The sequence below is a fragment of the Sander vitreus genome, chromosome 7, assembly GCF_031162955.1.
Source record: "Sander vitreus isolate 19-12246 chromosome 7, sanVit1, whole genome shotgun sequence".
Lineage (NCBI taxonomy): Eukaryota > Metazoa > Chordata > Actinopteri > Perciformes > Percidae > Sander > Sander vitreus.
In genome coordinates this window covers 17,030,436-17,174,614 of record NC_135861.1, presented here as the reverse complement: position 1 = coordinate 17,174,614, position 144,179 = coordinate 17,030,436, and the positions used below count along the sequence as shown (strand labels likewise).

The following is a 144,179-nucleotide window of genomic DNA, read 5'->3' as shown; positions in this document are numbered from 1 at the left end:
TCCTTAATGTATTGATTCATACTTCATACGATTTATACACGTCCTGCTTATAAGTTTGCATTATGTGTTGTTCAATTTCTCCCCTATTCTGTTACTATATTTTTCATTTCTATATCCGTGTAGAATTTGCTACTAAATTGACCCCCAGTATTCAGAAAGAAATGTACTTCTAGTTTATGAACTTTGCATTTAACTAGACAATTTACATCAAACTTTTTAGTCCAGCTGACAACAACTTCCAAGTAGCTACAGCAGGTTTCACATCCATTTTATGGCAAGAAGGCAAATAAATCCTGACTTTTTTTTACTCCCCCCTCCTCACCTTACCTCTTAATCCTCACTTCAATGCTTTTGGTTCTTCTCTCTAGATGCAGATGTTAAAACAAGCAAACCCACTGCTGTTCTGGGCTGTAAGTTTGAGGGGGAAGATTTACAATGAATAGCAGTTTTTTCTAAATAAAATGGAAGGAGTCTCTGTCTCTGTCCTTCGATTTGCTCAACAACAGTTCATCCGATTGACTTTACAGTTGGCGGGTGTATAGCTGAGGACCCAAGGAAGTGCACTGTCACCCATTCCGAACAGGCACATTTTAAACCACACATCCTCATACCTAACGACAGACTAGGTTGTTTGCCAGTGACTCCCAAAACAACATATACGACCTTTCTATTTAACATTGTGTAACAGTCATAGTTTTAAACACCTAGTTAACATTGTGAACAGAACTACTTGGTAAAGTTAAGGCAAAAAAACTACATGTTAGGGTTTTCATGTTTTGTGTTAAAATGAGTATGTTTCTTACAGTGTAAGTTGTTACACAGACGAAGTTACGTCTGTGACATAGTCACGGACTAATGTAGTTACAACAAACGTAACTAGTATTCGTAATAAGCTGCTTGGACAATCGACCTATAGGGCAGTTTTTTGGTGAGGACAGTTTTTGAACAGGCACTACATTTAAAGGGATACTTCACCGTTTTAGCATTGAGCTTTGTATCAGTAGAAACCCGGTAGTATTTTTGAATGACCGTGCTTCCCTCCCTCATGTCCCCCTGAGACGAGAGAGCTCTGTATTGTAGGTCTGGAAAAATGCCTCCGATGACGCAAAAACGACGATTTTTGCATCATCGGAGGCATTTTTGCCCAGAGGCTATGGACTACAGCCATTGACATATTTATATATAATGGACCAACAGATCCCGTTGCTCTGGACGGAGACCAGTGAAGGATATTAGAAGCACTTTTCCGGTGATGGCTGAGCGTTACTGCGCAGCCTCCAACTGAGAGAGACGACGTAAATGTGCCGTGAGCAACGTGTCTGAAAGTTGTAAGTCTTCTGGTAGCTGTGCCAAGAGAAATCTCAATCATTCCAAATCTTGCAGAGACGGAGAGCGTAGGTATATGTAAGGAGATAACTGCCAAAAATCCAACTAACTGCTGGTAGAGTTTGTTAGATGCCGACCATTCTACATTATATATGCTATATTGCAATGCTAGTATGTGTTAGCTGAACTTTACGGAGCATATAATGTGTGTGCACTAAATGTAGCCTGTTTCGTAGGTCGTTTTTATATAATGTCGTTTTTATATATTTTAATTGTGTAACCACTTGAGCCACGGTGAAACGTTGTTTCGTGTATATGGTTGAAATGACAATAAAACACAGTTGAGTAGTTGACCGTCTCACTGTCTGTCTGTAAACGGTAGGCATGGCTTGGGAGCCGACTCAGAGCAGCGAAGCAAGTGCATTCTGGGATTTGGTGTCTTTCATCCACATGAGCCAAAAACACATTTCCTTTCTTTTTATTGAAAATTATTTAAATTTAACAATATATTAACGTTTTAAAGTACTTAAGTTTAAGTCACCTAACGCATAACTACAATAATTTAACAAATAACAGTTACACTAACAAGTAACAACAAAATAAATGTTGAGTTAATATGCCATCTAGCTTCAAACTTTAGCAGTTCTTTTGCAAAAACAATGACCATATTTGCCTTCTCTGGCAAGACACCTCTCCAGACATATGGCATGTCCTGCACAGGAGAAAACTCTCTCAGATGGTGTCCAAGAGGCCTGTACACACAGGTATGAGTTTGAAAGGGCAGACAATTTGGGGAGGCTGTCCCACCTCCCCCACCACCAGGCTACAGGGTCAATTGTCCTGAACGATAGACTAGCAGAGCAAGTGTCCGTTTTGGTGAACCCAGAGGGAAAATATGGCATTTTAAAAAGTAGCCTACATTTATGATAGCTAGCCAACGGTACAGAGAAAATACAGAGAAAATGTGATATTTTTATGTCCGTTTCGGAGAGTGTACAAAAAGCCGTCTATCAGCACAGCAGTGATTGTAGAGTGCATGTCGGAGAATAGCGCGGACACGCGTTTCACACCGCGAGCGGGCACGTGCGCCACTTGGCAGAAAAGGGAGAAAGAAAAAAAAGAGTCTGCCGCTGTCCGGAGCGACAGAGGGAAAATATTTCAGTCAGAACCGAAATGACGAACTGAAATTGGTGTTTTAATCCGGTCCGAATACTACTGTTTGCATAGGTTTCGCCCTTTTTAAAATGTCAACCCTATTCATGACTGATTTCTAAGATGGCGCTCGAATGTAAACACGAACGCTACTGCCGTTATAATGTATCTTTTTAATAAACTGTCTGTACACTTACAAAGTTCTCAATGCTTCGGTTTGCATGTAGGGACCCTCATTATGCTATCGTTTAAGTGTGGTGCTATGTTGAGCCTTGTTAGTGGTATAAAATAGTGATTTACCAAGTGCTCGAAAGCTAGCGTTAGCAGCTAACCACCGGTTTTGTAGTAGGTTGGTTAAAGCTAGAGACACATTCAATTAGCATGAAAACATGTCCCAGAGAACGTTCGACTCTGTACACATTATTAACCCCTAGGTTCATTTTGCGCCGGAATTGTCCTTTAATCTGAAAGTACGGACACTGTTTTGGAAAATAAAATTACCAAATATGCAAATTAGAGGTTAACAAAAGTCCTGAAAATGTGATTAAGGACAGTTCAGATGCTGTTTCCTGCTGGCAGTTAATCGGAAATATATGTAGAAGATCTATGGGCTGTTCAAACACATGACGTCCCAGCTGCCTGTTACTGGCCTAGGCCTACAGCAATCAAGGCAGCAGCTAGGAATCAAAATTAAGAAAACATTTAGGGAGAATGTACCATTTACTAGATTAGTTTCTAAAAGTCACTGCTGTGACTGAAGTAAAAACATGGGGCACAATGTAAAATTCAGGATGTCAGGTTGGCAATGATGCAAAGAAGAGGGGCAACCTACACAACTTGAGCACAATACCTAACAAACTAAATAGATAAAATTTAGGAATTTCGATACCAACAAACCATGTAACATAATATACAGTAAGTGCAGTATAGTACTTAAAGGTAATGGTTACAAACCCGCAAATTGCAAAAAGTATCAATTAAAAGAACAGCAAATTTGCAGCGTCACACTATAGCACCGTAGTGTGGCATGCTTATGGGCATTTCCACTTTGCTACTTTACTAGACAACAGAACTTAGCCCCGAAGGTGCCTGCCTGCAACTGAGCCGTCACAGCAAAATGACTGACTCAACATATGTGTCATTTTTAAAAGGCTCTCTACATTTGGCTTTCAGTAGTTTTGTGTTTCTATGATTTGGATTTTTGTTTCACTCACTGTTGCTGTGCTGGCATTTATCGTACAAACAGGAAGCATGCTGTTTTCTGATCCCTCCTTTTTGCTGTGCTGTCAGAGCTGCAGTAACGCCCCTTGCTGTGTCAAGCTATTGATGACACAAACTGGAACACTTTCACTGTGAGGCAGCTAAAGAAAGTGTAGTCTTAGCAACAGACCACTACTTAGTTTTTTTAGTCACACTGCCGGCATGGCTCTAGTGATAGCAGTGATGGTCTGTTGTTCGGTCCAGACTGAAATATTTCAACAACTATTATATGGAGTGCTATGACATTGAATACCGATGACCATGGTATCTAGAGGATGAATCCTAATGGCTTTGGTGATCCTCTGACTTTTCATCTAGCAACACCAGCCAGTCAAAGCTTTATTTATCCAGTGAAACATCTCAACATCTACTGGATGGATTGACACAACATTTTGTACAAACATTTATGGTTCCCAGACAATGAATCCTGATAAATGTCACGCTCAAGATTACTTAAAACAATTCGGCACATACAAGTTCAAAGATAAATCCAGTAATAAATTAATTTATGTGGCAGTAGTCTATATATGTAATTATTGTTGTGGAAAATATTGTAGGGGTCAATAGATCTCCACTAAGCTTCCCACAAACCAAGAGGAGCTCTCCAGCTTCTTATAGGTGTTTTCCCCCATTATTCCCCATTTTCCTTTCATATATGTGTGCAGCAGTTGCACTCTGTGACAATTTTATTAATTTGCTTCAGAAGTGTTCAAAAACCTTTGCTCCACTTTGGTTACAACATCTGTCCCAAAACAATAATCAAGCATTAAATCCAGAGAAGATCATTCTTAATGTCAACCTTTTCTTCCACACTCTAGGATTTTACTAAGGACTTGTAAAGACCAACTTTGCAACAAGAGCTGAAACTATAAATTGATGAAGCTATTATTTTTGGACAGAAAATTAATCAGCAACTATTTAAATAATTCATTAATTATTGGAGACATTTTTCAAATGCTAAACATTTGCTGGTTCCAATTTCTCAAATGTGAGGATTTGTTGCCTCTCTCATTTAAATATAGTAACCTGAATACTTCGGTTTTGATATTGTTGGTCAGACAAAACAAAGAATTGGTATATGCCACTTTGAAAGTTCTAACATTTTATAGAAAAAATAATAGAAAACAGTAATATTAATCAACAGATGTATCAATAATAAATTAGTTTCAGCCCAATTTGTGATACATCATTGACGCTTGATTACACTACCCTGCTGTTAATATCAACCTGAACTTTACTTGACTCAATGATATTGTAAATGAGGGTCACCCTCAATGATCTTTTGAGGATAAATAAAGGTTGAATAGAGCAAATCTTCAAAGCTGTGTTGAGCTTTTGACCATTTTCAATTTACAATTATTTGCACTAAAACAATTACAAGATCAGCATTTGTATGACCCATATACAGTGAGGGCAGTACAGGTTTTAAGATGACATTGTACATAATTTTACATTGCAACTTTAAAATATTTCATGAATGTAATGGCGTTTTTCCACTGCTAGTACCAGCTCTACTCGGCTCGACCGTGGTGCCCCATCCTCCTTTTTCCATTGCAGATTTAGTACTGCCTCATGCGTGAGGCGAGATTGGCTGGTCGTCATACCGGCGCCACAGTAAACTGCTGTGACCTAACGCGACACACACACAGAACGTCGAAGGTGTGTTGTTGTTGTTGCCACAGCCAGAAGACACATTTTGTTTCAAATGAAGCTGGAGGCAGCAAAAACACAGCTGGCTAAACTATTTAAAAATGGTTTGTTCAGGACACCCCCGTCTGTCGCTTTCACGTCACCTTTTGGTATCGGCTCAGCTCGCTTGGAACCTCAACGAAGGTGGTACTAAAAAAAAGTACCTGTTAGCAGGTACCAGGGACTTTTTTTCATAATGGAAAACCAAAAAAGGTAGGTAGAGTCAAGGCGAGTCGAGCAGGTACCATGTAATGGAAAAACGCCATTAGTGTGTTTTTGGTAGTTAAATGAAATCTGCCAGACCACCACTAACAATGTTGAAGTTAAAATGTCGATAAGTCCTCATGCTTCAACAAAAACTCATTTTCACACCTGCGCTGTCTCAAGTGATCACAGCAAACAGCCTTTTGTATCTAATTCTACAGGAAAGGCGAGAGCCCCGCTGTTGAAGTAATACTTTGTAATGGTATTAGGAGGACTATAAAAGTGTCAGAGCCCTGTAAACAGGCAATCAGAGAGTGAGCCATGGTCTGTTGCTTTTGCAGGCATCAATCACTAAGTAATGTATATGAAGTCTGAAAGAACTGCTGGGCAATTGACATAATATGATAGGTCTACTTTGTTTGGTATTAGTGAACAGCAATACTTAGAAGTGCTTTTCCCTTAATCTGTGTATACAACTAGTAGACCGGAAAAAAGGATAAACCTACAAAATATTGGTACTAAATTCAGAGGGAAACCGAGTGTGTCATCTAAAATTTTCTTGCATTTCCTTTGCCTCCTGGCCTGCATTTATGAAATATCAAAATTATGAAAAACAAATTGTTTCATGTTGCACATGTAAAAAAAAAAAAAAAAACACAGATTCTTTTACTTCCAGCTGTTTGAGTATGAAATGATGACAAAGCAATCACAATAATTAAAGTATATCTAGTTCTAGTGCTTCTAGTGAACTTTCACTTAAAAATGAACTACAGTACAACAATATTCAAACTGTATTAGACGGTTGAGAAGTGACAGGAAACAAGGGGACAGAGATTGAAATGATATTCAACAATGAGCATTGAGATCACAGTTTATTAAGCCACCAGGGCACCTTGCAGTAAATAGTAGCTTATTTGGATATCACAATATTGAGATAAAATAATTACGCTACTACTTAAATAATTCTATGCAGTCAGTGATATTTCATTTTTACTCTCATTGTTGGGACTTTTGCTCTTGTTCAAACACTTAGGTGTATGTCCAAATACATGCAACACTAAAAACATTCCCATCAGCCTTAGCTGTACTTTGTGTTTAGTGCCAATTAGCAAATGTTAGCATGCTGACATGCTAAACTAAGATGGTGAACATGGTAAACATTATACCCGCTTAACATCAGCATGTTACCATTGTTATAGTGAGCAGGTCAGCATGCTGTTGTGATAATTTAGCTTGAAGCACTGCTGCGCCTTAGTACAGCCTCACATATCTGCTAGCATGGCTGTAGATTTTTCATCTTGTTAGTAAATTAGGCAACATATGACCAGTTTATGGGGCAAAGGAGATACTAGAATTCTGAGTAGAAGCGCTTTACTATTCTGTGGTGGTAGTGCTACCTTCAGTTGTGTAAATGATGTGTGCTCCCTGCTACTCTGACTCAGGGCTGGCTGGCTCAGTTTCAGAGAAGGTATGGCAGACACCACATTTCTTGAAAGTTTTCACAGACCACCCAAAATGTTAAATATCTAAAAACGGGTGACTGGGCTAATGAAGATAGAGCAGTACAGATTGAAAAATTGTCAAACCAGCCGTGCAATGTAACATTTATGAATCTAGCTACACTATGTCACTCACCTACAGTATATTTCCTTTGTGTCACCAGTGCCCACTGAATTAAAAACTAATTAAATAATATAAAGGGATGTGGATTGGTGGGCCATCCACTCTTTTCTAAAGATGTTAATTGTTGGATTTTTGACTCTAGGAGTAAAGTGAAATACAATAATGTCCCCTTGTTGATTTTGAAATGTGACTTACTCATGCGTTATTGTGTCTAGGGGTCAACTGATTATCAGCCTGCCCGTTTTTACCGGTTTAACAGTGTGGTTTCCTGGAAGTAAAAATCCTATTTATTTTCTCCATAAGGATTTTTGATTATTAGCCATGAAGTCCAAACCATTCAAGGTGGACTTACCACGAGCTATGAGGTTTTGAAACAAAGTGTTATGCCCCTGTAGAAGCATATCAACCTTGTTTTAAGAAAAACATGTTTTATTTGCGCTATCATGGAGAAGTACTACACTACCCACAATCCTAGGCGTAACAGCGACGTCTGATTGGTGGAGCTTGCCCTTACTATGGAAATGTTTACCGCATCCGTGAACCCGCAAACATTGAGATCTATGATCGTTTCTGTATACACTTGTACGTTTTCCTTTTTTGCCGTTTTCAAAAATCTTCTTTTGCGCCGAATCAAATGTTTTATGGTCACTGTTCACCTCATAGCTGGTTGGCTTGGTTCCAGGCTTAAAACTCTTTATATAAGCATTTAATAAAATGTCAATGGAGCTATTGAATGGTGAAAATCACTTCCAGAACCAAAGCCGTTGAAAAAGTGGGCGGTCACTGTTGAGCTCTATACACTTCTGTTACACACATTACCCGAGACAATGTCAGAGTCGTATTTAAACAAGACTATGGGTTTATGGCCATGCTAGTGGCTCTGTGAGGTTGCACTTAGGAAAGTGGTGCTTTGAGCTACTACTGTGAGCATTTTAAGATGCTCAGAATCATAATGCTAGAATGCTGATGTTTAGCACGTATAATGTTAAGCATGTTCACCATCTTAGTTAAGCATATTACCGTGCTAACATTTATTAACCAGCACTAAACAAGATGTTTTTACAGAATGTGCAGACGAGCTATGATGACAGAATATGGATAAAGTACAGCTGATGCTGATGGAAATGTTTTGCAGATTTGCACATTTAGTCATAAACCAAAGTACAGTATTGACCAAATGATAGTGATAGAAGATAAGTTAAGGGATCATCAAAGTGATAACAATTTACCCTGAGGGAGCCATAACTGTCTATAAAAAATGTCATGGCAACCTATCTAATAACTTTTTAGTGACATTTCAATCAAAACCACAAATGAACCCAAGTGAACGTCATTCTGGCGTTGGATTAAATGTCAGGGAATCGCCAAACACATTAGGATTAATTTTCTGCACATCATGGATATCTGTACTACATTTCATGGCAATCCAACAGTTGTCAAGACATCTCACTAAAAAGCCTATAACGTCAACGTGATGGTGATGCTAAACATAAAACCAGGGGATCAACAAATTCAGTAGGCTTCATCCTCTGGGGACCTTAAATTTCACAGCAATCCATTGGGTAGTTGTTGACATACTTCAGTCTGGACCAATCGACAGACAGAGTCACAGTCTAACAGAGTTCTAATGCAGGAAACTTATTATTAGGCTGACTGTTTTTAATGAGAGTGAGTCTAGAGGACAACATTTGTTTTCAGTCTAGCGACAATACCAGCTGTTGTACATTTGGTGTTTATTATAAAATATATCTTGCATATTCCTTGCACTTTACAGTGGAAGCTTGATAGTGAGGGTCAGAGGTTGTATCACCATTTAAGAGGCAATCGATAGAGAAAAATTATCTGAATACTCCACTCTGACTTTTATAAATTAATCAATGAACCCAAGTCCAGTATGGTGATGTTCTGTCACCCAACCTTTTGTTGTTCAAACTGATGCTCAGTTCAAGTGTCAATTTGAGTGCTGATCCGGTTGTTGTATACGGTTACTAACCATTTAATGTACTGAGCAAGTCTGACAGAGTGGATATAGAGGAATAGTTCAATCAACATTTTGGGAAGGTTGCTTATTTGCCAGTAGTTAGTTGAGAAGACAATGCCATTCTCACTTATGATTAATATGTAGCCCGACCCAGTAGCCAGTTAGCCAGCTATTGTATTTATGACAATTGAATTGAATATCATATGGAGGTGTCCGCTACATCACAGCTACAACTATTGAATCTGAAGCCTTTAATTCTTATTGTGAAGAAAGTGCAGATCCAATCTTTCTGAGGTGTAGACTATTGCAGGGTGGAGAGCAACAGACAGTTGTAAGCTGTGCTTTAGAGCCAGTCTTTCTATGAGTTCCTCACAAACACACCAACAGACCATCACATCACCATATGGGCAAGATAACAGTAGTGTCATTCTATCAAATGCATCTATACATCCAAGCAAAACTTAATTATATAGAAACAAAATATGACAGGTTTGCTCAACAAAGACAGGCTGTAGGAACCACACAATAGCCTGCACACACACACACACACACACACACAAAGCAAGGTGGCTATAAATGCAAGAGGACACAACCTAGCTGCAGTGAAAAGCATAAATCAAGAAGAATGATGTAAATGCTTTGATTGGTTTACAATACAAATAAACAGACATACAGAGGTAAATATTAAACTTCCCATTTTAAGGCTAGTGTGCTAAATGTACTGGCTAGGTTGCAATTTCAATACTGAATTTATTTAAAAGAAATCCCAACTACCTCCCAATTCTGAAAACCAACAATGCTAAATATCTTACACTTTTGAGCTTACAGTATATTGCCTACTGGGTGCTTTTCCCTTAAGTTCTGTGACTATCTACTGAGAAGCAGGATATCTTCTTTTTTACTGCAGTAATTGTGCAAATGTGAAGAGATGGACTTGTACCTGGAAAAATCTCTTAGCATAATGTTTGACTGACACATACATGGAGTATAACATGGAATATGTGTTTTAGTATGTGTTCCCATTTCAAATTAGGTGTAACAAAAACTATTATACAAAGCTTAGGCTCCAGTTTTTGGCTATATTATGAGTATTTATAGATATTTCATGAGCCATAGCTTTTCACAGTTTTTTCATCACATCGTAACTCAAAAGTAAAGGTCTTCTTTACTAGACCTTTTACAATCAATAAACTGTTTTTTTAATCTTGTTTAACAGTCACTTACTGTCAGTTTTTGTATAAAGAACTCAGGCTATAAATTTAGGAATGAAATTTACTCCAATCCCTTGTTTTAACTTTCGGTGTGAGGTTGTCTTGTTTATTTATGATTGGATTTGGCACGGGTCCTTAAAATTGTCTACAACTGCAAAAGCTGTGACTCTGACTCACTTTCTGTGGTGCATCACTCTTGACTGCCACTGCTGTACCTCTAGAGAGTTAACCACTAACGGTCATTTGACAAGGTCTTTAATTCCCTCCATCTAAGCAGTTTTCCCTCTACTTCACTGTTTTCCATGTCTGCATGAGCACACACCCATGTCTGGAGCCTTAATATGTCCCTGTGAATAATTACACGAGTATATGCATATGCCATTGTCATAAAATCCTAGCAAAAGGAAAAAAGTAGTATTTTTAATCAGACCACAAAACCCTTTGCTTTGCATCAAAGAAAGGTGAAGTATAGTGTGGCTTTGGAGACTTATTTGGTCAAGTGGGTTGAGTTCAAACTGCACAACAGAAAAGGATTTATCTTTTCTCATCCACTTCTGACCAAATAAGAGGAAATATGCCTCAGCACAACATGGCTCCACCAAGGCCTTTCCTGCCTTCAACAATTTTTCCATATTAATTATTCAGAAATGTTGCTTCTTTTTTTTGACACCTGTGAAGGAGTTAAACCTCACGTTCCATTACGGCAATGATGCATACTACGTAATAAGACTTCATATGTTTCCAGTTACATACGCTGATGTCACTCTTTTCCCTAGCGCCTTTCAACTCTACAGTATGTCTCCACCACTACTACCAACCATTTCAGAGCAACATGGAAGCCATTAGGTAGCCTCTAATCAAATAGCCGGAAAGCCTTTGTCACTATTTATTTCTGGCTAGAGATTGAATGGGTTACATCGCAAGGTATATTGCAAACTGTCACAATGCATACAAGTTTCCACCACAACTCTTAAGTACATTTTACATGAGTCATTAACCTGTATGGGAATAGTAGAGCATTGTGGGTCACATTAACATATACATAATTTAAAGCTACTGTGAAAATGTATTAGTTGTTCTGTCAGTTCAGATGGATTTCATTGAAACGATAACCTTGAGGAAATATTTATCACTCTGCAGCTGTTGGTGTTTTGTGTGTATCAGAGATTCTGCTTGTCTTAATCATTTTTCCTCATGTCAAGCTTTGCTTAGGTACTGACATCTGGGCATTTATAGCACTGGCAAGTAATGGCTGCTGGCTGAGGTTTAGCATACTTCAAGCTATACCTTAGAGGGCTAAGCAGGGGTTTGTTCAAACGGACAGATAGACTAGCTTTAATTTGAGCTAAATCCTGAGACAAGCCAGAGGTTCCTCAGTTTGGACTGAGCTGGCTGAGGCAACAACAATATATTGTGCACAGGTAATTAGTTTTAGCAGATTTCTTTTACTGTCAAAATTGTCAAAAAGTGTGCAATGTCCTTGTGGTCAAAAAAAGACTGTGGATTCAGACATATACACATCAGATTTGTATGTGTATCTTTGTCAACTGACATGGCAAAAAAATATGGTTTGTCACGTTTGACTGACAAATTATAACTTTGTGGATACAATAAAACAAATCTTGTAGACTATAGTGCAATTAAAAACAATATACATCCAATGAATTCTGATGATCTATGCTGATACTAAGACTATATCAGATATTTGTTGATTTAACCAATTTATTAAATGTGTTGCACTGGCTTGCATTATATTGTAAGGTGTACCTAATGTTTCTGGAAAATAATATACAACTTGTTTTTAGGGTGGGGGCACAAAATTGTAAATTTACAGTTGAATCAACACCTCTGACAGTCAAAACAAAAACTACAAGTTACATAGGTAGATTTTTTTTACACTCCATTTGCGTTACATTGTACGAGTGTTGCTTTTATTGTGTCCAGCTTCTGTATTCCACCCCATTTTTTTTGATAAGACCATAATTGTAACAAAGATGTAGTTACTTTATGTTCGCCGTTTGTCGGGTATAAAATCACTCTTAATGGAATGAAAAGTCATACACATCCTCCCTACTCTTTTTCTCATTGTGGTGTCAATCACTGTGCCATCCCCACAAGTGTTTAATATAACAATAAATGTGTTTATGGCAAGACATAATATTTAACTGTAAATATGTCTTGGCCAACACACAAATACATGGTTATGCCAGTTGAGCACCATATGCAACTAATTATGAACTCTTTTTTGTGTTTTAACAAGAAAGTGAGGGAGGAGAGGAGAGATAAAAAGGGAGAACGTTTTACTAAGCAGTAACTTGCAATGTCTCACTTGTGCATTCATACACACAAATATATAAAGTAAAGAAACTGAATAAAGAACAGTGTAGTCCTACACATGTGTAACTGTAACCAAGCAGCTTGGCATGCAAGAAAGATGTTGCAACAAACAAAAGCTAACCAACACTTATTTTATATGCAAATACTGTTTCAGATTTACCCTGTCGATGTTCCAAATCTCACTCCACCTCAATGAGAACACTTTGTTCTTGTGTTTAATCACTGGTACTGGCAGGGAGAGATGGCTGTGGTTATGAAATGCAGCCAAACATTTCAGGGAATGCATCAGTTAAGGATAAAGCACACTAGCTCTATACTACTACTTCTTATGTTTCCTTGCAACAACTAACCAGTCAAACATTATTAATATTACAAACTCAATTTTGAGACTTATTTGGTGGCTGATTGAGTTGTCCTTGGTCTTAAGAAACAAAAGACTTAAGGGTGAGCAATAAATCAATGCAGACCTTGTTTCCCCTGGGCTATTCAGCCACTTGGGGTGTAAAACGCTCAAAGGCAGTGAGCACTTGAAAGTCTGGAGCTACGGACAGTTTCTGCCCAGCAATTATCCTGTCTGCGTGCCTCCTAAACACTGCATACCAGATATGTTTGGGCCTCTTCAGCAACAGTCCCAGTTATGGAGACACAGATGCTAATGACACCATATTTTCAGAGCTGCAGAGACAGAGGGCCTCTGGCCATCACTTCTAAAACACATGCCACACAGCCTGCACCACCCACACCACACAGACCTGTTATTGATGACCATTGACAGCTCTCCTCTTCACTTGACTCAGGGTGGCCGCCATAGGCCACAAAGCAGTAAATACAACTTGTCAAGGTAACGCAACTTACTCATAACTGCTTATCAGTTACCTAAACTTGTCTTGTTAGTGAGGACAGATATCCTATAAAGTGTGTTCATATATTGACATATTTTCTGTCTAAGTGCCGTCTAAGACTTTGTGTTTCCTTTTTGGGCTGTTGCTCAGTAAGGAGCAGACTGACAAGCACCTGTCACATGGATTGATGAGTCCAGCTGGTGAGCAAGAGGTGGGCTAAGAGACACAGGAGCAGGACACATTAAATCTGATGGCCAAGACGAGAGGGGTGTGGTTGAGGCCCGAGCAGAAGGTTTGAAGGTGATAGAAAGATGAGGTAAGATAGAGGGGTAGAAGAGAGGGAGGGGTGGATCATTGAGGGAGAAGGTGACAGGAAGTGACTCTACCTTGGATACCTTCAAGGTGACTCAGTATGACAGAACATTCCCAAGGGTTTACTGCAAAGAGGGAGGGTCAGAGAGAGAGAGAGAGAGAGAGAGAGAGAGAGAGAGAGAGAGAGAGAGAGAGAGAATTTCAAGGTGCAAAAGCTCTTTGCAGATGTCCAAATATGCAGTAAATCATTCTGAGGACCTAAGGGTGCTCAAATGCTTTTTGACTGAATCTGTCTCCCAGCCCAGCGGCTCAGGAATGACTAAAACATTAACAGGAGTCTTCGGGGTAGCAGCAGCAGCCCACCCATCCCCCACTAGTGCCTGCACAATCCCAGGGCTGTGTAAACATAAGGCCAATCCAAAATGGCCTCCATTCAGATGTTGTCCAAATGCACGTTTTGTTTGAAACCAAGGGAATGCTCGACTAGAAGATAGGCTTGTACACAAACTATCTATTTAGCCGTGTCCCCTCATTCTCATGAGTCATAAAGTTGCCCCTGGCATTTGACTAGAAGTCTGTGTGTCAAGTTACAGTTGTTCTTTTTAACACGGTTGCTTGAAAAAAAAAAAAGGTTTATGACTTCTTCTATGGAGGGCTGAAGAAACAGAAGTGACATAGGGTTTAAAAACAAGTTTAAACCTAGGATATAATTGCCTTAACAGCACAATAACAGATAGACCTACACAGCGTGCTATGCAACCATACTTCTGCAATCCCCATACTTTTCTGCAAACACCCGCCGAGCAAAAGCTGCAAACCTTTAATCACACCGACAATCAAAGTGCTGAGAGGCAGGAAACAAATTACTTGTGAATGAAAACAAACAGTAATATTTAATTTTAACATGTTCTATTATAAAACATATAAATAAGCATTACAACGAATATAAATAATAATAAAAATTGGAGGCTGCTTCCAAAACTTCATCATTAGTGGTCGGGAATCATTACTTGGTTTTACTTTCTTTGGTTTAGAATAAAAAGGTAAAAAACTAACCCATTTGGTGAATGTTCAGTAAGAAGTTTAATGCAGCACCATTATTCAAATGTGCAATAACATTTATGTATCTATTTCTTATTGCTCATAAATGGGCCGAGCAGTGAAAAGAGTAGTAGTGAAATGAATGAAATTCTTTTAACAGTTTTATGGGTACAAAATTACAACTCCACATTTTGAATTCATTGAACTGTAACTGGCAAGCTTACTTTGGAGAGTGAATAAATATTCTTTTTCTGTACGCTGTTTAAACTTTTTGAATGCTTCAACATTAATGTGATAGTCTTAACATTGCTTTTTCCCCAGACATTGTCCTATAGATGATACCATTTTCACTCAATCCCTCATTTTGAATTCCTCAATTTCAATCCTTTGACCTCTAAATGGAAAATGACTGACATGATTTAATGCTAATGAAGAGAACATTAATAGGGGATATAAACCAGAGTGCTTATAATTACAGCAGAGCTTCACAAAACTATATCACAACTCAAATAATTAAAATAGTAGTAATAATCTCAACAATGATTCATACATTACACAGATAATGCAAGCAACTTGCTTTAAAGATCTTCTGATAGAAGGACAGAAACAATATTGACACAAAGGAAGAAATGGAGATCTGCAGAGGCAGGACTGTCTGTGGCTCTCTGTTGCCTTCATGTGTGTGCTTGACTGCCCCCTGGCAGATGCAGCTGTCAATGCACTAACATTTTACCAGAAAGGAAAACCACTCCCTACAACAGAAAACCCCAGAAAAATGGTCCTGCGTCTAACAAATTTGTCATATACCCTCTAATTTATGCCATCTGCATTGTTGGAGGCTTAATGTCAATAAAAGGCACTGCAAATGTCTGAGGATCCAGGAATGATGCAAGGAAGCACATCATCTGAAACCCCCAGAGGTTTATCACTTCTTTTAAATCTTTAAACACACAGGTGAAAAGAAAGAGCTTCTGAATACAAATATGGGCTATAGAATGGTATTCAGAGCTTTGCAAAAGTATACACCCTGAAGTAAAGGCCAGGTTTTGGTAGCCTCTCTCTCAAAAATTGCACATTACAACTAACTGCAACCTAGAAAAATGAAATTGAAACAAGTAATGGCAACTTTCCTGGTCTTTGGTCTTTTGCATTAACACATTATGGTAATCCACCGCTGAGTCAGAGCCTTTCCCTTTCATTAAGATATTCTGGCAATGTTTAAAAGCCAAAAATGATAATTGCTGGTGAGCAGTCGCACAATATGAATGGAGAAATGTTTCAATCTGAGCAAGGGACTACTGTGTATCAAATGTACATGGAGGGAAAACATGCCAGCTTTAGCCTTAAAGCAGCACCAAATAAAATCAATAAGTAACATTTAATGTGTAAAAAAAAATAAAAAATGCTAATCAAATGATCAACAAACAAAGCAAAGTATAAGAAATGATAAGGGACACATGATGGACTAAAGGTATAACAAAACCTAAAATGCACGGGAATCCAGCACTGCTCACAAAGTTAATGCCTAGTTTTTAAACAATGGCACTGAGAGGGTAGAAAACCTTAAACACAGTTGGACAGTATATCTTTGTGACAGTCCATTTTACATTAAGCCTGCAGGTTCATTGGTACACTAGCTATAATGCAGCAAGGTTAGGCTAGATGTGTTGTTAAACTACCCTATGTCACAAACACATAACTGTGTGACTGAACTGCAGAGTAGCCCACCAAAACTGATGTGGGAATGGATACTGCATCACAGTACCTCAGTCTAACTAAGGGTGGCAGCACAGCCCCTGTCACAAGACTTGGCTAACTGGGATCACTGCCAGAGAGCATTTTTAATGTCTCCACCTAAACCACCTGGACCACAGAGAACCACACTGACCAGTAACTTTGGTGAATGAAGCCAGCATTGTGGCAGTTCTAGATGAACATTACTATTTCATAAATGAATCAGAACTAGAACTATTAGCTCTATACACTCAATAGTCCACTCTATCTTTGCCAATTATAAGTGAGAAACACGGCGTTGACACTTTTCACTCCTTAAGGACTGCTTTGTGCTCAGTAACACCTTCCCCTGATAAATGGACACAGGGCAGAATATACTAGGGGCCACTGCAGATGAACGTGCATCACCGCATCCATTTCGCAGTGCTTAAAGTCTGCTCCGTGCAGGATGACATCACTCAACCAAGACCACTGGAGCAGAACCAGAGCCTGTAAGGCTATTCAAATTAATTAACAAATGACCTTAGATTAAAAGGGGAGTCACAGATCAGACAATGAAGGCATTTATCAATTCAATAGGCAAGTGTACTCTCACATGATACCGTTATATCATTTCTCTGTGCTATAAGCCCACACTTGGTTACGCCGACGTGAATATACATACACTGTATTATACAGAAGTTAATACAAAAAAACAGCTATAGGGTATAGAGCATAGAGCATTTACTTTTGCCTCTCAACCGTTTCAATGAATCTGCCCTGTATTAAAATGCCTTTGGATATAAAAGCATCACCGGTTGTTTTTCTATTGGGGGAGGAAATTCCACAATAAAGAAGCAACCAGGAATCATGTCACAGTGCTGTCTGATAAAGTGTGAAATAAGCGTCAGGCCAGATGGTTTTTTTTCTTTTATTTCAAGTACAGACTATATCTGAACCATCTCAGAGAGACAAGTCAATCTCAAGGTTCGCTAATACAGTCCCATGGACAGGGGATAAATCACTGGTAGGCAACAAAAAGCAGATCAATAAAGAAAGCATGTAAACAAACCACAGTGGAAATGAAGTTGAGATGGATGGAGAGTGGGGTAGTGACGGTGACCAGCAGTGATTCAAATGAAGCACATGGCAGGGGACTGAAAGAAGAAAAAAAGGGCAGAAAGCCAGGGGGACCGTCAGGGTGAGGAGCAGTGGAAGATGCGTGGCCATGAAAGACAGAAAGGAACAGAGAAAGAGGGAGCTTGTGAGGGAGGTGGGGGAAGTGAGAAAATGAGGGAGAGAAAAACAGTAGTGTAGAAGTGATTTATGCTAGTTGTATAATTTTCTACACTGCTGCTCCCCCCCTACCCCTACGGCCTTCCTTTCCTCCTCAATATCCAACCCTCCCACCAGGGTGTGCTCCTCCTCACTGTCACACCAAGGAACAGTCCCTGGCCACCCCAGCCAGTGATTAAGATTCTGCCGTGATGTGACTGCAGCACTTCGCAAATGGAAGACTGGACATAATTTCCCTAAAATGCTGTTTTTTATCACCTATTTCCCCTTCATCAGCTTGCCGCACACGATTGATAGCTGATGGCACCTCTGACAACTTAACGTTTTTATGGCTAGATTTATGGGCTATCTGCTCCTCTCCTTTTACAGCTCAAACTCTGTAAAAATGCTTATTTCTCAGATAAGGAAAGGGAGGGTGTGTGTCTATGTGTATGGAATGGTATCACACCCAGCTAAATGTATGTATGAGAGAGAAGGACCCACCTCACTGCATTGCAGTCCAGATCAGTGCTAGGCTTCCGGGGCTTTATAACGACTGAAATTACTTCTGCATAAAACCATGGATTAAATAATACTTCTCACTACTTGGATAGCATGCAACCCAACTCTCATCAACTTCTCAGCAGCAAACATTTGCCATCATCCTCCTTTAAGGGAATAGTAAACACTTAAAACGGACAGTCATACAATATGTGTATTATTTTGGAGACTCTTAAGGCATATCAAGGAAAAATGTTATGCATTCTTTTTTATAACCATAGACCAGACACATGATAGTGTAAGAGATCGACAATAAAACACCCTGACAAAAGACACATGCCCTGTTAGCATGTATATGCATGCTGGTTGATTGTGAGGAAAAAAATGGTAAAGATATAGTATGAGAGTACATTATCACTCTCAGGTTGTTTAGCAAATTGCAGTGACACTAAATTAGGTGAGCTTTGATGGCAGTGAACACCTGGGGGAAAACTACCTTGTTGAGTATTTGTGTGCATGTGTGTCTGCATGTTGATGCAAGTAAGAGGTTTTCAGTGTACTGGGGGACTGCTGGACTTACTGGGGTGCAGTGGAAGTGTGGCCACTGCAGGTTTTCCTTCCCTCCCTGGTCAGATTTACAGCCAGTACGGGCTCCCAGTTAGCCTTCTCCTCTCCTACACTGATGAGCCTGGCAGATCCCAGACAGACGCCCCAGGGGACTGGAGTGTGACAGGGTATGGGGGAGGGGAGCGAAGGGAGGGAGAGAGAAAGAGAGAGACGTGAAGAGTAGGGAGGAGAGAGAAGGAGAGCAAGAGAGAACCAGTCTGATGAGATCAGTGATTCATATACACCAAGGAGGACACACCCTGGAATGGGGTAATACCACACATGTTTTAACTGGGGCTGGCCCATAATTCATTAGGGTTACCAAGACTACAAGAAGCACCTTAGGGGAGAGGTCTCAGAAATCAGGGGGGGGTGTTAATATTCCATGCTACAGTGTGCTGGTCCCTTAGTGGAGAAGACCAATCTGTTGAGTAAAGAAAACCAGCACATTTGATGCCTGCATATTTCCACATCATGTTGCTCTGAATTTCCCTACACTCTTTTTGGTATCAGCATCTGAGGGTGTCAGTGGATGTTTTATTACATAAAATATGTAACTGGAAAAAGTGCAGCTCTAATGTGCTTAAATACAGCCATCCTCCCAGTGCAATAAACCCAGTATGGCGCTAACTTCTTCCAGAATAAACCATTGTGCCTTATGCTTCATTAGGAGATAAATACAGTAATTACTGTGCACTGTATGAGAAAGCAGGCTGGTCCTCATTTACAACAAGAAGTGAATTACATACCATCATCTTTGTTTATAAAAGGTCTACTAATAAAGCTGCCTTAGTTTATCACATCTTTTCTCAAATGTAAAGCTATCAGAACAGATGTCAGGACTAGCTAACTCTAGATACTGCACAGATAAATATTGAATTGGAAAAGACTGCTTCAAATAATATCAATGGAATAAATTAGGCCTACAAAGGATTCAAAAACTAAACGTCTCATCCCACTGTGGGATTTTAAACTTTGTTTGTGATGCTGCTGTTGTGCGTCTTCTCTCTTTGCTTGTTTTTTCTGCTGCACTTAGGTCTTTCTTGCAATAAAAATCTTAATCCCACTGATTAAAAATAACCTGATAAAATAAGTTATACGTCTGCATCACATCCACATTCATGAGTACATTATAGTGAAGTAGTGTACTCATGAGTAAAACTTTGTAGTTCTTCACCTAAATGTTGAGTGTGTCCAAGACATTGTACTTCAATAACACCCATTAGAGACCTTTTCCCATAAACCCGAAAGAGCCCTCAGCTCAGCCCTGACCTTAGTTTCTCTGATTATTCCCCATGATTGCTGTTGCTTTCTGTCTTGAGCTTTATAGGGTCGCAATGAACAGGTATGGTTTAATTGTGGCTTTGGAAAGCGAACACAGCTCATGTTGTTTCAATTAAATTTGGGGCATAATGCATCACGCTTTGGTTGACTGAGTCAAATTCCTCATTTTCATTTACCGAAAGCAAGACAGGATTATGTACAGGAGGCCAGAGGATGATGTGAACGAGACTATTACAACTTCACTCAGCACCTGGGAGGTCCTGTATGACTATACTGCACTGAGGTTTGTCATCACCTGGTTTCCTAACACAGCACCAGCCTGTTGACAGCATACTGTGAAATTCTGGACATATGTGAAGTACTGAAACAATTTCAGAACAACCAGGTAACAACATGACCTCAGTGCAGTAAAAAACTGTTCATTATCTAAATACAATTTAATAGAAGCCTATTAATCACATAATGTAAAGCATGGTCTCTTCTGAAAGGCCACAAACTGAGTTATTCTTTGAAAAATGGTCTCTTTCTGATTAAGTAATCACATTGCAAGCATACGCTGCCCAGTTTTCATAAATCACATCAAACATACATGGCATTTGATTAGAACCCATTAGCAATAAGCAACAGTGTGTGTACGATGTGCATGTGGGGAGGGAGGCCTGTGCATGTGTCTCAACATTTTCCATGGTCGACTCTTTAGGATGTTCGTCATTAGTGTGAATATTAATGCGACCAGAAAGGGGGGAAGAGGGAAGAAAAATGTAAAAAGAATTTGGAAGAGCTTTTTAAAGGGGCCATTTCATCAGAATCGTTATTTTTTTGCGGTTCTCTGAAGGCTCGTAACCGGCGGTCTATGAAGAGAGACATGCCGCAGCGGGGCTTAATTTAAAACCAGAAAGGTCACTGCGCTAAGAAAGGTCCTCAGCTCAGCCAAAAATATAAAATGTGGAGGAGAAGAGAAAGGAGGAGGAGGAGTGGGCCAAGAAAGAAAGCAGAATGAAAGGAGATCAGAGGATGCCGACTGGGAAGGGGGGACCCAGGCGGGAGGAAATACATACAAGTAATTTGGAAAGACTGTTATAGAAGAGATTACAAAAAATGGAAAAATAAGGCAGAAAGAGGGAAACTGAGAGAGGATAATGAACTGAGTTGGAATTGAACTGGAACAGGCCTAGCATCAAACAGATGCAAGAGGTTTTTTGTTTACTTTAATGGTGTTTTTGCAAGTAATTTGTTATAATGGCCAACAATTTCAAGGAAAAACACTGCATCCATACACAGTGAAGGATTGCCAATCTGTCCAACAATCTGTGTTGGCAGAAACACAACCCTCCCCAAGCCTTTGCTGAATTAGGCTCCCCGTGCTTGGTACTGGACCAGAGTACTAATGGTCAGATGGGAAATTAGCATTGCCATATGCAACTCAGCACAAAATAGGTACAACTTTGAAAACAACATTTCTCCCTAGATCAGTCTGCTTATATAAATTGATGACGATATAACTTGATTTGGCTGAGAAATGCATGTCATTGTGTTAGACTTGGCCTTGTTAACAATAGTAAAGTGTTCTGCAATGAAGTTGCCCTCCCCCCCCCAACTCCACCTTACGTTCCACAAACTAACATCCCTGTCTTCAATCACTTGTGTATCTATCAGCTCACTTTAATTGTCCGCTGGGTTTTTGACTGCACCACATTACATAAAAGCACACAGGAGCCTCATGGCAGCAGCACGACAGCCTCTGATGTAAAGCCTCCCGCTTTGCACAGATAAGACAGGTTCAATTTTAATGTTTCTAGCACACCGAGACGCACCAGGCTCACTTGTAAAACAGAATGCCCCCTTCGCTTGTAAACGCAGCAGCCCAAGAGGAGGCAAGAGATGGGGGTTGGGCCGGCTGAGGTGGGACTGAATTAATAAGGAAGAGAGGAATTCCACTTGTCCAATTCCTGCAATCCATCCAGAGGATCAATTTCTTCTCTCAAATTCCCAATCCATTCCCCATCTCTTTTAAAAACTAAAACCCAATTCCAATCACAGCTGCAGTAAAGCATATCTTGTAAAAGGTCATAGTGTGACCTCCTAGTTTTCTAAATTGGATGCTGGTTGGCCAACTTTCCTTTGAAATACTGCGCAGCCTGAAATAAAAACAGCCCTGTACACAATCACACCACCAGTGGGACCTGCATCCATCCCATCAGTAGGTGTTCATTTTGATGTGAAGTGTCACAGCACAGAGTTTAACAAGATATTGGTTGTCTGTGTTGAGGGAAACAGGACCAGAACTCAAACCTAAACTGGAGCGTGGGGACCCAGGGGTGATTTTGGGATAGGTATATCTGTGTGTGCTTGCCATAGGCAACATGCAGGCATATAGTGGAGCATCTCTCCTGCAGCCAGCCAAGGGAACTGATCAGATGGACGATCAAACACTAATCATTCCCTCACGGCCCGTTCCGAGTAAAGCTGTCATTAATTTTGTGGAATTACATCAAATCTGAGACATTCTTTATGTGGCCCACGGCCTGTAGACAGTTATACGACAGGGACTGCTGCGCTAAGCAGATGGGGCAGCTTGGCCGTGCATACTAAATACCACCGTCCCCCATTTCTCCATCTCCGCCCTCCCAACACTTTGCCCTCCTTCCAGGCACTCTGCTCCCTCTTTCTTTGTTTTCTACCCTTCTAATGCCGTTCCTTGACTATATCACACAGCCCTCACTGATGTCATGACTCACCCCCCACAGTGATAGGCACTATTTAACTCAAAAATGCAGATTGCTTTAAACATACTATATCCTTGATAAAAGAAAAAAAATATTTCTAAAAGCTCTTTTACACACAAGACACATCCCGCGTTAATTTATTATGATGAGAAAATAAATAGTTTACATACATAAATCTTTAATGTTTGTCTAATGGATGTTGACAACTTTAACAGTTTACTTGCCTACACACAACAGAAGGTCATAATCCCATTTGAGGTTTCCTTGGCAACTGATTACTGCTGAAGGCAAGTTACAATTTATGACTAGTGACACATACCTGCCATTCCATTTGAATCAGACATGTGGTAAGCTATATTCAGACAGAGCACCTCAGGTAATAAAACTGCAGTAGCACTCAGGGGCTATACCATTTTCTTATATTAAGAGCCATTCCAAGCCAGGCTGCTAGAAATCAGCAGACAGGGATTACATTTGTGTAGAATAGTTCTGCATCCGATAAATAAACAGCATGCAGAGGCTTTTGTACCAGAGCAGTTGATAGACAGGTGTTTCTCCACCTAATTGTTAATATTTGTCCAGTTCACACTTCCCAAGGTAAAAAAGTATACATTCATGTTGTGTCATGTGAGTGAGTGAGTGAGTGAGTGAGTGAGTGAGTGTAAGTGTCCTATATGTACATGTGTTGGGGGTGGTGGGTTATGACAGACAGAGGAGCCATAACAGCAGGCAGCCAGGTCAAGATCAAGCAGTTTCATGGACAATCCACTTTCAGTCTAGTCTCTATTAGGGTGAAGCCTCACATTCCTACCGCACAGCCATCTTCACACAACAGTGAGGCTTCAAAGTCAAGGCTAACTGAGGTCTGCCTGTTTTATAAAAAACAGTACCAAAAAACACCACACAATTAGCAAAACGGGCACAAAGCCAGTCAATAATAAATAATTGATTTATATAGAGGTATTTTATGTTCATGCATATCTGGCTTTTTATACTGGTTAATTGAAATCATGATTTAAAAAAACTGAAGCAAGACACCCATTTTGAATCTTGTGGAACGTACAGTTGCTACAAAATCAAATTAAGAACATTTGTTATATTTTCTTTTCCTAACATCCTAGCCTAAAACACACATGTAAGCTAGTCATTGCAGTACAACATATTTAATTATCCTACTACATAGAGAGCCACTACTTCCAGCACCACTTTGCTCACACAGGCTCAGCACACTATTAATCCACTTAAACACAATTTATAGGGTCTCAACATCGACTGTCCGTCGGCATAAAATTACATGAAGCGTCCTTATAGTGTCTTCAACAGACTAAATTAGCCAAACTGGACTTACTAATTGAAGAGGAGTAAAGTACTGTGTGACTAATAAGCAGAGATAAATAAGCAGGCTATGGGAAGAACATCAATAACTATAATAATATAGGATGAGCATTATTTAAGAAGCGGTTACTGAGGCATGATCACCTTAAATACTTAAATTTACACTTATATGATCTAGATTTCTGCTTTTTTGTAGTCCCGGGCAGCCAACTGATTGTCCTTAGTGTACTGCAATGATATTGAAGTGATATTTTCCTTATCCTGGGGTAATGTCATCTACCTACTCATATACTTTGCTGTTCTGTTGTAATATTTGCAAAACCTTAATTGCAGCAGGCTTAATTAGTGCAAAGTTGAGGAGATGTCGGCCTTCGTAGCATTTAACTTTTATATTTAGGATCTCTTGCCGCAGCCTAATTAAAATACTATATTTCTCTAATCTAATGTCTCTCCTACATTATGGAAAGAAATGTGCACCAAGATGACTTCAGAAGGCCATGGGACAGTTTTTGGAGGCTAAAGGACATACACTGTGTGTTATACATGGTTTAGGAATATGGTCTGCATGTGACAGACTGAATGTAAGGCATTGGGTTTTCAAGATGGTATACTGCCATCTGCTGTCCGGTGCCGTAACATCACCATGCTGTTTCATTTGTACCCACACATGTTACAAGGCACACTATGGGAGATATGAGGCGTCTCTCAAACCTTGCCAAACTGTGGCGCATGGCAAAAAGTAGGATGACTGTGTTTTAATAAAACCTGAACTCGCCATGAAACCTGGAACATGGACTTATGTCAAAAAGATCTGTTCTGGTTATACAGGTAACTCAGTAATCCTGCTTAATTGGCCTCTGCAGGACATTGATTCAACTGATCAGCAAGAAAATCTAACAGAGAACTATAAAATGAAATAGAGATAATATGGAGGTTGCAAAGAACCTATAGTATGTTACTGTAATTTAAATTACATTCTAGCTGCATAGAAAATAATGCGTTGTGACAATGTTGACAACATGCAAAATATTATGTGTAGCCTATGAGATGGGCAGTTGCAGTTGAAAAATGAATCACAACAGAAATTGAATTTAAGGTCCAAATTGCTCTCTCCCACTTTGCACACATCCGTTTTGCTGTTTCACCCGCTAATCGTTTTTTTTTTTACCTCATCGCACAGAAGAGATACTTATTTCCATTGGCCAATCTGCACAACCACTGTCTCTCTGTGCTTAAACATCCGATGAGAAAAACAACGGCATGCGGTGAAAAGCATCATATTACGATTCCAGAGCGACCTCTGCTATTCTGCTTTGAGCTTGGGGATTGTAGTTTAAAGTGCGGCGTTTCATCGTAATTCTATCGACGCGGTGAACAACAGCTCCCATAATTCCGCGGTGGAAGTGAAGCTGTCATGCTTGTGTTTTGCTTTGGGTTTTTTTTTGTTATTGTTTCGGGTTAGTTGAGCAACTGAGCCCAAGGAGGAAAGCACGTCTGTTTCGCTCACGTTTTGTTGTTTTCTCACGCATTGTGACTCCTGTATCTGATAGAGACGGCTCGTTTAGACAAAGACGTTTACAAAGAAGTGAGGGCGATAAAGGTAAGCGAGATACCCGAGGCGGTCGAGAGATAATGTGCGCAGATGTCTTTTGTAGTTAACAAAGCTTGTTATTTTCTTGCCTTACGTGCACGCGCGGCACATTAACTAATTGGACAATGATAATGACCGAGAACCTTTAGTGGCTTTGTTTACGTGTTTGTCTTCCTAAGTTCGCATCGACGTGGATTGCACAGTCTTCTCGACATGTGCTACTGTTGGGCCTCAAGCCTCGTGCTGTGTAATGTGAACCCTCCGAAAGCTAGCAGTATATTTTAGTCACAGATCTATAGTATTTGACGGCATCTGAAAAATGTTCTGCAGTATTAACACAAGAAATGTTTCCTCCTTTATTCCTAAATTTAGAACGATGCTTTACTAAAATAGAAAACTCTACACCCCTATAATTATACTGGATTATGACTGTAGCCTACCTCAGGGATAAATATAAAGTATGGGGAAGTCACAGTTAATCCACAATTGCAGCATATGTACACTGTAAGTCAAAAAAGGGCTTTTAGAAATATTTTTCTCTTGCACATTTAGTCATATTAGTCTGTTGAATTTCTGCCATGACAGGGTACATTCAACAGTTGTGCACATACAGTATGACCTAGGGTGGGGTTAACATCCCACACAATGCTAAATGAATAAATAATGCTCTCTGTAAGCCACACATCTCTCAATGTAATGTGGTTAACTGCAGGCATGAATTCCTCAATATTCACAGTGTATTTGCCCGTGGAATGTGAGCCCTATACATACTGGAGGCCCCATACTGTACACCTTGTACTGCATGCTTACAAGTGACTGTACAATAGCAAATGATGTTGACGATGACGGAAATAGCCATAGTGACAAACATGTTATATGTAAGAGTACCAGCTATTTCACAATTAGCTTATCTAACCATGCAAGTCAGTTTCTACTTTGAAATTGAACTAAATAACCCACAAAAAAAAACTTGAGATGGAACTTTCTATTTTTTCCCTGAAGGTGCAACATATCCTGCCTTTTTTGTGTTGCCATGGAAAAAGCGTGGCGGGTGGAGTTCAGAAATGTGGGCTGCAGTTACTTCCCTCAGAGCAGAGTCGATTGCCACTACACACTGAGCTCACAGCACAACTGGGCCAGCAATGACTGGATAGGGCTCTTCAAGGTATTGTTAACCTGATGACTGTAATAAAAATCAAGTGAATAAGGATGTATTCAACTGCAAAATAACAGCATGATTTCTTCCTCAGGTGGGATGGTTATCAGTGAAGGACTACCACACGTTTGTTTGGGCACTTGCCCCGGCTGACTATCAAGAGGGCACAGATGTCAACTGCTGTGTGCACTTCCAGGGTACTCATGCCCTTGTTTTCTAATTGTTTTTTTATTTCCCATAGTTAGGCAGAATCTATACTAGTACAGTGGTTAGATCTGCACATAAAACCTTCAGCATGAGATGGATGTTTCTGTAAATTGAATTGCTCTCTTGTACACAATAGGCTAGCGACTGGAGGAAAATGCTAAGTTATTTCTATCTTAAGAGTATTTCCACAGATGTAAAAGGGAAAACTATCCTGTACAGAAGATAAATATTCCCCTCAGCTTGGACAGCTTGGTTTGAATTAATTTCTTTAGGATGCAGGAGGTTGAGTAATGAGGATGACAAAGACAATGCCTTTGTCAAAGCCTGCTTCGACCACCAATAGTCACTGCAGAATACAGTGCTGACTCTGTTCTGTCTATCAGTGGCAACTGATAAGCCTGATTAAGTTCAAGAGGCACGTGTGCACCAGGAGTGGCATTGAACTCTAGTAGAATGATTTATCACTAACTTGGAACAGAATGTCATTCTGCATTGGAAAAATAGGAAAATCTAAAGAAACTGCTGATGGTTCCTTATCAGCGATGCAGGGATTTAAAAAGAAGGTTGGCGGCCAGCACTGTGACCAAAGCTGGTGCTGTAAGTTACAATGGGCCTACATTTGCTGTATGTCATTCTTCCTTTCTGTTTTTCATTTGGTCCCTTTACTGTACATGTGTTGTGAAACAGAAAAAAGCAAATCACTTTAAACATGAACATATAGCCTGTGTGAGATGATGATATTAAGTTAACGTTAGCTTACTTTATGGGCTGGATGAAGTCACGGGCTGTTGCTGGCTGTTCTCCGGTCAGATTCGGAAGCAGGAGTCATAACATCATCAATCCTGTTTTAAAACAGGAATAAAATGAAAGAATGAAGAACAGTCTTCATTATATATATATATATATATATATATATATATATATATATATATATAAATATAATGAAGACTGTTCATATGCACATGCAGTTAAACTCAATAATCTGGAAGTCTGTTGCAAGGTTATTAATGGCACAACTAGTCAAGAAACCAGTTATCGGTATTTAGTAGCATTAGCAATATTGAGAGACCGAGAGCATGGGTAGCATCATTAACATTAACAGCATGCGGTTTGCTTTCTTACTGAACAGGTATCTTACATATTTAACATGTGTGTTTAATGAGCAGTTAGCTTGTTAGAGCATACTACAGTATTGGAGCTATATAAACAGCAGGCTGCTCCTCAGAGCACCTGTCCTCAGTCACTGGTTTTACTAACTTTTTGAACAAAATCCAGTTGATTATTTGATGTCTTCACTCAACAGACACAGATGCAACTTAATATTCTCATCCAGGTTAACCCCAGTAAGACAGAAAACAACCGTACCTCACAAAAAGTGAGTACGGTTATTTATTTAAGAACCATAACACTTGTTCAAAGTTAGCTAACGTTAGCCCTGAAACAGCGCCGTTGGAGTCACCCAGGGATCCTGTGCTCATTAAGTACTTCAACGGAAGAATAACGAAAACAGGAACTCACTCGAAGTAAGTGGGACTTATCGACGATATGTCACAATGGGAAAAGTGTATTCCAGGTACTGTAAACACTGTAAAGTTACAAAACTTAAGCTAAATTTTAAGGAGCACGCGTAGCTTAATTCCCACCAAAGTCTTTGCGAACGCTGCAGAATTCAAAGATGGCGCGCAACGCCATTTTTTTTCCTTTATCGCTTACCTGTGCTGACCATGGTTCTGAACTCCCTGAGTGCTGCCACTGGTGGTAGGAAGCTGTATTGCAACCCTGTACTCATAAATCGCTGTTGCTGCAATACATCAAAAAGTCTTGGAAATACAATTAGAATTCTCATTTTGAAATTTGTATGTTTTATGCATTACAATATTAAGACCATATTTGTAAAATAAATGCGTAAACTCTTTAAAGACTTGTATTGTATGAATACCAAAATACTGTCTGTCAGACTATTTCATAAAGATTTATAGTCATCTTAAAAGGTGATTAGCTCTTCCAAAAATAGAGATAGTTAAATTATCTAAAGTGCATTTAGCTTCCACCTTGTTCTTTGTTCAACACTATATATAGCATAATTGGGAGCCAGCTCATCAATGAAAATTGGGCTATTTTGAAACAATTATTCTTCACTGAACATTAATTTCAACATGTCTCCTCTTTATTCCAACATTTTTTAGCCTCCTACCTACCCAAGCCCAGCTCCCAAGAGTATGAGTTTGTATACATCGATGCTAAGGGAGAAGTGTTCTCCCGCAGCTCCAAATTCACTTTCTGCGCTCCGAAGCCACTTGAGGATCTGGTGACCCTTGAGGAGGAGCCCCATGGAGAGGAAGGAGGCACAGACATGTTGCTGGTAGTGCCCAGGGCTGAACTGCTGCAGGTAAGCATAACAAATGACAAATAGATTTACTAGATAAGGTATTGAAGGAGAGTTTTCAGTTTTCCAAAATTAATGATAACACATATGCTGGGAAATTAATACTGTTGTTTACTGCTGGCACACAAAGACTAGAGCACAATTATGATTCCCCATCCGCTGCCCGCTTCCTCCTGTATCTTGTCAGAGTCGACTGCAGGAATGTCTGCGAGAGCGTGCCGAGCTGCTTCAGGCGCAGGAGGTGGCAAACAGGCAGAGGGAGAAAGAGAAGGAGGAGTACAAGAGGGTGAGGGAGGCCTGGGACAGACGACGCAAAGGGCTAGAAAGTGATATCGCCAACCTACAGGAAGAACTGAAGCAGAGTCGAGAGAAGGTCGAGGAGATGGAGATGGAGCAGAAGGTGGTGTATAGAGCTAAGCAAATGACAGGGGCAAGATCATTTGACTAGGACCAATTTGCCTATTACAACTTCCATACTTAGTTTCTATATCTGTGGCCTTATTCTCTGATGAAAAGCACGTCTCTGCTCAAATAATGCTCTAATATAAAATTCTACAGTAATTCATTAAAATGTCTTAGTTGTTATATTAAAATGTTAAATGTGAAATATTTTTTATATGGATAGCCTAGTCTATGCAATGATAAAATTCCTCGTAAAAATTAAAAATGCCTCTGGTCTGTTAGGAGGGGCAGGCTTTTGGAGAATCACTAGCCCTGGAGAAACGTGATTTATTGGATTCGAGGGAGGCGAGCAAAGTGAGAATCAAAGAGCTGGAGGAGGAGATCAAAACCCTGACTCAGAGAACTGTAGAAAGAGAGACAGACTTGGAAAGGTATGACATTTTCTTTCCTTTTTTTTGCTCCGTCTCTTCTCCTTATTTGAGTTTTATGTGGGTCTCATGAATACTTTTGATCATCACTAACAAAATATGTGTGTATGCAGGATGAAGGAGAGAGCAAAGAGAGCAGGAGCTCAGAGAAAAGAAGATGAGTGTGAGAGAAAGAGCCTGCAGGTAGTTCTAATTCAGAACATGCTGTATGTCATTATAAAACCTGTGTCTCCGTTGTTCTTTTCTTCCACATCTCACTTTCTTTTCCCATCATGTCATGTCTTTTAGACCAAGCTGGAACAGACAGAAGGTGAACTCCGCAGTCTGTCTAAGGAGTTCCAAGGCCTGAGGAATTCGCTGGCCCAGAGAGACACAAGTGTCCTGCAGCTTCAAAACAGCATCACCACCCTCACCCAGAAACTCACCACTGCCCACAGGAAAGAGGTCAGACAAAGAGTACTTGCTTTTAATTTAGCACCTTCTATCAGTGGAGAAGTATTTGCCCCTGACACCAGAATTTATTTGGGGCAAACAAATGATCTCAATTACTGGAGATCCAATGTTGTTTTCTATTATGTCAGCACATCCTAAAACTTTGCATTTCAAATTCAGTATTAGTTATTTTCCGGACTGGCATTATGTAGCAAATCACCTACAGTTACAGATATGTAGCCAACACACACTTTCATGTCCACTCATGGCCAGGCGGAGAACGAGGCCACACTGAAGGAGATGCGGAGCCTGCGGGAGCGTCTGAATGCAAGCGAGCGTGCTGCAGAGGGCTTGAAGAGTGATCTAAGTGCCATGGTGGGCCAGAGGGATCACGGGCAGAGCGAATTGCATCAGGCTCGTCTGCAGGCTGCCCAGCTCACCCTTCAGCTTGCAGATTCCAGTCTGGCCCAGAGAGAGGGAAGAGCCCGCTGGGCCCAGGAGAGGCAGAATCTGCAGCGCAGTGCTGAGGTACTGTATCCCTGCAGAACATCCAACCTGAAGTGCAGAATTTAATACATTTGTACTGACGCAGAGCTTTGAATATATTTTTTCCATAAGTCCCATTACTGTCCAAATATCTTACGGTAATATAATATTACTGTCATGATGTTTCAAAACAGCATCTGATGGCTTCACGATGAAATGTTCCCATAGCTCTCCTAAGTGGCAAACATTGTTTATCTTATTGTGCACTGCAGCTGTAAAGTCAAGTCAAGTTTTTACACATTGTGTGTGTCACCCTGACAGAAGGACCACGAGCGTCTGGAGAAACTCAACGCAGAGATGCAGAGGATGGAGGAGAGGCTGCAGGAGGAGAGGATGGAGAGAGTGAAGCTGGAGGTCGAGCTTGGGAGAGAAAAGGATTGCAACCGGGTGAGAAAGAATACTAAGAGCTTACTGAATTCAGTGTTTCTTGTTATAGGGTAATTTTGTGAGTTCACCTCAGTGTGTTTGTAGTAAATAAAACTACATTTACCATACAGAAATGAGAGGAGCATTGATATTCTCATCTAACTCCATGCAAGAAAGCAAATTTTCCAAACTGTCGAGCCTTAACTGAGATTTACTCTGTATACTACACAGCTGTCATTCTAAAGTCACAGTATCTGTTACATGGTTCTGACAAATCCTGTCATCCTCTGATATCTGGCCTATAGGTACAGCTGAGTGAAACCCGCAGGGAGCTCCAGGAGCTGAAGGCCAGTCTGAGGGTCGCCCAAAAAGAGAAGGAGCAGCTACTTGCAGAGAAACGGGTCAGAGACACAGTTCGATAGGTCACATGGGACAACTGGAATCTATGTTGACAGAAAGTTTGTCCAAAATGTGGAAAAACTATACTGTTTTGGGATGGTATATTAATGTGTAAATACTGCATACATTGTGTCACAGGTACTGACTTTGTACCCTGTTTATTATCGGCTGATCTCAAGGTTAATGAATGACTTGTATGGATTAACAAGTAAATTGTATCAGTTTTATTCTAATCAGCTCACAACTGCAGTACTTTAGTTGCTATCAGCTTTAAATTTAGTACAAAGCTAAGCTCGAGTGCACCTTTGAATAATATTTGTTTTGCTTAAATCTCTGTATTAATAATTTATTTATATCCTAAAGCTTGCTGATGCAACATATACACAGTATATACGGATTGTGTATGTCCACATGTCCCATGTGTTAGGAATCTTCTGTCTGTTGTTGTCTTCTTAGTTGTTATTGTGCAATATAAATTGTTTATAGTGCAATATAAATCAGTAGATTTCAGGGCAGTCAGTGCTGCCGCTGTTAAAGTGCCTGCAGAGTTTTTGTTGGCTAACCACCATCACATTTGTCCGCTACTGGCAGAGTAGATAGTCAATGTTTTTAAAATCAGTGTCCAGCTTCATTTTAACATCGGCCATATGGGAGCATAGGAGCCAATCTGTGGCACATCATAAATCAAACAAATGTTTAAATGTTTATTGAACAGTGATAATGATGTTTATATAATAGCAAGTGTTGTGTTTGTGTATTTGTAACCATTTTATGTGGGTTTGGCTTAAAGCAGTTGGACAACATGAGGGTTATGAGGGTGATGGCTGCTAAAGCCATGATGAAAGCTCTGCCCTGGTGTGTGATATGATGACTGTATTTTCCACTATAGGAGTTGATGGAATACATCTGTCAGCTGGAGCAGAAGATGGGAACAGTGGCCAGGTGGAGCGCTGCCCCAATAGCCTCTACAGGTGAATGGAGCCACACATTAATCTACTGTGTGCCCTGCAGATGTGAACAGTAAAAACGTTAACTATCATTCAACAGCAACACTAAATATTGCTCCGAATGGCGTGTCGTGGGGGCTACAGGAGCAGTGCTCTGAGGAAAAGTGACCACTTTTTCTTTGCCATTGTTTCTATCTGGCAGGGCGGCCTGGCAGCGTATTGTCTGACTCTGAGGACGAGAACCCAGAGGCTTTGCAGCCCCTCCGTCCACCAAGATCTCTGGGACACTATAGCCTGTGTGAGCCGGGCCAGCTGGACTCTTTGCTCCTTGCCACCCCTCCTCCCTCCCCCAGGGAGGTGGAGAGGAGCGCAGTAGTCATCAACCAACCAGCCCCGCTCTCATCGCCACACCAGGCCGACGCTGACACTCTGGCGCACAGCTCTGATTCGGTGAGACACGCTTTCTGAGCCATTCAGCGTCATCATAGTCTGATAGCCATGCACACCAGTTAAACATGGGCAGTGGATCGTTTGATACAGACATTATCTCCGAGAAGTAATTAGGCCGATAGTCTGCAAGTTATTAGACTGTAATACGTGTGTGTGTGTGTGTGTGTGTGTGTGTGTGTGTGTGTGTGTGTGTGTGTGTGTGTGTGTGTGTGTGTGTGTGTGTGTGTGTGTGTGTGTGTGTGTGTGTGTGTGTGTGTGTGTGTGTGTGTGTTGCTCTCTGGTGTAAAGGAGGAGGAATCTGATATACTTCAGTGTGCAAGACCCAGCTCTGGAGAGGAAACAGCACTTTTGCTGCCTGAGCATGCTGACACTGTTCTCAGGTATTTCCCCTTAAACACATATTTATCATTGAATATTTACAAACACAATGGCCCCTTCCTGCCCCCTTACTTCCGGCGCCTTTGCTCGAACCACACCCATTGTGAACTCTGCCTTCATTTTTAACTCCACTACCCATCTGTCTGTAAAGTTTCGTGACTGCATCTTGCACGGTTGTGACACTATCATGGTGACAGACAGACAGACAGACATATAAACACCTCCCAAAGTACTCAAAACCACCTCTGTGGTAGTTTCTGCTACAGTAGGTGAGACTCACAAGGTGAAAAAAGTACCAGCGTCGCTGTCACAGCTGGTAAAAAATCAAACACAGTTGAAGATTTAAAGTTTAAAAAATGCAGCTTTGCATTACTGGCTGCATATTAAAATGAAAATTTCTTTGAGGCCAAACAAGCCAACAATTTTTTCCCGTCATGCTGGCTGGTTTTAAACACCAGCAATGTGTCATATTTTATGACCTCATGACTTGATTTGTGTGTACAACCTTACTCTGCAAAGTAATTAGTGAACACAGCAACCAGATAAATGCAGTGGAGGAAACATACTCATATTTATTTCATAAATGTAGAGAAGTAAAAGCCTAAAGTATCTTTAAAAAGGAAGAATAAGGTACTTGAGCATAGTACCGAGTACAGAGTACTGAGTTGCTTTCTACCTCTGGTCTCACACGGAAATAGTTTCAGGCATACACAATGAATTCAAAGCTTACGAATGCACACAGACACATGCGACCAATTATTTATGGTGACAGGGTGAGTATGGCTGGAAGATAGAAGTTTTGAATATGTGGTCGTAAAAGAAGTTGAGTCCGGGTGAGGCGGGGGAGACTGTGTGAGACAGAGCTAGGGCGTGGGAGGGGCGAGATGGGAGGACAAGGGGACAGATAAGTTGACAGCAAGCTGTAGCAATGATTTACCTGAGGGGTGTACCGCAGTCACGGGCCAATTTTCAGCATCATTAAAGCCCTCTCTCTCCCACTCACCCGCTCCTTCACTCTAACCTCCTCTTTCAACCAGACTGTGTGTTTCTTTCAGTTTTCACACAGTTTTTCTGCTTTGTCTCCTTCTCCAGTGATCTGGCCGACACCTCGCTATGGTAACCAGTTGACATCCAGCCACGGCGAGCGATCAAAGCGAGGAAAAAGGGCACTTTCTTGGAGTTAATGTGGTTCCACGTTACTTCCACCAGCAAGCACAGATACAGCTTACTCACTACACAGACAAAATGTTAATATGCAATTTACATCGTATTTGCCGTGAACCTTTGTTTTCCCCTCTTAGACTGTTGTTATTGCCCTCGCTGTTTTGTGTTTAGGAATGACATAATGCTTGTGGTGGCAGGTGGTTGTTTGAAACATGAAACAGTTTGGGCATGGGCTCTAGCGTTTGAGAGTTCGCAGGCTATAGCTGAATGATTTCTGTTGAATCATTGCTATGTCGAGTCTTTACGATGGATGTTATGTCGTTTTTATGACATTTGTGATTAGGAGTCATGACAGGCACTGTAATTATGATGTTTTGTGCAGGCCCAGCTCCACTGGAAATCATGGCAAAACTCTCTTCCAGCATTAAATTCTCCACAGCAGCTTTGAACGCTATTCACGGCAGCATAAAGTAATGATACAGCCTCACGCTAGAATTGCAGTAATGTAGGTCTATGACATCGTTTTTCTCCTCCATTTACTCAGAACTAAGATTTGATATGCACTTTCTTGTACGCATTAGCAGTTGATTGTTGTCATTCAGATGCAGTTAAGGATCTCAGCGCTCTAAGATGGACAAGAATTTGAAATGGAAAGCTTATTGAACAGATTGTGTTTAAAGTCTATTAAATAGATGCCAGATGCAACTTTCTACTTCAGTACCTTTATATCAGCATTATTATGAAATGAATGCGCATAAGCTTTTCACTATAGCTCAGCTGCAGTTTTTACTTGTAACGATCCAGGATTTAATAAAAATGAAATGCTAATTTACTAGCTAGCCATTTGGATATGTAGTGTTTGTTACAGTTGTATTTTACAGAAATCTCTTCTCACATTCATGCAGTTCTAAATTTGTGCCTAAAAAAATTCAAAAAAAGAGTCTAGGAAAATCATCTTTAGAGATCCTGACATCATGACATGGTGTTGGTATTTTCCCCTAGCCCGATGGCAATATACTGCCCAATAAAACATAGCTGCCTACCTTTTAATCAATACCATTTGCATTTTTCATGATTTTCTTTTTATAATTAACTTGAGTTATGCTGCAACGAAACTATATTCAGGTTTAGTTAGGTGTTTTCACACAACTGTCCGTGCAATGTGTGACAAGTTTTCCATGCTTGGCTAAGAAGATTAGAAACTTTGATGCTTGATTTTATCTGCTGTATTTGCACCCTATTTTTACTATCAAAGAGTTTTTAGATGAAAAGTTGATATATGGATACTTAATATGTCAGTTGTGTCCTTTCATCTTTATCATTATCTTTATTAATATCGTGTGTTGTGTATACGTATATATTTTATTGACACTTTTTTTGTTTTCACCTTCTGCTTTCAAATACTGATGTTTGACTCTATTAAGATTTGATATTTGAGTTATATTGTTGCAAGATATTGGTGCTAATGAAAGGGAATGATACCGGCATGTTGAGTTTAAGGTGAGAGAAATTGATTTTGAATGTTTAAACAGGAGGAACAGGATTATGAAGGTAGTCATGAAAGGAGTAAATGTCTGTCCATCCTTGTGTTACTGGGTACATGTTGCTTCTCCTTAGTATAAAAGTGGGAATGTTTTGAGGAGCCTGGTATTCTTTCCCAGTAGATAGCACACTACACTACATGTATTCTCCATAGTCCTTGTTTGTGCTTGTAATCTGACTTTATGTCTTAGGGAAGTTATTCTTTTGTTGTTCCACTGAGAGCTCCAGTACGACTGCTCCTCGTCTGGACACCGGTCTCCAGTTGCAATAAAGCTCCAGTGGTTATGGTTTGTTTTGAAGTTTTGTGTGTGAAGGTTATCCCACATGTACACCGCCGTGTATTTTCTCATCAGTCATGTAACAGGATTTGTGTGGGGTTCTGTATAATAAAATGGTTTATGTATCTATTATTTGGTCTAATGTGTCTTTTTCTGGCCAGAGATCATAGCAATATTTTGATCCTCACATGACATTTCACTGGTAATTAACTATGCCATTTCTTTTCACACAGCTGTATAACCTATATCCCCTTTTGGCTCATTGCCTGTTTCATTCTGGATTTTCTCTCCACTCACCTTTGGCTCTCCCGCACGCTCCCCTCAGGCCTGACCTCCCCATCATCTTCATCCTTGTTTCCCCACTCCTCCGGCAGTCTCTTGCTCCCTCTTTTAAGCTTCCATCTACCACACTCCCTCCATCTTAAGTCTGGGGTGACGGTAGCTAATTATAAAATCAATGATGCCGGGCTGCCTAGTTTACAGCCCCCTCTAAAACCTTAACTGGGAAATCACTGTGGGATTGATGACTCCCTCACTCTTTATCTCTTTTAATTAGAAATGTAAAAGATATGAAGACCCAGAGGCCAGAACACATCTCCTAGTTTTTATGATCCCAACGCCCGCCTTCCCCAGCTCTCACTCCCCTTCCTCAAATCACCCCTTTCCCTACCTGGCCTTGTTTATTCCCTCTTCCTCCCTTTCTGCTAGCACACCCTCCATTCTCACACTTGTCACAGATACCTTTATCCATTTCTTCATCAGCATGACCCTTTCTTTAAGATCCCCCACCTGCCTCTCTGCTCGCACAGGGGAAGGTGTTAAATTTATGATCTTTGCACTTGAAAATGTTTCTCACTTTCCCCTCTCCACTCCTCCCTTGACTGATTCCCAACCCTCCGTGGATTTGCTGCATAATGTAACAAATGACGAACATGTCCTTTTTGTCTGTTCTGACCCAAGCAGGGGACATACTGTAAATGATGTGCTGTTTCACATTGTGACCCCGCTTCCACCTCCATGCATCTCGCACATGACATATACACCTCTCTGTCTTGTATATAGCTTTAGGGCCACACAAAAAGACCCCACAGTTTTTTCTATCACATGCACCTCCACTGCCTTTATCACACCCTGAGTCCAGGCCCTTCCTCCCTAACTGCTGCCAGGAGCACTTGGGTTCAGTGAGCTTTATCTTCCCGATCACTCTTTGAGGAGCCGGCCTCTCCTGCTCCATTATCTCTCCTGTGTGTTGACTCAGGTACCACTGCAGTTTGCTCGTGTTCAGAGCAAACTCAGTGGATGTGCTCTCTCTGTGTTTAAATATTCAAATCAATGTCTTTGGTATGCCACACTCATGACCTACCTTTATGGATTCTTTGCTATTTTATATGAATAATTGATGTCCTGAGGCTGGAAGAATATTACAAGGGAGATTTTACCCTTTATTGGTTCATTGTACAGTTATACATTTTTTCCCAGGGGCCTTTCTTTTCCCATTTCCATCCTTTTTTTTCATTTCCAGTGTAAAAGCCTTCCTACCTCAAGTAATTAGTTAATCCAGCATCACTGATGTGGAAGGATGAGCATATAGAAATCTTGCCTGGCTCCTTTAAACTCCCCCAAGCACACCCAAACCCTCCCATGGGTTCCCATGGCAACACCTTGCAGCGGCTCAGTATATGAGGCCATTTGATTGTTCCTTGTAAAATAGTGTATAATGTATGGACCTTATTTTAATTCCAGTCTGGCATTATTGATCTGTCTTTAATGATAGTTAATTAAAGCAATCATATAATTGATAGAATCTCATCTCTGTTTATCACCCTCCTCTGATTCTCTCTCTCTATTAATAAAATCAAGGTGAGGCATTAGTATCCCACACTGGTACGCTGGAAAAAAGAGAGATGTTTACTATCGAAGAGGGTTCCTGTTCTTTTTCAGGATGTCAAGAGAGCTGGTCTTATCAGTGACAGTGATGTACACAAGGTAATACATTTGTGACAATAAATTACTCTGGATTTTTTGTGACATTTATAAGTAATCTGAAATATGTTTAAAATGTTTTCCTTGTTTTATTCATTTGCTTGTTTCAAAAGTAGTTTTTACTAGTTTTTAAAATATTCTGACAAATGTGTTGACTTTAAGTTGAGTTTAAGGCCCTGATTTTCTTTCACGTTTAACAGGTCATTACGAAACTAGACTCAGTTTTGGATCCAAGATGCTCCCTTTTACAAGATCAAATATCGCATGAGTCCAATAAAATCATGTTGGACCATGTTCTGACTGTTTAGCTGGAAGCATAATTTTTATTTTCTTTGGCAATATGCACACGATTCATATCTGAAGCTAACGATTATTTTTCGTTATCAATCTGCCAGATTTCTTTTGACTAATAGTTTAGTCTATGAAACATAAAAAATAGGCAGAAAGTGCCCATTACAACTTTGCAGAGCAGCAGGTGATGTCTTCAAATGTCTTGTTTTGGTCAACCAAAAGTCCAATAACCAAGATATAATTAATATACAATGACATGAAAAGCAGAATATCTTGTTTGTTTCATTTGTGGTGTACATCTTTCTAATGTGCACTCTTTTTTTCTGTACATGTTCACCTTTCAAAAAATCAATACATAAATCATAACAGACACATTTACTTTTTAACTTCTAAACCACTCTATCTTTGAGACAAAACTTAAGGACTTTACGCTACCTCCAACTGCACTGTGAACAAATCTTAGGAACAGACCTTTATCTGATGTCCTTGTTCAGCAGGAGGCTGTGATTTACTGGCCTCTGCACCCACAGCTCTCCGTGACCTAACAGACCTTGCTCTTATCCTCCATGCAGCAGTGTTCACCCTGCAGTCATGGTGCAAGAGCTCCCTCTACTGATACAGTACATTTGGTAATGCATGGTTATATTCACTCAAAGCTACTTTACAGGGGTAGAAGACTGTTCATATTTTCCTTGTATGAGTGAAATTTCTGATTGTTACTATTACATTTTGCGTGAGCAAGGAAAATGAAAGTAATAAGTCCAGTAATCTCACAAAAGTAGTTTATTGTGCCTCTTACTGTTTATATGGCTTTTCTTTGTATGACAAGAGTTGACATAAACAGAGGGTAGACAACACCTTGGCCATGTTAAAAAACAAAAACATGAAACAACCTAATCTCAATGTTATGCCTGCATTACCATCACTGACATCATGACAAGCCAGCATAGAGAGAGAGAGAAGGGATGGGGTCATCACACAATTTTTGTGTGACAGCACCGTGCTGAGGACATTCACCCAATGACTCAAAACATGTTAAAGCATTTACACACACATACACACACGCACGCACGCACGCGCACACACACACACACACACACACACACACACACACTCACTGAGGAGACCTGCCCATATTCAGAAAATGGGGCCTCTCACCGCTACAGAAAGAATGTTCATATTGCTTCAAAGAGAGACAGAAAAAAACATTTGTACTGTATTTCAGCCGCGCTCTCCCAGCTGATCGCCTACTGAGACATTTTGGCAATAAAGAAATGATACATGAGAACACATGTCCTCCACAACTCATTTAAAGGGAGTGAGGATATACACAAGAAGGCAAAATGATATAATGGCTTTTGGGATGAGAAGGCGGTTTGATGCATGGATGCCAGCGTGAGCACAGGCGGGGCAGTGTTGGTGACGATGATGATTTGTCCCCCTCTGGAAGAGTCAGACTGACATCCATGTTGTTTCTCAGACTTGTCACCTTCTGTGTACATGTAGAGGGGTTGAACTGATCAAAACGGAGTCAAGAATACACACATAAATATTGCCTGTTTCTAGCATGCCTGAGAGCAGCTAGGGTTTGGTCCTTACTGAAAAGCCCTGAGTCTGATTCCAAAATGTCTTCCATAAAGATTCCTGCTTTCGACTTGCATATGTCTTTGATTGTTGTGTTGAAGCATGATGTTGCTACTGTGTGTGGATATTTTTTTGTCCATGCTGAAAGTGTGCATTCGTCTACTGACATCATCGGGGAGTGCTCTAAGGTTGATTGTATTCTATATGTTGATGTTGTCATCAGTTTGGACATGCTGGATGAGATATAAGCTCACAGACTGTAACTCTACTCTCAGCGGACGAGATGTGCCTTCCTTGAATAGAGGATTACAAAAGTGCTACATATACGGTCAAGTGTAAATCTCTGTCCGGGCAGGCTGTCGATGCCAGGTTAGCACATCTGCTACAGCTGAGGGTAGAGTGAACAGAGAGTGTGTATGCATCAAACATGTTTGTTTGTGTGTGTGTGTGTGTGTGTGTGTGTGTGTGTGTGTGTGTGTGTGTGTGTGTGTGTGTGTGTGTGTGTGTTAGTGCATGTGTGAGTGAGCGCTGGATCGTGGCTGGAGTCCCTGCCAGTAGTCAAACTCATGCTCCAAAGATGACTTTCCTAACTTTGGCACAAATATACTTACTTTCCACATTGACAGCTTTAGTTGGCTACAACGAGAGCAAAATAGAATAATGCCAATTCCCTGATAACAGAAACTGATTAAGTCACTGCAACATAACAATAGTGTTCTGGGTTGATTATCATTGACATCCTCAGTGAGCCAAAGTGCCCAAAAAAGCCCCAGCTAAGCATATGTAGCTGATAAGGAAGACCCAGCCAGTTCTGATTACCCTTCTTTTCCTCAGAATATCTTCTCAGGAAAGCTCTTCTCAAAGAAAATACTCATCTAAAAAGGATTCATATATAAAACCAGAATAACAAATAAAGACAAAAATATAATGGTATATAGATATGTATGGACTTATTCATAAATTGAAGGAAAAAAAGAAAGTAAAGTAAAACGGAAAACAATATTCAAAAGCAATAACCACAAAAACAAAAGATTAGCATACTCAATTTGGTTTTGCCCTGTACTCTTGTTGTCTTTTGAGAAATGTGCTTGTTGTAATCCATCGAGTCAACTGCTCAGTTCTGTGTCTGGTTTGGCCTTTCCCCTTTTTAGATATAAACAACAATAGTGGGGAAAAAATGACGTTTATCTTTCTCAAAGAGTTTCTGTTCTTTTTGTCAGGTTAACTTCCCTCTTGGCTATGCCAGGAGTTCATATGGTTTACTGTCATCTCTCCTTTACTTTATTGTTCTGTAGTTCACTTGTCATGGACCATGTGGCCTGAGTTAGAAGTGTCTCATAAGGCTCTGCTGTGCTCCACTGTGGAGGACACAGTGATGTGCAGTAAGGAGAGCGAAAGGGGGGAGGGAAGGCCAGCATTTTGTTGAGGTGGGTGAGTGAGTGAGGTTGTGTTGTAAGTCTCTATGTGTGTGTGTGTGTGTGTGTGTGTGTGTGTGTGTGTGTGTGTGTGTGTGTGTGTGTTTGAACCTGTATGTGCATGAGTGTGTATATGTATGAAATGCTCTGTTCACTGCGCCCTCCCAACAAGGCCTTTCCTCGACCCATCTATGGCATCCAGAACCCCCCAGGGCTCCCCATCACTGTCCGAGCCCCTGTCTCGATCTTCATCCCCCACGTCCTCATCGTCGTCTTCGTCCTCCTCCGGCGATGGTTCGCTGCCGTTCTCTGTGGCCCAGCTGTCGTCCTCATCCTCAGCCTCCTGCTTGACCTGGGCTGGTGGTGGTGGTGGTGGAGGTGGCGGCGGCGGAGGCGGCGGGCTCTCGCTGCCCTCTGTTTGGTCTTCAAAGGCCTCTGGGTTCTCAAGCATCTCCCTGATCAAAGGGGGCATTGGCCCTGGGATCTCCATCTTCAGAGTAATGGCTCTCTCTGCACCTGGAAGCAGAGAAAATGGCGATGGTAGATTACTAATCATGTTTTAACACTGCGCCCCCTGCCACAAAGAGGACACAAATGAAACACCAAAAGACTCAAGCTAGTAGAGATTCAGTGTCTTACTGACAAAGCCCTCTTTGGTTATGACAGCGGCCAGGCCTTTTTCAAAATCAAAATTTGTTCTAGGAATTACTCTCTTCACACTAACCTTTAGTGCTGATACCCCTGAGGTCAGTGATCTTCATCAGCATGCGGGGGAACATGTGAGGTTTGTTGGGGCGACGGCGGCGTGCATATATTTTTAGAGCCTCAAGAAGAGGCTCTTGCAGCTTATCCACTTTCTGGGGCTCCTCTAGATCCATACGGTCTGGTGAAGAGTGCAGAAAACACATTACATTCTCTATTATTTACCAGAATTGTACATAGTCATAAAAAAGAAAAAAGAAATGTAGAAAGTTTTATTATAGTTAAATTATTAAGCGAAATAATTTAACTCTTTTACATTACTAATTCTGTCAAAGCAGTGACATGAATGCTGAAACACAGGTTTACTAAAGCCACTTCCTCATTACAACTGATATAGTCATAGTGTATGTGTAAGCTGCAGTACCTCCACAGATGAGGCAGATGGCACTGAGGAGGCCGGTTTCTGTGTCGTCCATCTCCAGGGGTAGAAGCTGGCCAGCAAAGGCAAACACCAGGTCTGTGAGTGGTCCAAAGCCGGCGTTGTGCATCTGAGTCCGGTTCAGAGTCAGGCCATCTGAGAAAGTCATAGTGTCCTGTTCTGGAGTGTAGCGTGTGCAGATCCTCAGCATCTGTGAGCAAAAGAAGGTGGGAAAACTTTGTAAGCATTGAGCAAAATATGATGTAATGGTGATTTAACAAAGTTTTCTGCAGCAGCAAAATATCTGTATTAGCTAAACACATATTAGCTCCAAGTGGCATGTGTGTGTATTTTCACACCAAGAATTCAGTAGGCTCAGTTTCTTTTCTTTTGTTTTTCAGTAGGCTCAGTATTACTTGGAAAAACCTTCCTGCACTACCACCTTTCACCACCAGATGCCAGTATTTACTCATCTGTCAAGTACATGTATTTGTAAGAAAAGAGCAAGTGAAGATGACAAAAGGGAAAAGACCATAGTTCCTCACCAGTATGTCCAGGCAGGCCGACTTAAGTAGAGTGATCTGGTCAGCGATGGTGAGGGTGGTGAAACCCGGCAGCCGCTTGGCGAATTCCACAATCTTGATGATGCATTTGGTGGAGAGCTCACTGAACTTGTCCCATAAACCCAGATCCAGCTGGACACGGTGGTCTGAGCTGGAGTTCTGATCACACACACACACACACACACACACACACACACACACACACACACACATACAGATCAGTATGTTGTTACAGAGGTGATGTGCAACCCTGTTTGCGTCAAGAGCGAGCGTGTCGGAGCCTCACAACACATTTACATTTTACATCAATCAAGGGGGGAGAAATCCATTTACATGTTGCATCAATCATTCAGAGGCCACACAGATGGCTTAATGGAGAACTGAATTAGTTTAACCACCACTATGTTGGGAAAGCTACGGTGAATTTACATCTTTGCATGCAATCTGGGAGCTCTCAGTGACGGCATAGCTTGAAGAATGTTGCCACACACAGTATGAGTGAATAGCGGTGTAGGGTGATTGTGAGTATAAGTGTGTGTGTGTGTGTGTGTGTGTGTGTGTGTGTGTGTGTGTGTGTGTGTGTGTGTGTGTGTGTGTGACTTACGGTGGTGTATTTGCCCAATTGGCCAAGTGACGGGAAGGTTTCTTGGTGAGCTTTGCTGACTTTATTGACCAACTCCTCTAGCTCTCCACTTAGCTCATAGCTCTCTGGAAGCACCAACTCCTCCTTCACATCCTTCTTCTTCTTGTTTCTGTCATTGCGCACCGCTTTGTAAAGAAAAACAAGATGCAACACAAATCAGCTACAGAATGTTCCTCTTCTTTATCTGTGATCACATGTAAAAACATCCACAGCACTCATACTCTGTGTCTTACGTCACTGTCAAGGACAGTGTGCTCGCTAGTGGAAACCAGAACTCAGTAGCAACGGAGATTTGCTCTTAACAGTGTTAACATGTTTCCTTTAGCATGGGACAGACACTCGCTATCTCTTTCTTATCACCCGCTCTCTTCCTTGTCCATCTCTCTATCCACTTGACCGGTGCACATAAGCCAGTCCTGCACTCTCTCCCTCTCTGCCTCCTCTCCCTCCTCCTCCCATACTTTCCTTCCTCTCAGGATATCCAGTAATAGCAGAGGCACAATGTGATCCCGGTCTTAACACACATCCCACACAAACATTACACCCACATACATGTCCCACAGGCTCTGTGAAGGGCAAGCAACTGCCACTTACACACACAAGGTTAAACTAAAGAGGTCACATAACTGCACGTTTGATTTGGCACAGTGCGTGACTCCTGGCGCCATTAGCTTTGTCAAAACTCAAAATCATGTTCTCTGCTCTGTTGCCTTTATGAATGAAAGCAGTGTCTGTGCTGGCCACAGGGGCGAGGTTCTGTGGTGAAACAGGAAGTCAGAATGATTTCGTAAAGCGATTAGTCATATGATTGGTACAGTGCCCAGCCTCGCCCCGATCACCACCCCTGGTAGGCTCATCATCTGCTTCTTTACTCTCTGCTGCATAGTTTCCCAGAGTCTCTGACTGAACTTTAATAATAGATTAATAAGTTCACACTGTGTGAATCAGGTCAGATCTTTCCTTCGGTGGTAAAAAGCCAAGTAGAATTTAAATAAATAAATAAAAAAGTAGAATCTGCAGCACTGTATGTATATGTGTGTGTGTGTGTGTGTGTGTGTGTGTGTGTGTGTGTGTGTGTGTGTGTGTGTATGTGTGTGTGTGTGTGTGTGACTACTCGTTTTCATATTTGGTAGCCTAGGACACACACACAGGTTGGTAGTAAGAGGGCTGCATCAACTTGGGATGGCCAAAAAGAGGGCTAAACAGCTTGCAAAGTACTGTGCCATACCGGCTATTATTGGCCACATATGGCGGAGAAGTTGCTACTTATACCCTTAAGAACTGAGTATTGTGCTTATTAAGTGATATTGTGAAGACCTGCTGCATGCCACTGGTCCATGAGTTTGCATATGTATTGTACTGCATCTGTAATATTTGTGTCCCTGTACCATTTTTCTTCATGTGGACATAAATAAATGGTTAAAATGTGTGTGTGTGGATATTCACATGTGAGTACATATCCATATTGCGGAAGTGGGTCTCTCTATATCTTGGGATTCCGGGAGGGCTCACCTTCCTTCGACATGCCGACCTCAAAGCACTTTTGCAGCCTGCAGTACTGGCAGCGATTGCGTGTGACCTTGTTAATCTGACAGTTCTTGTCTCGGTGGCAGGTGTACACCATGTTCTTCTGGATACTTCTGCGGAAGAAACCCTGGGGCACCAGGAAGCAAAAGACAAAAGGGGAGAGGGCAAAATACATTATAGTCAAGTCATCATATTTAGGATGTGACATTTAACTGTTTATCTTTCATAATTGCCCTTCTTTCATCTCTTTTTTCTAACTTGAATCCAGAAAAGAAAAGCAAAACATTCTAGTATTTAAACTCTTAGTATTGTCATGATCGGGGCTTTTCACTTTATTTTTCGTTCTGTTAGTGATTCCATGTGTCACTCTATGATCTAACCCACATACTAAAAGTAGCTTCAGACTGCCTACAAGACTCTTCCATTATCTTAAAGAAAAGGCAGGTAACGAATACCTAATATCAATTTTCAACCCCACATTTTTCTAAATGTATGTAATAAATCTAGTGAAAGCAAAGCTCAAAAGGCTCCGACAGGTTCTTCTCACCTTGCAGCCCTCACAGGAGCTGACCCCGTAGTGGTACCCTGAGGACTTGTCCTGGCACACAAAGCAGGGCTTGTAGACACGAGGTGGAGGAGGTGGAGACGGAGAACTGGGTACCATCTCCTCTGAGCTGGTGCTCTGGGTCTCCACCGCTATGGAGAAGAAAAAAAGAAAGACACATGATTTGTCACACATCATTGTCCTGCAGCTAGTCAGAAATGTCAAATGTGCACTTGTCAATACATGTAGCAGATGAGGATAATTGAATGTGTTCGACTGTATTCAAACATGATATGACAGCTGACAGCATTTCCAGCAAGAGATGCATGAGTAACGATGTTCAGTTGCCCTGAAGGTGGATTGAGATATATTATCACTAGAGATGCACTGATTACAACTTTCTAGGCCGATTCCAATTTCCGATTTTCTTTGAGTTAGGCCAGCCGATACCGATTTTAGCCGATTCCGATTTCATTTTTTCTAACCACTTTACAGCACACACAAATATTTATTTTCTATCTTTTCTTTAATAGAACATTTTGCACAGAACATAGAACATGTTTTGAACAGATAATGGATCACTATGAAATAGAACTATATAAATTACTCCTGGTGTGGGAAATTCACACACATCTAAAGTGCAATGTTAGAACCATTTCCTTCTTTTCACATCCAATATCCAACAAAAAAAATGTGATTTTGGTTTTTGGTGTCCTCCCTCCACGCCCTACTTTTTCCTTGCAGGAGTTGCATATTGCAAACTTGTTATCTTCTGCACACACGCTGAAGAATTTCCAAACAGCTGACATGTTGCAGGTTAATTCACGAGGTTCCCTACATGTGCGAGAATAGCGTGGACACGCGCTTCACACCGCGAGCGGGTACGCGCGACACACGGAGGAAAAGTTGAGAGAAAGGAAAAAGAGACTTTGCTGTAGCGTCCGTCTGTGCGTGCGTCCTTGAAAACTGTAACTCGTATAACTTATGGTGTCAGTTAATTGTAGCATTGACCGGCATGAAATCGGCATATGTCAGACTGACCTGCCGGTCGCCGGTCATGGTCGAGCACGTGAAAACCGGCCAATTCCGGTCACCGGCCGGTCTATAGGTGCATCTCTAATTATCACATATTCTTTTTTACCTTGTGTCTCTGTGGCGCAGAACTGATAAGATAAGAGAGAGAGTATGAATTACAGGCAACAGTTTCTATTTCTAGGACCAATTGCCACCCTAAGGGGCAGCACTCATGTGCATGTTTGTGGAGATTATTGTTTTGTGTGAACACAGTGAAACAATGGAAGGATGACTGTATGACAGCAGAGACAAAACTGTTTTTTACAGCAGCAAGCAAAAGTGCTATTGATGGACAGCTTGTCTGATAAGGTCGGGTAACAGAGTGAGCTGTTGCAGCCAAGAGTCATAGCTGGCTCTTCCTCATTCCAAGGACTGACAACAGCTCATGATGACATTTTGCACGCACAGAGTTGACACATTTCCAACACACATGCATGCAAAGCTCTTCCTCTACCTTTTAAACTGGAACACGACTGTGACTTCAGCGCAAACCTGAGTCACATACTTGCTATGGTACATTAAACTTCACTATATTCCAAAGAGGAACACATACAGAGTCTTTTGGATGTTCCAAGTGTGCAGCATATGGATTCCATACTTCCCCTGAGAAACATAAGCTGCTGCACACACATAGGACCAGACCCTGCACAAGCCTGCACAAACTCACAGACACACATGTTGCTCGGGGGAAGTATGGAATCCATACGCTGTACACTTGAACATCCACTTACACAACAGCAGCTCTTTCAACTTTCACCCTTAGTTACCCTCAAACTTCAACCCCCCAACTCTGCATCCCACCACCCCAACACACAAACCCTATTTTCTCTTGTTTCCTGGCCCTAAATTCCTCAGTGCAGCCCTGCCAGGTTTTAATAGAGGCCTAAGCTCATAAGGCGGCCTATAAAGGCAGTCCCAAAGCTGGACTGGAGGCCCCAGCCCGGCTGGCCTACACTTTATTGGGACTCGGTCACCTTGGGCAGCTATTCACACCACCAGCTGTAGCTCCCAGCCCGTAAAAAAAGCCAATCATAAAATAAAAAAGAGGGAGGCTCTAAAATTCTAACTTTTACTGCTCCCACCTCCCCCCAGCACCTTCAATGGAAAGCACAGAGGGCTAGCCTAAACTTAACCTACAACCCCCACTCCTCCTTTCTCTCACACCCAAGGCTGAGGCAAAAACCACCAGCTTGGCTTTTTACAAGAGACTGGAGACTTCAAAAAGAAGAAAAAAAGGGCATAAAAAGTGGAATTTGATAAAAAAAAAAAAAAAGAGAAAAGGGCAGAGGGGGAAAGGGGGAGGAGAGGACACAGTTGCTCCTGAGGGCAAATCTTGTTCAAGACCAAGCTGACCATTACTACCACTTCTGCTATAGCTGCTGTGAATGCCCAGCTACTACCTCATTAATGACAGTAACAGAAATATGTCAGACATTTTTCATTTGTTGCCTGCTGCTCAAACATCTGTTTTTCATATACATTTTTATATTTGACTATTCAGAATTCACATTCAAATACCTCCTTTGAAAGCCTTACTTTGCTGGAGGCAAAGATGTTTTCCATTAGCTTTTAAGAGCTATTCCAAAGCCAAATGTGCAAATCAAACTAAAACCTGAAGTTTACACCCGCTGAATGTTTCAACAGCAGTTCTCATATCTCCCTGGCCAGAATGCAACAAAGCAGTAGGGTCAGTGGGAGAGCAGAAACCCTCTGAACGTGCCATGAACCTCTGTGTTTATGCAATAATAACAGCAGCAAATGAGGCTCCAGACCGAGCGCTGAAAACCCCTTAGAAAAGGACAAACCATATGTGGCGTCAAGTAACGAACACTGACTGACACCATCTAAATGGAGGAAGAAAGCAAGCCAAACAGAGAAAGGCCATCCTGGAGAAAACTCGGACAGGCGGTGAGAGAGAAAATACATCAGGCTCCGTCAACACGTTGAAGCTGGTTCCTGCCAGAGAACATGACTCCTGTACCCGCCTCCCAGACTTCGCCTCATTCAGCCCGCTCCATCCAAAGCCCCCGCACCACTTACCCCTGGGCGCCACAGTGAGAGGGCCCATTCAGGCAGCCCCTTTCCCCAGTCTCCTCAACTCAGCTCATCACTGTTTAGAAAACAAAGCCCTGTGAAATGAGAGGCCCTTCTTATCAGCACTCCGAGGCCTGGGGCACCATTTGCATATCAATCCGCCGGCTGAGGCCTGTGAGCCGATGACGGACAGATGAGACGAGAGGAGTGGGATAGGTGGGTGGCTGCTGTTGTTGGGGGAGGAGAAGAGGATAAGAGGCAATAAGGGGGATAGCTGAGTTACCAGTAGCCACTGTTCGTTTCCTGCTATGTATCAGTTTACTCTTTAATCCCTTCTCTCAATGCTCTCTGTGCACGAGTGGCCCAGCTGCACTGACCAGGCCTAATCCCCTGGTCATATACACGCACACACAGAGATACTATTCAATGGCTACAAACTCCACACAAGCACACAGGAGGATAATACTCACTGGCTACAAACTAGAAAACACACACAACAATCCGCCCCTACATTACACTAAAGTGCTTCAGCGTGAGTGGGATGTGCAGTACATCATTCTGCAGAACCTCATTAGATGTGAAATCTAACTGCACATGACAGAAATAGCTGTTTAGCTGAAAATGACTTCAACTAGGTCAATTACTTTAAATTCTAGGTCAAGTCAACTGGGCCAATTGATGTCCCTTCAGATTCACCAGATACATTAGGAGAAAAAAAAGATTGAATAGGAAGAGATTATAAAGAAAAACACTGTGGTGGTACCATTGAAGCTGCGTGTTGTTCACTCAACTGGAAAAGGGTGTGTGAGCAAAGGCCATGACTATGCTGCTCATGTTTTTTGTTGCAACACACTCCTTTTAGCTGAGCAGCATATGACATTCTGGCAGGGTAACAAGTATTCTTTCACAATAGGCAGATTTTGTCTACGTGACTTGTTGGTGTGATTGAATCTTCAGCGGGACAGTGTTCAAGAGGTCTAGTCTTGGCATGTGAGTGCGAATGCACAGGCTGTGTGAGGACAGTGTACTTATAGTACAATACATGAGTGACATATTTCTGTGTTTATGTCTATTTGATTTGCAAATGAAGGACTGTTCATAACAGTGCAATATAGTGAGCTCCACTGTTCCCAAAAAATATATATATGTGTGTGTGTGTGTGTGTGTGTGTGTGTGTGTGTGTGTGTGTGTGTGTGTGTGTGTGTGTGTGTGTGGCTCATTGTGTGCATGTTTTTTTGTGTTAAACTGCAAGCACAGGCGTGTGGGACCTTTGTCTCCACCTCTACCTTCATTAAACAGCCTGTAAAGCTTGCGTGTTCTTGTCGAATGCACTGAGCAGTAAAAGAGTGTGAGACTTGGAGGCAGTGTGTGAGAGAGGGGCACACAGTAAGGCTCACTATGAAAAGAGGGGTAGGCACTGGGCAGACAGCAGTGGCAGAAGGGGAGCAGATTGAGAGAGGATTGTGAACAGTGGGTTGGAAAACTTGCTGGCACACTAGGTGGGGCCTTTGAGGGTGCCCTTGGCAATCTACCCCATGGCAGAGGCTACAGCACCACAGGGTGCTCACTGAGTGACCAGCAACACACCGAAAGGTTTCTATGAAGAACTGCACTTCATGAAAGAGGAAAAGAAACTACCACACCCTTGTCTCTGGTGCCAGCATGTTTCACTCTCCTTCTCTGTTTCTCTACCCACGTCTTCCTGCCATCCCTCTGAGGCTTCTGCTACAAGGTCCGCCCCCCCCACAACAGACACGTTTCCTTCCTCTTGTCAGTACCAGTCTTTCCGGAGGATCTCCGTCACTGCTCTTGTAGCCACTTCACTGTGTCCCTCTCTGCTACACCTTCTTACATATGCTCTCATTTCCCACAGGTCGTATAATACTGCTGCTCTGTTCAAGCTCTGTTGCACACAGTTGAGTCACCTGCAAGCTTTTAGGTGGGCGGACTATCAAGTCTCTCTTGTTGAGTTACACAAGCACTTACAATGTAACCTGCCTTGCCTGCAACTGAGAAAGAAATGGTTTATATGGTGAGGAAGTTGAAAGCTGGGAGGAGGGAGGGAGGAATGTGTGTGTTGACAAGGAGGGGGGATGCTTTCATTAAAAGGTGCTGAGCAGTAGCAACGCCCTTTCAACAGCTGTCAGAAAGCTCATTACCTGGGCTCCTACAGACACACACAGACAAATTCACTCTCACGCCTGTAAAGAGGCCCCGCTAAGCTGTTTTAAAACAAGGTCTATGATAAAAATTGGCTGTAGACCAGGAGATGGCTCAGGTTTGAGCGGTGAAATCACACCAAGCTGGCCAGGAGTAGTGAGAAACCAGACATTAACACAAACACACCTCTCCAGGAATTTACACCCTTTTGTAAGAACCAGCAGAAAGTCATGAAACACAAAGAGAGACAGACACATGTGTGAACACACATGATGCACACATATGATCTGAGACCAAACAGATGTGTGTAGTAGAACATTTTTGGCATGTGTTCATAGCTGCCATTAGTTCTAATGACAAAATGCTGGACATTTCAAGAGTGATACAACGTGACATGGCACACTAGTCTTGCACGCACGCACGCACGCACCTTTAACTATAGCTCCCCCGAAAAAGCATACAAGCAGAGCAGGAAAGACAGCAGGTGGGATAAGCCTGTATCCTCAGGGCACATTTTAAAAAGTGGAATTACCCTTGCAGTCTGGTGGTGCTCTCAAAACACCCTTTCTTCTTTACAGCACCTCATAAAGGGCCTTTTGATATTTTCTTGATGGAGTCGGCCAAGCCAACATTTGGCAGCAAGCACCCCCCCCTTTTCCTGCACCACACAACCCTGTCAAGAAACACACAAGTTGGCTTCAAACGGACAAACTTGCCCACCAAGCTGCTTGTCCCCAGTGAACCCATGCAAAAAAAAGTTCCCTTCACATGTCTTTGAACAAAACCTGAGGAAGGAGGTATTCAAAAGAGAGGGGAAATTAAAGGAAACATACTTTCAATGAAAGGATTTTAGTCAGTGGGCTTTTATAGCTAGTGCAGGAAAAAGCAGACAGTCAAGTGCAGATCTGTGGAAAAAATGTGCCCCCTCAACCCTGTGGTGAGCTCCAGCTGACTCTTCGTCTGCCCACCAGAAGACAGAGAGGAACACAGATCTCCTCCGGTGACTGCAGAGTGAACCCAAACCTGGCAATGCGGCGCAAGCCTGGGCCATTGATCATGTCAAGAAGACAGGACAACTCACAGGCAGGCGAGGAAGCAGACAGAGAGCGAAGACAGGCAGACAGCTGAGGTGAGGAGAGAAGAGAGGAGAGAAGAGTCATTGAGGCAAACCCTGAGTCCTTTGATCCTCAGGTTGTTCCTCATCCTCCCAGACTTCCTCTCACCATCTGTAGCCCTGGCTCTCACCTGTCTGTCTCTGGCAAGGTCACTACTGCTTGTTCAATTGCTATTGCTTCCTCCCCACAACAATAGAAACTTACAAAAGTAGAAGTAGCCCAGTTCTGGCTGCAGCCTTGCTCTGTCAGAGGAAGTGAGGGGAAAGGAGGATAATGTAAACAACAACAGTAGTATTCACTCCAGCTCATTGGGGAAGCACCACAGACCAAAGCGGGGAAACGCAAACCTCTTATTGGAAGGAACAAGCACACGTAGTAGTAGCACACAGTTCATTCCCACTCAACATGTAAATGTCTGTGCCCAAGCGTCTGCACACACTACAATAAGCATTTTTTTTTCCATGGCCAAGCCATCTATCTAACTATTTGCATCTAGCTACAGTTTCCCTCCATTTTTTCACTTGGAAGGACTTTAAGGCAGCACTACGAGAGACAAAAGCAAAGACCGAGACTGAGAGTAAGATCAACAGTGAGAAAGTAGCCAGAAAATGACTGTGGCTTCCTGATGTCTGAGTGATTAGAAGTGCATACTTTAAGTATGTGGTGATTTTTGAAACACTTGCACAAAGTCCCCTTAAACTGGCACAAACAGTCATACCAGAAGTCACTCTGAGAAACTTCTGCTTTGAGTGGTTTAGTGGAGCAATGATGCATATCAGAGTTTTTCACTTTTGCTTGGCAACCAACCGCTAACAGGTTGCCCAACTCTGCGTCTGGGCGGAGGCTGTCAGAGCACAGACAAGAAATTCAGATTGGGGCCCAACAGTGATTCATTTCCTTTGATGTATGCCCCCTGATGTGCTGGAAGTTCCATGTAAGATTAACATGGGGCAATAACATCACATTTTGACATTTGACTATTACCATTCAGAGAATACGTCACTGAGAAAGTAAGCAATGCCCATTCAGTAAGTTCCCATAACAGAAGTGCACCCTGAACTCATTGAACATTCCTGAACAAGGCATAAATCATCCCAAGCAGTCCCTAACTCCTTTGCTGGATTGCTTCCTGTCTAACTGTCTGTCTGTCTGGCTGGCTGGTTTACTCTCAGTGTTTTCTGGCAAATGTGAGGTGCTCAAACAATGGAGAAGGAGCTGATAAATCCAGGCCTACTGACAGGATGACTACAGCCGGCTCTCATTCAATCACAGGTCATGCTACAGTGTAGACATGGTCGTATTATCTGCTAGTTTGCAGCCCCTGAAGAGCTTGTGATTTTTTTCTTTGTCTCTATGCATGCCTGTTCGTGAGTGTGTGTCATGTGTGTAAGTGATAATGCATTTCTTGTGTCAGATTCAGAGCAACACATTTACTGCAGGGCACCACTGAACAGTGTGTGGGTTTACACGCACTTCAGTTATTTGGCAATTGTCGGTTTTCTGCAGTAACCTGAATTTTCTTTGACAAAAACACAATTTAGATAGCTACATTTCTACAGGAAAACACTGATTTCATAGCCAAATTTACACAGGAACATGACAAAGAGCCAGCACAGGGAAAATAGCACTGTAAATGCAATGCAGTGGGATGAAAGGAAGGGTCATTACTGTAACTATGCATCCCTGTATACAAAATAAATACATCCAAAGTCTGACTAAAAAAGAAACTTGAATAAATAAGTCTGTCTCCACAGCTGTAGAGGAGACTACTTGTAAAATTTGGATACATGCGCACAGTAAAAGAAAAGACTGTGTGGTATTTTCTGTATTTTCTTCAAAAATATGATAGTAGGTTGGAGAGAAATCTGATAATTGACCAGCTATATGTAAAGTTTTCAAGATGTGAACACACTCTCCTGTTTCCTGTCTTAACCTGATTTCTCCCAATACCCTGGTTTCATGTGTGTGTGTAAACATAGTCAGTGAGTAAACACAGAAGCACACTGTGTGTGTGTGTGTGTGTGTGTGTGTGTGTGTGTGTGTGTGTGTGTGTGTGTGTGTGTGTTCTCCACTGAAATTTATGTTTCCCCAGTAAAAAGTCTCAAACCTTCAGCTAAGCACACAATTACAGGCATATCAGCTTACGCACGCACGCACACAACAAATTAACTAATGTTAGGTATAAATGAACTTGTTCCCCATTGACCCGAAAAGTCGTCATGGCAGTTGCACATATGCACATTGGCAGAATTTGACTAATATCCAAGTGAAAACAATGCCAGCGGGCCTCCCTCCTCTAACGTCTTTTCCATCATTCTCCACCCGTGAGCCCAGATAATAGCTGTACTACACCAGCCGCCCACCACTCCCTGCCAAACACTGTCTGCTGCGTAAACACAGCCCATTCACACATACACACAGAGGGAGGACAGTCAGGCTCGTCTGGGTTTTTAGTCCCGGCTTGGCTGTCCAAGCCCTCCGCTTCTCATAACAGTGAGCCCCTAGCAACGCTCGAGCCAAGCCGTCAGTCAATAACATGGTGGTAACAGAACTGCTATCTTCACTCTCCACTCACACATGGCTCCGAGCTAGCTGACATACACACACTCCTATATATACTATACACAAACACACATGCGCAACAGTACATTGCGTGCTCACCAGTGAAATAAACTCTCACAGGTGCATGCCTGTGTACAACATGCACACACAAACGCCAAGGTGCACACACATACACACACTGCCTGCCAATTGCCCACGCCTTTGTACAAGGGAAAATGTGCCTGGCAGGCAAAGAGCTGTTCTCAGTAAACTGCTACAATAACAGCAGCCAGACATTGGTGTTAGGGTGGGCAGCCACAATACCTGTGACCAGCAAACTATTGTGAAAGAACTTTCGAAAGTCCACATTTTATACTCTGCTGATACAAAGGGGTAAACTGTTGGCCCAGTTGCCTCATAACAGCCTGAGCAGGATTCCTCGTAATGTTTTAGCATAAGCGTTAGCACTCTTGTGAAATACTTTAATGAAGATGGACAGGAAGTCATACAGATTCAGCCTCCACACAGTGGTTGATGGGTTTTATTTACACCAGTGTGACTGACGCTGCTGAGGCTATAAACTTCTATTAGAGCAGAGCTGGATTCCAACACAGGTCTGTGGAATCCAGCCTGGCACATGGTCTGTCTCTGGATTTGACACAGCAGTCTGTGTGACCAAAGCCAGCCAAACAGGCACGTAAACACTACATACACTGACATATAATAATTCACATACAGCCATCACACACGCAAGCACAGGGTGACACGCTCATATATATGCAAAATCACACATTAAAAAGGGGCTTGTGAGAAAAACTTCAGGGATTGAAACTGTTTATTTATAGGTGGCACTGCCTATTAATGGGATGAGCTATTACCGCAGAGCTGAGACAGATCTGTTAGCAAGGTGGTGTGATACTGCAACACAAGTAGTCCTTATACTAATAATGGCTTCATGCTATAAAAATCTTTTCCATGTTGTAATGTAATATAATACAGAATTTATCATATAACTATAATGGAGTTAGCATGAACATGCCTTCTTGTCAAATGAAACTGTATTTAATATTATAGTTTCAGATTCAATTTATTGTCATTGCAGAGTGCTAGTGTGAATACAACAAAAAGAGCTGCCTGAGCTTCTGCAAAATAGAGTATTATCAAGACACACATACCTGCATACATGTATCAGCCCATGCATATACACACACATGTACAAATAAATACCTACACTTATACAACCATAGTAATTGGCCTTTCTCTAGAGAGCAGCTTAGCAAAATAGGGGCCCTCCATCCACTAACTGCACTCTAAAATGAGGTGCTTTTTCAATTACAGCTTGGAGTTAAAGAACAGAAAAGGTTACTTTCATGCTTCAGTGTTTTGTACATTTCACTTTGAACTGATTTTCTACTTCAAATAGCTCATTTAGTTGCATTGGCATAATTGTTTTCAGACACAAGTTAAGGTCTTTCCTGAGGTCATATCAATTACGACTCAGTGACCTTGGACCAGCTGACTATTTAAGCCTTGTAACTTCAACCATTCATTTGACATTATCTTGAAAGGATCAACAAGGTTTATGTATATATAACAGAACTGACGAGTCCTCATTAGAACTGCAACCATGGTACTATAAGTCTCCTTTATTCACACACACACACACACACACACACACACACACACCCCCCCCCCTACCCAAGAATCCACTATCTATTCCCAGTCCTGCCCCCTCAGGCATTCTAATCTTTTAATTGAATCTTTTGTAATTATAATGAAATAACTGCGGACTTCCATCAGGGAGAAAATGATCGGGGGCCAGAATGTGCCAGCGGTCACAGGAAGCTCTTATTTCTCTGCCATTGCTGCCTAGATATTCCCCTATTTCAATTAGCTCCTCAATTCACATTTGAACAGCATATTAAGGGAAAACAAAGAGGTGTGTGTGCCTGTGTGATTGCACACATGGTGATGGACTTTAGCAATATGTTACTGCCATGTTACTCTCTTGTTTTTATCACTTGCAAACATCACAATTAATATCCAAACAGTGTTCTAAAAGATCTAGCCACGAGTGTGATTTGGTGAAAAAAAAAACACACTTCCCCTTCTTCTGACCCTGGAGAACTGCTAAGCATAATTGCCTCATTCTTCTAAGCAAATGAACATTGGCAGAGAAGGGATCGGTCTGCATAGGCTCTCTGAAATGGCTTCCCTGGCAGTTGACTAATTCAGTTCTCATTGATGTATGACTAAATCAGTGTCCATTATCCTTACTTGCAGGGAAGCTCAGATGTAGTACCAGCTCCGTGGTATAAGGTACTTAAGAGCATTACACAAGCCAAGCTGGTTGAAAGGGTCTCCTTTTCAGCAAGCTGACAAGGCCGCCACACATGGTGTAGATCTGACATTGGCCAGGCCGTAGCCTCTCACTAACCTCTGACATTGAGGTCTCCCAGTGGTGAACAAAAACAGGAAAACTGACCACACATTTTTAAAGTCCTCTGACTGTCCCGGGCTAACAACAGTGACACTTATCACCGCAGGAGATTTACTGCAGAGACAATAGGATATCTCATTTTGTGTAAGATTTAGGGGGACAAACATTTTAAATTGCATTTCCCACAGATTATCAAAGAAATACTGACCATTTTAAGATAAGATGTTTTCATGAAATTCACCTCAAAGCACATATTTTTCCACACTGTTGAATTAATTTTACAAACAGAGGAAAAACACAGTTTGACCACAGTAATTCATTGTTGAGTATCATGCAAGGGCCAGGTAACTCTCTTTGCAAACCCGGTGGTTATTTTGGTGTGTAGAGAGCGTGCTTGTGTGAGCGTGACATTAGGAGCCAGACAGGTCCCTCTGTTGTGCAGCTGGGCTGGCTTAATGAGATATCAGACTTAAACATCAATTCATCAGCCTCATTGATGAGGACAATGAGGGGCAACTGCTTCAGCAAAGAGAGGCATTATGGCTCCTCATGTGGAGATAGGGCTGCCTTGTTTACAAAGGTTATTGGGCACAGAGGGCTTGAAACAGTACACCACACCAGCTTCCACTTTGCTCTGCTCTGCTAGACTCAGCTCCTTTACCCTCGGGGCAGCTTCTCAGGAGTTTTTTTTTTTTTTTTTATCTCTTTAATTTTTCTGGAACAAAGACTCAAATGAAAAATGTACTTCTGGAATCTGGAGGCCTAATTTTCAAATGTGTGCATGTGTGTGAATAGGTTAACAGGAGAGGCCATAGAAGTCTGATTGATTAAATAAACAAATCTCATCTTGTTATCATCAGGGCTCCCCTAGCTAAGCAGAGCAGGCTGGGCTGGCTGGTGTCCCCCCTGGCCTCAGCCTCCACTGACAGGGCATCTGTCTTCATTAAAGCTCAGCCAGTGTGCATGACAGCCACTGAAACGCTGGTGTCTTCACGATTAATGAAGACAGATGACTCCCCCCCGAGAGGCAGTTAAAAGGAACAGTAGGAGGATGAACAAACAGGAGGATGCACATATACCATAATACCAAAAATAATCAGAACCAAATTCAAATAGCTTCCCAAAAACAAGAAAACAGGTTAGTTGTTTATCCCACCGCTCTATCTATTCTTGTATTCTTGATTGTTTTTACACTGTCATATCTGGCTTGGATCCCTCCACATTTCTCCCACCATGCCATGCATTCACACCCCCACTCCTTTTCCACTCTCACACGCTCTCTCACAGCAGTAGTGGCCCCCTGGAAGTGTATGGAAATGGACCCCAGTTTTGTCTGTCCAGAGACAGGCCTGTTAGAGTCAGAGCCTTGTCTGAAGTCAGAGGTGGAAGACGGGTGAGGAAAAATGAAAGTCTGACAGAGGAAAAGAGAGAAAGGAAAACTGGCCAGAATATCCATCAGCTTTTTTTTAGACTGTGTATGCATTCTATATTTCTAATTTATTAATTTATCCATTAAATAATTCATCTACTTATTAATTCATAGCTCCAGAGGAATATCATTATCCATCTTGTATCCAGAAGCATAAACAAACCTCTGACTTTATGAGGACTGCATCAGGCTACACAACTTTCAACATCTGTCATATTACACAGGCTATATTTGTCAATAACCTTTCATGATAAATACATCAACAAACCAAACTTGTAGAGTCAAACCCACATGAAGACAGAAAGATTAACTTAACCTGTTTGGGTATCCAAAGCATCAGTGTTTTCTCTTCCAGTCACACACGCCAACTCTATTTCTCTTTCTTTCATCTGTTCATACTCATAGTATTTTTTTTAGTATACAGCACCTGGCAAGGTCAAACCTCAGGTGGCAACACAGTGTCACTCAAACTTGACTACATGGGCTCAAACCCACAAGTCAAACATCGATACACACAAGTACACACACACACACACACACACACACACACACACACACACACACACACACACACACACACACACACACACAGAGAAATACACACACAGTGCATATCATATCATAGCAGAGAGTTTTTTTCAGATGGCTGAGCAGCTCAAACTGGCTGTGGGCTGTGAGGGGGAGAGGAGAGCAGAGGAGAGGAGACTGTCCCAGTCTTTTCCTGTGCCCCTGACAGCAGCCCCCTTGGTCGAGCCCTGAGGGGTAAGCAAGCTAGGAATGAGAGAGAGAGAGAGAGAGAGAGAGAGAGAGAGAGAGAGAGAGAGAGAGAGAGAGAGATAGCCATGATTGTGTCATACAAGAAATGCCACTTACACTGAATGCTGGCACTGCCTGTCCAAGCGAAGGGGTCCAGCCCCGCAAAGAAGGGGCTCGCCTTCCGCAGCATGCATGCACCGCGGCTGCTGACATCATAGAGTTGACGGGGGCCCATACCCAGAGCCTCCATACAGTCGAACATGGCACCCCCCCCAGCCCTCAGCAACAATCACTATGAGCCCTCAGTCCTGCCTGTGTCCTGCCCTGCTTCCACTGCTCACGTCACCCGCTGGAGCAGTGACAACAACAAACAGCAGCACCAGCTAGCTGGATCTGCTACCTTCCCTTCCCTGCCTGTACTAATCTCTCGCTGTCACTCTCTCTGCTGCCCTTTCCTGCCGATGCTGGATTTCCCCTCTTTCCCTCTCAGCTGGAATGCAGATCTGGTTCCTGCCTGGCTGAGCTGAGCTGAGCTGAGCGTGACTCTGACTCTCTACTCTCCCCCTGCCCTTGGGTGAGCTGCTCTCTGTCTGCTGTAACAGACCTAAATAACTCTCACAGCCTCTCACAGCTCTCGCTGAGCCCCAGACACGGCGGAGCAAACCAACTGCCTCGGCATGACGCTCTGAGAGGGGGTGGAGAGAGAGAGAGAATGCCATAGAGGAAGGGCTAGAGAGAGGGACCCAGGAGGAGGGGGGAGAAGGGAGGGAGAGGGAGGAGAGAGGGCCGGCCAGCAGAGCCTGCACTGGAGGAAGAACTGATCTGGTTAAAGGACAAAACTCTATTCCTATTCTTCTTTTGTCCGTGCTGCTTTTGTGTTTTATATTTCAGCCCAGAATGCAAACAAACAGCCCCCCTCCCCTTGTGTCCCCCATTCAGATCTGGTCCCTGTCTCTGTCTGTCTTTCCATTGCACCTCCCCCAATTCCACTGCAGTAAATATGAGCCCACATCCCCTCCCTTCTCTGAGCCCCCGTCTCTAATCATAACCATATTAAAGTCCAGCCACTGGCCGGGTGAGTATGTGTGTGAGAAAGAGAGCCAGAGAGATAGAGCCAGAGAGAGAGAGAGAGAGAGAGAGAGAGAGAGAGAGAGAGAGAGAGAGAGAGAGAGAGAGAGAGAGAGAGAGAGAGAGAGAGAGAGAGAGAGAAAGAACATTGTGCTGTGGTTGAACCCAGAAACCAGATGCCAGGGTAAATCTCTCCCTCCTCTCTGTGTGTTTGAGGGAACAGAGGATGGGCAGTTCTTTCTGTCTCTCCCTCTGGAAGTGCTTTAACAGTGATGAATGAGGGCTGCCTTGCTCATTCCCCGCAGAGCATTTACAGAGACAAATACTCCCAGTATACAAACACACCATGTGCTGGACACACTTCTCACAGGTTCTCTTGACCTTGTTTGTGATTTATCTCTGAGCAACTATTGCGAAGAAATACTGAGAGATGCAAGGATGCAGATGTGATAAGGTTGTGCGAGTAATGAATTGTAATTTGCCACCTGAATGTATCATTGAGCCTTCCACATTCAGTCTTCTTTAGCACAGACTGTTCTGTGTATCGCTGAAATAATTCAATTTAAAACATAGCACTGCCCTCACAGTGACGGTAAATCAAAGGAAATCAATAGGCGGTCCGCGGTCAATAAAAAAGCCTGTCACTGGTCCTAACTGTTGCTCAGCAGACGGATAGACTCTAGCTGAGCTAAAGCAAACAGTTTGATACAATGGGACATATATGATAATAGAATGGCTTTCGTCTGTGTGCGCTGCACATTCATCTCCCCCCTGACAGACCAGTACAAGTGGTACAGCCCAGCATGCAAAAAAGACAACATTTCCTGTCAATCTGTGCTGCTGGCTACGCTCTCCATAAACACACAGTGCCCTCCCTCCTCCCCGTCCGTCTCACACTTCACTGTTTTTCCTGTCTCATGAAAGAAACCATGCTTTGACGTTTCGGGCTATTTTGAATGATTTCGATTAAATTGTTTATTGACTTAAAAGCTTTTCCTTCAGTTGAGATCTCTTGTTTATTTTGTTAAGCTGGCACACTTGAGCAGTGATACACACATACAGGCTGATACTCCTTGCATACACACAGGCACACATTTAACAGCTCTTTTGTTGCATCAAACAGTTAACATCAGTAGTTTTTATGTGTTTCTACAAACAGCCGTCGGGTCATAAAGAGTAAGCTTTATGACAGCAAGAATAGAACAGTGAGGCTAGATAACAAAATGATCTATCAAAGGTGCCCCTGCTAACAGTTTGTTGTTAAAAACAACTCTTCCTTTCCACCCATTTACACAATAATTCAAAAAAATTCCTGATCTGGATGCATTTCAGATTAAATTATCATTGCCACGAGTAACATTTTTATGATCAACAAGCATTCTTCTCACACTCGTCTTTCACTCTGTTTCCTGTGTTTTTTTTTGTTTTTTTGCTGCTAGTTTCAAACTGCATCCTGGAAACTAAAAACTGGCTTATCCCCTGGTGTGCAAATGTTCTTTGTAACATCAGTGTTGTTTGCCAGGGCTGCTCTCTGGACCGGCGAGCTGCAACACAATCCATTTATAATATGTGCTCACACTTGAAACTCTTTCGTTTTTGGAGATTTATGGACCTTATCCGATTCTCTCCTGGTTTTGACATTTCTTTTTTACTGTGTTTGAGACTATAATTCAGACCACTAACCCCGGGTTCTTCACTTATTAGCATACAGCACTGTGAGCTGAGAATCTTCCAGCGCTTCAGAGGGTTTGCAGAGTGAGTTTAGACATCTAATCTACACATACTCCATACTGTTGCTGACCCAGGCCGGTCCCTGCCTCCCCTTCCTCCTCTCCCTCCTCCCCTTCCTTCCCCAGCCAGAGAGGTTGAACTCTAGAAGAAACCCCCACTGGGCCACTAACTTTCCCCCCAAACTTATCCTGCTCTCCCTCCTTCTATTCTTCACTCTCTGGCTCACAATTCTCTCCATCGCTCTCCTTTAATTCCCCCCACCCCCACACCCCTCTGTTTCTGCAAATACTCTCCCCATTTCATCAAGTTCCCTATGGCCATTATTTTCCCTAACTGCATGAGTTGTTTTAGCTGAAAAAGTTCTCTGCTTTTGTTTCTGGTTTTGGAAATGTTCCATTTTCAGAGACTGCCAACTCACTGGTCATTTTGTGACTGCTGCTTTCAATCATGTTTAATTGCACTGATTAGACCAGACTTCTACACAAAATGTTGACATGTTTCTTCTGTGATATGATGTTTCATCTCTTAGATAAGTAGATTGTGGACGCTCAGTCAGCTGGTCCCAGACTGCTTATAGTGCCACGTGGGCTAGGGCCCAGGAAAATCAAGCTTTACTACTGTCTGACGTGCTGATGCCGATTACAGATAAGACGTATACAACACATTGTTGCCACTTCCTCTGTATACAGTCATTCAGGTTCCAGCCAAGCAGTCAACAACACAGTGGTGTGTGAGGCAATAAAGAATTGTTTTTAAATGCCTATGCGCTAAATGCAGCATGGTGATTTTGAAAAGAATGTAGAGCTTTTTCAATGCTGATGTGAACATGTGTGTGGACGTGGTGAAACAGATTGACGGTGATGATACACTGAACACCAGTACAGAGCGCCCTCCCACTGCAGCTAGATTCAGGTTACTCACACACACACACACACACACACACACACAGGTTGTTTTTAACACCTGAAGTCCATGCATCCAAAAACATTTTCCATCATTTTCATTTATGAACTCATTCAAAATAGTAGTGTCCTATATAAGTTACGGTGGGCTGTTATGTTTGTTAGCGAAAACAGTGCACAATCCTAGCGTTCTTACTCATCACATCCATTAACGTCTCCACCAGCCATAGGTTTTACACGTTTAGCTCTGACAAGACATGTAATCTTATCCACTCATCTACTTCACTCTCTCACAATATATCTCTAGAAGATACCTGATGTGTCACTGAGGAGGGATGTCGGCTAGGTGAGGCATGACTTAGACTAAAGAGAGCTCTTTTTTGAGCGGCGGCCACGTTGGCCTCTGTTCACATGCTGGTCCCACCAAAGACCTAACAGAGCTACTTTTCAGAGCACTATCAGTCTTGGCCATCTTTCAGCAAAGTCTTTTTCACTCTCTGTCTTTCTCTCTCTCTGTCTGCACTGTCATGACATTTCGCTACCCATGTTTTGTGGGAAAAAAAGAAAGCTTTCAGTTGTGTGGCCAAAAATATGAACCCCCCCCCCCCCCATCTTGTCCTCTCACGCCTTCTGAGGGCCCATCCCTCTTTTCTCGCCATTGCGCGCTCTTCATCTTGCACGTGCCCGCAAAGGCCCATCTGAAAACAGACCCCTCCCATTTTTAATAGTAGCCTTCATCTGTCATCGTGTCAGAGCTGTAGTACACTCTGTGGCCTCTCCCTTACTAGCAACCTTTGCTGACTTTCAACACACGCAGGCATGCAGGCTCAAGCAAGCACACACACACACACACACACACACACACACACACACACACACACACACACACACACACACACACACATTTAATACACACACAAAGTTTCAGAAAGTTTCCAGCACTTAGGGCAAATTGGCTCCAACTTGCACAGAGGGATAACCAGAGGAAATCCAACGTGAAGGCTAAGGAGAAGAAGAGAAAGAGGAGAGAGAGAAGCAAGGGAATTCAAGAGTGCATAAGCCGACAGGGTTTAGGAGGATATCATCGCAGGAGCAGATATTCCACTCAGTTACACAAAAACTCCTTCAGTGCGTGCTTTAAATTGACTGGAAAAACAAAGTGGGTCTTTCTGGCCAGTTCACCCCTAATCTGATAAATAAATGCCAGCAATGGTTGAAAAATATAAAAAGAACGATGTGAGGGGAATCAATTTCCAAAAAGAAGAGGAGCGCCTCAGAGAGCTGTCATCTTGAGGCTAGCGGTAGCCAAGGGAGATGAAAGCAGGGATGTCAGATCATGCAGGGCTGTTTATTAAAGCAGAGGAGGCTCCTTCTAAAATTTCCCTCGGGATGAAGTATCTATCTATCTATCTATCTATCTATCTATCTATCTATCTATCTATCTATCCAGTCTCACTGACAGATCAAGGACACGGCCAAACAGCACTACACATACTGTCATCACACACAAGTACACACAAATGGTCGAGTTCTAGCATTGCTAATGTGCTGGGTAGATCATGGTTACAGGAGCAGAGATGCCAGCGAGCAGATGGCTCTATAATGGCACTTTTTTTCGGATTTAGTTTTGACACTTGTAATGGTGAACGGCGGGGTCAAAACTAAACACTGCTAACAATGATCTAGTGTAATAACTGGGTGCTTCATAGTTTGATGTAGTACTATCTTTAATGTGATTTGAAAATGCAAAACTGTTGCTGGATAGAGATTAATTTGTAGTTTAGCATATCCAGATTTGATTTTTTGTATGGTTTTGGTAAAGGCTCGAACAACATGATGATGCTACTCTTGTTAAGAAAGAAATACAAGATTGGCAGGTGATCACTTTCACTGCTCTAATTTAGTCTTTACAATGATTATATGCAATGACCACATATGCGTCTCTCATTCCTGAAGTTTTTTTTCACTCCAGGTTCAGGCAGTTTTTCTGCACCTTCAATAAATCTATCCAAGATCAGTAAATGACACAGAGATTGACAAAGGTCGGCTTTGCCCTCTAGAGCCAACAGAAAATCAAAACAGAAAAAAACTCTCAGGTGTCTCAGAGGGCCTTTTACAAGTTTAAAAGAGAGGCAACATCACAGTTTGTAAAGAGCAAAGAGTTTGAGGGGGAAAAAATTCTGATTGGAGTCTTTCTGTGTCTGTAGGGAAGTAAGGGGTAGCAGGGCTGAGCTCATAATTTTCATATCCATACATAGCTCACTTTCTCTTTCATCTCCCTCCCTCCCTTCACTCAAATATGCAGTATCCCCACATAAGCACACACGTTATGCAAAATTCAAAACCTTCACAGTCAGGCACATACCCACATACAGTACCTCCATCAAGCCCGGGCTGAAACCCAGCACTTCAACCTTAAAGAAAATAAATAAAGCGGTACAATGTGCTGTTTGTGCTCTGCTTTGCATCCAGCCGAGAGGGCTTCACTCTGCTAGTCGTCAACATCCTTCCCTGCTGTCCCTCTCCTCCATTTAAGGTTTGCTTTAACATACCCTCTCGTACCACAATTCCCACCAAAATGGCTCCTTTACGCAACTCCCCAAGCTCCTTAAGCCAACATAACCTTCTTGTGTGTCTGTGTGTGTGTGTGTGTGTGTGTGTGTGTGTGTGTGTGTGTGTGTGTGTGTGTGTGTGTGTGCGCGCACACACACATGCATGCATATATGCTTAGCAGCCAGTATACCAATGTTTGTGCATGTGTGTCTGTGGCATATAAATCCATGCCCACCACACACTTCACATAAACAGCTGTTCACCAACTGAGCAGACTCAGGCAGCTTTTACACAAGTTTCAACACGCTATTTTATTCCTTTCTATTAATACAATCCTTTTAATTTCATCCCACTGTGATGCAGCTGAAAACATTCACAGTTGAGCCTCTCATGAGATTTCTGTTTGCATCACTCAGCAAAAAGCTCAAAATGATGGCCAGAGTAGAAAGTCCGAGCCCAGCAAAGGACTGCAGATTTTGGTCCCAGCCATGTGGGCTGAAGGAAATGACCTACTAGCTTTTCAAAACATCCCTGTGGCTGGCATTAAGGCCAGGGCTCCGGCCCTGATTGGTGAAAGCTTATAAAGGTGTTTCAGGGCTCAGTGGTGATGTTATCACATAGTAAGTGGCCTTAATGGGCTTCCAACTGTTTGTTTGAAGGGCTCCCATAATAACAGGGATCAACTGATAACGGCCTCTGCTACATACTGCACAGAGAGCCGTCAGAGCCTCTCATGGATGAACAAATGCCTTTGCGCATTTGTAAGGATATGGGTGGTAAAGAGGGAGTCTTGCAGCACACCCACATGGTCAGTGAACCTCATTCACACATGACTTGAATGTTAAAGTGCACTAAGCGCTAAGGTTTTCTGGGTCTGCTTACTTTACGTATGCATTAAGAATAAAGAAAAGCCTACTATCTCTACATGTGCAAACACAGCCATCCCTCCCATGTCCTGTCTCTTCCCACCTCTGTGCAAAACAGGTATTTCCAAAGACACTCTGGTGCCAAAGCACAGCGCCGCCGTGGGAGGTGCTCCGACCTGTCGGCACAGCATTCACACCCAACAAAAGGTAGGTGTCACCCGGGATACCTTTCTAACAACAATTACACACAGAGCTATGAAGCCAGGCAAGAATGCAGTTCTATTTACTGCACACACAAACACACATACACGCAGAGAAATATCCGCAGTGCTACTCCCTTTATGTGGAAGGTATTTTCTCACTCTGGCCTACAGACAGTCCTGACAACAATGAGCAGGCCTGTTAAGCCAACTCCTGGATAAGAAGTAGAAGGAGAAGAAAAACAGGGCCTGGGGAATGTCCAAACCAAGGCCTTTTGTCTTCCCCGCTAATGTTTAAAGGCTCTGACACACCAAGGCAGACCAGAAAAGGCAGTCGGACTGATCAGTCTCCCCGAGTTGGTCAAAAAAGTGCCTCGGAACGCACCGAAGTGACGTCGACTTGAGCATACGTTCTGTGCGTGTACGAGACGAAATACGTCTCCATAACAGCAGGCAGCGCTAATCTGTATCGTCGCCCAAAAAATTAAAACCGGCAGCTGATTGGACGAACGCGTCACGTGGGTCTGGCTTCTCCCTAATTTAAAAGCCAGACCATAATGGACGGCTCTTTCGGAATACGAGCTTGTATTTTACAAAAATAGTTCACCGAAACGTGTTTCTGAAAACATTTTAAGTGAGAAATAGGCCATGCCTGAATCTGTCTTCATTTCAGATCAACAAAGGTCAGTTTAAAAGATTTTCGTCACGCTCATCCCGCTCGTCATTTCCGGTAATTGGTCATTGAGTCCAACTGCCCCAACTGCCCAATGGCACAGAACACACCAAACAGACTCGGGTCACCAACCTCGCCAGACTGTCCGACAGCCAATAATCGGGTTGGTGTGTCAGCACCTTAAGAGAGTAGGGAATGACACTGCTGTCAGTAAAATGACTTGTAACATTCCTTGCCAAGGGAAACACCAAAAGGATGTTTTAAAAGCCGATACTAACAGCTGATTATTTTCCATCCACAGGCTGAAACCTACACCGATATGCAAATGTATTTTTTAAAGAGCTTTAGCACAAATAACCTGTAGGCAGGTCTAGTGCTGAAACAATTAGTCGATTAATTGAAAAAAAGAAAAGAACTTTGAGGACATTACTTGTGCTCTGAGATCTTGCATGTTTCACTATTTCTTGATTTCAGATATACCTGTTTTAAGGTAATTAATTATGTAAAAAAAGACTAAAAATAGTTTAATTTGTTGCTGATTTGAGACTCCTAGGGAAAAAATAATAATGCTGATCCTAATGTTTACAGTAAATAATATTAGACAATACTGACATTGATTTCATCAGCTAATAAAGAGGTAGAACTAAACAAAATGTCAATGCACACACATAAAGCTCAGTCCACGCTAATTGTCACTATGATCCTGACTTAATCTTTGACCCCGAACCTTGTTTAAACTCTGACACAGAGATTAAACTGAATAATTGCAGTCCTTAACCCTTGTGAATGATACTACTGCCAGCGTGGATGTGTCAGTACAAGCAGTCATGCATGAGAGCCCCAGTGCATGTAGTTGCCTGCGTCTGTTTGTGCTTTGATACTTGTTTTTGTCTTAACTCATGCCAGTGTAAAAATCAAAAGAATCCATCTGTCAGTGCGGTGGGATTTCACTATGCGTCAGGGGTATGTTTCTAGTTTTTAGATGAAAGAAGTGCTCTGTGTGTGTGTGTGTGTGTGTGTGAGTGAGAGTGAGAGAGAGAGAGAGAGAGAGAGAGAGAAAGAAAGAGAGCGAGAAAGAAAGAGAGCGAGAGAAAGAAAGAAAGAAAGAAAGAAAGAAAGAGAGCGAGAGAAAGAAAGAGAGAGAGAGAGAGAGAGAGAGAGAGAGAGAGAGAGAGAGAGAGAGAGAGAGAGAGAGAGAGACAGAGACAGGGAACTGTCTCTGGTGGTGTGTTTGCAAGTGTGTATCTGTGTTTTCCTAGCAGGGTGTGTTCTTAGATTCCACCACACTAGGACATTACCCCTAGGTGCTCTCGCTCCCTCTCTCGCTTGCTCTGGTTCTGTGAAAATACCTTGAGGATTAGGTGGGCAGCAGCGGTGAGGAGGAATTGGGGAAGGGGGGGGTAGTGATTGACAGCTGAAAGGCTGGAGAGGTGCTCAGGCATGCTGTGGTAGGGGAGAGAGGGGGACTGCACACACAGGCTGGGGGGCTTTCAGGCTCTGCACTCAGCTGTTGCCACCCACACCCATTATAGCCCCTCCACCACCTACCACCCACCAACACCTGCTGCCCATTTAGCACTGCACCCAGATAAGATTTCAAATAACTCCCGCTTACCTTTACCTCAAGCCCTAACCTCAACGAAAGTGCTCCTTCTGTACTCTCTCTTTCTTTCCTTTCTCTCACACTGACATCCTCACCCTCCAGCGAATTATGCAGCCGTGGTTTTATTCGTGGATAATCCCTGACCAGGAATCATGATGCTGATTAAAAAATTGCCTTTAGAAACTAGCAGGTGTTTTGAACAACAATGTATGTCCACAGTGTGTGTGTAATCTGGCCAGTTTTTCCATGACAGAAAAACACTCTGGATTACCAACAATCTCCTCTTTGTGCTCTCTGCTCTCTGCTCATACATCATCCCATTTTAGTGCTTCAACATACAACAGTGCCCCCTGTGCTCAGGTCTGAAACTAGTCTGACACTACTGGAGCGTGCTGCTTTAGCTCACCTTTCTTTCTCCAAAACGGTGATACCACACACTGCTTATTCTGAACAAACATTCAGATAAGTCTTTCAATTGCAATTGTGCTCATTTTCAAATATTTGTTGAGGCTCAGATCACTCATCACCTCACACTGAAAGAATGTTGTTTTGTCTCAGACTTGTGGGTTGCCTGCCTCACAAAAGCTCTGTGAGAGGTCCAGATACACACACACTCTCTCTCTCTCTCTCTCTCTCTCTCTCTCTCTCTCTCTCTCTCTCTCTCTCTCAAGCCAGAGTTTGAGGTCACAACCACACCATCTACAAGCATCTATACGGAAACCACAGGAGCAGAGTAATCATTGTATTGATGAAAGTGGACATTTTTTTCATGGTTTCGTTGGGGAGTTTTTTATACCACTCGTCCTATATCACAAACAGACCCTAAGGTTTTCCATTTCCACAAAATTACAAATAATGAAGTGCAATTTAAATAGCCGTATTTTCCTCTTTCCAGTGCACGTTCAAATTGTATAATGTGACTTAAATAAAATGAAGGTATGGACCATACATGTAGTGAAGAGTTGTAAGGGAAAATTATACGTGAGAGGGAGGAAAAGTCAAACGCACACAGTAATGAAAATTACTTACAGAGAGCAGCCATCTCTTTGGGCAGGTCAGCACCAAATCTTCCAAACAGGCTGCTGTTGGCCAGCAGGTCGAAAGGGGAGTGGCTTCTCATGGAGTTGAAGGCAAATGGGTAGACAGCAGGTGGGAAGCCGGTCATGTGACCCACCTGCTGTTCCCTGTTGGTAGCCATGGCAACAGAGCACACCCAGGGGTCCGCAGCAGGCCGCCGGGTGAAAGAAACGGCCGTCACAACACCTGGAAATCCCCGGTAAAGTTTAAATTTGTGTCCTTTCGAAGACTCTCAGGATGTGGGGAACGGATGAGTGATGATGAGGCCTCTGGTTTTAGTGACTCCACTTTAGAAGGGTCATCCAATTCAGTTTTCTGGGGAAAAGAAGGTAGATACATTTGTTATTTCTTTCTAATAAATTCCCACATAAAACGTGAGGATAAGTGTTTGTGATTGGTATGAACATGATGATACAATCAGTGGGTTGTGTTGAGATCCTCTCTGGATTCCACAAACACAATTCACCTCACGTCAACTCTGAGACTGTGATCCATTTACGTTCTGGGACGGAGAATAGTTTATCCATGGTTCTAATGTAAGAAGGATGTGCAAACTTTATACCAACAACAGTTATGAGAGAATGGGAAGTAAAGAGGAAGGAAGGACGACGAGAACCAAAACAGATAAAGACGTGAGAGAAAAATAACGAGTGAGCTGTAAGAGGAAAGCCAGAAAAACTGGGACTGGGCGAGGGGAAAAGAAAATAAGAAAGAAGTTTGGAAAAAGTTATATGAAGGAAGAGCGGGTGGGAGGGAGGGATGGGAAAAAAAGAGAGAGAGAGCTCTTGTTCTTGCAGTTTTGAAGAGCTTCCAGACTTCTACAGTGATTCCAGGCTATGCCATATGATTTAAATCACCAGAACTCTACTATAAAGAGCTCCTCTGTTCCTGCTGCCAGCCTAGCACAGCAGCCTGCCTCTCTGCCTCTTTCCCCCAGGACCAGAGGCCCAGACACGGGGTCCAGCATGGGGGGGTTGATGGGGGTAGAGGGTAGGGAAAATGAGATCCACTGATTGCTAACTGCTGCTGTCATTTCCAACTATCTTCTCTTGAGGTCAGGCTCCCATCCCACAGAGTCATTTTGGCTCTAACCTCCTGCAGCCCGCTCGTCACTTGGACTCCACACAGTAGGCCCAGACAAGTCAGGCTCAAGAGTGGACAAAGATGCAGTTATGGCCCACTGTTGACTATTAATACAAGAGAGGGTGAAAAAAATCCCAGCAAAGCCCCCCATTTTTTTGCCTTTTACGTCTCTAGCGTGATTTCATGAGTGGGTGGTGTGATCAGCTTGTTTTTGAAATGCGGCTTTGAAAAAAATCAGAGCCAAGGAATTTGTAACTACTGTGGCTTGTGAATCTGGGAGAAAAGACAGGGAAAAAATCTTGGTAATGAATTCGGTATAAACAAAGAAATGAGGGGGGGGAGAGATCTAAGGCTAAACCGGTGAACTGCTGAACTGAGCAAAAAAAACACACAGAGGAACAGTGACAGGGTCTGGGCACTGGGGGGCACTAAGAGGTGGCGCCGTGCCGAGGAAAGAGGGAGAGCTTTCCAAGACGCACACATATGCACCACAGTCTTAAACACATACACATGCAATCAAGCACTGAAAAAAAGAAAAACCTCTACACGTGTGAGGGCACACACACACACACACACACACACACACACACACACACACACACACACACACACACACACACACACACACACACACACACACACACACACACACACACACATTCTCACCCCTTGCCTTTTCCAGGACTCTGGCTCCCTCCCTGCCTCTCTTTCTGGCTCTTTCTCTTTCAACAGAGCCAGTTAATTACACCCTACTGCTGCAGGCAGCTTCAAACCACCACTAATTTAGAGTTCCATTACAGTAAACTGTTCCACATGTGCATCCAGGGCCCAGGCAGGCTCGGGTGGCCACGTTTCAGGAAGAAGCAGCCGTCGATAGGCACCCACCCCCATCCTGCCAACACAGCCATATTGCCATCTTTCTTTTTCTTTCCTTCTTTCTCTCTGCATGTCTTTCTTCCGCTTATTCAGTCTATCCCTCATCTTAACTACTTTTGATTTTTTTCCCTTTTCTGACCCACCCCACATCTCCTCTATAATCATGTCCTTATACCGAATCCTCTCTCCCCCACCTCCCCCACCTGCACCCCATTTCCATCCATCTACTGCTTATACAACTTGTACCATGACCCTGTGCAGCGGTTATACTGTGTGGCTAACACACAAAAACATCACTAAAGATTTCACAGTGGGCCTAATGGGAGAAGAGGTACAGACTGGAAAAACAAAACTGCCAGCAACGCACAGGCTCTTAATAACACGTGTGTGTGTGTGTGTGTGTGTGTGTGTGTGTGTGTGTGTGTGTGTGTGTGTGTGTGTGTGCGCACGTGCGTGCATGCGTGCGTGTGTGTTATGAGTATGTACTTGGCCAGCGCTTGGCCCGTTTGGGTATCTGCCTCATGAACTCAAACCAGGCTCCATAAAGGCAGCACAATCTGTCTGATAGTGCTGGGAGAGGAGAAAAAGGAAGATGTGTGACAAAAATAATAATTATTATGGATAGAGAGAGAGAGAGAGTAGGACTCTACACATGTGACTTTTGTATTCCCACAGGGGGAAACAACAGTAGATTAATCCACAAATTAAGCTTTAAATGAGTTTCAAGCCACCAGACCCAAGCAGAAAATCCTACCTCAGCACAATAAACTGTAGTGCCACTGTACTTTCACACATATGTAATGAAACAACGACAGAATCTGATTAAGAAAAAACTAGTAGAGTACAGAGAGACACACAGCCTTTTAAAATAGAACACAGTAACTTTACACTCCCCAAACACAATAATGAATTAATAAAAGAGTTGGCGCCAGTGTTTTTTAATGAGTCACATCAGCCCAGCAGCTTTTTACAGAGCCATTTATGTTTTATGTTGGGTCCTGTGGTAGGCTTACTTCGCCAGCCCGTCTGGGGCTATAAGGGGATAAGGGGAATTTGGAGTGACCTCATCCACTGTTACCCAGGGCCAAGTGGGCATGGAGGGCCTCCCTACTTCCCTTGAGCCTGGGGGGCACACAGGAGGCAGAAAGCAGCCAAGCAGGCGAGGAGCAGCAGGGCCGGCTATGAGTGTGTTCACGGCTGCTGCTGCTGCTGCTGCTGGGACTTTCCATCATTACCTACGTCTTAGGGCCTAAGAGGTGCGCTGTAGCAGTTTAAATTTATTTTGGGTGTTTCTGTAAATAGTGGAGTGTTAGGTGAGACCTTACAGTACTTCATCATGTTAAAGTAGAGTCGTTACACTTGAGATAATCCATTGATTTTATTGGTAGAAAACGCTGTGTAGCAAATAAAATGAAATCAATCAAGATGACAATTTGGAGACAGCCCTACAAGAGAAGGCATGCTTAGAGAGAATGAGATTCTCTTGTTTGCTAAAGAGTTTGGATTTCAGCAAAAAAATACGTAGCAGAACGTAGAATTGAGCAAGAGTGGAAGAGAGAGAGAGAGAGAGAGAGAGAGAGAGAGAGAGAGAGAGAGAGAGAACAGTTCCCACAGATTGAATGTCTGTTAAACAAAGGGTATCAAATCCTCTGTGAGCAAAACAACAATTGTGCCTTAACCGTTGTGACGGAGTGAGGCCCCTCAGGCAATAAGAACTGCAGTCAAAAATAACAAATAAATCACGGCATCTCAGGAAGCTCTGCACCACACAACCAAGAAAGGCAGTGGGTTTTTTAGTCAGCACGAGAAACCACAGGTGATTACTCGGCGTATATGAGCAGTATTCTGGGTGCCATGGCTGGCCCGATTTGAAGGAGATTTCTTTTTGCAGTAAGGGAAAAAAACTAAATAAATTTACATTAACTGTGTGTGATGTTGTATTGAGTTATAACTGTATGTTTGTCTTTGTCGATATTTGCCTTTGAAGTCAAATTCAAACTCTAATCCTTCCCCTCTGACTCTTGTGTAGACTTTTTGTTTCTTTTCTGAGCTTGAGTGGGTTTCACACATTTTTTGGGGGGGTTCCTGAACCCCCAGAAGGCCACAATATGCAATTAAAAAAAATATATATATATATATATATCCTGAGAGGTAAAATAAAGAATATATATGTGTCAGTCAGTCCAGGCAGAGCAGCAAGTCAAAACCTTTTCACTGGAAGGAATTGTAAATTCACAGCCTCGAGACAAATCAACTGTACCATGTATCCTGGCAGTGGAAAGCTTGGCAGAATGGCAGAATCACAGAGTCCTCTCACGCTTTTTCCACTTCTGACTTGCCCACTCCTGCTCATTTTTTTGACAGAAAACTGTGCATGTCTTCCAGGCCCTGTCCTTCAATCGTCAACATCACAAAGTGATTTATGTTCAGTAACTTTGTAACGACTTGAAGCAGACGGGGTTATGTTTAAGTTTTGGGTCGTGGGTGAAGTCATACTACCACAGCAGTTAAACAATGATTTTACAGTCTGTGTGTCCTGAGTTGACAGGCTGGCTTTTCCAACCGCTTGGAGCAAAATGTACACTTAGTGTCATCATCACTGCTTAATATGCCCACACAGAGCCATCAGAAAGTGTCTGTGGACTGTCACAGACAAATTTAGATGTTCATATCAAAACATAATGAGAGCGTTATCTGATCTTGTTGCTGGCGTCAGCAGTATTTTGGCAGTGAAAAAAATATCCTCAACACTATTATCTGATGCAAAGCTGACAGCTCACAATTTTTCAACAAGTGGCTGGCTAATGGCTCTGAGAGAGACACCTAGTGACACGACGGTCCAGTGACTCCAAACAAACCGGCATTCCATCGCCTGAAACTTGTTTGACATCTGCCTCTGCAACAATGCAAAGTAGCACCTCTGTGTAATCACTTGTCACTTAAAGAGGTATTGTATTTCAGGAGTGCCACTGGGGGAGAGTCATTATACAATCCTTGTTTTTGTATCTTTAAATCATCTAATGTTTTTTCTTCTTTTTTTTTTTATAAGATTTGTTTTGGGCATTTCAGCCTTTAATGGAAATGACAGCTAGATATGAAAAGGGGAGAGAGAGGGGGAAGACATGCAGGAAATCGTCCAGGTCGGACTCGAACCCTGGACCTTCTGCGTCGAGGCATACACCTCTATAAATGTGCACCTGCTCTACCAACTGAGCTAACCCGGCCACCCTGAAATCTTTTTTTTGTTCTCGCTTTCTTCTCTTTGTTTAAACATAATGTCACAAAACAGGCTTTGTTGACTTACAGTGGTGGAGATAAGTATGGAAAGAGTGAGAAGTCAGTGAGACATAAAACACTTTGTGACATGATGAAGTCATCCCGACAGCTTGCTGTTTCCATGATGTGGTAGAGCTCTTTGGAGTACTCAACATGGAGACTTCAGCAGTGGGTCCAGCAACACAAGGAAACACAACACAAGAGGAAAAGGCAAAGGCAGATGATGGTAGGACATTTTGAGAAATAAAGACAGAGTCAGAGAGAAAGGAAGTAAAGCAAGAGAAGAAAGCTCACAGTGGCAACAATGTGATGGCTACTCTTCGAGATTTGAAAGGTAAAGTTGGTGCTACTAATATGTCTAGTTTTGTAATTACAAAGAGATGATTCACACAGATGGCAATAAAGGTGTTTCCCTTCCTCAACTCAGAGAGAAAACAATCCTTTCTCTGTATAAGGAGATGCATAATGGAGGGGTTTCACCACTGCCGCCGCTTCTAGCCTCGGGAGTCAAAGCAACACTCAAGCAGGCCCAAACACACATATGCAAACCAACACACATTCACAAGATCTTTTAATGAGAGCTTGAAGGAAGGCTGAACATGTAAATCCTTACAATGAGAACCACACACCTGCAAAAATAGACATAGGAAATGGTGTGCAGATAGTTTCCTTGTTAATTATAGTGTGGTAGCAGAGAGCCCCTCGATTCTCCTAAAACCACCTGTCTAACCCCTCCCTACTACTTGAGCTTAATTGCTATAGAAATTCCAGAAAAAGACAGGTATCAACAACTCCCAGATTTACTGCTCAAAGTCATGTCACAAAGACAGACTGTTAGCAAATTTTGCAATACAGAAGTTTTTATGGGGCAACTGTTGTTTCATTGGTTCCCACAAAACCTCAGATGTATCTACACTTAAAAAGTATTATCACATAACACACCAGGTATTGCAATTTTGTAAAAAAAAAAAAAAAAAAATATATATATATATACACACACAGTTTTTTTCACATGTTTAAACCTTGATGGTTTTATTGGAAGAATGATTCTAACAAATGAAATTGTAATTATATATTGTTGTTATTATAACCAGCGTTTCTCCTGTTTTTATTATTTTGTGATGACTTTTAACCTTTTGATCCATGAAATGTCAAAATTTTAGGCACATATACCTGAAAAAACTACTACTAATCAGACCGTTTCTTCTGTGCTTTTGTTCCAAAGTTGTTATTTCCATGGAAATATAGTACATTTAATCAGTATATTATTGCTGATCTGTACTGATAGACAGTATGTGAGTACTGACAGAAGAATTTTAAAGCTGGGCTGTTGCCTGACGTGTAAATATTTACAACAACAAAAATGGGAGAATGTTTTTGGTGAGGCTGATTAAGCTCACATACTCATGATCACAAGTACATGGATCATGAGTAATGACACATACCCATCTGGTGCGTATAACAGCTAGCACAAATAATAATTGATTCCAAACATTGACTAAAGACAAACAGGATGCTGTGACTGAACGCCATGAAGGTAAAGCTGCTCTGCATTGACAGCCTGTCCTCGAAAAAAAGACCCACGGGTGGTGCTCTGGAGGAGGAGGAGGAGAGCAAAGTGATATTACTCTGCCTTAGAGATGAGCTCCATTTCTTCCACTCCAGATGTCACCGACTCAGAGTCAAACTGATAGACCAGATGACAGTGGAGAGGGCAACAGATATCACTGGCCTTCAAGCAGGCATCCCTCACTCAACCGTGTGGGTGTTATTCTTTTTACAATTTGTTTCAATCAAACTGTCCCTCACACTTATGTCAAGTCCACCAGGGGAAATAAGCAGTGGACAGCAGGTGCAAAGCCAAGGCAGTCCAGCTGCAGCGGTTTACCTATTGACCAGTCACTGCTGGAGCAATAAACCAAAACACTGCGGAAAGCTACACTCCGACATCAGGTGCCTGATCATTTGATATCCAAATCAAACAGTACTTAATGCAATGTGTTACACATGGCTGTAACAAGTGAAACCTGTTAACCCAGCACATATGCCAGCATCTATCAATAACCTTCACTGACATGTTGCTAACTATGGGAACACAATGAATAAACTTTCATGTAAACTAAGAGCAGAGTTTCAGACACACCTCACTCCACAGGAATTGGCCTCTGCTGTTTAAAAGGTGGAAAACAATGCTTCTCTTTTCCAAGTGTTCATATGTTGCTTATAATAAAAAAAAAACAGGTCAAGGACTGGTGACTCCTCTGGTGAATACATTCATACACATCAAACACATTCAAGCGTGTACACACTAACACACACACATGTGCTAATAATAAAGAGCTCCATAGGCACTGGGTAACACTTGAAACACTCACTAATAAGCACATATGTGCACACAGGCACATGTAGGCACACATGCTGAAGTATATTTTCATATAAACTCAGTGTCACTCTCACATTAATAAGAAACAAAGACGCTAAAACACTGCATGCAAACGACATGTGTGTTAGGACGCTTTAGTGTTTACACATGAAAGTCTGGTCGGATTGCAGGGCAAACAATGATTAATTGTTTCAAAGCCTCTCAAGACTGAGTGTGCTAAACACACTCAGTCTCTGTCTTCAATTAAAACTGTCGACCCATTCCCAACAAAAATGCAGTCTCTCTCTCTTTCCTTCTCTTTGTTAACAGAGAGAGAGAGAGAGAGAGAGAGAGAGAGAGAGAGAGAGAGAGAGAGAGAGAGAGAAAGGAAGACAAACAATTACTAAAGTTACAGATTCTGAACTTTTAAAAAATAAATTACTCACCCGCTCTAGTGTTGATGAGGCAGACGGACAGATGAAGCAGTTGCCGGAACGGTCCGATGAGCGGAGCTAGCTGGGGGAAAAGGAGAAAACGTTCATCAGAGTCCTTCTGACAGCAAAGACAGAGTAGCAGTGAGTCTCTCTCTCTCTCTCTCTCTCTCTCTCTCTCTATCACTCCTCCTCTCTCGCAGTCTTTACCTCTTAAAATCACTCTTTCATTCCCCAAACACAAGCACACACTCACTCTCTCACTCACTAAGAAATAATTATACTCTCTGATTCATAAAGCCTTCCTCTGTCACGTGACCCAACACTTCAAATATACAGCACATTTTTTCACGAGCCACAAAATGCCTGGAGGGAAGAAAAAGGCCCAGAGAGCTTAAGTTTCTGTTTTTAATTCTCTCTCCCTTCTTTGTCTCTCGGGTGAATTATTTTTTCTCCTTCATCTTCTTGGCTAAAGAGTCGGTTTACCTACAAACTATTTGTGCATGTCGAAATGCGTGAGCTATGACGTTATCTTAGATCGTTCGTGTTTAATCTATAAATTCAGTTGATGTTTGAGTATCCTGAACACAAAAATTATAATGTTTTGATTTCACACAGATGATGCTTTAATGGCAAGCCAATAGGTTTGCTCTACCAAGAAAGTCTAAAGGTCGAGACAAACCGAGCAGACGGCCGACCCTCGGCAGAAAAGGCAGTTGGACTGATCAGTCTCCCCGAGTTGGTCAAAAAAGTGCCTTGGAACACACCAAAGCGACGAGACGTAATACGTCTCCATAACAGCAGGCGGCGCTAATCTGTATTGTCGCCCAAAAATGAAAACCGGCAGCTGATTGGACGAACACGTCACGTGGGTCTGGTTTCTCCAGAAATTCAAAGACAGACTGTCATGGCGGCTTGTTCAGAATACGATCTCATTGTACTAAAATAGTTCACCGAAACGTGTTTCTGAAAACATTTTAAGCGAGAAATAGGCCATACAGTTGCTGAATCTGTCTTCATTTCAGATCGACAAAGGTCAGTTTAAAAGATTTTCGTCAGATTTTGAGAGACTCTAGTAACGCTCATCCCGCTCCTCGTTTCCGGGTTAGCACTCTACCAATCAGATTGGTCATTTGAGTCCGACTGCCGGCAGTGCCCGCCTTCCGATTCAACATGTCAAATCGGCCAAAATGAAGGCCGACGGCCCCTCGGACGGATGACGGTACGGAATACACCGAACAGACTCAAGTCACTGACCTCGCCAGACTGTCCAACGGCCGATTATTGGCTTGGTGTGTCTCGGGCTTAAATAGTTTCACCTAGTCATTTATTCCCAGTGTGATCAATTTATAGAATAATCATGATAGACTTTTGCCCTACTTGTCTGCTCAATACAGGCATGTAGGTGCTGTTTTTGTGTAACTCGTGTGTTTGGCGCTGTGTTTCATTGCTTCTAATTTTTCTGTGACAATCTTCCCACAGCAGTGATAATAAATCACTACCATTATTACTGATGGCACAACTACTGATAGGACTTAATATTAGAGAACGCATGAGAACCCTTGTGAAAATAATTAAGGAAGTTTTGGACACAAAGAAAACTAAAACATAATTTGGCATTCAAAACTGGAGTAAATTTTTTTCAGGATACATAATATCTGTCAACATTCTGCCAAACATTATGCAGTTTGGAAAACATTTTTAAGATCACAAATATTTCAAAAAAACAGCCTGCAGATTCTGGTACCTAAAATCCCTTTAGCGACTCGTGGTGGCACAGCAGCTGCAGGGAAGTCCCGGGTGAGATGGCAGAGCTGTGCAGCAGCAGCAGCAGCGACAGATTTGGGTGTGCCCCTGAACGTGCCCCTCTCTCCATATGAGATCATATGTTTCAGATCTCTGTTTATGTGTTTGTGGTTCTGGGCGTGTGCCCTGTTTTTTTAATGTAATGTTTCTCAAGTTGTTTTGGTTATGAAGAGCACCTCAAACCTCAGAACTGGGAGGAGAGGGCACACCTCTACTGGCATCTCAACAGGCACTTTTACCTCTGCCCCTGCAGCAGAGCATAGATAATCTACACCTTCAGAAGAAAAAAACCCCAAACAAGTCAATTTAAATACATGCATGCTTCTTCAACACTTAAATAAGAAAAATCTAGTCTATTTAATATCTAAACCAAGTGCAGCAAGCATTTTCAAAATAACCAACTTATACATGCACTACTTACATCTAAAACGATGCCCTGCAGGCGTATCGGCCACGCATCACTTCACATTCTCCCAAATTTCACAGTCTGAAGCAGAATTGTCAACCAATGCATCATGCAGAACTTCTCTTTTGGTTTTCCCAGCTATCGTAAATTTACGACCTGATATAACTGCTGCGTATTGTGTTTATAAATCACAAAACTGGCCTGATACAGGCAGAGATCTTATCCCCAAATACACTGACCCCAATATGTCTCCAGGATAAAGTCAAGCCATCATAATAATAAAAAAACACAAGTATTCGGTCTCGCTCTCATTATTCCTATATGTGCTTCCGATCTTTACAGCCACATATGGTCTACAGTAGCCTAGTGAAATGCTCTTTTATACATTTGATGTGGATTTGCTGGTACATAATCTGGGTGAATGAATGGATAAGCAGTGTTGCCTTTTTGCAGAAACCTTATATTCAGGAAGCACAGATCTAAGCCATACTGCAAAAAAGCACTTCAGCTGATCCTTATCTTGTTTACATTTGATTTATGTGTTGCTTATGAGGCCACTAAGGCTAATAGAAATCCCTTAACTGTTTACATAGCAGTACTAAATCAGCAATATGAAAACAATATGAAACAAGAAACTAAATACAGCCATAGGGTGCTGCAAAAACCCTATATTAGCCATTAGAGTGATGTGAACTAACTGTAAAGTGTGAATTTCAAGTCAGTGTGATGCCGATCAGACTGACCGCGACCATGCATTTGTGTCAGAATGTGCAGTTGTTTGTGTGTGTGTGTGTGTGTGTGTGTGTGTGTGTGTGTCAGTGCGCAGGGCATGCTGTGCTCCTTATTAAATTATGACAGTGAGCTTCAGCAGGGATTGTGTTTAGGCTTTGCATATGTGTGTGTGCTCTTACAGCACGCACGTCTGCACTTTTGAATGTATGTGTGTGTGTGTGTGTGTGTGTGTGTGTGTGTGTGTGTGTGTGTGTGTGTGTGTGTGTGTGTGTGTGTGTGCGCGCATGGATGAGTATGAGTAGGCAGTAGCAGCGAGAAGGTCAGAGGTTACTAGTGTTTGTGTTTCAGTGTCAGTGAAGTGTGCTCCAGGCAGAGATTTATGATCATTGTGTCTGGGAGGCTGCAGAGTGGGGGATAATGAAGATAGATCAGGGTGCTATCTCTCTCTCTGGGCACCACTGGAAACATAGCCTATGGCCCCGTCCGTTCTCGTATCATTAACTTCAGCCTGTGACATCACAACGCACTGCCCTGACATCAATCCTGACACAGTGTGCTCTGACAAAAAGTCGAACGCAAGAGAGGCAATTCCTCACAGGAAGTCATCCAGCAAACACAGGCATTGTTTGGCTTTGCAGCTTCTCTGGGTGTGTTTATGAAGATATGAAATATTCATGGAAACATAGTACTCAGTCGTGTGTTTCCACTTTAGATTACCCGTATTTGCATTCACAGAGCCATGGAGCAGAGGCCTGAGGCTCACTGGCAGAGGAAAAGCAGCAAAGGAAAGGAAAGAGAAAGGGGGGATGATGGAGGGAGCAAGAGAGGGAGGAAGTGAGGTTAGAGGGGTTAAAGCGAGATGGAGAGAGGGGGAGGAGAGAGGGGTTGGAAGGCCAGTGGTACAGGGAATGTGAGAGAAAGGGGTGTGAAATAGTAAGAGGGAGGGAAAGAAAACTTCAGGGTGAGATGGAGAGAGGGACGGGTTGTAGAAGGAGAGGAGGGGGTTTGATGGTATTGGTTCTGGGGAGGTGAGAAGGGGCGCAGGGAGCTGGTGCCTGTGGCGGTAGGTTTTAATCAGTAACAAGATGCCTGTAATGAGATCACTATTTCCCCACATTCAGATTGATGTCATGTGAAGTTTGGTGCCACACTGAGACAGGCAGGGGATGTAGGGCGAACACACACAAGACATGTTTGCACACACACATTCAGAAACACACACACACACACACACACACACACACACACACACAAATATACACTTGCACTTTCTTGGTTACAGACTTAAACACACATCTTGTGAAATGAAGGAGCTCATTCATCCAGGCTGGCAAAGTGCGCTCATTTCGAGTCCAACCGCCTTGAAGTAAAAACATACACAGAAGAATACTACTCACAGGAAAATGAGTTACTCATGGCAAAAGAGAAAACTATGTGTTAGGGACCGAAGGGCATATACCACTATGTACTCCTCTAACAAAAACAAATGAGCACAAAGCTTGGAACAGTTAGAGAGCCAAAAGCGTTTTTACTGCAAAAGAAACTAAGGGAAAACAAAAGGGGGAAAGGGAGGGAAAATAAAAAGAGAAGAGTGTGTGTGTGTGTGTGTGTGTGTGTGTGTGTGTGTGTGTGTGTGTGTGTATGGTTTTTGTGCATATTTTGGGGTGCATTCAGAGGCTGTCGACACAGCTACCAGCGTGTGTGCCAGCACATGAGCGCTCTGCCTATTCCCCAACATGTGTGCCACTGAAAGGTGAACGGCTCTCCTGTCTATACTTTCCTCAAAAAAATCAGCCATGATGTCACCATGAACCCATCTTGAACCCACCTCTGTCAAAAAGCATTACTCCAGCCCTCCCTCTCGCCGTTTTCTGTTCCACCTCTCTCTTCTTTACGCTCCGCTCCTGCCTCTCAAATTCTTCACTGAGCTCCCATTCTTTTGTTTTGCTCTTTTTCATATTTCCGTATTCTTCAACATTTCCCCTCTCCTGTCCATGTCTCTTTTCTCTCTCCCTCCTCTCTTACTGAAGCACACAAACTTTTTTTTTTTGGCAAGTGTGGTCTAATTGAATCACCAAAAAGTGCAGCCGTTTGCCAAAAATGCCAGGATGTTCTGATTATCATAAACTTTGTTTAAGCTGTGGTTTTACAAAAAAATCCTCTGAGTACATGACAGAATGCCAAAAAAATAAAAGCAGAAAAGAACGAGGAATAGTGGAGAATGCAAATGAAAGAGGGGAGAGGGAAAGAGAAAGAACACTGGGGAAGAGAGGGGTGGTGGGGGCAGCGAGAAGGCAGCCAGAGAGCCACATATGGAAGTGATTCTGTAATTACTGCAAATCTGTGAGCTCAAAAGGAAAGGTCTTCTTTTCCATGCCTCCTTCCCTGCACATAAAACTGCCCTTGTGAGAAAGTTGGGCACTAAATACTGAGCAGGAAACATGAAAAAAAGTTTTCATTTGCTTTTGGCATGTTTGGGTGGTATATTAAATATGTATATGGTACATGTTTCGTATGATAAGAGTCTGCTTTTGCTATTTTTCTGCCCAGAAGAAAAATCCCTGCTCCATGAGGCTAATTCCACAAAGTCTGGAAAGGTTTCTGCATTCTTTACTCATTTGCTTTGCTTTCCTGAGCTTAATCACCCGTCCTGGAAGCTAATCTAAAACAAACTGGGGGGTTCCGCCTGGAATGAACTGAAGTCTCTCATCAGCAACACATCTAACTGACATCATTCACATAAAGCACACATTCAATAAGGTGCGTGAAGGGGGGGGTTAAGGGATGGGTGACAGACATACAGACAAACACTTGAAGAAGACTGTCTTCTAAGCCTCAGGGAAAGCAGTGCAGGTGTGTATGTTGGCAACGACTTCTGTTCTGCTCAGTCCCCAAACAGTTTCAGCAGCCTCTAATTATCTCGTGCCCTGCCATAACGTGTTCTCATGATGAGTGCTCACGCTCACACACACACACACACACACACACACACACACACACACACACACACACACACACACAAACACACACACACACAGGCCTACAGTAAGTACACACCCGGATTGACGCAGCTTTTGCTACGTTTATCCTTAGACACATTCAATTAATCACGACATGATTTATGTAAAGTACACAATCCTACCTTCTTCGCCTAGAATAGCGTAGCCTATGCTTCGGCTTCAAACGCGAGCGCATTCCCCCCGAAGTTTGAACCATAAATAGTGGATGACAAGCGCACGCACACCGAAGTTTTCTGTTAAGGAGACAAAACAAAGTCAGGGACAGTCTTCAGATGGATCCTCCACATCAGCACAGCAGCTTGTAAAGATCACGCCATTTGGTCTCATGCTTCAGAGATCATTTCAGTCATATGTCAGATTACCTTCGTTTGTTGCCAATCCGTCATTGTGTCCCGGACTGCAACTCAGGGGCGTCGATGGGAGCTACAGTGCGTGGAGATTTCTGGCACTGTGACTCCCCCTAGTGACTGAAAGGAGGACTACAGCACATGTCCTGTCAATGAGGATAAGACTGAAACCCCACAAACAAATAAACAAATATTTACTTAAGAAAATAACAAAATACATAAGTAAGTCAAGATGGATGTCGGCTATGTAAATCAATACTAAATGTGCTATTTCTGGCGTTCTAACGGAGCCTATTATTTCTAACGTTGAGCAAATCAAAAACATGTAATGTAATAATAATAATAATAATAATAATAATAATAATAATAATAATACAAACTATTACTTTTATTACAGCTTTGTATAAAAACCATTACATTAGATTCCTGGTAAAAACCTGATAATAAAAAAGCAAACATTAATTTACCAGTGCTAAGTATTTATGTCTTACAATTGAAAATGTTGATAACCTTAGACATTTAGGCAATATTGTGTCATTTTTTAAGTGAATCAAAATTGTGTTTAGAACTTTATGACAAAGTCGTCATTTGACGTATAAAAACTATAATTGTTTGTCTGCAATATCAACATTAACTCAACTAACTTGATCAATCGATCTTGTTTATGTGTCAATGCCATGAATTGTCACTGAGGGGCGCTTTCCACAAGCTGTGAAAAGTTGACCTGCATGTTCAGAGTCACACAGCAAAGTTTGTTGCTGACAGAATGTTATAAAAACCTATTGTTGCGCAAACTGATTTTAAAATTAGGAGTAGGATGAAATGACTGTAAAAAAAAAAAATAATAATCAAATATGTAATTTACATTTCAATCAAAATCTAAATTTCAGCCGAAATTGAGTGTTAACATACTGTTCGCTCCAACAACATGTTGTTGGCATGACAAAGGTTGCGCTTCTACAGTTTCCCTGGCACATGTTGCTTGGCATGATAATGTTTGGAATGTCGAATAGTGTTTTGCAACCGTTTGCAGCACTGCTTGTCAGAAAACAAGCAGTCACGGTGAGCCACGCCTATTGTCCATGTGTTTCATCCTCCAATCTCCATCCCTGCACACCACACGCTCCGTATTTTGCATAAAATGTGTATCAGTAGGGCAGCGCTCTCCCCTGCACATGCAGAGAGCACATGTAGCGTGGCTTTACTGAACACATAGTCTACCACGGTCGAATAAGCGCATCAAACTCCCCTCCGCTCCAGATCCCTACCAATGAAAACGCACAAAAGCGTGAAGGAGAGAGAGAACGGACTCCGCGAGATACAGAGTGAGCCAAATCCCACACAAACAGACACAACCCAAGTTATGCGAACGAAAGGGCGGTCACATTTCCTACTCACAAGCAAACGTGGTTGATGTGGGTGTTTGTATCAGTGTGTGTGTGTGTGTGTGTGTGTGTGTGTGTGTCAAGTCTGACAGCGTTCACAGATAAGATGACACTATTTTCTTGGAATTCATGAGAATCTTTTAATCTCCGCTCGTACAACATCCCAGCAGAGGCGCAGTATCCTGAGCACAGAAGGCATCCATATAGCCTATCTTTGAGAAGACCAGTCTGTATTAGCTAAAAGAAAGACACATCTCTACAATTTACTGGGGAAACAACTTTACGCGCACTGGAAACATTTCCATCACTTCTTCCCTTTTTTGCGCTCCGTGAGCAGGTGTTTCACGCAAAGCTGTTTTTTTTTTACTTTCTCCTGTCTTCAAAAGACTTTTGCTCCAGTCTGACATTCACGGACGTCTATCTTCAAGCCTGTTTAAATTGATCGACATCAGCAAAAGAAATGGATAACAGCCCTGGTGGTGGTAAGATTAACCAGTAAAACCATTATAATAGCAATGCTGATTTAGACACAAGAGTCAGAGTTGATTAACGGGTCATTGTTTAGCGTTTGTTCATGTTTTTGCCGACAATCAATAGGGGAATAGGCTAGGCTACTATTTAGCTTTGTCTAACTCAACATAAACCTTAAATAAAACTTTAATTTAAATGTAAGAAATATTTAAGTGTCATTTCCATTATTTAGGCTATTATTTGATTGTGTAAAACATGTAAACACTTTTATTTATGTGCATAATTGGCAATTGTGCAACCTATATGTGTGAGTTCTACCATGCATAGGTGAACGTATGTATTGAACGAATGTATTTTTACAAAAGTGTCTAAGTTCTGTTTTATTGGTTTATGTATATTTGCACGAGTTCGCTTCTATTTAATCACGTCAATTTGTTCCTAAATTCAATAAAAGTACAATGACTGTAAGACTTTACGCAAACTTGTCAAAAAAGTTGCTGCACTGCGTTCAAATGTTAAAACGCAGCGCCTGGACTGACAACAAACCGCGACATATGTGAGACTTCCTGTTCCATAAAAACAAACTCACGTGGAGCTACATACACTGGCTGTCACATAATCATAATCTTTCAGAGCCAGAACTTTACAAACAAACTTTGGAACAAAGAAACGTTGGTGTAAAGGGCGTGTTTGTTTCTAAGGTCATCGCTGAAGTGCCTGCAGCATAAAAAAGACTTCCACCCGTTAAGTGGTATTAGCGCTTTGTCGAGGTCAGCCAAAAGTACACATGCTTTCTGCTTTCCTCTCGTAATTGACGGTGAATCCTTTACAACAGCGGCAGTCACGTTCCAGCACAGGTGATGGGCACCATGCTTATTTTAGTTTTAAATGGCAGTGCATCTTTTAACTTTCCATCAGTCTTTTGTAATTTTTTTCTTCCTCTCACGATCTAAATCTAAATGACCACCTTGAACTGGTTTCCCTGACCTTGAACGTTTCAATAAGTAATTGGAATGCACATGACTTCATTTCCCTCATGAGGTCAGTGCAGTGATTTTAACAAAGATCATAACTGGGCAAAAATATGGCTGCAGGGACTGTATGGCTCATAAAGTCTAGATCAAAAGAGAGAGAGAGAGAGAGAGAGAGAGAGAGAGAGAGAGAGAGAGAGTTGACTCAGAGCCCCTATTTCACCTGCAGAGATGATTGGGTTGTGGGGTTGCATGCAAATGCAGAATTTACACAAAAGATGATTGTATGAGTCAATCATTAAATTGCATTTCTTATATGCCAAATACTGTAGATCAGATATATACTGTCATAACAGTTGGCCTATTATGTATTTCATCATCGTATAAATGTAATGGGGAAGTTTAGGATCAGTTGTAACAGTTTAGTCCCAAATTAAAAAAAATTTAAAAAATCAGTAAAAAAAAAAAAAAGTAGTTTAATATTTGAAAATGTATAACTGCACCTTCAATATGCAAAATGCAAGATGACTTTTGGAATTTGTAGCCTATTTGCCAAAATGAATAGTTTCATTAAACTTGTAGGCTATAGCCTACATCCTTGACCTCATGTGAGGGTCAAGTATTGTGTGGGTGTCAGTTGTAACAAGTAGGCTATTTAGTCTTTCTTAACACCAATAGTAAATTGAGATTACATGTAGCTGCTGCTAAATTATGCTCATCTTAAAAAACAAACCAATTTTCCCATGAACTTCGTGCAATAAGTTCTCACTCACTACTACCTCTTCTGACACTCTGCCAGTAGAGGTTTTCTGCAAAGGAATGAAAGAAACTGAGTGGTACAACTGACCTCTTCCAACTGAACCCATTCTCTCATAGTATAGCCATCTAAAATATAAAAGGAGATTTTAAGAAAACAACTAAAGTGTATGTTAAACATCTTAATTCACCAGTAATAAAGTGATTAGGCTATATATTAGAGAGGAATGCTATTATCATATGCATTTCCTCACAAACTTGGCCCTGGCTGCCTACTGCAGCGTCTGGCTGACAGTGCAGGCGGTGCTGCTGCTGGTGCACAGTCAGACCACCTAGCCGCATAACACGCTGCTCCATTTAATTTGGCTGTTTAATTATAAGCCCCTGTCGGGCTGTGGAAGGACTGACTTCTGGCTGGAGCGCGCAGCTTCATGTCTTCCCAGTGAACGCTCGGTCAAAAGCCTCCTCACGTGCCTTCCCTCGCAGAGCCGCGTGCAACGCGTGAGATGCCTACCGGGGCCCTCCTCCCGCCGCTTCCTAGCACGGACTTTTCTGTGCTGATGCCGCCTGCGGTGATGGTGAGCTTGGTCAGTGGGTCAGCGATTCCATGCATTAACTGTTTTCTCTCTGGTCACGTTTTCCCGCCACATGCGCATTTTGCTTGTATTGAAAGCACCAGTGCGGTAAGCTGACTCGATTTTGACTGTAACATATATCCCTCCCTCAACTCATCGTTTCAGGGAAAACATCTGCTAAGGATGTGTTTCAGCGGTAACGTGACTCTGTTAAACACATCTGTCCTGTCATCCGCTGCTTTCTACAAACGATGCTGAAACAGATAGCGGATTAGAAACATTGAGAGGCTGCATCTTTGTTGCGGATAAAATCGCACAATCCTGAAAAGGAAGTTTTTCAACATTTGACATTAAGCAATTGTAGCCGCCACAATTGTACAACCCAGACTATTAGACTATAGATTTAAAAGCATATCCTGGTGTTTATAAATTAGCCTATTATCGACTGTGTTCAGTTCTGTTCCTCATGGTAACTGCATATGATGCAGCGTCAGTTTGGAGAGATGCTGGAGGTGCATACACACAATTCTACCAAGTTCCTGTGATACTGACCTACTTACACAAGTCTGAGTCTACTGAAAACACCAAAGCAGTGCTTACAGGTTGACTGTGTTCAGTAGCACAACTCTTTCTATCGGCCATTGCCTAGGCCTATATTCTACATTATTTCCTATTATTGCATAATAAACACTGCATGGCTTTATCCATAAGAAAGAAAACCACACATATGCCATGTTAATTAACTTTACACCACAAGGGCAAATAAACATTATGGTCACCTTAACTGCAAGCTATCTGTGGCTGCCTATCCATGTCCCGCATTATAAGGTGAACAAGTGAAAGTAAGAAAAGGACAAGAGAGAAACAGGGAGGACAGGAGCTGCTGTGCCACTGCTCATGTTTCTCTGCCTGCCTCCAGATTAGTATTTGCACGGGTAGGCTAAGCTTAACATGGGCATTAAGGAATTTAATGTATTTGAAATAAATGAATACATGTAAAATTGTTCAATTTAGAAGTTGATGCCGTTTTAGTCTTAATATTAGGCAATGTTAGCATTCTTAATGTTCTGCAATGTTTGCATTAAAAACAGCAAACAACAATATCATTATGCTATGTTTTCCCTCAACCATGCTGAGGACTGTGGACAAATGTCTTCTATAACCATAAGGGGTGGCAAAATGCTATAATAATAAATGTAAGAAAAAGGGAGTCTACAATGTTTATTGTAATAACCTTTTGACTTTGACACTTGACACATGCAGGTTTTATAGTGTCCGTCCAGCACTACTCAAAAAACAGACTGTAAAAGGGATTGTTAATTGACACAGTGGCTGTAGGAATCATTCATAGGAAATGGCTGTAGCCTACATGTGAGTCTTCAGGTAGGCATGCAATGTGTCTGGGTGGATTGGGGTTTGGCCATGACTGTGTGCATATGAGCTCAGGAAGAGGTAAGGCTCAGGCCTGCATCTGCTGGGTCTGTGTATGGCTCTGGCTTGAGTCAACAAAACACCAACACTTCTGGGTGAGGGATTATCCAAACATTAGAGCTGAAACCAATACCTTGTGCAGCATAGGGCAACACACAACACAGGGATGCATGATAATTATGCATGATTTACATAGCCTATACAAGGCTGATGGGTTAAACCACTGTATGACAAGATTTTTGGAAATTATTTCATTTGAGTTGTATGTGCCAACCAATAATTAATGACGTTTTAAATTGGACAAATCATTTTGAATATTAATTTAACTTGTATTATAATTTGTCATTAAACGTGTCTCTGCTGAACTCTAACTGTCTACTGAGTTGTTAGTATAGGCTATTATTGCACCAGTCCAGTCCATACAGTTGAGGCTTTTCCTTTGCAAAAACGTGACTCACATTCTCCGACTGTCAGTGGCGCAGGAAGAGCAGTGGCTGAGACTTAGTGCCACCTCACGCCCGGGGAGCTTCCCAGTCAGCATGTGTTTGTAAACACAGATCTGACTTCAGATTGTTGTGTCACGAGACTGCGGATTTGGCAGTAACCGTGTCAGGAGACCATGCATGTGAGGCAGCGGTCAGGTGTTGTGCTGTTAGCTGACGCTGGGCACGGTGCCAGGGAATCGAGGCTATTATTGGAGCGGAGGAAGCAGCAGACCCCGCAGACACGTGAGGCCATATCTCAGCTCGCATGACGAGAGAGAGAGAGAGAGAGAGAGAGAGAGAGAGAGAGAGAGACTTCAGAAATAGCCACAGCTGGACGATATATATATAAAAAAAACATTCCACATATTTACACGGTTCCTATAGGGTATAAATACTGCATTAGCATGACGCAGGAATTATTTTCAAAAAGTAGCTCTTCGTTGGTGCTTCTACCAGAAGCCTGCCTGTTTTGTTGCTGTGCTACCAGCAGTAGGCTATTTTTAGCGCTCACTTTCTTCTTTACTTCAACATTACGCCCATTGCGCTAAAGGATGCGGCAACGCGTTGACTGATGCCAAGAAATTGTGCAATTAGCCTACATCACATTGCATCCAAAGTTGTAGAGTAGCTGAACGGGTTTTAAGGAAATATGGATGACCAACTATCACATGTATGGGGCACACAAAATAATAACAATAATGTCACTTCTTATCAATATGTGAATGACGCATGCTTGAATTATAAGTTTTTACTCAACTTTTAATCACCTGCCCCCAAACTCTCAGCTCAGAGGTCTGATGTCCTCCATTATTTCCCTTGTCTGCAGGAGTCATCCTGTATGCAGGGTCCTCTGGCACCTCCAGTCCCAGCCCCGGCAGCCCTGGCAGCCCCTCCAGTGGGTACCAGACACAGTCACCTTCTTCACACTCCCAGCCCTCATCACCAGAGGAGGGTGCCTTCACAGAGATTGGGGCGTTGAAATGTAGGGCAGCTGGGTGCACCACATCATCCTCCAAACTGATATTCCAGTTCCCAGAGGTCTACAGTGCACCCCCAGTGGCAGCCACTCCACAGCATACCTATGCACACCCCATTGCAGGAAAGAGGCCATGTGGGTTCACAGGAACTTTCACAAGTAAATGTTTCCTTACTGTTGATATGCATAAAGCTATTATTATACCTTGATTGAAGTTTTTGCAGCTTATCTAACAATCGGTTTACTCTTCCTCAGAGACCGGTGGAATGGTCCTGCTTTGCAAAGTCTGTGGGGACATTGCATCTGGTTTCCACTATGGAGTCCATGCATGTGAGGGTTGCAAGGTAAGCCCCTGATCAGAAAATGACATGGAGTGATTCAACAATATGTTGCTTTTAGTGCAGCAGTTTCACGTGATTTCTTTTTCGTTTCAGGGTTTTTTCCGTCGCAGCATCCAGCAGAACATCAACTACAAGATGTGTGTGAAGAATGAGAACTGTCTAATCATGCGCATGAACCGCAACCGGTGCCAGCACTGCCGCTTCAAGAAATGCCTCTCTGTTGGCATGTCAAGAGATGGTGAGACATCCTCACACATTTTTAAGGACCTCATGCAGTTCTGCCAGAATGCCACAGTGCTCTGATTAGCCAAAGCAGCAGGGAAATGGATGGCCTGAAAGAGGCACAGTACTCATATGTAGGTCTGTTTGAAAGATGTAATGCGGAAGGACTTTTGAGGTCATCGTGCCAGTAGCTCAGTCACTTCATCAGCAGACTTGCACCTGCCTTGCCCTTCTACAGTGTCACTACACTGCCAAAGCTTACAATCTGGCTTTGAATTACTCTCTTAAGTTTCTAAGTGTCTTTCTCCTGCCCTTTGCAGCATCCTCCCACAATACTCTTAACTCTTTGCTCTTGTTTAGTATAGCCTCTCCCCCCCACGTCCCCACCATGTTCCCTCAGCTCTCTTGCATCTCCCTCTCAGACAGTGATTTATGAGGAGAGGAGCCTTGAAGTCCCCGAAGCTATCTATCATCTGGAATACTGCAGCAAACACAGGAATTATTTTAGGAAATTGGAACAGGGTCAACTGGATTACCTTGTGTATGCCCATGGAACATCTTACTGCAATTAATGAGGGATAGGGCAACAATTAAGCAAGGGATGCAGAAAACAGTTGTGACAGACTTTATCAGGCGTAATGCTCACATCACCGAGTTTTAGTTTTGAACACTGATTGATCACCTATCATCACAGATTAAGGAAACAGCTGGGCTGACCTAGAAAAACAATACAAAATTGGGCCTATAGTGTACTCATACATCATGACCTACTTGGTGTATTCTGCCTGCCTTCTTACTCTCAGTGTGGTTTCTGCTTATCTCCACCCTCCAGTACATTCTGCATTGCCTAATCTAGTAAATAGGTCAGTGTTATTTCGGCAGGTGTTTGACACTTTTGCTTCACAGAGAAAATAGTGTGGCAAAATGCATGTTAATAAGAGAACAAACAGTCAGGTCGACCCTCTTAGAGGAGACTGCCGAAAGTGTTGAGGACCACAACCTAGAAACCCTTTTTGCTCTGCTTCAATCATTACAAAAACAGGAAAACCGCATGCAACTGCCTGCAGCCCACAATAAATAGTACACCCAGATTTCACACCAGGCAACTGTGTGACTTTGGCTCTGCAGTGTAGGAGAAATCTTAAGTCCGTTAGCATGATGGCACACTTTTCTTCCTCTAACCAGAGCATAATTTTTAGAGCGACAACTCACTAGTCCACATTTGTTTCTTTTTAACCATGTGAAAGGGATTCATCTCATGCCACATTACTGGCCCCATCCTCATCAAGGGATCCTACTGGCAATGAACAGATTACTGTATATTTGGTAAACATAGCAATATCTACTGTGCATATTACAGGACCAAGCAAATCAACTCACTTGACCCAACACTGTAGCTTTATGTTTTCATGTAAAGTGCTTATGTTTAACAAATGGGTATAACAGTACATTGCTTTACAAATATTATTGCTGCTATGCAAAATGATCTGCTACACTTGAAAGATTCAGATATGCTACACTTGCAAAAGTCTTTGAAGCTGTACCAGCTGAACTTCTGCCTTATCTAACGCCACCTTGCACACACGCACAGACACACGCTCACTCACTTTCCATGCATCACAGCCTCACACGTCAGTCCTCTTTATATTCTTACTACTGTGTCAAGCCCACCTCTTTTTTTATCCTTCTCTCTCCCATAATCTCAGTGCCAGTGACATCATGCTCATGTTGCCCCACTGCCCTACTTACAAATGCAGGAAGGGAGTGGGAGAGGAGGGTGACAGGGGTTGATAGAGGAAAGGATGAGGCAGATGGTAGCAGGGGGTCTATGAATAGCCTCTTCAGCTGATGGTTACTGTGGGAAGGGGGATGGGGATATTGGTGAAGAGGGAAGTTTCATCTCACAACTTACTTGATTCTCCTTAAAATCATTCAACACTTTAAGAGATGTCGTGCTTTTGATGTATGCGTGTGTATAAAGAGGTGTAAAAGGTAACTTTCGCCATGCTTAGCTTTCATTTATAGTCACCTTTAACAGTAGCAGTCCTGTCTTTCCTAAAGGGCACCACTGTATAGCAAAAAACAAACAAACAAATGTGTCTAGTGTAAATGTCCATGTTGTCACAATGACTGAGAGCTGATCTGTCCTCACTGCTTGTGTCTTCCCTAGCTGTGCGTTTTGGCCGCATCCCCAAGAGAGAAAAGCAGCGACTTCTGGATGAGATGCAGAACTACATGAACAGCCTAAATGAGTCAGCTGCTGTGGACGTGGACTCACCTTCAGCGAGGGACACTCCCAGCACCCCAGAAGATGGCAACTCAAAAGAGGCCATTGGCGCCATCTCCAGAGCCTACCGTGACATCTTCACTAGCAGCAACAGCCAAGGGAGAGCAGCCGAGAGGGCTAACATCACCCCCAACAACAACACGTTTACCTTTTCTCAGGATGCCAGTTTTACCCAAGTCTCCTCTCTCCCCACCTCCGCCCAAAGTTATCAGTCTTGCCCTGTTGCGGCTGCCACTCTATGCCCAGCTATCCCTAACGACAAACAACCTACGTTTCACAATGTGGACAACAATCGTTACACCTACTTAGTGTCAACAAATCAGAATCATGATCAGTTTAACAGTACAACCTCTCAAAGGGGCAGCTCTGCCAATAATAACAGTTTTCGCAATGCAGGAAGTACCCAAAATCAGCCATCCTGCCCATGGAAATTAGCTTCAGGAGCTAAAGTGCTGGTAAGTTCAGGAAGCATACTAAATTAGATCAAGACTCTTGTGATACATCTTGTCTGACAAACAACTTATGATTCTTTCTGTCTTTCTCTAAGGCCTGTCCTCTCAATGCGTGGCCTGTGTCAGGGGCAGAGCGCACGAGTCAGGAGATATGGGAATCCTTCTCGCAGTGTTTCACTCCTGCTGTCAAGGAAGTGGTAGAGTTTGCCAAGGGCATCCCAGGATTTCAAGAGCTTAGCCAACAAGACCAGGTCATGTTGCTCAAATCAGGCACCTTCCAGGTAATGACATACATTTCAGATGATTTATTTAAAATATGTGACTCCTTCTTTGTAAGTCCAAATGTATTACTGATGCGAGTATTTGTCTCAAACTCTTTTTGTTCCTCTATTTTTTCTCTGTTTCGTGTTTGTTAAGGTTCTGATGGTGAGGTTCTGCACCTTGTTCAATGCTGAGGAGCGTACAGTGACCTTCCTGAATGGCCAAACTTACCCCCTGTCCACCCTGCAAGCTTTGGGCATGGGCTCTCTGCTGGACGCGATGTTTGAGTTCAGTGAGAAGTTGAGCTCCCTGGGGCTAGAGCCTGATGAAATGGCACTCTTTATGGCTGTGGTTCTGGTCTCTGCAGGTGAGAGAAAGGCACTATTTACTAGTGATGGTCAAATGAAGCTTCATGAACCATTTTCTTTATTTTCTGAGCTCACTAGATGGTGCTCTCTGTTCAAAGAAAAAGGTTAAAGGAATGGCAATTCGGTGTGTTTTCAACCCTTTGTTGAAGAGAGAGCCCCATCTAGTGGGCTCAGAAAAAAGAGAAAATGGTTCACGAAGCTTCATTTGGCCATCACTAATATTTACTTCACGAGTAGGAAAACAGTGACAAAAGCTGGTAATGAACCAATAATGCAGTAACTGTGTCTGTCAACCATTCACACTGGCATCCCTCTATGCTCCTCAGATGGTTCTGGCATCTCTAACATGCGGGCTGTGGAGCAGCTACAAGAGGGTCTGATCCGTGCCCTACGGTCACTGATTACTCGCCGTCGCCCAGATGACAGCACCCTCTTCCCCAAACTCCTCCTGCGCCTACCAGACCTGTGCACCCTCAACAACATGCACTCCGACAAACTGTTGGCTTTTCGCATTGACCCTTGAGCAGGCCGCTTGTTCACAGAGACACAAACTGTTTTACAGAATACACGGTCCACCACACACACATGCACTGATTTTATCTACCAAGGACAGGACTTCCTTGAAAATTGAGAAACAAGGAATTGTGCAATCTAAGGGGTGGTTTTCAAAAGGATAAATAAGGGCAGTAGCGGACATATATTTGACTCACTATTGATCTTAATGCTATGTTTTGGGACAAATAAACACACAAACTCATGTATACACATAAACCTCAACAACTCTTGAGACATGATTCCAGTATTATCATATAGATTTAGTATTACCATTCTGGACAAATCATGTGTGCACTTTCTCATTATATCAAGTGTACTTAAGAATAAAAGCCAGTTTACTTCTGTGTATTCCTTAAGACGTACAGTATCGACAGGCCATCACTAAGCAGCTGCTGAAAGACAGTTATTACTTAGGGACCATTATTGGTGACTGACTATGTCAGTATGTGTTCAAGAGAAAGGGAACCTGTATAATAATACATAGCGAAATCTGAAATATTAAGGCAATTGTGTATCAATGTTTCACAAACATACCATCTGCATTAGTACAAGAACGAGACCAGTATTTTAATGTGTCACTTGTACACAAGGGGATGCATTCTGTCTCATACGATTTTTGACTAATCTTCCAGAAAACATTTGGCACACCTTGGGTTTAAATATGCCAACTTCATAAGTCAATGGCATTTTGTATTATTTCACAAAAATAGTGTGTCTGCGTCACTATATCGTATAACAACGACTGATGGAGGAGCCCCATGCATGTTGGGTTTATTAATTACTCTATTTTTTTTTTTGCTGTAAATATTATGTTACCCTATGTCTGTGTATCAATGACTGAATTGATGTGATGGATTGGACAGATGAGTTCGGTATAAAGAAGAATGTACTGACCTTGGTGGGGGTTTGACCATGCCAAGGGGGCTTTGCACAGGAGAATATTTAGTAGGGATTCTCTGATGACTTCAACACACTTCCTGCTATCAGATGATGTAACCAACCAGCATAATCCCTGAAATCACCAGCACTCACTCCACATGCACCCAGCTTTCTCTGCCCCCAATGTCTGTCATACAAACACAAGAGATATTTTTGGGTGAGAGATATTATTTGATGGGTCTTCTCACTGTTTGCTTGTTTGATTAATGCTGACTGAGCATCTTGTACATTTTGTAAATATTTCTTCCTAAATAGAAATTATATAATGATATAAAGTTTGAATTATGTATTATTTTGCTTGTGTGTCATTTTATGTGTCAATTCAGGCAAAATGCAGTAAAGAAGATTTGGTTAGGACAAGCAGTGGAAAGTAACTAGGTACATTTACTCTAAAGTATCGTACTTACATACAATTTTGAGGTAGCCTACTTGCTGCTTTTATGCTGCTTTATTCTTCTACTCTACATTTTAGATGGAAATATTGTATGTTTTACTCCACTACATTTATTTAACAGCCATATTTAACTAGTTACTTTGCAGATTAAGATTTCACATAAAACATAGTATTATAAAATATAATGCATTTTAAAGATTAAACCACTGGTTCCCAATCTTTTCTACTTTTTGATTTCCCCTCAAAGTTCTTGCATAGTTTCATTTCAATAATGTATTAAGGTCCAAAAGGTACAATCACTGAATATTTCACACACAAAAAAATAAAAGATTAAAAATGGTCCAGAAAATAAATACAAATGTGTGCAGCTGAGCTTTGTTTTTCTTCTTCTTTCCTCTCCCATTAAACATTTCATGACCCCTCAGATTTATCTTGGAGGAGTCCCACTCCTAGGTTAGGAACCCCTAGACTAAACTACCCGAATTGTAAATAAGAAAGTTAAATCTTTCTCCACCTCAACCAGCTACAATAAAATGCTGCTTGCGCAATGATGCATCAGTATATGCATCTAATAATTACATATATAATAACATATCAGTCACAGGGGACACTTTACTGCAGAACAATCAGTCTTTACTTTTTACATTTGATATTTAGCCTAGTTAAGTAGGATTTTGGATGCGCAGTCCTTCAACATTGCGGTATTGGTACTAATGGATTTGGGTACTTCTGCCACCACTGGTTAGGACTGCATCTCAGAAATGAAAGGAGTAACACAAAAGTAACACAATATACCTGTGTGTTGTTAGGGTGTGCATGTTAAGAGTCACTAAGAGGGGTAATTGCCTTCATAGCTTGAAATCTAGGTCAGACAGAGAACAACAACGTAAATAATTGTCAATAAGCTTAGGCTACATTAATGGAGTCTGTGTGCCGATTTCATCAAAAACATGGAAAAAACTTAGGAACTCAGGAACTACTTAGTCTACTTCAAATAACGAACTATTAATCCATGAATCAAATCCAACCTTAAGAGTAGACTGGCCCTCTGAGAAAGTTGCAACACGGGATGAAACAACTTTCTCCGAGCGTTACCCTGGAAATCAGAAGGCAAGTGATGGGTCGCCACCTTGTGGTGAGATAATATACCCAGGATCCCGGAAGTGAATGGTCTGTTTGCTACCATCATAGACAGTTAAAGAGGCTACCATATCAAAAACCATCACTTAGTTATGTTTAATGTTATCACTTTTGTACGTCGTGGTGTAACTAATATGGGACCGCTGTCAAATGGCACGGTAAGATGTATCATGTATGTTACAGTATAGTGGAAAACATATGATAGGATAGTGACGCAAATTACGATAGCACTAGCTTGTAGGCTAGCGTTAGCTATATAACAATAGCTTCTAGGTGCCAGCGTTATACGTTTTTAAGTAAACAAACCTGAACTGTCACAAGTCAAGCGTTCTGTCATTGACGAGTAACGTTATCCTAATACTCTACTGCCGTAATAACTGGCTTATGTCTTCTTTGTTATATCTTTAGTTAACTTTAAATACCTAAAAGTAAAAGCTTATTAGCCACGTTAGCTACGAATTACTAACAAAGCTAACTTATTCAGTGGTAACGTCCAACGCTCTTCATTCTGTCTTCACTTCTCTCCACAGGTGCTGAGAAATAGAAAGAAGAGAGCTGAAAACGCCCCAGGACCTCAGGTTTGACTTCAAGTGGGTGCAGTTAATCACACCATGTTGGTGACAGCATATTTTGCCATAATTTTCCTGCTTTCCCTGTGTGTTGGCCTCGAGCTCATAGCACGCCGCCTCACCCCACCTCAGTCTACTCCTACTGCTGTTGCCAACCCAGTTTTCCGTCGCTTCCAGACTATATTCCTCCGGGCATACCTTTTGGCTTTGTGGGCAGACTGGCTCCAGGGTCCTTACCTCTACAAACTGTACCGCCACTACAGCTTCCTGGAATCCCAAATAGCTATCTTATATGTGTGTGGCCTGGCCTCCTGTGTTCTGTTTGCTCCTTTTTCCAGCTGGCTCCCGCAAGTCTTGGGCCGCAGACAGACATGTCTTCTCTTCTGCCTGTCCTACTCTGCTTGTTGTCTCACCAAGCTGTCCACAGACTACTTTGTTTTGATTGTGGGTCGGATCCTGGGGGGTCTGTCCACATCCCTGCTTACCACCACATTTGAATCCTGGTATGTGCACCGCCATGTAGACGTTCACGATTTTCCCAAGGAGTGGATCCCTAGTACCTTCACCAAAGCTGCTACCTGGAATCATGGGCTCGCTGTGGGAGCAGGGCTGGTGGCTAACTTGCTGACTGAATGGCTCCACCTGGGGCCAGTGGCTCCATTTCTCCTGGCTGTCCCCTGCTTGGTGTGCTGTGGTTGGGTGGTGCTAACAGACTGGGGCAAGGAAGAGGCCGAAGAAGGCCCTGAAGGGGACAAACAAAAACTACTTCTTGGCACTCCAAATGGAGGTGGGACCCGTTTGTCTGCGAGGGCCCGTTTCTCACGCAGCTGCCATGAAGCCTTGCGCTGCCTGCTGTCAGACAGGAGAGTCATGCTCTTAGGTGGAGTGCAGGCTCTGTTTGAAAGTGTCCTATATATTTTTGTTTTCCTGTGGACCCCAGTACTGGACCCTCATGGGCCTCCTTTGGGAATTGTGTTCTCTTGCCTGATGGCTTCTAGCATGGCTGGCTCCTTGCTCTACCGCCTAGCCACCTCCACACGCTACCGTCTACAGCCTGGCCATGTTCTCTGCCTGGCTGTGCTGATGGCCTTCTTCTCCTTCTTCATGCTGACCTTCTCCACCGTCCCAGGCCAACCTAGACCTCATGAATCATTTCTGGCCTTCCTGTTGCTGGAACTGGCCTGTGGGCTCTACTTCCCTGCAGTCAGCTTTCTCCAGAGCAGGGTGATCCCGGAGGAGAAGCGGGCCGGTGTGCTGGCCTGGTTCCGGCTGCCTCTGCACCTGCTGGCCTGCCTAGGGCTGCTGGCGCTTCATGGAGAGATATCAGGAACAGGTGGAGGGGAGGAGGGCAGCGGAACCAGACACATGTTTGGAGGCTGTGCAGTCATGATGCTGGCAGCTTTGATGGCTGTAGTCAGTCTGTTCACGCTGGGCAGAAACGACACAGACCTGAGACTGGAAGGAACCAGAGGGGAGGGGGAGATGTATTGATGAGATGGACCACAATTACAGGGTTTTTCCTGGCTCAGAATAGGCCTTTTTTACACTGTTGTCGCTTCTTTTTACTTTTGTCGACATAAAGCCCTACACGCCTCTGCTGAGAAACATACACAGACATAACATGTTTCAAATTATTCATAAATAGGCCTATGTATAAAAAAAAACAACACCTTATCCGTGTCCTTTCCCGTTCGTTGTCCTGCAGATAACACAAACACCTGACAATGTGCTGTTTGTATGCTCACATAAGAAAACAGCAGCAAATTATTTTGGCCTCAATGTTTTCACCAGGTTTTCATACACCTGATGCTCTAGGCTACAGCCAACAGTTGGTGGCAGTCATGCAACAAGTTGTTATGCCAAACAACCAATATAACAGAAGAAGAAGAACACGCATCCCGACCATCCTAACCATGTGAACGCTGGTAGTCGGAAAAACAACGTAATTACGGGGGCGGTCCCTGTCATTCCGAGGTGGCATGAACGTGCCATTAAATTGATATGCAGGCCGGATACAAATTTGTGATGAGCTGGTTTCGGCCTGCGGGCCTTGAGTTTGACACCTGTGGGGTACAGTAAACGAAACGAGTCTATGCTACCTTATTTGACAGAAATCTATGCATTTCCCTGTTATTTCTGACAATTTGATAAACGAATGTATATTATGCTTGAGTAAAAAAGTATCCCAATTAACAAACAGATTAAGAGAAATAATAATCATATTTTATTTATAGTATCAAATCATAACAAGATGATAACATAAGAGTTATCTCAAGACACTTTACAGATAGAGTAGGTCTAGACCACACTCTATAATTTACAACGACCCAACAATTCCAGTAATAAAAAGAGCAAGCATTTAGTGCGACAGTGGTGAGGGAAAAACTCCATTTTAGGCAGAAACCTCAAGTGGTGAGGAAAGAAAACATCCTTTCAGCACTTATAGTTTATGTTCTGCTTGTTGTTTGGTAAATTACTCTTAAACACCTTCGGAGAGGATTTGAATTGCTGTTTTTATTCTCAATTCTTATTATCTTGGTGCTGGTGATTTTCCTTTTGGGGCTGGCTAAAACCTCTTTGGGGGGCGCCAAATATTCCTCTATGCAGGAAAACCCTGCATATACATTTCTGCTTGACTGGTTTCAGATGTACTGTGCCAGTTTTGTGAGACTAAAAGTAGTGACGTGTTGTACTGGAATAGTCAAAAGTCTATATTTTGCCAAATTTTTAAGTGAATGAAATCAACATCCAAATGGGGTGTTTTGGTATATTTAAATGTTGTCTTGTTACTTCTTTTTGTTGTTTTTTTGGGAGAGACTTTTGCAAATCCTGTCTGTGTGGATGCTTTAGAAACATGGCCATATCGACCTACATTTATCAAGTAAACTGCTGAAATGTCCAAAACTCGCATATCATTCCAGATAACACATTATTGCCTCACTATGTCCACCTTTAGGGAGACAGGGTGATGGGATTGACAGGATGTTATTAATCTCACCTGTCAATATCCTCATGAGGATCAGTCATATAGTAGTTTGATCATATGTTTCATCATAATGTTTAAATCAGAGTTTACAGAGAGCTCAATAAATATCCAAAGAAATAAGGTCATGACTAGCATGTAGACCAGTATCTGAATGTCAATTCTTACAATACTTCTGTTTGTTGTTGTTTTTCCAGCATCTGTGTATTTTTATTAAAAAGAGAAATCTACCGTTGGTCATTTTTACTTTAAATGCTTTTCTGCACCATCTACAAGATATGTTCTTTGTATTGTCTTAACATCTGTGTGCTCTTTACACCTTTAAATAAACGTGTACATGTTGTACATAATGAATATTTATTTGTTTGATATAACCAGAATTTCTATTTTGTGGCCTATTGATGATTTATAATATTTATTCAGTAGCATCAGTTGGGCTTTCCAAATAATCCAAATGGTGCAATATCATATATTTTAATTTACCTCATTTTTTCCAAGGGAAAATGTATTCCTAAAAATTCTGCCTGCGTAGATTGTATTTTGTAATTGTATTTTCATTATTTTGTACTTATTTTTTATTTAATTCAAAATTAACTAAAGTTATTAGTATTTAAGTCCCATTATGTAACAATCATAAAAAAAATATAGCATTAATAATGAAAATGTATTTGAAAGTTGCAACTGTAAATAGTTCACCTTTTATTGAAAAATTCAAATGCAAGAGGCCTATTTAAATTCACAAAAAATGTAATCTAGCATTGAGCCAAGTTGTAAATCTCCCTCTCCTAATTTTTGCTGCAGACCATGTTTCCGGATTTCTCTGGACTTTTTCCTCATAACGCACCATGCAGGCATCCATCCTCCCCATTTTTCCTGCTGCTGTGGTACAGTCCCAGCTTTTCTCTATGGTGCAGCTTCACCTGGATGCTGCTAGAACATCCCTCTGTGGGTGAGGGAGGGGTATCTGCACGAGTCTTAACTGCGTTGTTTTGGGATTACATCACTAAATCGTCACAGTGTCCAGTCTGAGAAGGCAAGAAGAGCACTATCTGAGTTCCTTTAGCTAGACTCTGCAAGATCTACACTATCAAGAAGGAGACACCACAGCCCTATTGACTGTTTGGGATACAGAACAAGACAACATACTGCAGGACGACAGACAGGCATCATGACAAAGGGCAAGGTATGAGTTTGCTTTAATGTCATTTTTCTACCTTTAATTGCGACAATTAATTATGTGTATTTGAATTTTATGAATGGGGTCTAGAGTATTACCTAACAGTCAGTTGATATGCGTGTCCTGTACATCCCTTAAGTCCCACTATTGTGAAATGCGTAATGACAAGGCAGGATATTCAGTTGTGAATACAACCACATTTGTATTTGTATTCATTTTATTCATTTTATTGAATGATAACTAGAACGTAGCTAGTGGAATTGTGGTTGTGTATCCTGCAGCAGCCTATAGTATTTATATTCGCAAAACAAAAGCTGTCTTAGAGTGACCTATTAATGACATCTTAATCCTGTTGTAATTTTCATTTGTATTGTATAGTCTAAATATAGCCTATTGTGATGTTCGAAGCAGCTGAGTGTTATCTGAGTTAATGTGAATAAAATGCGTCACAGGCTGTTTTACCATGTTGCGTCACCATGACAACACATTTCTTTCTGTAGCCTAGATCTCGTACAACGCTACTGTGTCCTCGTAGTTCCAGTGTGTGTCTCTCATCATTTGTCATCCAGATGAATAGTGTTTAAGATTTCTGTAAATAACAACAGTGTTAAGTTGTTTTAAACCTGGTGGTGGTTTTAGACCTGGGTTTTTTAAACATCGATGTTCTGACGATTATGCTGTCATGTCGAAATAACGTTGATTTCATACGGACTTGGCTTCTACGGGAACGGGATGCACTATTTTATTTTGAAATACGGGGCGATTCCGTATTTTAGCTAAGGGACGGGTGGCAACCCTAATGCTAGGCCTACCTTATGTTTTTGAGTATCTTATTCCTATCACTATATGACATCTTTAGGCCTACTTTAAAAATGAGGGGATAATATTTTGATAATAGGCCTAGATTTTTTCTTTTTTTCAGGGGTAGCCTAGTAGGCTATTTCGACATACCAAACCTGTCAAATAATGCCATAATGCACATAACGACAGAACACCTGTTATGTAGCCGCTAGAGAACCCGATACTCTGTGACCCGAAAGTATGCTTATAGTCTACATGAGAGAGGCACATGGCAAGTCGTTTTAACAATTATAGCTAGACTGGATAGGCCTATAGGCTATTGCAGATATCTGTAGCCTAATTCATTTCTTCCTAATCAAAAAGAACATTTCCGATATCCACATTGACATTCTTCCTAGGAAAAATGGCATCACTCTTTCCATGTGTATTGGCTTATAATTTCAGATATCCACAATTGCATTTCTGCAATAGAATTCTTACTAGGATCCAATTTTCACTAGTCATAATTTTTATTTCAGATATCCAAAATGAAAACCATCCCTGATATCCATAATGTAATAGTAATAATGTATTGTATATATATTGTGTATATTGTAATGTATGTATTTTTAAGATAACAACTTTATTTCTCCTATACCTAGTCAAAATTAAATTTAAGATAGGCTATGTTTGAATCCTTAAAGAAGTATTTCATTGCTGGGAAGATGGCCTTCTCATAAAACAGGTCTCTCTATGCAGTAGAAAGATGCAAATACTTTTTAAATTGTTGCTACATGATCAGAGAAAACAGAGAAAAGGGAATGTGGCATTCATTTTTGCAGGTAGAAAACCTTCAACTACCAGAATGCACTGCTCCACACCAGACTAATAAACGCTCTCACTGGTGGGTGGTGATGTAATGCGAGTGAAGGTCAAAGCCATGAAAACCCTTAACATTTCAACTGATCATGACCATTTATCTTACTAGGCTACTTTTTTTCATTTTCTAAGATGGAGAAACTCCTGCAATATGACTCTCTTGTAATCATCCTGAATAGTAGCCTATGGATTACATTATGATTCTTTGCACCATAAATGTTAATGTTAATATTTTCAGGGAGAGAGTATCTATGTGTTACGTTTGTATATCCCACTAGTTAACTAGTTAGCTTCACTGACACTCGGGGGAACAGTAGGCTACTTAAGCATATGCAACACTGGTTGTATCTGAAACATTTTATCTTGCATTTTAAGTTTTTTTTTCTGTGAAATATTGTTTTTTAATCTCACTTAGAATGTGTAACAGACTATAAACTAAAAGATAAAACATGTTCATCTTTTGTGCTGTATCAGCTTTCACTTGCAAACAAGGCCACCAATGGCTCCTTCAGTGGAGAAGCCTTAGTGCCACCAGCTCCTCCCAGCTATCAGGAAGCCACCGAGGGTATGACAACACCTTATCCTCCAATATTTAATCATAGTTTCATTGTCTTTGGCAAATGCATTTGGTAATGTGTTTCATGTTTTGTGATGGTGTGGGAGTGATGGGAATCCAGGAGTATATATTGACTTTTATGCATTGTACATCTTAACCACAAAATAAACATGGTCTCTAGGCACCAGTGCTCCTTGCTACAGTGATGTTGAGATGCTCACAGAGTTCACCTGGGATGATCGCAACATCAGGAGGGTCTTCATCCGTAAGGTATCAAAAGCTTTATCATCACATTGATCACAGTATTAGCTGTGTTGTAAATGCTGTGTATCACTGATCATTTACCTCAAATGAACATTATTAAACTTTAAAGGCCAGACTTTACAGCACATACCAGTACATGTACAATTATGCAATATGTTTTCATAACTTGCTTTCATTTAGGTGTACACTATCTTGATGATCCAGCTTTTGGTCACTCTCGCTATTGTGTCTCTTTTCACATTCTGGTGAGTATTAGACGAATCCTTTAAAAGTAATTCTGATCAAATTCACTGGGTAGTGTACTTACTTAAGACTATATCTCTTTTAGTGACCCAGTGAAGGATTATATTCAATCCAACCCAGGCTGGTACTGGGCGTCTTAGTAAGTGACAGGATTTGTCAGTTTGTAATACACAGTTACTCCGTACATTTTTGGGTTTATGTCACTTCTAGCTAACAAAATATCTAACAATATTTCTGTTGTTTAACAGCGCTGTGTTCTTTGTCACATATCTCACCCTATCTTGCTGCTCTGCACCAAGGTAAGTAAAAAGTTTAAAAAAATAAATGTACATTATTATAAAAAAAAAAAAAACAGTAAATCATCTACATTGTTAAATCTCCAATCTGTTTCTCACTCCTACAGGAGACAGTTTCCATGGAATCTGATTCTGCTTGGCATCTTTGTAAGTACAAGGCAGATATTTGTTTTTAATAAACATGTTCATGTGTAGACTGAACTTTGTTATTTATTAGCAGTGTAGCAAACAGTATATTCATAGATTAACAATATTTGTCAATGTGTAACTTTCACTTCCCAAATGATTGTAAGTTGACAGCTAACATGATCTAAAACTAATTAATTGATCTATTTTATAAAAGTTAATGTTCTCCAGTCATGACTTGTCCAAAGAGATTTAACAAATGCTTGCATTTTCACGTGACTATCATATGTCCTGTTACAGACCCTCTCACTCTCATACATGACAGGGATGTTGTCCAGGTACTCTTTCATGTTTTCTCACAGTTTTATGATTGTCATGTGTTACTTTAAAGCAGAAAGTCTCTCTCCTCAGCTAGCATGATGGCTTTTACATCCAGATAATTAGACAGCAATGTATTTTCTTTACAGTATGTGAGGTTGTGTGTGGAGCCAGTGATGTAGGCCTGTATAAAACTGTGTTATGTATTCTGTTTTATATTTCTGAAACATTTTCAGGACGTTTTGTTTGCATGTTTCTTGTTTTAATAGCTTCTATAACACAAAGTCAGTGGTGATGTGTCTGGGCATCACAGTAGCAGTCTGTCTCCTGGTCACAGTCTTCAGCTTCCAAACTAAGGTGACAAAAACACTTTTTCCTTTACTGTACTTTATTTAAGTACTTCATTTATTATCTGATATACTGTATGCATGATTACGAGTGAAAATCATTCATGTGTGTCAGCTTTTCACGCTGGATAAACATAGGTTTGATTTCACGGGCTTTCTCCATGCAGTTTGATGTGACATCATACCAAGGCGTGCTCTTTGTCTTCTGCATGGTCATGTTCGTCTCTGGACTGGTGCTGGCACTCGTCCTCCCCTTCCAATATGTAAGTCCGACTATCCAAATCAAGCAGTCACATCAGATGTGTGTCATGTAAGGCTGGAATTTTGGAGGGTTTTCAGACAACCAGGATAAAGTTTCATTAAATACAAATGTAAATTTAAAGTCTGACAAATATTTGATATGAGACTAATGACTCAACTCTGAATATATATATATATATATATATATGCATTCAGATGTTACATAATGGACCTTTCATGTGGTGATCTAAACACCAACATCGCATCTAATCAAGACATTTTTGCCATTTAGGTACCCTGGTTGGATGCCACCTACGCTGTCCTGGGAGCCATACTGTTTACCATGGTAAGAGTACAGACACTGTCAAGCCATTACTTAAAGACATGATCATATTTTGTACACTATCAAAATCGGAAACAGACAAAAATATGTCTTACTTGCTGTTTTATTTTCTGTTGCAGTTTTTGGCATTTGATACCCAGCTACTCATGGGGAATAAGCGCTATACAATGAGTCCAGAAGAGTATGTCTTCGCCACTCTCAACCTCTACCTAGATATTATCTACATCTTCTCCTTCTTCCTCCAAATCTTTGGAACTAAACAAGAGTAAACCATCGCCCCACCTATCTTACTTACAGACAAGGAATGGGAATTTAGGCAGAAATAATAAGAGTATTTTAAAATTTTGGTGATTGTGATGACAATGTTTCCAATTGTAACAGCTTTATTTTTTTGCCTGATACAGATAAGGCCACAACTACTTTGTGAGTCTTGTGTACATGTAGATAGATGTATGTCAGTTTTCACATCCAAAATGTACACAACCTTTCCCTCTTCTCTAGCATGTCGTGAACCCACACCACATTATGGGGTTAGCTTACTAGTTTTACCAACAAGAAACAATCAGTGATCTTCCTCCATTTAATGTAGATAAAGCATACTGTGAGTGTTCATCTGAAGCTGTATGGCTGTCTTTATGTCCTGCCTAGATATCACAAATGTCCTGCAAACAATAGATGTCAGTGCTCTTTAAGAGGTATGTGATCTATAATACATTGTGCATGGCTCTTAAAAAGCCCTAACTATGCCAAGTGTAGTCATCCCATCATTGGGATATTGCTGTGGGTGATGATTTAGTGACAAAAAAAAAAGCTTCAAAGACTTTTCCTATTTTTTCAAGCATATACATTATGGTCTATGTGTTGGTTTTATTCCATTTAACTCTAAGGCTATCATTAATTGCATTCACCTTGTTGTATTGTTTATAATTAGTCATTTTTCTAATATGTGTGTTTAAACCTGAAATATTTTGAATGAAGACTGTATAATAATCTTTTCATGAAAGGCTTTTAGTTTGGACATTTCTTGATTGTTGGCATTATAGTCCTTGGTTTTTATTTATATGGAAACATATTCAGTTGGTTTGAAGTGGTGACACAATCATGATAATAATAAAATGATTTAACATTAACATGAGTGCCATACATGCACAGATTTACTGTAACTTTTGATAAGGCCTGCATTTGTGGAGGGGCTTGAATGCTATTTTTCATGACATGACAAGTTTATTTTTTTATGACAGAATGATATATTTCAGAAAGTATGTGATATAAAAATTGTGAGGTTTAAGCTTGAAATGAATTCATAAGTTGTCTAAAGTGGCCTTGGACTACCTTTATTTCACGATATTGATGCAGTATATTGAATTGTCCCTGCATTTCACGAAGCATTTGTGTTTCTGTATTGATTTATTAAAGGGTGAATGTGTATGAATGGACTCACAAATGTTCTCTGATTTAATAAATAATAATGTGCTTTAACACCTCTATGTTTATTTTTAGGTTTTATTTCACCTTTCACTAGGTTCTTATTTACAATGGCGGCCTGACAAGTGACAGAGCCACTTAGGGGAAGGGAAGGAGGGCTAGGGAATAAAATACATGTTACATTTATTTTTGCCTGTCTGTAATACTCATGAAATTCCATTTAAGAAATTATTTTAGGAAAATTGTATATATGCCACTTTTCATAGGACAAAGGGGAGTTTAATTTAAGTTTTATAATTTTAGCCTAAACATCACAATGTTTAGGAGTTGTCTTTCTAAATATTCTGAATATTATCCTATGATAAAAAAAAATCACCTGCTAACAGCATCATTAAAATATGATGCAATTGCTTGGTGTGTTATTTACCAGCACTCTGGTATTTTCTTATTATTTCAGATGTGTATGAACTTCTTTGTTCCTTGTTCCTTCGTTGATTTTGGAGCCATAGTTCCATTTTTGAAGTATTTTCCTGAAACTAGTGGTCATTTTAATGTTTAGCTCAGTAGGTGTCTATTGATTTGTGAAAATATAATTGCATATCAAATTGTAAATCATAATTACATGTTTTTGTCCAAATTGCCTTTTTATGTGCCTGTGTGTTCAGATTTTCCTCTGTGGTATTTAAGGACCATGGCTAGGTAAACGTCATAGTGCTGCTATACCACTCTGTTTTGTATTTAACAAGTTTCATTGGACAAAAATAATAAGTGGTTTTAGCTTTCATACTGAACAGGGTTTCTTCATGGTTTGCATTTTTGCCGTCTGTCAAGTCAATTACAGATTGAAAAGAAATACTCAAACGCCTCATTATGATAATAATGATAAATACATATGAGAACACACTTTGTTCCCTATGTGTTTGACATAGGATCATTTCATTAAAAATATAATTAGAAAATTTAGAGAAGACAAGATCGGATATTTGCCCACACGCAATTGTGTTCGTGCGACAGATCCACAGAGAACATGAAAGTAACAGAGGCTAACGCTGAATAACTGCGAGCGTGTGGAATCTTACTACTGTCTACATATGATAACTGTGTTGAGAAGTCAACTCAACTGCAGGCAGTTGTGACGTGTAATTAAATGGTCTCCTTCAGTCTGCAATCAACCAGTAGATGTCGGGTACACTTGGATTTACGACAACCAGTCATCCAATCACAATGTGCGATGGTTAAGCGTCCTATTCAGCCATGTTGTGGTTTTGAATGAGGAAGAAGCGGGAGATAATAGTCTTCAACGAGTTTATATGCAATTTAAAGTCACGTTAAGGATATATAAACAAGTTAGGTTGTGACTCAAAATGATAACCGTTTTCCCGAAGGCGTTGGTTGCGACTTGTCGCATTCCTATTGGAATTTATACATACTTCCATTAATTAGCCGTGTTGCTAGCAACGTTAGCTAGCGAGGTAGTTAGCACAGCGTGCTAGCTAGGCAACTAGCTTATTCTCAGCTAGCTAGCTAACGGTTAGCTCGTTTTGTGAGAAAGTAAAATGATAATTGTAAGAAGTGTTAGCCTTTAAAATAGCCTCAGCTAACCTGCCTCGGTTGAATGAAGCGCATTAGCTTCATTTGGTTTGAATATATTGATAGGTAGACTGAAAGCAGCTATAGCGATTTATCTTTAAACCAGTGGCGTTATTTCTAAAACTTTTGAGTCATGTTGAATAAAATCTACGAATGGGTCAGCTTTGGTAATCTTCGCAATGGTGTACCAGCTGCGGAGCACTCTGATACACACCGGGGATCGGGAGATGGTCAGACGAGGAGGAAAAGACCAATTGAATGGTAACGTTAGGAGCTGTAACAACATTATTCCCTTGTGTAACCAAAAGTCCGTGTGTTTAAAAAACGGTTTGCTTTGAAGTTACTTTATGAGTCAGTAACTACCTTTTCTGTAGAACCGCCATTCTTTGCCTCGCTAGTCATTTAGCTAGTGTTTCAAACGTTTGTTATAATGTGAAGAAAATAGTTTAACGTTATCTTCAAATTGTCGAAATTGATTGACTGTTATTAACTGTAAATGATCAATCTGTTTTCCCCCTTAAGTTTGGAAGATGGACATAACATCGACCAAGATGGCTTAATCATAAAGAAATCTCGAATGGGTAATTAATCACTCACTTTGTTACATGTTATGAAGTGAGTTGTAGCTATATGTGACGATATAGTTAAGTCAGATTTACCTACTTACAACATTGTCTATCTGTTTTAAATTTCTCTAGGAGATCTTATTGACACAGTCAAGGTTGCAGCTGAAGGGGTTAAGAGTCACAGCTTCAGTGTGGCTACATGGATGAGGAACAATGTGAGCCCTGCCTTGAGAAATATACTGCCTGCCTCCCCTGGTCCTCCACCTGGAGAACCTCAGCCCTCAACATCAGCAGCAGTCTGGGCTGGGATGCCGGTAAGAAATAATGTTTGGGGCCTGAGTGTAGAGAAACTTTTTTTTTTGCCTTTATTTTAACATGTCATATATGTTTGGTTTAAGATTGTTGAAAGGTACTGTATGGATGAGACATTCGCTGCTCCCTCCACAACTTTGGAGTGGAAAACATCCAAATCGGGTAAGATTATCACTTAAAGCATTGTATACGCGTTTGCATCAAGGTTGCTAAGGTTTGTGCAGGCTTTGAGGTCTTGGAGAGAAGTTAATTGTACTGTTTTTTTTCTAACTCTAGAATGGTTGCGCAATGAGAAGTCCATCATGGGATCAAAAGTCTGTAGGCGACAAGTGTGCATGAGTCCTACACATCGTGAAGTGCCTAAAACAAATGGGCACTCAGTCAACTTGCCACCCTCTATCACCCCTAAACTGCACCCCCCTCCAAGGCTAGGCAGGCCCCTAAACCTCCGACCATATGGAACACCAAGGTATTTCTTACATCTTGGGTTTTACCTGGATAAATGTTTTCTTCCCATTTCAATAGATGCTTTTTCTGATGTACCATAATATAGTGTGAACTATTGTCAGTTGATGATGTTCTGATTATCGCACCGTCATTTTGTGTCTGCAGTTTGTATAGTGGGGTGGCAAACAACTCCTGTACCAGCATGTATGAGAAGACCTTTCCCATCAAAGTTGTGCAGAGCCCAACACACAGCACCTCGTCAGGGCGCATGCACAATGCCAGGCCCTGCAGCACAGCACAGGAGGTCAGACATCAGGACAAATGTAATTCACCTTTCAGTTGTTGTGTTTTTTTTTTGTTGTTGATTTAATGGTTCTCCTCTGTGTTTGTCCAGTCTGTTTGTGACGAGGAGAAGGAGGTCTACAGGCAGCTTCTGACCATGGTCTCTGGTGGTCAGTCGTCTTTCCTTCACAACGGCAGCTCACACGCCATCGTGAGATCACACAGAGATTTGTATGTATCCAATACAAAAACAGTAGACTTGAACCATGCCATATTTAAACTGTTAATAAAATGTAAAGGTAAACGGGGGGGGGGGGAGAGAGAAAGGAGTTCTGTCAGAATTTAGTCACAGGCCAGTGGAGGGCTCCAAAAGCCTATAAGATTAACAGTAGTACTTTATTAAAAACTCTAGATTTTGTCAGTTGCTCACTCTGCATTGTCTGGAAGTTGTTGAGGGATACTCAACTACTAGTTAGTAGCCATCCTTACTGCAATCACAAACTCTCCCTACATGTATATGGGTAGTAAATATAACAAAAAATACATTTTAATACTTTCATGTCTTTCCTTTTTTCAATTTGACTGTTCTGGAGTGTATCTAGATAGTGCCTGCTCTCTCTCTTGCTTACTCTTGTCACTTTCTTATCAGCACCAGCTTCCTGACCACCAGCCGCAGACTGCTACAGTTCTCTTCCCCTACTGGGTCAGTAGCAGGAGGAACTTCAGAGGGGCCCAGCAGCCCCCCCAGCCCCAGGGTGATGTCTAGCCAGAGCTCTAGCAACCTCCCCAGCCCAGTGGGGGCCTCCAACAGGCCAGAGATCCAGACCTGGTCTCTGGACATGGTCCTCAGCTCCAGCAGAGCAGCTCCTCTCACATCAGCCCCATCCCCATCCGCTCTGCAGGATAACTCCTCTCAGGACACGCAGTCATCAGGTAAGATTCTCACTCACTTGTGTGTGTACTTAATAGAGATATAGGCATAGTGAAATGGGATATCATTAATGAATTGAATATTTGCTTGCTCCTGTATTTCTACTTAGGTTGTAAACTTGTCTTTTCTTGCAGCTCATGATGGTGATTCGGTATATTTTGTAAAGGAGCAAAAGGGTAAAAAGCAAGACAACTCAAGGTTAGTATCTGTTTTCACTCAGTGTTGCTATTTTGTGTGTGATCAGTGTTTGATCACAAGCTATATTTCACTGTAGTTAATATTAATGCAATGTGTAATATGATTAAACGTTAAACAAGCATTGTCAAAGACGTAGATGTGTAAACATGTCATGTTGGATGCTGTTACTTTAATTCAAAATTTAAATTGAATTTATATGAACACGCTATGTTAAGTCTGTGATACCTAGTGGATTGAAAACAATGACTTAACTTCTCAAAGCTTAGAGTTAACTCAAGTGTTATTTTTATACACAACACATTTCTCTGTCTTTACAGTGTGCCATGTTTCCAAGCTGAGTTATGGATCAAAGAATTGTAAGTACACACCATTGTATTTAATTATAAAATTGATCCGTTGTTCACTGATACTATGTTTGAATAGAGAAAAACGCATATTTTTTTGTCACTGTAGGACTAGTATGTATGACTCCCGGGCGAGAGAAAGACGGAGACAGATAGAAGAGCAGGAGGCCCTGGCTGCCCAGCTGCTGCGACAGGTGAGTGTGCACTGCTGAAGCCCTCTTTCACATTCAGTTTTATCATATCAGGTGTTTCTTGACCTCTTCTTATGCCATTAATCTGTGTCATGTTGTTACTGGTTCCCAGCGCCTGTCTGAAGAGGGGCACCGTAGCCCAGATGTGGAGGTCCACGTTCGAGTTCCTTTGGAGAAAGAGGTTCCTTTGACTCTTGTGATAGAAGAACCAAAGCCCTTGGAAGAGAAACCAGAATTCCCTGAACTCACAGAGGTGTGGCCATTGTGTCTTAATGAGCATGCAGTGTTTAGCATGTATAGACTTTATTTAGATGACCCACCAAAAGACTTGCTCTCACTTAGAAGATTATGTATTGCTTCCCTTCTTATTTTTTCCATTCTAAAAAGTAGAAAAGCCATGAAAAGTTACTTGAAACTAAGTAAAGAGTGACTAAATGTTTGCCTGAATTGTGTTTTGTTGTGCATGTTGGTCTATTGTAAATTCCTTCGAGCTCACAGTAAGTGCTCTGTTGTTTAAGTTAAGAGCAAATCGTTTTTCCCCCACTTTTTTATTTCAAAACAATAAGACCAGATATAAGATAAGATATTTTTGTTTTGTTTTTGCAGGCTGTCAAGCTGTATGATTTTTCGAACTAATTGTAATGTAATGAATATAAGAGTTATGTTAATATTTCCTGCTTTTTTTTTTTCTTTTTTTCACATGTATGCTGTCTCTTTCTATTAAGGAAATGGAGGCTGAGGTGAACAGGGGGCTGAGACGAGGTAATCATGAAGTTTTAAGTGAAGGTTTTGGTCTCAGCCTTACACGCAAAGACCTGCAGACACTCAGCAACCTCAACTGGCTCAATGATGAGGTGAGTACACATTAGAGCTTAGATGGGGCCCAAAAAATCAAGCCTGACCCTACCCGAGCCTGTGCACGTTGCGTCCGAGACTGGCCCGGCCGACACATTAACTGGAATTATGAGCCCGCGCCCGATTTAAACCCGACAATTTTTTAATACATGGGCCGTTATAACTGACGTTCTCAACTACAATTCCGAGTTGTTTGAACTACAGAAATCTGTTTAGAATGATCTTAATGAATAATGCAACAAGGACGAAGCATGTAAACTGCGCTGTTTATTCGGAATGGATTGCAGATGGATCCGAATGAAGAAAAGTTTTAAAAAAAAACTCGACCCTAGCTGCTCCCTCAGCCGAATAGTGAGGGTAACAGATCAAGGCAGCAACATAATCAAAGCCCTGGAATCATATAGGAGACTTTCTTGTCTCTATCACCTAATTAATACTGTCCTCCGCCACGGTCTGCATGCTGACGCACTGGCCGACAACAGTGCTGCAGATGGGGGAGACGCGATGTAGCAGTTTACCTCACACTCAAGTCAGTGCAGGACATGTAGCCTACCCAGAGCTACGGGAGAAGCTGGAGAGGCATAGCTTTCTCCCCACCGAATTAGGCTAATAAAGTAATGATTAAAAATGATTATCCTCGAGGTCAAATCTGTGTGGGAGTGAACAGCAGGCATTATTTTAGCATCAGGTGGACGCACTCTTTTGTTGCATATGTCAAAATATAAAAATAAAATAATGTTGTGATGTAATAATTGTTGCACAACTGAGCCATATCGTTGTCCTTGTTTGGAATTGAAACTCCCCCTCCTTAATCTCTCAGGTGATCAACTTTTATATGAACCTGCTGGTGGAGCGCAGCAAGGACCCCAGCCTGCCATCAGTCAACACGTTCAACACTTTTTTCTATCCCAAGCTGCGCAGCAGTGGCTACTCTGCTGTCCGCCGCTGGACCAAAAAGATGGACATCTTTTCTAAAGACATCCTACTGGTTCCTGTCCACTTGGGGGTGCACTGGTGCCTCTCTGTAAGTCTTAATGATCATAATTGCGACCTGAAAGTAACAATCTTGTGATTTATATTGCAGTTTTTTTTATTGTGTAACTCTTTTTCTCAGGTGGTGGATTTCCGTAAAAAGGCTATCATGTACTTTGATTCCATGGGTGGAAACAATGATGAAGCATGCACAATATTGTTGTAAGTTTCAGTATATGTTTTTTTGTTGAATGGGATCTATATTTAGAAAGCTAAATGTAACTCCTGCAAATTGATTTTTATGAGCCATCAAAGTGTATTTAAAGTAATTAATTTTTGTTTCCCTAGTGAATACCTGCAACAGGAAAGTAAGGACAAGAAAGGCAAAGAACTGGATACCTCAGGCTGGACTCTGCACAGCAAAAAGCGCAATGTAAGTCCAAAACACATGAGGGCGGAGAGCATTAAGTAGTCTGTTTTTATTGTTGTGCCATGTCATGCTGTGTCATCAAACTGCATACTTTGAAGGAATTTTGGGATAGGTTTCCATTATCAGCAGAAAGCTCCAGGTTGTAGTTCTTGGAGCAAACAGTGCCTCCATCCTTGGCCAGACTGTCCAGGTCTGTGCTGCACTGCAGCCTTATTACCAGTAGACTAGTTTTAATATGCATGATATTGTTTTGTTTATATTTTAGTTTAGAGTTATTTTGTGTGCACCTCCTTTGTAATTATACAGCATGCACAGGAGTAGATTGCATCAGCTATTTGTAAAGCCATCTCCAAGTTTTGTGTAAAGCACCAAAAGGCTCTTGGTAACTAGTACTTAGTTTGACAAATCATAGGGATTGTGAAGAGGGGAAAGCCCCCCTCCAGGACTACATAAAGCAAAAGCCTATAAATCATCTGTTGGCATACAGCCTACTTTGTTTCACTGGTACATCTATAAAGTGGCCAGTATTGAGAAGCAGTGAGCCCTCTAGCTTCAAAACGATGCACCTTTACAAACAGTCTTAAGTTGCTGGTTGTATTTAAGGAGCAGCCCAGCCTGTAGGGCCCACTAGTATTTTTTTTTTTTTTCCTGCTTTAGAAATGTGTTTCTCAATAAAACTGTGCTGTTTACAATTTTGCTTTCTGTAACTGTGACCTTTATTTTTTTACACTTTTTACACAAGTGAGCTAGGTCACTGGAGCAAGGATACATCTGAAATATCAAATGAATATTGTGCAAAATCTATTAATGATACTATTGCATTGTCATAAACATCTCATGATAAATGTAGTAGAAAGTGAATTTTCAAAGCAACATCTTAGCAGTTGGTAATTAGTCAATCATTATTGGTGATCAAATATCCTGTCAAACTTGTACAGTGAATTATAGTAATTTTCCACTGTAGAATGTCCAATAACATTTTGATTCCTCCTTTGCTCTCAGGAAATCCCACAGCAGATGAATGGTAGCGACTGTGGAATGTTCACATGCAAATATGCAGATTACATTACCAAAGACAAGCCAATCACATTTACACAGGTAATCACTAACACAGATTTATCTGGTAATCATCATCATAGTGGCATAAACATGTCTTATGTGACCTCTCTTTTCTTCACAGAAACACATGCCCTACTTCAGAAAAAGAATGGTTTGGGAGCTTCTGAACCACAAGCTGTTGTGATAACAGTATGAGGATTGTGAACTTGTATGCCATAACGATGGCTGAGCTACTCTCAACAGCAGGATCTACGTACAGTAGTCCTGTTCTGGGAAAGACTTGCACACCAGCTGATCAGATCAGGAACCAGCTCTGCTACTCTGCATCCTCTACCGTCTGTCTCAACTGATCTTAGATGATGGGATGTTGCTGGAGCACCAAGCACTGCCTCCCAGTCCTTTTTTTTTTTGGGTGCACCCATGGAGCATCAGTATAGCAGCTGAAACGCTGCATGTTTTGTAGTGCCCAGCCAGAACTGTACAGACTTGCAAACCATACTCTAAGCTGCAATGTTCAGTTTAATGCAGACATATAAAGTTTACATGTTTTGATCTTACAGGGAGATGAGCACATTATGCTGCATCATTTTTATAACGGTAATAATACGTTTTGGTGTCGCTGTCAATGTTTGATACTCTTGGTACGTTCGAAGGACGATTTACTTTACCATGTAAACTGAAATTTGAATGGCCTCTAGTCTAAAAAAATAGTCTTTGTATTTAGGCATGAGACCTTTATTTCATAATATAAACATTTGACCTAAAACAGAACTATTTTTGTAATTAGTTTGATTAAAAGGCACAAAAGTCTTCAAACATTGCCTCAGAGTATGATTTATAATGAAATAGAATGTTTTACCTTGCCACGGACCTGCAAGTGTATTAAAACAGTCTTAGTTACACCTTAAAACACCAGGATAAAAAAAATGTGTCTGTTAGATAAAATATTGTAAATTAAGGTTCAAAGTCTATTTTATGTATTTCAGAGTCTTCTTTTACAGCAACCTTTGGGCACATTGAGTCTATTTTGAACTGTGTACATACTTAAAACATATACTGGCTCTTGAACAGTGTAATATACTTTTTCTTTACGCATTTCTTATATATTTTATATATCTAGATTCAAGTGTGTTTTTAGAAATAAATTCTTGTATTGTGACTGTTCTTTGTGCATTACCTCAAAATCAATTGGTTTGATATAAAAACTGCCACATTTGATAAACATGAGAACCTGGCTGTGTCTTGTCTTGTTTGAAGTGCATTATCTCTTTTACAAGATATAAACCTGCGGATGGTCCCTTGTGTAACAGAAAGCACAAACCACAGTGGAAAAAAACTTTATTTAAAAAATGACAAGTTCCAAATCAAACCAAGTAAAAGTTAAATAACTATGGTTTTTTTCTATGAAGAAGACAGAGTCCTGCATCATGGCACAGACAAACATTTACTAAGGAGAGGTTGTTTGATGCACAAAACAGAAGACTGCACAGACATCTCTGAACATGAGTTACAAACTGAACCCATATGTGACTCGATCTATTCAATGAACTTCAGCTAAAAGATTTCTAAATACTCAAACATTAGCAGCAATAGTTCTTTAGACTTAATAAGCCACCATTCAGTTTTGGATAGAAATGATGGAATGACAATGGAACATAAAATAATCATTTAAAGATGTTTCTTTGCTTCATAGATCTATGTTCAGAGGAGTTTGATATAACAAAAATCTTTTTCAACATTAACAGTGCATGAAACAACAAGCCCACCAAATCTGAGTAGCACTTCACTATCCCTTCCAGTGAAATCTAAGGCATTTCTGTGAAGTTCTGTGAGGTTTTCTCCTGGAAATGAACTGTCTCATGGTTCAAAAAAGGAAAAACTGCATCAATTACTCAGCAAGAAAGCAAGTTAACAAACAGGACCAGACGGGACACACAATTTAACCAGAACATAAAAACTGCAACTGGATTCAATGGTGAATTACATCTACGTCGTGTCCATGTAAAATTAAAGTTGGGTAGACAAGTGGGCAACACCTGCCATATATTTGATTTATTTAGAGTTCCTACATTTTTACAGTCATATTAACAACCACATTTTGGTATGAAATAGTTCCCTTTTAATGCAGCAATTTTACTAACAATTAATGAACCAAAAATGAATGTATCAGTCAGAAAACAAACAAATCTCAACGTATGTAAAATGAAAGATAAAAGCTTTGTAAGCCAAAATGTGAAGTCATATTGTGAGGTGATCCATTGTCATGACATGTAAGGTGTTTCTTGGATATCTGCAGTATTGCATTTATTAGGATAATAAATTAATTGCATAGATCGTCAGACCTTGGGCGTGTTTTCCGAACATTGGACGGAAGAGTTAAAGGATGTGGACACAGTACCAGCTGTGAACAGCCATGAGACCTACTGTAGCTGGTTATTGCCTGTGAACCTTGTACACAAACTGAATCTACATTTCTCTGGCAGGATGAGGTAAGTTGAGGTTTTGAACATATATGTCTCTTACATTGTTCCCAACTGCTTGGGGCACAACTCTGTAACAATGCATCTGAACCTAGCGTTCATAATTCATCCATGATCAGAGGTCATGTTTGCAAAGTGCCAACATTTGTGACACAGACAGAACTGAAATGTCTGTAAAAAAACACACGCACACACGCACGCACACACACACACACACACACACACACACACACACAACACATTAAAGCTTCTTTTGACATCAACACTGAAACCAGAACGAGAGAAGTATGCAAACATACAAACAAATCACTATTTAAAAAAAAAAAATGTTGAAAACATCTATTTCTCACTATTTGAAGCACACAACACACTATCAAAAATAAAAACAAAACTTCTTTGAAAAATAGGATAAATCTTAAAAGTATTAAAACTGAATTTTAAAAACCTTTAAATAGGAAATGTAAAAAACAAACATGAGGGTGAAAAACAGAAATGCAGAAGTAGATGCAAACACACAACAAATGCCAGTATTAAAGCATCTCCGTACTGGCCATAACAATCCATATAATAAACCTTGGTAGTGTTTTCTGTAGATATAACAGGACAGTGCCACGCTTTACCAATTGATCTCCATGTCTATGTAATAAGAACTTCACACTCTAATAACAACATCTAATTCTTGCTTCAGAAAATGTATGGATGTAATTCAGCTTCCCCTTTTATAAAAGGGAAACGAGGAAATAAAGCAAAAACACAGCAATACCTACTACATTGCTATGTTCAGACAATTGTAAAATATTGTTATTAAAATAAATGAAACATTACTACACTGATGAAAGGAAATCAAAAGAAAGCCTAAATACATTTAAATCTCTTATTTACAGGCAGCTCTGTGTGATCCCTGTTAAGCAACTTTAGATTTTATCAGGTGGAGCAGCTTAACATGAACCAATATTTAGAACTTTCTGATAATAATCTCTGGAATGCCTTAAATCTATCTAGCTCTTTTAAAGAAGTCTTCTCTGTGAAATCATCTCTAATTTTTTCTTCTTCTTTGTAATCTTCTGATTGTCCAAAGCTTTTTCGAGATTTTTGAAGTGCCAAAAAGAAGCGATGCCGCCTCATGTAAGGTTTTATACCTGATCAACTTGCTGCGACTTCAGGAGACGCTAGTCCAAGCCAGCACCATATCTGTCTAAAATATGAAGCATCAGCTTTTTGAATGATACAGTTTTCTTTCTTTTTTAGGCCTACTGTATTCAAATATTTGCACCTATCAATCAAACTAGGACACATTAAGCTAGAAACACACCAAAACAAAGAATTATGTACAAAAAGGCAGGTTCAACGCCTGAAAGTATCAGACAAAAAAAGTGAAGTAAAATCAGCATATCTTACAAAAAGGTCAAAACAAAGAATGAATCAAAATAAAACATGGTGTTGAGATGTTCTTCTACTGGTTTCATTCTAGCTCTCCGGAGTAATATTACAAAAAGAATATTAATAACGTTCAAAAAACCTTTTATGTAGTGTGTGTCTGTGTGTGATTTTTTTTTTTTTATTGACTTATCAAAATAGATGCTCCTTGTTCTGTTCTTCCCATTGCCATTTCCTCCACCCTTGCTTGTTTGGAGTAAACAAGTTTGTTTTAAAATATGAGTTTGCAGAAAATATCTTTTTTGTGTCCTTTCTGTGTAACAGTCCGTGTTCCTCCCGGGTGTCTGGTGCCTTACGTGCAGAGTCGCTGTGCCGAGTTTCAGCACTTGGGGCCCTTTGAGAGTCACTACGGCTCCAGAGGAAGATCTGACACAAGACAAGTGACAAGTGACAAGACCAGCCAATTACAAACAAGAGCTGCTGCTGCTGCTGCTGCTGCTGCAGCACCGTCTTCTTTTGCAGTAACATCGTAGCCATCAAAAAATGTATGAACATACAGAGACACAAAACAAACACAGACACTTGCAAGGATTAAAACCCACCTCGTCACTTGTTATGCTGGTAGGTGTAGGTTGTGTGTTCTGTGGGTGTCTCTATGGCAACAGGTGGTTGGACGGCACTTTCCTGAGAGGGAGGCAGCAAAGATTTAATCCATGAGTGATTGTTTCACATAACATTTGACCTGTTCTAGTGAGAGAAAACAGAGAGTCATTACCTCAACTGAGATGTTGGTGGAAGGCACTTGGGTGTACTGGGGGATGTAGGTCCCCTGCATAGATGTGTTTGCAGGCATATACTGCAGAGTGGAGATGATAAGTACATTAGACCTGACAGCTACATTGGAAATAACACTGTCAAATAAAGCTGCACTAGACAAGATTTATATGTGAAATTACACCTGTCTTTATCAGCCTAGATTACAAAGGGGAGCTGCAACACAAGTAGAACATCCCATCTGATGCTTACTCTGTTAATTTGCCCAATTTGCCCAAATAAAGGTCAAGTTATCTCCAGCATAAGGATTCGGCAAATCCTTAAAAGCAGTAAAAGCACTCTGATTTCCTTGGTTTCCTTTTGTATATCACAATCATGGACTGGTCAAATTGCCTTGTGCATCTTTAACTGCTAAACATAAATAATAGCTGAATGCTAAGTAGTCTGCTCTCTACTGACTGTGCCGCTGCCGCCCATGGAGAGATGGCTAAGCTGCTGTGTCAGGGGGCCCATCATGGAGGTCGGCTGGATGGACATGGTGTGGTCCATTCCTGGTGTCAGGACTGCTCCCTATAAAGAACAAGAATAACATACAGCAGTGTTAGCAGTTCAAGTTGCCATTAAAACAAAGAGACGGGCAGACAGAATGTGAAGGCAGCAGAATATTAAAAGGCTTCTCCTGCAACAAAAACAGGGAGGAAAGCCAACAACATTAAGAGTCAAGATACTCACTGTGGGCGGCATTATGTACGACTGATGATGTAGCCAGGATGGGTTGTGTACCTGCAGGAACAAGAAAGACACACGTGTACCAGAAGATTACATAATATTAAAGCAAAACGCCATACATTTTGCTGTATTGTTTTTAGATTTAAAGCATTTTTATGGAAACAGCAGGTCAGGGCTTTGTTAAACTCCAGTTCGTCACAGTTTAGCATCTCAACTAACTAACACCGCAGCTTTGAGGGTCTGAAACTACCTGGTAGGTGGACACAGGTGAATGCATGTACGGCGAGAGGGAGGTTGGCCCCATCATCCGGTTGGGGGCGATGCTGTAGGGAGAGGAGTAGAACCTACCAGAAAGAGACACAAAGTTATTAGTCACCACAACATGATCACACTCCCTCTGGGTATACAAGGGATTTGTCAGAGTAATAGTACTGACCCATTCTGTAAGGCTGTGGTGGGATCATAGGTAAGCGTCATTCCTCCCTGGAGAAAAGAGACGGTGTCATTATGAGGCGGATCACACGCAGTGTTGCATTATAAAGCGTTTTCACAAAAGTCATTAAGACATGAAGAAATAAACTCACCGTCTCCCCATCTCTCGTCCAGGGCCGGCCGTTCTGCAGATATTTTCCTTGGCTCTGACGCTTCTTCTGGCCTCCGTCAGCAAATTTACACAGCAGGGGTTCTGGCGGCACTGGACCAGTAAGAAAACATGACGTTATATGAAATATATGTTCAGTATCATAAATGTAAAAACTCTTGGGATAAGATTATTTAAATTTAATTTAATTTAAATTTCTTTGAATTTTTTTTTTTCGGATGCTACATTCAAACAAGATGTCATTTCAAGGAAATCTCACCTGGAACTCCAGGTGGAGTCTTGATATATTTTCCATTGAAATGTTGGATGATGGCTTCACATTTCTCTGTTGACTCCATCCTATAGGAAAGGAAATACTACATGTTTCATAAAAACAATCACTGTGTTTAAAGGTCCCATGGCATGGAAATTTCACTTTATGAGGTTTTTTAACATTAATATGAGTTCCCCTAGCCTGCCTATGGTCCCCCAGCGGCTAGAAATGGCGATAGGTGTAAACCAAGCCCTGGGTATCCTGCTCTGCCTTTGAGAAAATGAAAGCTCAGATGGGCCGATCTGGAATCTTCCCTATATGACGTCATAAGGGGAAAGGTTACCTCCCCTTTCTCTGCTTTGCCCGCCCAGAGAATTTGGCCCGCCCATGAGAAAGAGAGAGACATCATGGCTTGAAAACAAGCGAAGCATGGCAGTTGGTCAAGGCCACACCCCCACCCTCCACCTTGCCCAAGCCTGTTCTTGGTTACAGACAGGCCTATTATCACAGGTTGAGGAGCGCCACAGGCTAACTTTTTAAAGTTAACCCTGGTGCAGTTTCCAAAGCTGGCCAATTGGGAAACATAGGTTATGTATTACCATCGGAAAATCCATTTCTGCTATTCAATTCAATGTTCAATTTGTTCAATAAAACAATGTTGGAAAAACTTCCTTACATTATCGTACAGCCCTCACACACACACACGGACACACACACACACACACACACACACACACACACACACACACACACACACACACACACGGACACACATACACACGGACACACACACACACACAAAGCTACAGACACAAAAATGGCACGTCCTAAGTAAAGCTCATTGTGGGACTGGCTCTAGTGGCTGTAATTCTGCACCAAGGCTGAATTTCCAGAAAGAGACTTCAGATACAGTATTAGGGGACCACTGAGGCCTATATAAAAGCATCCAAAAAGCAGCATGTCATAGGACCTTTAATAGTAGCAGGTTACAAGGTATCAATGCTGTGTGCTAATATATCCAGTTGGAGATTTTTTACCTGTGCTGGCCACAAGAGGGCTCACTCACCATGATTAATACTGACATTTGTGCAACTGGATATTTTCTAAAAAGCAGCACAAGAGGCTACACCATCACTAATCGACTTAAACCAGCTGTCCTAATGCGTGTGATTAAATAACCAAAGCTTATACCTGGCAAAGCCCACTCCTCGGCTGGTACCATTAGCATCACGGAGGATGCGTGTGGAAATGGCCTGGCTGAAGGGCTTCAGCATGCTCTCCAGCTCCTGCTCGTCCATGGACATTGGCAGATTGGAGATGTATAAGTTGGTGGGGTCCTGCTCCTGTTGCTGAATGGAGGGAAGCCACGAGAGGATTAATGCACGAGGATGTGGAGCAGACAGAGCTTTTTGTTTTCTCCAATCACAACTGCATTATGATGTCAGGAGCCCTCCAAAAAATCAAGAGCCACACAAAAGCTGCCAGCAAAAATCTGAAGGAATTGATATAACCTTTTAACAGGAAGTGTAAGGTGTCTGCTATTTGGAAGGGTGGCATGTGCAGGACATTAGACAGTTTAAAAAAAAACTGTCTGAGAGAAAGGGTAGAGGGTTGGGAGTTAAAGGCGGATTTCATTTTGGCGTGAGCTGCATGGATGAGGTCTAAGGAGAAAAGAGATATGCAGAGATGGTGAGATAGTATTCTGGCTGGACTTCAAATGAACCTCTTTCTCTCATTTTGACTCTCTATTTCTGTCTCTTCTACTTTTATTCATCCAACATGCTCCTTTTCTTCTTCACTCTCCTCTCTCATACTCCATCACCGAGACGTTAATACCAAAAGGGTAGTAGACAGGCCCATTATGTGAGACTAGCCTCTTAGGAGGATGAAAGTGCAGGATCCAGGTAATGTGACATCAAAGCATAATTAAATTTCAAATGGCTCTCCATCCATGGTAATCTAAAATGATTATGTGCTCTCGCTCGATGGAGAATCACAGCAGAGACATTTTGGACAAAGACCTTTGGAAATGATCTGAAGAACATCTAAAGCATTGTGTTATCACCGTCCCCACAAGGCAAACATTATCATCCTGTTACCTTGGTCATGGTAATATGTCGCTTTTATTCAAGCAGTTATATTAATGTGGTAATCCTGACCTTGAATGCAGGCACAGAGGCTGGCTCTGTTGGCTTGCATAAATCAGACCAATTGCATCTTTTCGTAATCTGAATTTGAAATTATTAGAAAACAACCTGAAAGATCCATCCTAAAGTGCCAGTTGCACTTATCCTTTCAAACTATTTTGTAGGCTTTTTCTTTGCCTCCTGCTCTAACAAATTTTATTTGACCAACAGCATCTTGTAAAATAATCTGTATCACCCTCTAACCATTATGCATATTCATTATCTCAGAGTGCAGATGTGATTAAAAACCTGTAAATGCAGTGTGAATTAATTTCCAAGCCATGAATAATGCATGTGTAATCGCTGCGACCTGTGGTGAAGGTGATTTCTCCTTCACCTCTCTCCTCCTCCTCCTCCTCCTCTTCCTCTTCCTCCTCCAAAGCAGTGCTAACAAGAGATGGAGCTTGAACTCATGAGAGCGAGCAGAGAAGACCTGCTGCGGGTTTCAACCGCGAATGAGTCAGAATGAGTCAGAGAGAAATCTGACGCAAACATAAGCCTTGTTGTAAACCCGGAGTGAAGGGGTGAGTGAAATCAAGTTATTCTGTGAGAGAGGAGCCGTATGAATGTCAGTGATCCAGCTTAACGAGAGATCAGCTTTCCCAGGGTGTTCGTGGAGTGCATGTGCGTGTGCGTGTGTGTCATAATCCGGTTGAGGCAAGGCTGGTGAAATGCATGTGTGATTTTGTTTGTATGTGTGTGTGTGTGTGTGTGTGTGTGTGTGTGTGTGTGTGTGTGTGTGTGTTGACAGGGCGGGTGGCTGGGCACAGGGCCCTGCTGACTGGGGAGCTGCTCAGACACTGAGTCAGATGCCACCAGGGAGAACAGACATGTCTTTTGTACAGGGAGCTCAGAGAGCAGACCCTGGGACACACTCCCTCAACACTGTCACCACTATGAAGCATAACACACATACACACATGTACCTGTCTGCATCCATGCACTCTTGTTTTTGAACACACATATTCTACAATGCATTAATACCCATAAATACACAAATTTAAGCATATACCCAGTGCACCGCCTGGCAAACGCACAAGCGCGCACGCACACACAAACTGAGGCTTAATTGGCTTATATTCCTGAGCCGTGGCTCATATAAAAAAAAAAACCATGAGGAGAGAGCTAGATAGAGAAAGACCTCTCAATAGCTTTAACAGAGAAATGTATAAGAAGCAGATAATGCAGAGGAACAACCTTTCTGCTGTAAGGTTAATAATTCAGCATTTTATTTGTAATGAATAATTCATCATTCAACTTTTTGCTGAGTCCCTGTCAAAATGCCTGAAATGTTTTTGTTCTTTTCATTTTCTGAAAACTCTTTTAACTGACCAATAGTTCAATTTAAGCTGACACCAAGTGGTAAGAAATAAACCCACCAAATATTGACATCTCAAATGGGGTTCTTACCTTGGCCATCTGAGCCTGCACTCCACCAGCCTTCAGCGCTGTCACCGCCTTCTGAGCTGAGGACGGACTGTCAAAGTCAACAAAGCCATATCCTGCAGGGACCGAGACATACAGCAAGACATACACGTTATGACAATGATATATGCATACCACAGGACTCTGTGGACACAGGCATGTAATGTGAGCTCATGAAGCACTCATTGTATTTAAATCTGAAGAGACAGCCAGTTCGGTTTGGACTGTGCTTCTTCACGGAGGACAGATGTCGAGTTATACAACACTGCCCATATTATCACACAATGCACACCTGTTAGGTAGGTGTAGTGTGAAGCTTAACACACAGTAAACACTGGGCGACTAAATGCAAACAACTTTATTGAGAAGAATGTATCAGCAATGTGCTGTAACTGCAATCTGTAACTTTCTTAAACTACAGCAGAGATGAGAAACTCTTTAGTGTTACACTGACGTTATTTCACCTGTTTGTTGTTGATAAGCAGTGAAGATATCATCAACTGACAAGATAGTGTTGGTGAATACATTATCTACTGACTTTGTGAACTAGACAGGTGCTACCCAACAAAACCCAACATAGTGGTGTATGGGGTGCATCCAACCATGGAAAATTATTTTTTCCTGTTTACTAGCTGCCATACAGGTAGTTAAAATACAGTTATAGTAATGTAAAAATATTATGGGTTTCCCTTTTTCAATTTCAGATTCACATTTACTCAAGACCACAAAATATATCATGATTAGAGCTGCAATTTTTACTCGATTAATCCATTAGTCAGTCAATCGACAGAACCTCAATCTGCAACTTTTCCAATCAGTCGATTAAATGTTTGTCATTCTTCAAGCAAAAATGGTACAAGTTCTGTTTCAGCTTCTCAAATGTGAATATTTTGTAGTTTTCTTTTTTCTAACATTTTTTATACCAAACGATTGATCGATTAATCAAGAAAGAAATCTGCAGATGAATCAATCAAAGTTCACAAACAACAATGGCACCTGATAGGCTTGAAGTACCTACAACATAGATTACTTTAACAAATGTACAAGTTTGTCGTAACGTAAACATTCTTCACCGAATTTACAAACACCTATTGGCTAAACCAATAGGTAAATCAAAACTAAATTAATTTAAACATGGATGAACAATTTAAATAACACTTTGGCACCTTTGTTCAACAGTAACTGTGACCCAGATGATGCCTTTACGCCTCACCTTTGCACTTGTTGGTGGTCTTGTCCAGAATGGCCTTGGTGGACACTATTTTCCCATACCTGAAAAACAGTGAGGTTTACACTCATGGATCATCCTTGCAGTGCAAACAATTACTTATTTACATTCAGTATTTGCATTGTGACATTGCTGAGGCAATCTAAACTTAACACACCCTAAGGGGTTGTGCTCCATGATGACTGAATTATAATTCACTTGGCCGATTCAGCACAATGACACTGAATATAATTACACCATCTGATAATAAATGATGTGGACAGGGAAATCTTTAGAGAGGGGGTGGGACATAAATTAAATTAAATTAAATAAAAAAAAATGTCCTGTGGGTTTCTGCATGCTAGAAAAACACTATAGATTACCCATATCTTATTCCATCCTGCTTTCACACAGATGTCAATAGGGATCATAACTCAAGGGATTCCAACATGACAATAAGGTAAAAATAAATGTGTGCATTTTCAGATAGTTTCACAATGTACTATCAATATTAAAATCCTGCATAATCTATTTAGCTGGCCAGCTATATACACTGCTGACGCATAAGATAGTGCCTGGCTCAGGCAAATGCTTGTTTGCAGAGTGTCTATCGGTTCCCATCTCTCCAGGCATGTGCATACAGTGTAATCTGATATGCCTCTCCTTGGCTGTCCTGTCCGATGCTGGCTCCCAGCCATACTCTCATTCTACTAACCAGCTTCTTTCTAGGCAGCGTTCTGCCCTCCACAGGGTCTTAGTGCCTCTCACAATGCAAACCAGCTTTCATCCAGTGACACTGCACCACTGCCACATTTCATCCAGACGGGAAGAGTCACTTTCATAATATACTCTATTAGTAAGGATTATGCGATGACCTGCTAAAATTGTAATATGACGGTTAATCTGTTGGATTACTCCAAATTGGAAAGGAAATTGTTTCTTTTAAGTTAATTTAGGATTACTTCCCCTTTAGAAAAAAAATCTGTAAATCTTTATCCCTTTACCAAGGTGGCATAAGGTCACCCGTTAAAATTATTACATTTTTACGGGAATATACAAAAATTCGAAATTAATTCTGAATGATACTACATGTTGGGAATAAAAATATTGAAATATTGAATACACATTATGTTCAGATTTTACTTGAATATATATATATATATATATATATATATCAAATTTACAAAATACAAAGGCAATGCAAGAAGACCAAAACATCATTAATTTGATCCTAAAATACTGTACTATCATCAAAGTTCACATTATAGAACTCTCTCCCTCTTTCTGCTTAATTGTCAATCCAAATGAAACATATTCATACTCAGTGGCTTTTAATAGTGTCTGATTTCCTGTTTATCTTAATTTTTTGGTCTTATCTGTGTTTATACGCTACATTAAAACACTTTGATGTGTTTTTGATAAATATATTTTTATTTTACTTGACATTCAAGGCATCACAGACAGACATTGTATGTTCTAATCATTTATCCTATACACATTCGCTGCCAATTAAATCCACCCAGTGTTGGTTAACTTCCTATTAAACATTACCATTTCTGATTCTAAGCCATAAAATGCGACCAACTGGACTGGATGGAAATGCCAACATTGTTTACATATATATATATATATACACTGTGGGCACACACAGCAATCCCACTGATCTATGACTTCACATTATGACTAGCATTTAAGCCTGTGAGCTCTCCTTGCTGCACTCCCCTGCTTACACAGTAGAGATACCCATGTACTGAATTGCGCTCAGAGGTTTCGGACTATGTGATGCAGAGTGAAAAGAGGGCCAGGAGACTCAGCCATGTGTGAGAGAGCACAGCATAGTCCAGCCCCATGTCCATCCATGGTCAACCACCAGAAACAGACCAGGGCGAGAGAACCAGAGTGGCAGCGAGGCACCCAGAGAGACAACTGCAGGGGCCGGAGATGGAGAACCAACTCCCATCCCGTCCTCTCATCCCTCGCTCCCTACACAGTACAACTCAAAGCGTGCATATACAATGCTCAGTGTGGGGGAGGGGAGCTTTGGGAGTGTTCTAATACTATGCACACATTTCCTGTTTAAACTTAGAGTTAACTAAGTCAAATTCCCTCCATGACTTGTATGTCTACTGTTTTACATCTTCATCTACAAACACTTCCCCTATTAACTATTATTGGATACAGTTTCCTCTCTCAGTCTAGTTTATCCGAGAATTACATTGATCTTAATGTGCTCTGCTAAAAGGCAAATTTCATGCAGTGATTTTATCTGCTCTGTAAAAGCAGAAATATGAGAACTACCCCCACAGAACACCACCTGACATACAAACCCTGAACTCCATTCACTCCTCCCCCTCTGATTCTCTCCCACCCCCCACCTTCATGCCATTGCCCTTGTTTGTCTTTCCCTTTCCCTTGGGCTCGCCGTTTCCTGTAGGGTTGGGCAGCCTCATGTGAGCCATATCTTCCAGACAGCTGTAAAATAGCAGGCCTCTCCCTCCCTCTCTCCCTTATTCAATCTCTCTCGCCCTCTTTTCCCTCCTTTTCTCTTACTCCTCTCCTCTGCTCTTCTGGGCCTCATCACCAGGCTTCAGAATTCAATTAAGTGAACCCAGATCATTCATCTCAGCCCTATTTTGGTTTGATGTCTTCAACTGAAGTCCTAATAAACATATCAGATGGATTGGATGATGCTGTTGTTTGATGTCTGACTACATGCTGCCTACAACAGAGTTTTCACAGACTCATAGTGATGAGCAACATAGTGTGGTATTTATAGTGCAGAATATGACTTTGAATTAGGACAGCATAGTCTCATTGTCATCATACTGTTTGATGATAATCTACAAGACTAAAGCACAGAGGAGCAATAACTCATGTAGGTCAAAACTAAAGTCTAAAAAGGAGCAAGAGGAGAGACATACAGAAAGAATTAGCGTGAGAGAGGGAGACTAAACATTCTGTGCCTAGTTGTTTGAAAGTCTGTGCTTAGCTGTGCCAAAGTGAAAGGACTTAGTTTGCTGCCAAAATTATTGTTGGTTTTTCCACAAGGCCACTAAATGATGGGCCTTTAAAACATATGGATGAAAATACATACATACATGCTAAGGTGTGGTTTAGCATTAATGTGCATTTCAAGTGTAAGGAAGTTCTGCAAGTATGTAGTCATGCAATCCTTGGTGTATTCAGCCAGCCAGCCAGCCAGCCAGCCATAGCCCATCTATCCATGTACCCATCACTCTATCTTAATCTAGTCTGCAACTCTAACCTGGTTCATGTGCGCAGCGGTGGTCAGAGAGAGATTTATTGGATGTAGATATAGAAGTTGGAGCAATTGGTTTTTGGGTGACTTACGGCTGACAGAGTTTGACCAGATCCTGGTCTGTGGTTCCTGGATGGAGGCCACGGATGTAGAGGTTGGTTTTGCTCAGCTGCTCTCCCCCATTGCAACTGCTGCCATTGCTGATGGAGGTGGTGTTGCTGCTATTGTTGTTGTTGTTGTTGGGGCTTGGAGGAGCCATCTGATGGTTGTAGGGGGACACATACGTCTGCTGCAGAACAAATACAGGGCAAGGTCAGATTTGGTTTTGGTTCAATCGTACACAAAGCAGATACTTCTTTAGGTACATGAAATTCAATTTGTACACTGATGCAGTACTGTAGGTAACTGGATATGGAATGGTTTACTAACTGACTTGCTCAAACTACAGGCTTATGAGGAATAAGGAAAATAAAGACACAATTAGCCAGAACATTTGTAACAGTGGCTGTTTAACCCAGTGAGATGGTGGCAAAAGTATCCAAATGGGGCCACAGATTCAGAGCCAGGAAATCAATAGCAATATAGCTGCTTCATCTGGCTCGACAGGTCAGGTGAGATGAGATCTTTTTTTTTTTTTTTTTTTAGATATGTACAGTGAAAATAAGTTATATAATACAAACATTAATATTATGCAATGTATATAGTAGGGCTCTGAAATTAATCAAATTTTGATAGGGATTTTGATTTTGTCTTGTGTTCTGAAGGACCCGCGCACTTTCGCCCCTCCCGAGGCTAAACTCACTCAGCCAATAGTCAGCGAGCTCCTGTTTGTGTTATCTGGTGGCATTTAAAAATCACATGTACAATTCCAGTAAAATCCTACATTAAAAAGTTTAAATGTATCAATGTACTACAGGCTCTGAATGTGCTCTGGTTTAACAGAGATAAGAATCATACAAATCATCAGCTTCAAGGTTACACAGATACTTGAAACATTGACTGTTAAAATGAATCAACTTCACCATAAGCAGCCAGCAGCAAAATAGTCTGCTGGCTGTTCACTAACAGTTTGTGGAAGGAAGGCTGGCAATATTTTTGGAATATTAAGTATGTTATATTAATATATATATATATATATATATATATATATATATATATATATATATAACATTAAAGACTTCATATTTATATATATATATATATATAAATATGAAGTCTTTAATGTTGTAAGACTGAATATCTTAATAGACTAGCTTTAATTAACTAATTATATAAGACAATTATACACCCTGTCTTAATGTCATCGGGAAATCTATTACAGGTTGTCTACGAAACACAGTATTCCTTGTTGTTTTTATTGTAATTGTTGAAACCTTACCTTTAATATTATATCTTTAAGTGTGTCATTCAAACTGACCTACTTTTGAATAGAATTTTAGAGAAATGCTACAGAAACGTAAACTGTAAAAATGTATGGCATACACGAGAACTATACTTTGCCTATCTTGTGCTGATAGTGAGCCTATTTAAATGTAAAACGAAGCGTATAACATTAAAATCTGGTTGGAATTAAACTGGCTGAGAGCCACATTGCTGCAAGAGAGGCTTTATGTTGTGGGTTGAAGCTGGAAGGGTTTTTGCAAACAGTTTTCATTGGGAGTAGTTGAAACAGTTCCAATTAAAACTGTTCACAGGGAGATCTGTGGATTGTCCACAGTAACCAGGACATCGTTTCTGGAAAAGAAATAAGCATAAATGTTTTCACACAATAAGACACTGATAAGAGAGCTTAAATGTATGTGCAAATGTGTGCACACATAATAATTTTACGCAATGGCTGTTTTCAATATTTGCATTTAAAAACATATATTAATACTATGGTTCATGGTTGGGAATAAACTAAATCAAACTGATATGGAGGTAAAAGTTTGGCCTGGTGTTGCCTTCCTCCCAGGGCTGGCAGAGGAGGAACTGTTTGATTAGTTAGGGTCAACAGCTCTGCCCCAGGGAACAATGGGATTGCTTGTTGAACACCACAAGGTCAGCTCTGGACCAACAGCTTATTAACAGAGAGGGAGTTGTCAAAAGACTGCTAGAATCAAGCTAATTATGACCTCTCGATTTTTCTGGTGGATCTGTTCTAAGCAGCTGGTACAAGTTTAATTCCAGAAACACAAAACCATGAGGGAACATCACATTTCTCACAGCGCCTGGGCAAGAAGAAAAAAAAACCAACCAATCATGTGTGCGCCAACCAACCACGACCAATCAAAAGAGCTACGCTCACTGACCGCGTTTGTATTGGCCACACGTCAGTCAACACAGTTTTTTTTCTTCTTTTCTTCAGAAGTTCAACAACAACAAAGCCTAAAATCGGTAGCACGGAAACGGGATAAAGCTGTATTAAATTATATGTCAACGTTTATTAGTACTTTATTTTGCATTGTGTGCAATATAAACTCACAAACAAATGTGTTCCCGAGCTGTGAAAGACTTGTGTGGAAGCAACAACATAGCTAACATTTAGCTAGCTAGCTGGATGTCCTGCCCATGGAAGGTAACGTTAACGTTAGCTAGCTGTTATTTTTTAACACTTAGCTACGTTACACGCACCCATTAAATGTATTACCTGGTCTAACATTAGTTTCGTTCCTCGCAAAACTTTGTTCAACATGAAGTAAAACTTTAAGCCGCTTTCAGACGTGGAATCTATAAAACGTCAATATGACGATCTAACAAACGGTAACTTTTATAACGTTACTGTTTTTGAGATAACAGTAATGACAATTTCCTTGTGTTCCCTCTACATAGACCAGATGAATATCAAACCTAGATCTATAGCCAGCTGATGTCTGATCTCCAGACAGGATTATACCTAGGAAAATGTACATATTATTGAAGATACATCAAAGAATGTATGATGATGTATGCTTGAAACATGAATGCAATATCCCCTAATACAAAGCCGTTTTTACATAACATCTAAACCCAGAAAACACGACAAGTGTGTACTATTACTTAATGGTTGTGTAATAGCAACGTCCTTTCAGACACTACTGACATGAGTAGCAACACCAATGATTCTTTTGCAAGCTTTATCGTATCCACGCTACCCAGCTTTTGTTTTCCAAACGGTCTAGGAATCAGCTGTCAGAACATACTTCTGTCTTTTTAGTCAAGCTGAGAGAATCACAGTGCCCATTCATCTCGGTCCTCTTCTCTAATCTCCCTCTATTCTTAAGCATCAATAGTACACTGTTTTTCCACAATCACAGCCTCTTCCTGTGCTTTCCTTGCCTTGACTGTAGGCAGCCCACACAGACTATCAGGAGGGATGCACCTGCAGAGGCCTGGGGAGATAGGATCTGACGGGAGACCGAGTCCGAGCCCAAGTCTGGCTAGTGAGGCCTGTCTAATTAGGATCTGAGCTTGGTAGCGGAAAACACTAATCCCTCTCATGTGCTCTCAAGTCAGAAGGTAGTGTCTCATTAAGACCGCTCTGCTGGGCTCCTTTTGAGAAAAACATGGCAGTGAGTCAGAACCACACCTACTCCCCACCTGCCCAACCACCAGTTCCAGGTGTTTTGTCACCTATGTAAGGTAATGCCAAACACAGACAAATATGTGTTCAGAACAACACAAATGCAGTTAGAAAGGGAAGGTTGGAAAGTATGTCCAGAATCTTAAATGTGCATGATTGGGGATCACAATTTCACGTAATCACATAAGGTGGCATATCTGCTCAGTTTGTCTGTGCCCAAAACCTGACCTGTCATGTTACTGATTTTCTTCCTACTTGTTACTCTTTAGACCACAGGCTCCCACATAATCTTTTTAAATTGTTCCTCACATGCATCACAGTGTCATATCTGAGCATTCTTTACATTCCACTGAAATACACACATTTTTGTGTTTTGTGTGGGACATGTTTTGGTTCAAGCTGTCATTGTTAAATTGAACTACATTCCTGGAGGCATTACAGCTCTTTGGGAACACATAAATACAGTAAATCCTCCTGTGCACATTTAATATCGACATATTTACAATTGACATGATGAATAGATGAAAAACCCCAAGAGGAATGTATTTTTAGTGTATAATGACAAATCATATTCTGTCTATGAACAATTGATGCTCAGTTGCTTCCGTCTTCGCATCCCAAATACTATCATGGAGAATATGCATGCAGTTGCAGTAAGTTACATCAGCGCTTTATATTATTATTATTATAGTTGTGCAAGAAGCATATCTACAGTAAATGGCCAACAGCATGATACAGGGTGTGCTCCAGGCAGCAGCTGAGGACTGATGAGGTGATTACAGTTGGATAGCAGAGGTGATGGCCTGTAGGGAGCGCAGGTGACTCAAGGACTCAAAGAGAGAACAATAAGTGCCAAGTGAGGCAGGATGTATGCCTTTAACTCTATATAGCAAAGATACAAGTCTGATTGTCAGACGCTTGAATGTTGTATCTCTCTGGCAACACAAACATTTTGTGCAACTGATAATGAGCTCTTCTTAAGGTCACATTTAGTTATTTTATTGAATAACATGTATCCCAATATAAACATATAGTTGCCTACAAAACTCTAGGAAAAGTACTTATATTAATTTAAAAAAGTGTCAAACATTCATTATTTGAATTAGTTCCAAAATTAAATGCATTTTGCTTATCATTATCAACAGAATTCTACTTCTATTACCATACAGTAGCATTTCAATAATTCACATTCACAAGTAAATAATGTCTATATTGCCAGAACAGTTATTATTCATGCTGTGCAAGTGCATGCTTATGAATACATGACATATTGTATCTTGAATGAGACAGAAATATCTGAAATGTGGAGTCCTACCTGCTTGGCTAAGGAAACTTTAAAAGGCACCATGGAAAAGATCATAGTTTAACAGACAAAATCTCTTTATAATATATTTCTGCAGCTGCAAGAAAATTTGTGAAAGGTGGGAAAAACCAAATAAGAAAAGTAATGGAAATCCTTGGCGTCCTGTGGCTAAAAAGGTGAGACGTCTCCTTGCTCTTTTTCTCCTAACCCAGTCCAGTTTCATAAAAAAAACAGAAAAATCCTACAGACGGTTAAAAAAATAGTGAAGGGCAGGGTTTTCAAGGGGTATCAAGCACTCTAAAGAGAGCAAAAATTCTTAGGACATGTGATTAATCAGTTAGGAGGAATGTTAAGGCTCTCTTCTCCATGTGGACTGAACCACTGACAGACAAGAAATCAAGGTATGTGGAACACACAGGGGAGGAAGAAAAAACAATGGGGGGGAGTTAATCGAAAGCAGAGGAAAGCGGGATCTCTTAATCCTTTTCTTTTCTCCGCCCTTTTTCCCGTAGTAAAAGACAGACCAGGGGTTACCACTTGACTTTGGATTTACAAGCCTTCCCTCTTTGTGACTTTGGCGCTCGAACAATGCGAAATGTGTATAAAAAAGGGAAAAGGTCAAAACAAGTGTGTGCATGTCTTCTTTTAAGGTTTTAGGGTTTAAGTTTGCAGAGCTCCTCTTGAAATGAGCATGTTGTCTGAATTCAGGATTCTAGGAATTCCAGGTCATTAATCTGAGCAATCTGAATTCCTCTCAGCCTCGAGGCAGGAAAGGGAATAACACAGGGAAGGAGGGAGGTATTTGATTTCAGCTTTGTTCAAACGTTATTTAAAAAATGCTGAGAGTCACGCATCGACATACATCACTTAAGAGACATTTCTTAATAGTTTAACAATTTCTTCAAGAATCAGCACTATACTCCTAGACATGACTAACTAGTTTACACTGTAATTTTCTCTATGTCCCAGAATAAATAAAAAAAAAGGTGGTTGAGCATGTCCCGACATGAATTATTCATATGAGAAGACAAGCTAATCAATATTAGACCTTATATATTGTTCCAGCTCTGTTGTCATTGCTGTACAACGGATATTCACATACCATACAGCCACATTTATTACATCTACATGAGCCTTATTACATGGGCTCTGTAACTTTCCTCTTTTCCATAGTGCCATGCAAAACCCCCCTCAGTCATCAGTTGGACTAAAGGGGTGGGGCATATCGGTACGCGTAAAAGAGGAAAAAAAACTTTGCTAACTTGTGGTTAATTCAATGAAAACATAACCTAAATATTACGCAATTTATTCAACCCCCATGAATTCACATTTAAGTCTAATACGATTAGCCTGTATTAGCTTGTTTACAGGCTTACAAGCATCTACAATACATTTATAAGATGATCTCTACGTGCAGGCTCGGTGTAGGAAGAGAACAGCGACCGTATCGGGGGAAAAAACCCGAAAGCAAACTGTTGTAGTTACCTACAGGCAACAATGTAACGGGCGCAGTGTTAGTTTGCAACAGTGTAGCAGCAACAACATAAGAAAGCCGATAGCAAAGGTTTGCAACAGCAAGTAAGAGGGTTTAAACGTCGCCTGTGATCCACTTTCAAGGACACTGCAGCTTAAACAGCCGAGCAGCTTTTAACTGAAGGGCTCGAACACCGCATCGAGAAATTACTCACTGTTACAGACAGAGAGAGGGTAGAAGTGGGCTGTGGGTGTTGTTATTTACCTTCTTGATGTTTTTGCCGGTGTAGCCGTTGTACGGGTTGAATCCTGTCCTTGACGGCACAGAGAGCAGCATTTTTACACGGCACTGTGTCCGGAGGAGCGGAGAGCCAGGCAGTCAGCTGACGTCAGCTAGGGAAATTGAGCCAGGAACAGCGGTAGTGATTGGAGTCGCTCTAAGCACTCTGATGTGCTCCACACACTACACTGCCTATATGCTTATGTGAGATTTCTCACTTTATCTCAGGGTTTCATGCCCACAAGCTTTCTCCTCAACCACTAAATGATAATGAAGGAAATAAATACCAAGATATTGCTGGAAAGACATAACATTCCACTGTACAAGTGCTCATCCAAATAACATTGTAGAGTTTAGGATTTGGTAAAGAAATTGTGATTTTAAGACTTTGTGCAAAAGCGATCATATTGCCCCTTTCAGTAAATATTAGTCGCAGCTGGTTTTAGTGGCAGGCTAACTGTGCTTCAGGTCAAGAGGCAATAATGCACCATAGCCCACTATTTTCTAAGTAGGAAGACATGACTCACAGTAACCTGGAATAAGTTGTACAAAATGCATACCTTTTGTCCTGATGTGGCTCCTGTATTTCATTTTTTTTGGAAAAGTAAAAACTTCTCCCTAAGCTGATTGTAGGTAGTGGCAAGTTAACGGAATCAGCTAAATTATCTGTGAAATTGTGTTCAGAAAAACTGCAGTTTTCATACAAATATAGATGCAGAAGGTAGCATAGTGTTCATTTCTCAAGTTTAAAATGTAAATGTTATCCAGTTTTGATTAATCTGCCATAAAGGGTAAATCAGGGTATTTTCAGCCAGTCTATTATTTTCTCTGTTTTTTGCCATAATGACAATGACAAATGGAGAGTGAGCTTTATGTAGCTCCAAGTGTTTAGGAGCAATGCCCTCCCAAGCATACACACAGGATCAACACCAAAAAGTGAATAAGTTTGAGCTGATCTGAGGGACACTTTAAATTAAAGCTGCAAGCACCAATGAAAGGGGCCCTCGCATTTGCGCATGTCGGGGATGCCAGCAGCTTCCAGTCGACGCAGCAGTGCATTTCCATGACCGTCGGACACTGCATGCACAAGTTAGACCAGAGAAATTAGGCTACATATTTCAAATTGTGCACCACTTTCTGTGGCCCTATGTAGTGCTAGAGAACACACACTATTTATACATTGCTATATATCATGTTTAAAGATGCAGTAGGTAAGACTTATAAAACTAACTTTCTGTCATATTTGCTGAAACTGACCCTATGTTCGAGTAGAACTACATGAAGCAGGTAATTTAAAGTGCTCATATTATGCTTTTTGGCTTTTCCTCTTTCCTTTATTGTGTTATATATCTTTTTGTGCACATTATAGATTTACAAAGTGAAAAAGCCCAAAGTCCACCCCAAAGGGACTTCTTCATCTTCCAGAGAAAACACTGTTCACAAACTGCTCCAAACAGCTCTATTGTAGTTCACCCTTTACTTCCGTGACGAATGTGCGTCACTTGGTAACACACGTTATAATGCTCGCCTAGCTGCTAGCGTGGCACTCCCTCATACTCTGCAACTGACAAGCTAGCAGTATCTACTGCGCATGTGCGACTCCCAACAAAGATGTAACAGAAGTGAGATGTCTCACTCTGTAGCTAAAACAGAGAGCTCAACACACAGGGTGAAAAGAGGAGCTGCAGCAATGTGCAGTACAACAAAAATATGGTGTTTTCTGAAAATTAAACCACATAAACCTATTCTGGTACAACCTCTAAATACAATTATCTTCTTCATCCGCTTATCCGGGGTCGGGTCGCGGGGGTAGCAGCTCCAGCAGGGGACCCCAAACTTCCCTTTCCCGGGCCACATTAACCAGCTCCGACTGGGGGATCCCGAGGCGTTCCCAGGCCAGGTTAGAGATATAATCCCTCCACCTAGTCCTGGGTCTCCCCCGAGGCCTCCTCCCAGCTGGACGTGCCTGGCTCTTTTGACGCAAAGGAGCAGCGGCTCTACTCCGAGCTCCTCACGGATAACTGAGCTTCTCACCCTATCTCTAAGGGAGACGCCAGCTACCCTCCTGAGGAAACCCATTTCGGCCGCTTGTACCCTGGATCTTGTTCTTTCGGTCATGACCCAGCCTTCATGACCATAGGTGAGGGTAAGAACAAAAACTGACCGGTAGATTGAGAGCTTTGCCTTCTGGCTCAGCTCTCTTTTCGTCACAACGGTGCGATAAATTGAATGAAATACCGCACCTGCTGTGCCGATTCTCCGACCAATCTCCCGCTCCATTGTCCCCTCACTCGCGAACAAGACCCCAAGGTACTTGAACTCCTTCACTTGGGGTAAGGACTCATTCCCTACCTGGAGAAGGCACTCCATCGGTTTCCTGCTGAGAACCATGGCCTCCGATTTAGAGGTGCTGATCCTCATCCCAGCCGCTTCACACTCGGCTGCGAACCGATCCAGTGAGTGCTGAAGGTCACAGGCCGATGATGCCATCAGGACCACATCATCTGCAAAAAGCAGCGACAAGATCCCCAGCCCACCGAACTGCAACCCCTCTCCACCCCGACTACGCCTCGATATCCTGTCCATAAATACTACAAACAGGATTGGTGACAAAGCGCAGCCCTGGCGGAGGCCAACTCTCACCTGAAACGAGTCTGACTTACTGCCGAGAACCCGGACACAGCTCTCGCTTTGGTCGTACAGAGATTGGATGGCCCTGAGAAGGGACCCCTCACCCCGTACTCCCGCAGCACCTCCCACAGTATCTCCCGGGGCACCCGGTCATACGCCTTCTCCAGATCCACAAAACACATGTAGACTGGTTGGGCATACTCCCAGGCTCCCTCCAGGATCCTTGCGAGAGTAAAGATCTGGTCCGTTGTTCCACGACCAGGACGGAATCCGCATTGTTCCTCTTCAACCTGAGATTCGACTATCGACTGAACCCTCCTTTCCAGCACCTTGGAGTAGACTTTACCGGGGAGGCTGAGAAGTGTGATACCCCTGTAATTGGCACACACCCTCTGGTCCCCCTTTTTAAAAAGGGGAACCACCACCCCGGTCTGCCACTCCTTAGGCACCGTCCCAGACTTCCACGCAATGTTGAAGAGGCGTGTCAACCAAGACAACCCCTCCACACCCAGAGCTTTAAGCATTTCTGGACGGATCTCATCAATTCCTGGGGCTTTGCCACTGTGGAGTTGTTCAACTACCTCAGCAACCTCCACCAGGGAAATTGATGCCAATCCCCCCTCATCCTCCAGCTCTGCCTCTACCATAGAGGGCGTATTAGTCTGATTTAGGAGTTCCTCAAAGTGCTCCTTCCACCGCCCTATTACCTCCTCAGTTGAGGTCAACAGCGTCCCATCCTTACTGGGTTTCCCCTCCTGAGGTGGCGAACGGTTTTCCAGAAGTACCTTGGTGCCGACCGAATGTCTTCTCCAAACTTCTCCCACACACGCTGCTTTGCCTCTTTCACGGCAGAGGCTGCAGCCCTTCGGGCCCTTCGGTACCTTGCAACTGCCTCCGGAGTCGTCTGGGATAACATATCCCGGAAAGACTCCTTCTTCAGTCGGACGGCTTCCCTGACCACCACGGTGTTCGTGGGTTACCGCCCCTTGAGGCACCTAAGACCCTAAGACCACAGCTCCTCACCGCAGCTTCAGCAATGGAAACTTTGAACATTGTCCACTCGGGTTCAATGTCCCCAGCCTCCACAGTGATGCACGAAAAGCTCCGCCGGAGGTGTGAGTTGAAAGTGTGTCGGACAGGGGCCTCCTCCAGACGTTCCCAATTTACCCGCACTACCCGTTTGGGCTTACCAGGTCTGTCCAGAGTCTTCCCCCACCCCCTGACCCAACTCACCACCAGATGGTGATCGGTTGACAGCTCCGCCCCTCTCTTCACCCGAGTGTCCAAAACATACGGCCTCAGATCAGATGAAACGATTATAAAATCGATCATTGACCTTTGGCCTAGGGTGCTCTGGTACCAAGTACACTTATGAGCATCCCTGTGTTCGAACATGGTGTTCGTTATAGACAATCCATGACTAGCACAGAAGTCCAACAACAAACAACCACTCTGGTTTAGATCAGGGAGGCCGTTCCTCCCAATCACGCCTCTCCATGTGTCTCCATCATTACCCACGTGCGCGTTGAAGTCCCCCAGCAGAACTATGGAGTCCCCGACTGGAGCCCCATGCAGGACTCCACTCAAGGTCTCCAAGAAGGCCGAATACTCCGAACTCTTGTTCGGTGCATATGCACAAACAACAGTCAGAGTTTTCCCCCCCACAACCCGCAGGCGTAGGGAGGCGACCCTCTCGTCCACCGGGTTAAACTCCAACATAGCGGCGCTCAGCCGGGGGCTTGTGAGTATCCCCACACCCGCCCGGCGCCTCACACCCTGGGCAACTCCGGAGAAGAAAAGAGTCCAACCCCTATCCAGGAGTATGGTTCCAGAACCAAGACTGTGCGTAGAGGTAAGCCCCCACCAGATCTAACCGGTAGCGCTCCACCTCCCGCACAAGTTCCGGCTCCTTCCCCCACAGAGAGGTGACATCGCACGTCCCCAGAGCCAGCCTCTGCTGCCCGGGTCTGGTCCGTCGAGGCCCCTGACCTTCACTGCCACCCATGTGGCAGCGCACCAGACCCCAGCGGTTCCTCCCACAGGTGGTGGGCCCATGGGATGGAGAGATGTCCGCCACGTAGCTTTTTCGGGCTGTGCCCGGCCGGGCTCCGTGGCAAACCCGGCCACCAGACGCTCGCTGACGAGCCCTCCATCTGGGCCTGGCTCCAGACGGGGGCCCCGGGCTTCCTCCGGGCAGGGTCACTTCATCCCTTCCTCGATGTTTCATAGGATTTTTGAACCATTCTTTGTCTGGGCCCTCACCTGAGACCACTTTGCCTTGGGAGACCCTACCAGGAGCACGAAGCTCCAGACAACACAGCCCTCAGGTTCATAGGGACACACAAACCTCTCCACCACGATAAGGTGATGGTTCCCGGAGAAGAAATACAATTATGAACCTGAAAATGAGCATAATATGAGCACTTAAAAAAAAAAAAAAATCTGGCTCCTCTGGCACCACCTCCAGCCTGTAGTGTGATTTGCAAAAATCCACTGCTCCCTGTTCAGATGCACCAATCAGGGCCGGGGGGGGGGGGTGTCTAACTGTGTATCAATCACTGCTTAGAAGACCGTTTGGGCTTTAGCAGAAAGGGGCGGAGGGACTGA

The 144,179-nt window shown here is 41.7% G+C and overlaps 7 protein-coding genes across 10 annotated transcripts; 5 read left to right on the top strand and 2 right to left on the bottom strand.

Annotated features, from left to right (window-relative positions):
- The first annotated feature begins 25,852 nt into the window (after positions 1-25,852).
- On the top strand, positions 25,853-37,222 carry calcoco1a (calcium binding and coiled-coil domain 1a). Its single transcript, XM_078255031.1, has 15 exons — positions 25,853-26,018; positions 27,012-27,174; positions 27,260-27,362; positions 29,559-29,761; positions 29,946-30,158; positions 30,443-30,591; positions 30,702-30,771; positions 30,877-31,032; positions 31,294-31,548; positions 31,828-31,953; positions 32,238-32,333; positions 33,221-33,302; positions 33,481-33,728; positions 34,017-34,108; positions 35,199-37,222. The coding sequence occupies exons 2-15, from the start codon at positions 27,043-27,045 to the stop codon at positions 35,224-35,226; spliced, it is 1,953 nt and encodes a 650-aa protein (XP_078111157.1). The 5' UTR covers positions 25,853-26,018; positions 27,012-27,042; the 3' UTR covers positions 35,227-37,222.
- Positions 37,223-40,129: 2,907 nt separating this feature from the next.
- On the bottom strand, positions 40,130-85,403 carry rarga (retinoic acid receptor gamma a). 4 transcript variants are annotated; one of them, XM_078255028.1, is made up of 11 exons: positions 85,337-85,403; positions 85,097-85,207; positions 79,026-79,095; positions 70,935-71,297; positions 46,764-46,912; positions 46,202-46,343; positions 44,651-44,814; positions 44,029-44,205; positions 43,490-43,694; positions 43,088-43,246; positions 40,130-42,879 (listed from the first exon to the last, which is right to left on the bottom strand). In XM_078255028.1, exons 4-11 carry the CDS (start codon positions 71,101-71,103, stop codon positions 42,515-42,517), a joined length of 1,530 nt encoding a protein of 509 aa, XP_078111154.1. In that variant the 5' UTR covers positions 71,104-71,297; positions 79,026-79,095; positions 85,097-85,207; positions 85,337-85,403; the 3' UTR covers positions 40,130-42,514. The 4 variants fall into 4 exon arrangements, with proteins under 4 accessions (XP_078111154.1, XP_078111153.1, XP_078111155.1 ...); XM_078255027.1 differs by lacking the exon at positions 85,337-85,403 and having other exon boundaries at positions 85,097-85,316; XM_078255029.1 differs by lacking the exon at positions 85,337-85,403 and having other exon boundaries at positions 79,026-79,091; positions 85,097-85,316.
- A 1,160-nt stretch (positions 85,404-86,563) lies between these two features.
- nr1d4a (nuclear receptor subfamily 1, group D, member 4a) lies at positions 86,564-98,088 on the top strand. The gene is made up of 8 exons (XM_078255026.1): positions 86,564-87,188; positions 92,222-92,530; positions 92,627-92,715; positions 92,806-92,950; positions 95,105-95,676; positions 95,769-95,954; positions 96,091-96,301; positions 96,629-98,088. Exons 1-8 carry the CDS (start codon positions 87,167-87,169, stop codon positions 96,823-96,825), a joined length of 1,731 nt encoding a protein of 576 aa, XP_078111152.1. The 5' UTR covers positions 86,564-87,166; the 3' UTR covers positions 96,826-98,088.
- Positions 98,089-99,348: 1,260 nt separating this feature from the next.
- Positions 99,349-103,112, top strand: slc61a1 (solute carrier family 61 member 1). Its single transcript, XM_078255025.1, has 2 exons — positions 99,349-99,488; positions 99,861-103,112. The coding sequence occupies exon 2, from the start codon at positions 99,942-99,944 to the stop codon at positions 101,388-101,390; it is 1,449 nt and encodes a 482-aa protein (XP_078111151.1). The 5' UTR covers positions 99,349-99,488; positions 99,861-99,941; the 3' UTR covers positions 101,391-103,112.
- Positions 103,113-103,683: 571 nt separating this feature from the next.
- On the top strand, positions 103,684-109,863 carry LOC144520905 (protein lifeguard 2-like). Its single transcript, XM_078255023.1, has 12 exons — positions 103,684-104,065; positions 106,193-106,283; positions 106,456-106,544; positions 106,719-106,783; positions 106,867-106,920; positions 107,030-107,080; positions 107,185-107,224; positions 107,504-107,541; positions 107,791-107,878; positions 108,036-108,131; positions 108,401-108,454; positions 108,571-109,863. The coding sequence occupies exons 1-12, from the start codon at positions 104,051-104,053 to the stop codon at positions 108,718-108,720; spliced, it is 831 nt and encodes a 276-aa protein (XP_078111149.1). The 5' UTR covers positions 103,684-104,050; the 3' UTR covers positions 108,721-109,863.
- A 1,244-nt stretch (positions 109,864-111,107) lies between these two features.
- On the top strand, positions 111,108-119,287 carry senp1 (SUMO specific peptidase 1). Its single transcript, XM_078255022.1, has 18 exons — positions 111,108-111,727; positions 111,989-112,047; positions 112,165-112,346; positions 112,431-112,506; positions 112,621-112,813; positions 112,957-113,095; positions 113,186-113,304; positions 113,723-114,006; positions 114,139-114,202; positions 114,520-114,558; positions 114,656-114,740; positions 114,850-114,990; positions 115,463-115,591; positions 116,413-116,616; positions 116,707-116,786; positions 116,913-116,997; positions 117,997-118,092; positions 118,175-119,287. Exons 1-18 carry the CDS (start codon positions 111,600-111,602, stop codon positions 118,235-118,237), a joined length of 2,166 nt encoding a protein of 721 aa, XP_078111148.1. The 5' UTR covers positions 111,108-111,599; the 3' UTR covers positions 118,238-119,287.
- Positions 119,288-119,374: 87 nt separating this feature from the next.
- Positions 119,375-139,077, bottom strand: LOC144520903 (RNA-binding motif, single-stranded-interacting protein 2-like). Its single transcript, XM_078255021.1, has 14 exons — positions 138,927-139,077; positions 132,437-132,633; positions 129,092-129,150; positions 127,864-127,955; positions 125,459-125,616; positions 124,274-124,353; positions 123,998-124,107; positions 123,850-123,896; positions 123,664-123,757; positions 123,417-123,467; positions 123,144-123,254; positions 122,686-122,766; positions 122,513-122,594; positions 119,375-122,336 (listed from the first exon to the last, which is right to left on the bottom strand). The coding sequence occupies exons 1-13, from the start codon at positions 138,996-138,998 to the stop codon at positions 122,517-122,519; spliced, it is 1,230 nt and encodes a 409-aa protein (XP_078111147.1). The 5' UTR covers positions 138,999-139,077; the 3' UTR covers positions 119,375-122,336; positions 122,513-122,516.
- Positions 139,078-144,179: the final 5,102 nt, after the last annotated feature.

Excerpts from the sequence above, each read along its gene's own strand:
- calcoco1a (XM_078255031.1), top strand. The coding sequence starts at position 27,043 with ATGGAAAAAGCGTGGCGGGTGGAGTTCAGAAATGTGGGCTGCAGTTAC. Across the intron at positions 30,592-30,701 it reads AGAGAGACAGACTTGGAAAG|GATGAAGGAGAGAGCAAAGA; the intron begins GTATGACATTTT and ends GTGTGTATGCAG. Across the intron at positions 31,954-32,237 it reads GAGAAAAGGATTGCAACCGG|GTACAGCTGAGTGAAACCCG; the intron begins GTGAGAAAGAAT and ends TCTGGCCTATAG.
- rarga (XM_078255028.1), bottom strand. The coding sequence starts at position 71,103 with ATGGCTACCAACAGGGAACAGCAGGTGGGTCACATGACCGGCTTCCCA. Across the intron at positions 44,815-46,201 it reads GGTCGGCATGTCGAAGGAAG|CGGTGCGCAATGACAGAAAC; the intron begins GTGAGCCCTCCC and ends TTCTTTACAAAG. Across the intron at positions 44,206-44,650 it reads AATTGGGCAAATACACCACC|AACTCCAGCTCAGACCACCG; the intron begins GTAAGTCACACA and ends GTGTGTGATCAG.
- nr1d4a (XM_078255026.1), top strand. The coding sequence starts at position 87,167 with ATGGATAACAGCCCTGGTGGTG. Across the intron at positions 92,531-92,626 it reads GTTCACAGGAACTTTCACAA|AGACCGGTGGAATGGTCCTG; the intron begins GTAAATGTTTCC and ends ACTCTTCCTCAG. Across the intron at positions 95,677-95,768 it reads CTTCAGGAGCTAAAGTGCTG|GCCTGTCCTCTCAATGCGTG; the intron begins GTAAGTTCAGGA and ends TCTTTCTCTAAG.
- slc61a1 (XM_078255025.1), top strand. The coding sequence starts at position 99,942 with ATGTTGGTGACAGCATATTTTGCCATAATTTTCCTGCTTTCCCTGTGT.
- LOC144520905 (XM_078255023.1), top strand. Across the intron at positions 106,545-106,718 it reads GGAGGGTCTTCATCCGTAAG|GTGTACACTATCTTGATGAT; the intron begins GTATCAAAAGCT and ends GCTTTCATTTAG. Across the intron at positions 107,081-107,184 it reads TCTTGCTGCTCTGCACCAAG|GAGACAGTTTCCATGGAATC; the intron begins GTAAGTAAAAAG and ends TCACTCCTACAG.
- senp1 (XM_078255022.1), top strand. The coding sequence starts at position 111,600 with ATGTTGAATAAAATCTACGAATGGGTCAGCTTTGGTAATCTTCGCAAT. Across the intron at positions 113,096-113,185 it reads CCTGCAGCACAGCACAGGAG|TCTGTTTGTGACGAGGAGAA; the intron begins GTCAGACATCAG and ends GTGTTTGTCCAG. Across the intron at positions 114,991-115,462 it reads AATTCCCTGAACTCACAGAG|GAAATGGAGGCTGAGGTGAA; the intron begins GTGTGGCCATTG and ends CTTTCTATTAAG.
- LOC144520903 (XM_078255021.1), bottom strand. The coding sequence starts at position 138,998 with ATGCTGCTCTCTGTGCCGTCAAGGACAGGATTCAACCCGTACAACGGC. Across the intron at positions 129,151-132,436 it reads CTGGTCAAACTCTGTCAGCC|GTATGGGAAAATAGTGTCCA; the intron begins GTAAGTCACCCA and ends ACTGTTTTTCAG. Across the intron at positions 123,897-123,997 it reads GGACGAGAGATGGGGAGACG|GGAGGAATGACGCTTACCTA; the intron begins GTGAGTTTATTT and ends TCTTTTCTCCAG.